The sequence below is a fragment of the Haliotis cracherodii genome, unplaced genomic scaffold (genome assembly GCF_022045235.1).
Source record: "Haliotis cracherodii isolate W230 unplaced genomic scaffold, xgHalCrac1.p SCAF_12, whole genome shotgun sequence".
NCBI lineage: Eukaryota > Metazoa > Mollusca > Gastropoda > Lepetellida > Haliotidae > Haliotis > Haliotis cracherodii.
Window position 1 is genome coordinate 6,133,368 of NW_027266267.1, and position 144,179 is coordinate 6,277,546.

The 144,179-nt window shown below is 40.7% G+C and overlaps 3 protein-coding genes and 1 pseudogene across 3 annotated transcripts; 2 read left to right on the top strand and 2 right to left on the bottom strand.

Moving 5' to 3' along the window:
• Positions 1-5,822: 5,822 nt before the first annotated feature.
• On the top strand, positions 5,823-13,057 carry LOC139456945 (putative ankyrin repeat protein RF_0381). The gene is made up of 3 exons (XM_071238412.1): positions 5,823-5,892; positions 11,037-11,431; positions 11,903-13,057. Exons 1-3 carry the CDS (start codon positions 5,823-5,825, stop codon positions 13,055-13,057), a joined length of 1,620 nt encoding a protein of 539 aa, XP_071094513.1.
• Positions 13,058-21,896: 8,839 nt separating this feature from the next.
• Positions 21,897-57,946, top strand: LOC139457473 (nephrin-like; annotated as a pseudogene).
• A 4,673-nt stretch (positions 57,947-62,619) lies between these two features.
• On the bottom strand, positions 62,620-70,984 carry LOC139457946 (salivary glue protein Sgs-3-like). Its single transcript, XM_071239288.1, has 4 exons — positions 70,742-70,984; positions 65,442-65,535; positions 64,680-65,096; positions 62,620-62,795 (listed from the first exon to the last, which is right to left on the bottom strand). Exons 1-4 carry the CDS (start codon positions 70,982-70,984, stop codon positions 62,620-62,622), a joined length of 930 nt encoding a protein of 309 aa, XP_071095389.1.
• Positions 70,985-129,857: 58,873 nt separating this feature from the next.
• LOC139456947 (putative ankyrin repeat protein RF_0381) lies at positions 129,858-137,993 on the bottom strand. The gene is made up of 3 exons (XM_071238413.1): positions 137,780-137,993; positions 137,043-137,162; positions 129,858-131,893 (listed from the first exon to the last, which is right to left on the bottom strand). Exons 1-3 carry the CDS (start codon positions 137,991-137,993, stop codon positions 129,858-129,860), a joined length of 2,370 nt encoding a protein of 789 aa, XP_071094514.1.
• Positions 137,994-144,179: the final 6,186 nt, after the last annotated feature.

The window sequence follows — 144,179 nt, forward strand, 5'->3', positions numbered from 1 at the left end:
GAAACAAACGCTGGCGATGCCAGTCAGAGTGAGTGATTTAACGTTGCATCGGCATTATTTCAGCCATATAGCAAGTTGGTATAATTACAGTTGTGTCATGAATACAAATTTATATTTATTTTTTTAAATTTGTCAAGCATATTTTAATCATGGCAAACTTATTTACACCATTTAAAACACGTACTATAAACCACCATCAATCAATGCTAGGCAACCTCATTGGGGATCATGAGATCTTCCTGCACGATATCGCACAGGATTGTCGTCATCGCTTGAACGTCTGGTGGTTGTGCACAATACAAGCCAATATTAAAAAAATGTTCAGCAATGAGTTGGCTAAAGGCACTGTTTGGGTGGTCGAGAGAGTGGGTTAACAATCACTTGGTCAATATTGTAGCCATGCCATGACTAAATCAAGCTATACATTGAGAATATATCAATTTAGAATAGAAATCCCGACGACTGAGGACAGTAAAACAACCAGATGCAGGATCCAAAAACAGTATTCAACATCTCGAACATAATAATGATTCATTAATAAATAAAAAGACATTGTTTATAAGGTGGTGAAAACGATTAGCACAAACCCATCATCTGCAAACTATGAGTCATAATTCCAGAAGTTTCAGGATTTGCAGGAAAGAAAACTCTGATTATGCCAAAGATCATAATGAACCATTTCCCTTACACGAGTTAATGTAGGCTTTGATCAAGGGAAATGTTGTTTTACGTACAGATGTCTGGGTTAACATAATTATTGTTTCAATTTGGAAATCGACACATAATCGCTAGTTTCATTCCAGTTCCCAAACCAGGAAAGGATTATGGAAATCATTCTATTTATCGTCCAAAAGCATTACCTAGGGGCTGCCATCCGTGGAGATCCGGGGTCGAATAAGTCGAATAGGTCTTCAGCAACCCATGCTTGCCATAAAAAGGATATATATATATATATATATAAACATGAATATATATATCCCTATATATCCTTTTAAGCACATTTATACGATGGATAAGTAAAGGTTAATCATTAAATATGTTATGAGATATATGAGTAACGATTTCGAGATATGGGCTGATTTACAATTATGTAAATAAGTAAGGGTCTAAGAAGGTCATTGGAAGAATAGACATTGTAATTTTATATGAGCTATTATACTGGTGATGGCGGTCTAGACAACATGCCTATGCCTACTAAGTCGTAAGGCTCTGGTAGTTCATATAATTGTCGGTCACTTATTTGAGTGAAATCATGCATCTTGTACTATTGGGTCTAATGTGGTGTTTGACGGCCACTGTTGGACCAAAACATCACTCTGGCACTACAGAAACAGTAGAAATGCAGATAATAGAAATATTTTCCACTGTTGGTGTCAATATGTGCAATGATAAATGCACAACCAGAGGTTCATGTAGGAGCTTTGGCCACGATTATGTCAACCTTGTGTGCTACTTGCTGCAGCGACAACAGGACAAAACAGAAGAATATGGAAAATGTGTTATCATACCAAAAAGAAACACAAAAGTAAGTATTTGGGTAGTTTGACTTGCAAGACACTCATTTGACACTGGAATTAGGTTTCAACAGGTTACAACCAATTCTGTAAGGCTGTGCGACGTGGTGCAACTAGCCATCACATTTTGTGACTTGAGGTTCTATGGGCATATTCCCTTGATGATCATTGCAATAGGATGCACAAAGCTCTGGAATGACGGCCCAGTAATCCTATTGGGATATCCTGTACTTGGATTAAAATGTACATGATTTGGGGCATTTAAGATTAGATAAAGTTCATTATTTTGATACTGCAGAGTACATTGGTATCCCAATGTAGGTACAAAAATATGCATCGATCACAATTGTAAATAATCTGTAGATAATCGAGTCTGGAGCAGACTATCCAGTGATTGGCATCATGAGCATCGATCCACACAATTGGGATCGATGACATGCATCAACCAAGTCGGCGAGCCATGTTTTGTGTACATGGTACTGATAGATGCCTTGTGTTTATAGGGTACTGAAAGATACATTGTGTGTACAAATCAGTGAGGACAAATCAGGTCATTGTGTGTATAGGGTAATGATAGATACATTGTGTGTATAGGGTAATGATAGATACATTGTGTGTATAGGGTAATGATAGATACATTGTGTGTATAGGGTAATGATAGATACATTGTGTGTATAGGGGAATGATAGATACATTGTGTGTATATGTTACTGACAGATACATCGTGTGTATAGGGTACTGACATATACATTGTGTGTATAGGGTACTGACAGATACATTGTGTGTATAGGGTACTGACAGATACATTATGTGTATAGGGTACTGACATATACATTGTGTGTATAGGGTACTGACAGATACATTGTGTGTATAGGGTACTGACAGATACATTATGTGTATAGGGTACTGACAGATACATTGTGTGTATAGGGTACTGACAGATACATTATGTGTATAGGGTACTGACAGATACATTATGTGTATAGGGTACTGACATATACATTGTGTGTATAGGGTACTGACAGATACATTGTGTGTATAGGGTACTGACAGATACATTATGTGTATAGGGTACTGACAGATACATTGTGTGTATAGGGTACTGACAGATACATTATGTGTATAGGGTACTGACAGATACATTATGTGTATAGGGTACTGACATATACATTGTGTGTATAGGGTACTGACATATACATTGTGTGTATAGGGTACTGACAGATACATTGTGTGTATAGGGTACTGACAGATACATTATGTGTATAGGGTACTGACAGATACATTGTGTGTATAGGGTACTGACAGATACATTGTGTGTATAGGGTACAGATAGAGACATCATAATTTTATAATATTGTAGTCACGCTTTCATATTCATTTCATCTGATCGAATAACATCCAAAATATAATTTAAAAATATAGAAATACATTCCTCTGCCAAAAAGAGCCAGTTGTCCTTTAATTCAAGTCAGTGGCACACGAATTATTTCCTGTTGCACATTACATACTGTTGTCCTCAGGTCAAAGCTGGATCATGTTCATTGAAGACTTGCCAAGGTTCGAGGTGCCTCGAGACCCATACTGGAAAGACTGTCTGTGTGGAAGGTAAATTCCGAAATGTTTCCTACTCAATTAGTATGTAAAGTTATAATATTAAGAATACAAGTTGTTTGATATTCACGAGTGTTATTGAAGAAGCAAGGAGACCTGACAACATCAGCCGTGAAGAACACCAACCTCCTAATATCACGTTACGGATTCATAAGATTCATTATCATCTTCCACTCCAAAGGCGGAAATGATTATTTGTTTCTGCAGAAAGTATGTCATTTTGTGTGATTTCATGATAGAATATATCACTATATAATGGAAAAGAGTATCATTGAAATATTGTATTAACTTCTTTTTTTTTTATTGAGGAGAGATAATCAGAGGTGGCCCCCCAGCGCTTTTTCTTTGGTTTTTCTCGCCTTCCACTTTTTGTCTTTTTTACTGCTGCCTTCAGATCTGTCCACTTCTTTTTCCTCCTCGCTTCTCGTTGTACTTTCACTTGTAATGATCCTAAAAAAGATAAATGTGTTTCTTTTCACAAATAAATCTGAATAGATCTACAAAATATTCATATTTGTGTCCTTTCCTTTTATGTACTAGTCCTGGTTTGGTACGACTTCATAGCATTTATTGAATTCGAAGCATTTTGTATGATCCTTTTCCTTTTTAATTGTATGTGAAATAATGTTTTATTTTCCATTATTGGCAATGATTTTTACATTTTAGGGAAGTTTTATGTACACTCAATTGCCAACCTCTCAAGAAAAACATGGACTTGCAAAGGTTTCAATATTCGCGAGAATGCCGGCCAAAAGAAGTTCAATGTCGATGGGTTCAAAATTATTCTTCCGCTTTTAGCTATTGGTTGATGCGTCCAATGGGATGTTCCAAGGCTGTTGCTGCCGTCGCCGTCGCCGTTACGAATTTGTGCCGTATGGTGAATGAGCCGTATCTGACCGTCTTCCAGTGGTGTTGTCAGTCGGAGTCGTCCGGTTATAGGCCTGTGTCCTCCCTGTCTGCCTGTAGCGTTAAATCAGCCTGGCTACTGTCAATGGTGTACAACCAAACCTTCTGGCATTTTGGACCTGTGTAGCCCCCATTTCGGCCATACCGATGGCTCTCTCTCTCTCTCTCTCTCTCTCTCTGCATCTGTGACAGATGTGGCATTTCTTTTGTGTGCTTTCATCACGTGTGGTTATACCCTGCAGCCGAAAGCATTTATACAGCTAAAATGCACGTGTAGTTTATGCCATAGGCGGGAAACCTGTTTCACCATTGTTTTGTCACCACACGAGCTCGGTCAAAGGTGGTGCGTTTGGGGAGAGGTGTGTTTTGGTACCTGTTCCTGGGCAGTCATATTCCCAATATCCACTTTCCACTAGTTATCGAGTTTGGTCTTTACAGCCGTCGAGTTCGGACGTCTTTTGCTTCTCAGCAACTTGTCTAGTGTTATACTACACACTTGATTGTTTATGGTACTTCCTCTTTCGTTCTTCGGCTTTTGATTTCTCTTGTGTTGGAGTACATTCAAACTTTTCATTTCAATTTGGTGTTTGCTGATTGTTACAGTCAGTTGTTGGGGATTGTCCTCGACAATAGCTGACAACAGAATGGAATGTGCGGAAGGATTTAAAGTGGTGGCTTCCGGGAGGAAGCGAATCGGCCGTATTCCAGATGGTACTTCTGAAACAGCCTGTTTGCCAAGCAACCAAATACTGTCCCTCCTACTGCATGGTCTGATGTCTTTGATGAGCCAGCGCGGGTCAAACCAACCACTGTTATCTTCAAAAACTGATGTAGATGAATATGATGATGGTTCAACGACCCTCTGTCAACTTAAGACAGAGCGTGCTTTGGCTAGAGCCTTAGTCAGTGTTAAGCGGATCGCAAGGGGAGATGTTAGTGTCACAGCCAAAACTGTTGAGGCTGCCAAAACACTTTTTCAGGTCACAGAACTTGATGAACATTTTGTCACCGCACATGAACCTGAATGATTAATGAGAACACGTGGAGTCATCTATTGTATTGATCTAGATATTTAGATGAGTGAAATTGAGGACAAGTTAAAAACCTGTGTTTCCTCTAATGTGCTCTGTTGTGCGTCTGAGTCGTGGACCTGATAAAGTTCCTACCAAATCTGTTCAGTCTCTGGCCAGTCTCTACCAGATCATGTTGTCATTTTCTTCCAGACAATTCCAATCCGGATGTATGTTCTTCCTGCTCTGTGATGCTTCAAGTGTCAGCTCTTCGGGAATGTCTCTGCTAAGTGTAGAAGCACTCATCATGTGTGTGCCAAATGTGGTGGGAAGCACAAATATGAGGAGTGGAATGAAAGTTCTCTTAAATGTAAGAACTGTGGTGGGGCAACACTCTGTGGCATAGAAAGGTTGTATTAAATACCAGGAAGCTGTCCAGATTCAGAAAGTCTGAGTTGAGGGTAAGTTGTTCGACAGGTGCGTGGAGATTTAGATATCGCTCGGGTTCCAACAGTCCCTAAACCACCTCCTGCAGCTAAACAACTGTCTCAGGTTGTTACAATTTCTGATGTTGTGTCTTCTCCAGTCATGGTGCCGCTAGTACTCAGACTGAAACTCTGGAAGTTGAATTCAGACTGATCCTGTTGTTAACATCATGCCTGAAACATCTTGCAAACCTCTATTCAACAATGTCTCTCCTATTGAATTTCTCAACTTTGTTATTTGTATAGTTGCTAATTTTGGCACTACTCGTGCATTCAAGACTGATCGTCTCCAGACGATGGCGTCAGCTGCCCAGTCCCTCTTGCGGTTAAAATTGTCCCCGGATGATCTGACGAGCATGGTTAAGGGTCAGCAATGAAAGTCTTAATCCTTCTAATGGCTCTCGTGATCCTTCAGTGAAATGCTAGATCAGTAAATGCTAATGGTCCGGGATCCAAGGTTTTTATTAACAGTCTTGACCCAATGCCGGATGTTATATGTCTTCAGGAGACGTTCCTGAATCCTAAACAGCAATTCCGTTGGGAAGGTTATGTCTGCCTACGTTAAGATCGTCAGGTTGGTTTTCGAGGTGGTTGTGCTATACTCATACAGGACACTTTGTCATTTAGTGAACTTAGGTTGCCACAATCTCAATTAGAATCGAATTCAGTCAATATTCATTTGAAGGATAAAAGATCGTTCTCCAATTTTATTGTCTATAATAATTCTCTTTCTACCTATGATGAATATATTTCTCTTTTGAACAATCTAACAGTAGTGTGTGGTGATGTTAATAGTCATAGTCCATTGTGGGGAGCTAGTAAGTTGGATCCTGGAGGTAATTAAAGCCATTGAGACACTACTTGATGAAAAGAATCTTTTCCTTCTTAATGATTGTTCTATGACCCGGTATGACTCAGCTTCTGCTTCATTTTCGGCCCTTGATTTGACCATTGTCAGTCCACAACTGGCTCCACATTGTGATTGGGAAGTGTATTTGCAGGATTCTTTTGGTGGTGATCATTATCCTGTGTTCACTAGCCTTCAATCGCTGAACTGAGTGGTCCACCTCAGCGGTGGCTTTTCTCTGAAGCTGACTGGTCGGCATTTACTGCTTTGTGCTCTGACACAATCATGCCTGCTGTAAACTCTATTGATATAGAGCAGTTTTACAAATACTTTGTCTCTAACATTATTGATGCTACCAATAGATTTATAGGCAGAAGTTCTGGTAAACGTCCGCTTAAACCGCCTGTTTGTTGTTGGACGGATACATGTCAATCAGCACATGATGCCAGGAAGAGGACAAAGAAAATTGTTGAAAAATCAGATTTGCCGTGTGATTTAATCGAGTAAAGGCGCACTTCCACGTTCTTTTAAAGATCTGTAATTGAAGCAAAACGTTTGCCTTGGTCTAATTACACCAGTACTATAAATAAAAATACACCTCTATCTCAGGTATGGAGGAAAGTGAAAAAGATTTCTGGTAGTTCAAGTTCAAATCGTGCTATAATTCCGTCTATTGGTAAAGTCACGCCCGCAACAACACGTATAGACAAGAGTAATGCACTGGCTAAGTCATTTCAAAAAGTATAGAGTACAGATAACTTTAACAAGGATTTTCTCCTCTATAAAGAAACACTTGAATCAGAATTCTCGGACATTTTACATTGTCCAACATATGATATAGCTGATTACAACTCATTATTTAGTTTCCAGGAATTAAAGAATGCTATTTCTGGACGTACATTAACTTCTCCAGGAGATGATTCTTTATGCTATGATATGTTTAAACATCTTCCCCTTATCAGCCTTGGAACCATGCTTTTACTGTCTAATGATATTTGGTTTGAAGGCAAACTTCCCATTTCTGGGAAAAAAGCAACAGTAGTTCCAATTACGAAGCCTGGTAAAGATCCTACTGAAGCCACATCCTACATACCTATTGCCCTTACCTCTAACATGTGTAAAATAATGGCGATAATGGTAGATAACCGTCTGGTGTACTTCATGGCAAAGAACAATCTGTTTTCAGACGTTCAATCAGGCTTTAGAAAAAATAGATCTTGTGCTGATCATTTAGTGCAACTTGAAACTGAAATTAAAAAGGCATTAGGTAGCACTGGATATTTAATGGCTGTTTTCATGGACATTAAAAAAGCATATGACATGTGGAGGGATGGTTTGATAATAAAACTGTATAACCTTGGAGTTTGTGGACGTATGCTTGATTGGATAAAAGATTTCTTAACGGGTAGAACTATGCAAGTTTGCATTGGAACTTCACTATCAGATATTTATATTTTAGGGAATGGAACACCTCAAGGAAGTGTGATCAGCCCAACATTATTTAATGTTATGATAAATGATTTGTTTGAGATTATTAATTTCCTGGTTGAAACATCACAATTTGCAGATGATGGAGCGTTGTGGAAAAGGTCTGGTAATTTTGACACTGTCTTCAAAGACGTCCAACAATCTCTCTATCTTATACAGAATTGGTGTGTGCATTGGGGTTTTAAGATTTCAGCTTCTAAATCTTATGCTATCATCATTACTAGAAGAAGATTCCTCATAATTCACAATTAGTCTTGTGTCGTTCTGAATTGGAGTTTGTGGATATAGTCAAGTTTTTAGGTCTCTGGTTTGACAAGAGGCTCACTTAGAAACCAAGTATGGACTATTTGATTCAGAAATGCAAGTCATGAACCTTCTGAGAAGTATTTCCAGTACCAAATAGGGTGCAGACAGGAAGTGTTTGTTAATGTTATATAGAGCACTCATTAGATCTAGACTTGATTTCGGTTGTCAAGCCTATGGATCAGCATGTGCTACACAAAAAGCAAGACTTGATGTTGTTCAGTCGAAAGCCCGAAGATTATGTCTTGGAGAGTTCAGGACCACCTCTGTTGAGGCTTTACATGTTGAATCAGGTGTAACCTTTAGATCTCAGGCGTGAAATGTTAGACGTTAGATATATGTTAAAATTGAAATCTTTTGGGAGTAAACACTCAACGTCAACTGTGTTGAATGATTGTGTTGAATATTTTCATGACGTTTCATGATGTTGCAATAGATGACACTACTGTTCTGCCTGAAAAGCCACCATGGCTGCTTGAACTGCCATCAGTTTATCTTGATGTCCTGGAGCAGGTAAATAAATGTGAGCCAGCACCTCGAGTTAAAGCTATAGCTGAGGAACACATCCGAAGTTTACAGTGGTTAAATGCCATGCAGATTTACACTGATGGCTCTAAGTGCCCAGTGTCTGGTCGTGTTGGTGCCGGTATATTCATCGTTAATGAAAAAAGAGAACTTTTTATCCGATTGGCTGATCACTTATAGGTATTTTCTGCAGAACTAGGAGCAATCATTGAAGCATTGCGTTGGATTAATTTTTTAAGGCCTGTTTCAGCGGTAATGTCGGTGACTGTCAGTGCATTACAAGCAATTCGGGTAGGTACTTCCTCAGTGAGGCAGGACGTGATCAACATTATTCTCGTCCTTTATAATGACTTAAGTAAAGTTCTGTTAGATGTTGAATTTTAATGGATCCCTGCTCATGGTGGATTACTTGGAAATGAGAAAGCTGATAAATTGGCAAAAGCTACTTTAGAATTAGATGAATCAGAACAAGATGAAACAATTGTACCTTCTCCTGCAGAGTTAGGCACCGTCAGTATGACCCATGCTAACACAAAATGGCAGCAGAGATGGACATCATCCTTAAAAGAACGTCATCTCTATGGCATCGATCCTTTTATCACTAAATTGCACTTATCTAGAAATAATCGGAGAGAGGAGGTTCTCTTAACCGGACTTCGTCTTGGGCATTGTGGTCTTGGTGCTTATCTAAATGTTATTGATAAAGACCTTTCTGCACATTGTACAGTGTGTAATCAGCTTGATAATGTAGTTAATCTTTTATTGCGTTGCCAATGGTATGTTAATCAGCGTAAGGCAATGGTGGATTCTCTTACTGTTCTCAGTATTGACTTTTCATTGTCTGGCATTTTATGTTCTAGGAATATTGTTCACCATATGTTCAGAATGTTATTCTCGCTTATTTGAAAGCGTGTGGCAGTTTAATACTTTATAAAATTTCTAGGTACTTAGCGAACCTTTATTATGGGCAAGGTGTAAATTGGCGTAGTTGCCCGAACACCAATAAAACATTTTACTAATCAACCAATCCACTAGCTACCGCTGTTTTTAGGAAAATTACAAATTGCCAACCTATACTGTCTTTTGCCGCTCAGTTTTTATATATAATAATATATAAAGATGTATAAGGTGGTACAGTTAACATGAATGTCTTTGGCGATCACTCAGATTTCCCTCTTCAAACATGGTACGGACATGATATATTTCATGATACATGATATACATAATAAATTCAGCTGATGGATCAAGAAAACCGAACCGTTTTGCTTGCACAGACGGGACTCCTCGTTTCGCTCTGTCAGATACCATAGAAAGCCCACTTGTTTCGTATTAATGGTATCTAACGAGAATGAGTGAAGTATTCTTTACGTCTCTGTCTGTCAGTGAAGAGATCTTGTCAAAACAAGCCTTGATTAAAAAAATCGAATAACCTTTCTTTATCAGTGCGAGGTACTGTAGGCTATGTAAATCAGACAGAAATATAACTGAAATAATATGTTCTTTATACAGAACTATACTTTTCACACGTAACAACACGTTAAGTGAGTAATACGATTTGACTGAGAGGACACTGTTTTGTCACACGCGGATTGATACAAAAACAGCTGCTCCTTGATCTGCGACAGTTTTTTTCCCTTGAAACATCTTTAATATGAAATATGATTATGGGTAATAAACAGAATGACACTCTCGGTACTAGTGATTACAGAAAATAGCTATAGGTCACTCGTGAAATTAGTGTTTTAAGTTCCGAGCTTTAGACAGGAACTTACAAAATTAATTTCACTTGTGACGTATTTTCCACAATCACTCATACCGAGTGGGTTAATCTATAACTACCCAAGCTGAGTTAAATTTAAGTGCCAATACATAATCCTTTCCTTTTTCATGCCTCAAAGTGAGATTGACCAGTCAGAGAGCAAAACTACTAACCCTATATGAGACCGTATACCGTCAGTAACAGCCATTTTTGATTTCACATGAAAACATATTTCACATGAAAATTCTAGTACAGAAATTCGTTAATAAAAACTTTAGTAATGATCATACGAAGCTAAAATCACCAACAATGTTTCGCCTCTGAGTTTGGAAGAGCAGTCTTCCTTTGACCCGTAGCGTCTTAGGTTGTATGTGTCAAGTTTTGAGTTTTAAGTTTTGACATGTCATGTGCGACAAAGATATTAAATAGTGCCAACTGTTCGGCTTAATAAATTCGGTATGGTCTCTTTAGTGGCCGTATACGGTGTCATATTATGACGCCCCGCCCAATATTGTTCTGCTAACCTAATATGACATCGTATACGGTAACTAAAGACACCATAACGAATAATATGTTCCTGTCTTACAGCAGAGGAAAACAAGCAGCAGTTCCTGACCCAGCCTCACACCAAGCTTTTCAGTTCCACCATGGATGGTGACCTGTGTGGAGTCAAACTCATCCTGCTCGAGGCCCAGGCAGTCATCAACACCAGAGGTCTTAACAGGAGGACCCCTGTGATGCTTGCAGCAGGGAGAGCAGACAAAGACATGTTTGACTTACTTGTGAGGGAAGGAGCGGATCTGTATCTCCTGGATAAGGACAGAAGAACGATTCTACACATTGCCTGTGAAGGAGGAAACATAGGTATAGTGAACAATATCCTCACAAAGGACATTGTTGACATCGACAGCAGAGACAACTTGTTGCAGTCAACAGCTATGGAAGCAGCTCTCACTGGCAATAAAGACGTGTTTGAGTTACTTGTGAGGAAAGGAACTGATCTGTCATTTGTGGATTCTAAACTAAACACAATATTACATCTGGCTTGTTCAGGGGGGGAGTATTGAGATAGTTAATCATGTCTTTACAGAAAAACACGTGGACGTAAACAGTAGAAACGAGGACGACTGCACACCGATGCTGAATGCGGCAAGGAAGGGACACAAGGATGTCTTTGACCTACTGGTGAACAAAGGAGCTAACATGCCCCTTCGGGGTTTTGCCTATAACACCGTTCTTCATGCAGCCTGTGAAGGAGGTAATATTGAAATAGTTCAGTATATTCTTAGGCAGAATGTTACATCCATTAACGCCAGAACATGGAAAGGGTTAACACCATTGTTAGTAGCTGCAAATAATGGACATGAGGAAGTGTTTGACCTGCTTGTTAGGGAAGGTGCTGACCTTCTTATAGTGACTGAAGCTGGTGACAACATCCTCCATGAGGCTTGTAGAGGAGGAAACATGAAGCTGGTGACCTCAATCAGAACATTGTGGACGTCAACAGTAGAGGAAACAGTGGAATGACTCCAGCAATGATAACTGCATCCATGGGACACAAAGATATATTCGACTTACTGCAGGAGAAAAGAGCTGATCTATCGCTATTGGATAGAAATGAAAACAACATTCTCCACAAGGCCTGTAAAGGCGGTAATGTTGAGCTAGTTAGCTATGTTCTAACAAAGAACATTGTGGACATCAATAGTAAGAACATGTTTGGGATGACGTCAGCAATGGAAGCAGCCGTTGGGGGCCACAAAGAGGTGTTACATCTGCTCATGAGTACAGGAGCTGATCTGAACGCCACTGATGATGACGATTTAGACATTCTTTCTTTTGCATTTTCGTCCAGAGACAGGGAGACTGTCAAATTTATCCTTACACATAGCATTTTCAACATCAACGATCAAGACGAGAAAGGAATGACACCAGCATTACTGTCAGCAGAGATGGGGTACAGAGATGTATTTGATTTAGTTGTGAGTAGAGTAGCTGATCTGGCAAGTGAAAATGATGAAGGTAACGACATTATTCAGAAGGCATGTGCTGGAGGAAACCTGGACATTGTGAAGTACGTCCTAACGCTGAACAGCATTGTACGACACATCAACAGAACAGGAGAGTTTGGCTGGACACCAGCGATGTTTGCGGCAAGTTTGGGCTACAAAGATGTGTTTGATTTACTAGTGAAGAAAGGTGCTGATTTGACTCTAAGAAGTAAAGATCGCGACACTATCCTTCATTTGGCATGTAGAGTCAACATACAGATAGTGAGGTACCTGGTTTCCCGAAACATTGTGGATATCAACGTAAGAGGAAATGAAGGAAGGACCCCAGCTATTGTTGCTGCGGGATTGGGGAATATACGTATATTTGAGGAACTTGTGAAGAAAGGAGCTGATCCGACAGTGACGGATATATATGGGAACACCATCCTTCATCATGCAAGTTTGGGAAACAGGGTGGAAATGGTGAAATACATCATTTCACATGCGATTGTAGATATTACCTTAAAAACCAAACATGGGTCAACTGCTGCTCTGATAGCAAAGAAAAGCGGGTTCACAGCAGTGTATAATGTGTTCCTGTCATATGCCTCTCTTTAAAGAATGCAGTAAATGGGGATATGTCATATGTTGTAAAACGTTAAATCATGAAATCTCACCACTGATGGTATTCAAACATGCGAACATATAATTAAATGGGATGGAAGAAAACAAAAGCACGTGGCATGGTAAGAATACATGTCTCAACTAAGCACCCCTCTTCCGAAACAGATGCAACGTTAATTTTACTTTGCTCATTGAATATGAATATCGAATGAGATCACAGAAAGGGAGCGTGCTACATGTCTATGAAGGGAAATATCTTTATACACGCCTGATGTCTTCATCAGACGTCTTACTAAACTCACCAATTGTAATAACTTGAAGTCTTTCTTTATTTCTTTATTATATGATTTCTTTATCCTATGATTTCTTTATCCTTTCCTGTTTACATTCTTCCTTTTCTTTACATTCTTTTCATCTCTTTTCGCATAAGTGTCTTACTTTTCTTAATTACTGATTAGATCGACACTAAGTACTATCTTGAGTGAGTGAGTGAGTGAGTGAGTGAATGAGTTGGGTTTAACGCCGCTTTTAACATTATTCCAGTTATATCGCGGCAATACTATCCTGATCAAATAATACATTAATGCAAATAATTATAATGACATTATGAATGAATTAACCTTATATTGACTACTTTTTAGTGACATGAAATACTATGCAAAATGTAAACAAACGCTGAAAAACACTTTATTACTAAATTATTGCTCGAAAACATTTATACACATGTAGATAAGATAAAATAATATATATATAACAAAGATAAATAATATGTACGAGGTAAAGTTTGTAGCGAAAAGGTTTACTCTGAATACAGTGCATACGAAAGTTAACGATACAGGATCAATGAATAATTAGCAAATGATATTAAAGCACAAACGATCAGGTTTACAATCAGAAAAGGCAAAACTACTGATCAAATAATTATGTGCTGCCACCAATTTATAAAAGGCCCTATTATGTTTGTTTCAATATCATTTGTTCATTATTTATTGATCTTGTGTTGTTATTTCAATATGTTCACAACAAAATTCTCGTATGTACTAATTGCTGGGTTAAATTGGGTTACATTTTGGAATGATCACGTAATAGATAGTTTTTGACCATTTTATGTTCAGGGGATTGGAGGTCAGGGTTTTATAGAAAAACAAAATATTGTGACTGAATTTTTTTTGAAAGGCTAATTCTGCACAGATTGTTGAAAAAACAAGGAAAATGCCTAGCACAACAAATATAAATTGTTAAAAGTTGTATGTTCTTGAATTGTTTTTATTTAGACTCATAGTTTCAAAATATACGCGTGGTCCAGTCGTCACGCCAGAAACCTATTATTATTGGTTTGCCTTGATTATGTTTCTAGGTTTGTCAGCACCGTACCCGTGCTCGTGGGTTTCACTGAAGTGGTAAACGTCTGAGACCTGCATCACTTCGGGCTTTCCTCCCACATTAAGCTGACATGCCGCGATATAACTTTGCAGATGCAGCTACAAACAAGATGAAGCCTCCAAACAGACATGGGAAAGCCTAGCTGGGTCTGTCCATAACTTGTTTCATATGTCCACATGGGCATACGGCAACCTGGCTGTGTCTGTCCATAACTTGTTCCATATATTCACATGGACATGCGACACCCTGGCTGTGTCTGTCCATTACTTGTTCCATATGTTTACATGGACATACGACACCCTAGCTGTGTCTGTCCATAACTTGTTCCATATGTTCACATAAACATGCGGCACCCTAGCTGTGTCTGTCCATAACTTGTTCCATATATTCACATGGACATGCGACACCCTGGCTGTGTCTGTCCATAACTTGTTCCATATATTCACATGGACATTCGACACCCTAGCTGTGTCTGTCCATAACTTGTTCCATATATTCACATGGACATGCGACACCCTAGCTTTGTCTGTCCATAACTTGTTCCATATATTCACATGGACATGCGACACCCTAGCTGTGTCTGTCCATATCTTGTTCTATATGTTCACATAAACATCCGGCACCCTGGCTATGTCTGTCCATAACTTCTTCCATATGTTCAAATGGACATACGGCACCCTAGCTGTGTCTGTCCATATCTTGTTCTATATGTTCACATAAACATCCGGCACCCTGGCTATGTCTGTCCATAACTTGTTCCATATGTTCACATGGACATGCGACACCCTCGCTGTGTCTGTCCATAACTTGTTCTATATGTTCACATAAACATCCGGCACCCTGGCTATGTCTGTCCATAACTTGTTCCATATGTTTACATGGACATGCGGCACCCTGATTGTATCTGTCCATAACTTGTTCCATATGTTCAAATAGACATACTGCATCCTAGCTGTGTCTGTCCATATCTTGTCCTATATGTTCAAATAAACATCCGGCACCCTGGCTGTGTCTGTCCATAAGTTGCTCCATATGTTCACATGGACATGCGACACCCTGGTTGTGTCTGTCCATAACTTGTTCCATATGTTCACATGGACATGCGGCACCCTGGCTGTATCTGTCCATAACTTGTTCCATATGTTCAAATAGACATACTGCATCCTAGCTGTGTCTGTCCATATCTTGTCCTATATGTTCAAATAAACATCCGGCACCCTGGCTGTGTCTGTCCATAACTTGTTCCGTGTGTTTACATGGTCATGCGGCACCCTGGCTGTGTCTGTCCATAACTTGTTCCATATGTTTACATGGACATGCAGTACCCTGGCTGTGTCTCCATAACTTCTTCCATATGTTTACATGGTCATGCGGCACCCTAGCTGTGTCTGTCCATAACTTGTTCCATACATTTACATGGACATGCGGCTACCTAACTGTGTATGTCCATAACATGTTCCATATATTCACATGGACATGCGAGGCCCAGCTGTGTCTGTCCATAGCTTGTTCCAAATGTACACAGGACGAGCCCTTGTTGTGTTTGCCCAAAGCTTGTAGGACATGATCCTATAGATATTGAAAACCCTTGTTGTGTCTGTCCATAGGTTGTAGGACATGTTTATATAGACATTGGAGGCCCTTCTTGTTTCTGTCCATAGCTTGTAGGACATGTTTATATAGACACTGAAGGCCCTTGTCGTGCCTGTCCATAGCTTGTAGGACATGTTTATATAGACACTGAAGGCCCTTATTGTGTCTGGCCATAGCTTGTAGGACATGTTCATATAGACATTGGAGGCCTTTCTTGTTTCTGTCCATAGCTTGTAGGACATGTTTATATAGACACTGAAGGCCCTTGTCGTGCCTGTCCATAGCTTGTAGGACATGTTTATATAGACACTGAAGGCCCTTGTTGTGTCTGGCCATAGCTTGTAGGACATGTTCATATAGACATTGAAGGCCTTTGTTGTGTCTGGCCATAGCTTGTAGGACATGTTCATATAGACACTGAAGGCCCATGTTGTGTCTGGCCATAGCTTGTAGGACATGTTCATATAGACATTGAAGGCCTTTCTTGTTTCTGTCAATATCTCGTAATCTATGTTGATAGAGACATTGAATGCCCCTGTAGTGTTTGTCCATAGGTTGTAGGACATCTTTATGTGGACATTGAAGGCCACTGTTGAGTCCGTCCATACCTTGTAGGACATGTTCATATAAAAGACCTTAATTATGTCTGTTTATAGCTTGTAGGACATGTCCATATATATATTGATGGCCCTTTTTGTGTCTGTCCATAGCTTGTAGCATATGTTTATATAGACATTGCAGGCCCTTGTTGTGTGTGTCCATAGCTTGAAGGACATGTTCATATACGCATTGAAGGCCCTTGTTGTGTCTGTCCATAGCTTGTAGGATATGTCCATATAGACATTGAAGGCCCTTGTTGTGTTTGTCCATAGCCTTTAGGACATGTTCACATAGACATTGAAGGCCCTTGTTGTGTCTGGCCATAGCTTGTAGGGCATGTTCATATAGACATTGAAGGCCTTTCTTGTTTCTGTCAATATCTCGTAGTCTATGTTGATATAGACATTGAGGGCCCTGTAGTGTTTGTCCATAGCTTGTAGCATATGTTTATATGGACATTGCAGGCCCTTGTTGTGTGTGTCCATAGCTTGAAGGACATGTTCATATACGCATTGAAGGCCCGTGTTGTGTCTGTCCATAGCTTGTTAGACATGTTTATATAGACATTGAAGACACTTGTTTGTCTGTGCCCATAGCTTGTAGGACATGTTCATATAGACACTAAAGGACCTTGTTGTGTCTGTCCATAGCTTGTAGGAAATGCTCATATAAACATTGAAGCCCCTTGTTGTGTCCGTCCAAAGCTTGTAGGACATGTCCATATAGACATTGAAGGCCCTTGTTGTGTCTGTCCATAGCTTGTAGGATATTTCCATATACACATTGAAGGCCCTTGTTGTGTGTGTCCATAGCTTGTAGGACATGTCCATGTAGACATTGAAGGCCCTTGTTTTGTCTGGCCATAGCTTGTAGGACATGTCCATATAGACATTGAAGGCCCTTGTTGTGTCCGTCCATAGCTTGTAGGACATGTCCATATAGACATTGAAGGCCCTTGTTGTGTCCGTCCATACCTTGAAGGACATGTTCATATCGATATTGAAGGCCCTTGTTGTGTCTGTCCATAGCTTGTAGCATATGTTTATATAGACATTGCAGGCCCTTGTTGTTTGTGCCCATAGCTTGAAGGACATGTTCATATACGCATTGAAGGCCCTTGTTTTGTCTGTCCATAGCTTGTAGGATATGTCCATATAGACATTGAAGGCCCTTGTTGTGTCCGTCCATAGCCTTTAGGACATGTTCACATAGACATTGAAGGCCCTTGTTGTGTCTGTCAATAGCTTGTAGGACATGTCCATAAAGACATTGAAGGCCCTTGTTGTGTCTGTCCATAGCTTGTAGGAAATGTCCATATAGACATTGCAGGCCCTTGTTGTGTCCGTCCATAGCTTGTAGGACATGTTCATATAAACACTGAAGGACCTTGTCGTGTCTGTCCATAGCTAGTAGGACATGTTTGTATAGACATTGAAGACCCTCGTTGTGTCTGGCCATAGCTGGTAGGACATGTTTGTATAGACATTGAAGACCCTTGTTGTGTCTGGCCATAGCTTGTAGGACATGTTCATATAAACACTGAAGGACCTTGTCGTGTCTGTCCATAGGTTGTAGGACATGTTTGTATAGACATCGGAGGCCCTTGTTGTGTCTGTCCATAGCTTGTAGGACGTGTTTTTATAGACATTGAAGGCCCTTGTTTTTGTTCATATAGACATTGAAGGCCCTTCCTGTTTCTGTCTATAGCTGGTAGAACATGTTCCTGTAGACATTGAAGGCCCTTGTTGTGTCCGCCCATAGCTTGGAGGACATGTTCATAAAGACTATCTCCACTACTGATCCCGTATAGTGATTTCAAACCAACTTTAGAAGTTATACTCGGAATCTCATGCCAAAGAGGTGGGACACCCAAGCAATAAACTTCACGAATTAATTCAAGACATGACGAGTTTGGTTTAACGCTGCTGTTAACAGTATTCCAGTGTCACGGCACGTCAGATTAATGTGGGAGGAAAGCCGGTGGTGATTCAGGTTGTTTTCCTCTTCAGTAAACCCACGAGCACGGGTATGGTGGTGAAAAACCTGGAACCATAATCGGGGCGAACCGGGATTCGAACCCACAATCATAGGTTTCTGGCGTGTCCAAGGGCCGCAACTCTATGTACATAAACAGATGTGTAAAGATTGATCCTGAAATGCTTTAATAAAATAACATGCTGAATATTTTTTAGAAAAATGCTGGTTTACAACTTAATAGGTGACGAAAGGTCTTTTGAGATAACGACATAGGATAGACACGATTATTTTTTGTGAACTGAAAAATAACAGGCGATGGCAGTCAAGAGTGAATGAGTGAGTTAAACTTAACGTTGCGTCGGCATTATTTCAGCCATATAGCAACGAGAACTAGTTGAAATAATAACAGTTGTGTTATGAATACAAAGCTATACTTTAAAACAAACTTGTCATTGACAAGCAAATTTATCATAGCATTATTATTTGCAACTGTTTAAAACACGGGCTAAAAACCACCATCAACCAACGCAAAGTCGCACTCAGCACTTATTCCAGCTATATGACAGCAGTCTGAAAATAATCGAGTCTTGACGTGACAATTCAGTGATTGACATCATGAGCATCGATCCACGCAATTGGGATACGATGACATGCATCAAACCAAGTCAGCGAGCCTGACCACCCGATCCCGTTAGTCGCCTCCTACGACAAGCACAGTCGCCATCACTATTGTGAATACCACAAGCAAGAGAACTGGATTCGAATATTCAGTTATTGAATCTTGGACTACCCAATAGGAAGGGTCAATAAGCTTTCAAATATAATCATGGTGTTTGGGGTTAACATCGAGAAGCTGTGACACTATTTGCGTAGAATTGTTCACACATCCTTATAGTTAACGCCATAGTTATTGACACGCCTGTACTTCCTTGCGTTCTCTATCAATGAAACACGGACATTATTTGTCATTTCTGACAGGGAATGTAAACATAACATTCTATCTGATACTTGGGCAGAGGAAAATATTAATGGAGATTAAATTTGTAATAGCATTAGGCCATATTTCACCATGCTTCTTGCTTGTGTGAATATGAATGAGTGAGTGAGTATGGTTTTAGGCCGCTTTTAGCAATATTCCGGCAATATCAAGGCTGGGGACACCAGAAATGGGCTTCACACATTGCACCCATGTCGGGAATCAAACCCGCGTCTTCGGCGCGACGATCGAACGCTTTAACAACTAGGCTACCCGACCGCCCCTTGTGTGAATACGAAGGATTTGGGGGTTAAGTTTCGATACGCTGTGACAAAACCCCATCGTTCCCAATAACAGTGAAATACCGAAAACGCCACAGTAATGACCACATTCGCAATGCATCTTGGCGCATTGTGGCTGTTTGAGGAACTACCACACTTACCACGTTATTGTTCTGCTAGTACTTTGTGGTAAGGGGAGCATGGCTTTACATCGAATTTTGTCATTGATGCAAGTCAGGTGTCTGTTGTCTCAACGTCATTGATACAAAGCATGCATGCAAATCGGAAATGAATCTTTGTGTGCATGACTGGAGTTGAATTGAGAGGCAGGAGCTTCAGGATGATCACAGCTTTTTGATCAGAATCCTTTGTCAAAAATTTCAAAGAACAATACAGTATAGGATCTATACCGAAACCTCGCTTTTTACAGTATTAAAGAAGTTGTTATCCATAACATTGTGTCTACCTTGTCATCCGTCAGCTTCTAAGTAATGCCTACCGATCCTCTACTGTTAATCCTCCACCTACTATATATATTATGTGCTAAGTCCCTCACCCAGTCTTGCTTGACAACGGTATAAGGATCTATACCGAAACGTCGCTTTTTACAGAATTAAAGAAGTCGCTATCCATAAAATTGTGTCTACCTTGTCATCCGTCAACTTCTAAGCAATGCCTATCAAACAATTTAAGAATACAGTGATTACAATCGAGGAATCATTCTTCTCGTGTATTTGAGGAATACAAAGAGGCAATGATAATCATGGTTTGGAAATGGTCGAAAAGTAAAATGTAAAAAAGGACAGGGACTTAGAAGCGAATTCATTGTTTGAATACAACAGAACTAAGTCCGCAAAAAATCACCTTACCACGAGAAAAGCCGCTTTTACCATATTCCAGCAATATCACGGCTGGGGACATCAGAAACGGGTTTCACACATTGTACCCATGTCGGGAATCGAACCCGGGTCCTCGGCGTGACGAGCGAACGCTTTAACCACTAGGCTACCCGACCGCCCCGGTCAATGTGGAACTAACGTAAAGAAGAAGTCAAGAGTTTGTGTACGGCCCAGGCACTTACAATAAAGGGAGACAATTTGCCGGGAGGTAACTCTTGTATGACAACAGTTCCGTCAACGTGTTATGTTCACTAAAATAAAAATATCACTTTTCTCAACTTCCGAAAGCTTTTACACTGAAGTATATAATAAATTCCACACCTTGATGGCGAGTTAGGCTAAACGCTGCTTTGGGCAGCATGGCGTGGCCAGAGTCAAGGTAAGTAAAAGATGCTCAACACTTTAATGAAAACCACAAGCAGAGAAAAACCCATGAAGATCCGAAGTAGAATAGGTCTTCAGCAACCCATGCTTGTCGTAAAAGGCGACTATGCTTGCCGTAAGAGGCGACTAATGGGATCGGGTGGTCAGGCTCGCTGATTTGGTAGATGCATGTCATTGTATCCCAACTGCGTGGAAGCTCATGATGTCAGTCACTGGATGGTCCTGTCCAGACTCGATTATTTACAGACCGCCGTCATATAGCTGGAATATTGCTGAGTACGGCGATAGACAAACAAACAAACAAAACAACAAAGAAATAAAGAAATAAACAAGCAGAAGTATGATGATCATAAACAATAATTTTATTCAGAGAGAATTCGGGATTTGAACACGGATCATAGGATTCGGGTACGCAAAAGGGACGCAACTCTGCATTACATATGGCGGCACCTTAGATGGCTGGGTCAATAATGCATAACGGAAAAACAGAACCTTCAAATTTAAAATCATGTCCAAATGTCGCATTCTCGCGTTGTCGACTTTTGACAATAAGTACTCTGTACCAAAAGCACGAGAACGCGAGATTGTGGCAAAATCTCGCGATATCGCATTTTCCCACTTTGGGCATATAAATCTCGTTTCGAATGGTCGAGATCGCGAGAATGTCCCTTACAGTATTCAATATCATGTGATAGGCTTTGTGTCTTACTTCCTGCTTGTACTGCGCCCTGTAAACGACAAGATGGCTCCAACCGACGAGGTCCTGTCGTTGTGCCTGCTTGGATTACTGACGGCTTCATCAGGTAAATGTTTTTTTGTTTTTTGTTTTTTGTTATCTTAATCAATCTAATTGTGTTGCTCATTGACGTATAATGCAGCAATCGTGGATGCCTACACTATCATCGTTTACAACACAGCAACAGTCTCAATCCGTATCATAATGATCCATTGATTTCCTTGTCATTGCATTGTTTTACCTGTTACTTCTGATGCTCCGTCGGTTAAACGAATGATTGCTGACCACACGTTACAGTAACACGTTGGGCCTGGGTATTTGTAACAGTAGAATAAGGATAGCATTTTTTGTCACCTTTAACTAGAGTTGTGTTACATTGTATAGAGCACAATTTGTTAGTCTGCCCACGCACGGGGACACGGGTGGCCCGGTCGTTTAAGGCGCCGCGATTCGCTGGGCAGAGAAACGCCAGAAACCGATGATTGTGGCTTCTCACACCCTCCATTGTAGGACATTTCCCAACATTGACATTTCCCCACATGGACAGATCCCTAACGCGACACTTCCCCACATGGACATTTCCCCGCATGGACAATTCCCAAACGGGAAAATTACCCACACAGGCCTGCTGTTCCGCCACATACACCACACACACATACACATCACGCACGCATGCACGCACGCACGCATGCACGCACGCACACACTCACGCGGGCACGCACGCACGCACACACACAAAGCACATATCCACCCCAAACATCCCACAAACATTCCCGGGTCCAACGTTACAGGACTCAAGGCTTAAGTACTACTTTACAACAGGTATAATGATAGGGAGTTGGATGCCATTTTTAGATCTGACGCGCCAGTGACCATAACAACTCCCATTTTCTTGCGTGCGATATTAACACAAAGTTTGTCATTTTGTTTATATGCAGTTTCAAATACGTGTTATAGAGCAAACCATTTCAATACTTGTATTTAACATTCCATTTATCTAAATACCTAACTGGTTCAATATGTTTCCAAGTGCACCGAAATTCTATGCCCTTTGTCTGTTAATATATTCAGCAAACATTCGGCGTATCCCCTCTCTACTCCGTCGCATTTGATAACACAAACACAATGTCATCATAAGGTCGCTTCTAGTAATGACGCCCTCTCTATTGTGTTTCTTTAACAAAGAAGACTTTCCTTATAATTTATCACGTGTTGTGTCAGCTAACAGGGAACTTGTTCTGTTTTGGTATTGTGTATCTCGTATCAAAGGATTTATTGCCCTTGTGCATTTACCAAGCAATCGATATTGCTTTGAAGCATTACTGAGTTACCAGTTTCTTATTGTCTGGAAATCAAATACGCGTACAAATCGAAACATGTGTTAACATTTATTTATATGTATATATAGTAATAGCAATAAATAGATTAAAAAAATAAAACCACGAATATAACCCAAAGAAACCAGTGATTGACATCATGAGCATCCGATGACGAATCTAGATTACTGGGGGCCTATTACGTCCAGTGGACACATGGTTAGTACACGCTGTGATGAGATGGAAATGCCAATTCAAAACTTTCTATCGCTTAAAAAGGATGAATACACAATAGAATGGGGTCAAATGTAACCGATGTCATATTTGGGATAACCCTTTACACAAATTCAGCGACCTAACCCACTCGACCACCGAGGCTTCAACAAAAGTGGAAGCGTGATAAGTGGAAGCGGGATAAGTGGAAGCGGGATAAGTGGAAGCCCCAATAAGTGGAAGCCCGATAAGTGGAAGCCCGATAAGTGGAAGCCCGATAAGTGGAAGCCCGATAAGTGGAAGCCCGATTAGTGGAAGCCTGATAAGTGGAAGCCCGATTAGTGGAAGCCTGATAAGTGGAAGCCCCGATAAGTGGAAGTGGGATAAGTGGAAGCGGGATAAGTGGAAGCGGGATAAGTGGAAGCGGGATAAGTGGAAGCCTGGATAAGTGGAAGCGGGATAAGTGGAAGCCTGATAAGTGGAAGCCCCGATAAGTGGAAGCCTGGATAAGTGGAAGCCCCGATAAGTTGAAGCGCGATAAGTGGAAGCCTGATAACTGGAAGCCCCGATAAGTGGAAGCGGGATAAGTGGAAGCGGGATAAGTGGAAGCCTAATAAGTGGAAGCCCCGATAAGTGGAAGCGGGATAAGTGGAAGCGGGATAAGTGGAAGCCCCGATAAGTGGAAGCGGGATAAGTGGAAGCAGGATAAGTGGAAGCCCCGATAAGTGGAAGCGGGATAAGTGGAAGCGGGATAAGTGGAAGCGGGATAAGTGGAAGCCTGATAACTGGAAGCCCCGATAAGTGGAAGCGGGATAAGTGGAAGCCTGGATAAGTGGAAGCCCCGATAAGTGGAAGCGGGATAAGTGGAAGCCTGGATAAGTGGAAGCCCCGATAAGTGGAAGCCTGATAAGTGGAAGCCCCGATAAGTGGAAGCGGGATAAGTGGAAGCGGGATAAGTGGAAGCGGGATAAGTGGAAGCCCAATAAATGGAATTCTACACTAAACCGCTTGGAGAAGTTTACGCTTGCAAAAGTTCAAATAACATTTTGGTTTCAAATGACGATGAAAATACTGTTAGATTATAACATAATAATTGCGATTTCGATCACACAGAGCAACAGTTACTGACAACAGATTTTACAGATAACGCAAGTGTAGTATTTCCATTTTGTCGGGGCTGGTATAAAAAGCGACATACTAATAACGTTCACTTTACTATGTCGCTTTTTATATCAGCCCGGACAAAATGGAAATACTACACTTGCGTTATCTGAAAAATCTGTTTTCAGTAACTGTTGCTTTGTGTGATCGAATTCGCAATTATTATGTTTTCACATAAACCTTCGACATACAGTAGAACGAACTCAAAGGGACAACTATTTTTAGTTCGTTATAACCGTAATTCGTCGTAAGCATGTATACAGTGTAACTACAGCAAATAGTCGGGACCAAAAACGTTAGTTCGCGATATCCGTCAATTCGTTATAAGCTTGTTCGTTATAACGGTAGTTTGCTGTACAGTAAACTACGGTTATAACGAACTCAAAGGGTCCTCTAACTTTAGTTTGTTATAACCGTAGTTCGTTATAAGCATATATACAGCATAACTATGGCAAATAGTCGGGACAAAAAAATCAGTTCGTTTTATCCGTCAGTTCGTTAAAAGCATGTTCCTTATAACCGTAATTTTCTGTAGTTTAAATGTGGGTTCACGGATGGCTGTGTGGTTCAATGCTCAACGATGAGCTGTACAGAGTTATCTCCCCCTCCATTGCCAGGAACAGCACGATTATTCAAATGATGGTACAAGCACCAAAATGTGCATGGTCGGTCGCCTTAGTGCATGTGAGAAAAAAAAATACGTTTAGCCACTGCAAATTCAAAATGGCCGCCTTTTTGTCCAAATGGAGGTCAATTTTCCTTTCCAAAATCAATATTTTGCTTATAACGTAATAATTATGGAGACTGTGATTGTTTGGATATTTATGCTTGCTACCATATTGAGTCTAATTCTTCTAAACTAATTTCAAACAGAAACTTGACGCTCGAAAATGTTTTATATGTTGTTTTTTTATAAAATAAAAATGTTTCATGATATGAACATATTACTTGAACATATCCCTATTGCCAAACCAAGCGTATTCGGTGGATAAAAGCGATTATTATTCTTAACTGCCAGAAATGAGGTTGATGAAACACGGAATGCACGTGCACTCTGTCTGTATAAAACGGCTTAAGCGACTCGTTACGAACACAGTTACAAAAAGCACACAAAAGTATGCCCTGTTTATCAAGCATAGAGAGCGAGTGGGCCATCGGAATGTCTCAACAAGGCGCAACTGACGCCGACAGGACTCTCTGTTGCATCTTCTGGGAGTCTCTGTTACATCTACTGGGAGTCTCTGTTACATCTACTGTGTGTCTCTGTTACATCTGACCGCCTCCGTGGTCTCGTGGTAGAGCGTCCGCCCGGAGAGCGGAAGGTCCGGGGTTCGATCCCCGGCCGCGTCATACCAAAAGACGTTAAAAGATGGTACTTGTTGTTACCCTGTCTGGCGCTCGGCATTAAGGGGCTAAAACAAGGACTGGTCGGCTCGCAGTCAGTATACTGTGTCTGAGTGGGGTATTCATGTTAAACTGCGGCATGGTATCTCAGTGATACTCAGTGAGCTAGCACTATAAATCGGCATCAGTCCGGACTAGTACAAACAGCCACACAAACACAAACACGTACGTGACACGTCGCTATATAAGTGCAATAATCTTGGACGCGACGTTAAACCCAATTTCACCTCACCTCACCTCACCTCTGTTACAGCTACTGGGAGTCTCTGTTACATCTATTAGGTGTATCTGTTACATCTACTGTGTGTCTTTGTTACATCTACTGTGTGTCTCTGTTACATTTACTGGGAGTCTTTGTTACATCTACTGGGAGTCTCTGTTACATCTATTGGGTGTCTCTGTTACATCTACTGTCTGTCTCTGTTACATCTAATGGCTGTCTCTGTTACATCTACTGGGAGTCTCTGTTATATCTACTGAGTGCCTTTGTTACATCTAATGTGTGTCTCTGTTACATCTACTAGGAGTCTCTGTTACATCTACTGTGTGTCTCTGTTACATCTACTGGAAGTCTCTGTTACATCTACTGAGTGCCTTTGTTACATCTACTGGGTGACTCTATTACACATACTGGGAGTCTCTGTTACAACTACTGGGTGACTCTGTTACATCTACTGTCTGTCTCTGTTACATCTACTGTGTGTTCGTGTTACATCTAATGTGTGTCACTGTTACATCTTCTGGGTGTCTCTGTTACATCTACTGGCTGTCTCTGTTACATCTATTGGGAGTCTCTGTTCCATCTACTGAGAGTCGCTGTTACATCTATTGGGTGTCTCTGTTACATCTACTGGGAGACTTTGTTACATCTATTGGGAGTCTCTGTTACATCCATTAGGAGTCTCTGTTACATCTACCGGGAGTCTTTGTTACATTTACTAGGAGTGTCTGTTGCATCTGATATGTGTCTCTGTTACATCTACTGGGAGACTATGTTACATCTATTGGGAGTCTCTGTTACATCTACTGAGTGCCTTTGTTACATCTAATGTGTGTCTCTGTTACATCTACTAGGACTCTCTGTTACATCTAATGGCTGTCTCTGTTACATCTACTGGCTGTCTCTGTTACATCTATTGGGAGTCTCTGTTACATCTACTGGGAGTCTCTGTTACATCTACTGTGTGCCTTTGTTACATCTACTGGGTGACTCTATTACATCTACTGGGAGACTTTGTTACATCTATTGGGAGTCTCTGTTACATCCATTAGGAGTCTCTGTTACATCTACTGGGAGTCTTTGTTACATTTACTAGGAGTGTCTGTTGCATCTGATATGTGTCTCTGTTACATCTACTGGGAGACTATGTTACATCTATTGGGAGTCTCTGTTACATCTACTGAGTGCCTTTGTTACATCTATTGGGAGACTTTGTTACATCTATTGGGAGTCTCTGTTACATCTATTGGGAGTCTCCGTTACATCTATTGGGAGTCTCTGTTACATCTATTGGGAGTTTCTGTTACATCTATTGGGAGACTCTGTTACATCTATTGGGAGTCTCTGTTACATGTTTTGGGTGTATCTGTTACATCTACTGGGAGTCTCTGTTACATCTACTAGGAGACTCTGTTACATCTACTGGGAGACTCTGTTACATCTACTGGGAGTCTTTGTTACATCTCCTTATATCTACCGTTAGTCTCCTTACATCTACCGTTAGTCTCCTTATATCTACCGTTAATCTCCTTATATCTACCGTTAATCTCCTTACATCTACCGTTAGCCTTCTTACATCTACCATTAGTCTCCTTACATCTACCGTTAGTCTCCTTACATCTACCGTTAGTACCTGTTACTTCTTGTAGTTGTTTCCACGTTCAAACAATGTTTATTCTGTCAGACAGCATCGCAGGTTCAGGCTCGCGCAAGGTCAAGGTCAGCTTTCATGTCATGAGTGAGTGAGTGAGTTGGGTTTAACGCCGCTTTTAACAGTATTCCAGTTATATCGCGGCGTGTCAGCTTAATGTCAGAGGAAAGCCCGAAGTGATGCAGGTCTCAGACTTTAAGCACTTAGGAGAAAAAAACGAGCGCGGGTATGGTGCTGACAAACCTAAAAACATAATTGGGGCGAACCGGGATTCGAACCCACAATCATAGGCGTGCCTAAGGGACGGAACTCTGCACAGCGAATCGCGGCGCCTTAGACGACTGAGCCATCCGTGCCCCTTTCAAGTCATGAATACGTCACGGGTACGCAAATTTGTACGTATCATGGGCCAACCCAGGGAACAGCATTACACATGGGGACAGTGCAATCACATCAATCTCCCGCAATCGCAGACAGCTCCGTAAATCGCAATCCGACCGCAATCCGACCGCAATCCAATTACGGCATCTCTTCCTGATGAACGCAACTCTAGTTCTAACTCTTAACTGGGTCTTAACTTAATCAACTCGATCAACACTACACTTCTGCTGGAAATATATCTGCTTTTGAAAACTTACCAAAACGACATATCACCTTGTTATCTCCCTGCTTCCGTTGTCCCAAAGTAATTTTAAATCAAATGCTGTAAAACTGCAGTAAAAGTAAACTCCCTGCTTTCTTTTTTCAAAATATTTTGGTAATCATTAATGTAAAGATCGTTGTGTGTTTCGCGGTGTAAATTCAGTAAATTCTCAAATTTATTCAGTTTCAGGAATCAGTCTTGTGATGGATCGACGCATCCCTGTCGCAAATCTGTCTTTAACCCTAAACTGTTCACTTGACTCGATTTCGCCATCGGAAGTCGAGTTCGAACTGAATGCCACAGTTGTGGGTACATGTCAACTAAGTACTGGAGCCTGCAACTCTACGGATGCCGGGTACAGTCTCAGCACAAGCGCAGGATCAGCGGTTAGCCTCACAATTCAATCCTTCCAAGCAGGTCAGGATTATGGCACCTGGACTTGTCGCCACGGATCAGCAACAAACCAAATATATATCCAAACTAGCTCAGGTAGGTAATAAATTGTCGAAGTTGAAGTTTATCTTTGAAATATTTTCCCACATCACGACTCCCTCAACAATATTTTGCTAAAGCATATCCCCTTTCTTAAAAAGTTTGTTTGTTGTTGGACGCCGCGTTCTTTAAAATCCCAGCTACATGACGATGACCTGTAAATTATAAATTGTCGGTCCATGTCCTGCCCTACCGGTAGCACCCGCCATTCATCCAATTTGCATAAAAAACATTATTGCCATGCGACGTCAGCCTGTAAATAAACCAGACAATCATGTGATGGATGAACCAGAAAATCCAGTGACACGATCGCGAGAGTACCATACTTCATGTTGTCAAATAATAAAAACGGAATGTTAATTTTTAATTACGTCTGTTGTGTACAAGTGTAGAGATTTTGCTGCTTAAAGTGAAGAAAAACGTTAATATATAACTGCGTCTGTCGTGTCGGAATGGGTAAAAAGTGCGCGTCCTTTAACAGAACAACTGCTGATCGTACAGTTGTATCCTAGATTCGCGTGAGTGAGTGAGTGAGTGAGTGAGGTTTTAAGCAGGATACGCCCACCTGTCCGCGAACACCTGGTGTCTTCACTATTTGATAGTGATTCATCAACACATGCTCATGATGAGGTGACATTGGGTTTAACGTCGCGTCTAAAGATATTGCACTTATATAGCGATCAGCATCCACGTGAGTGTGTGTGGCTGCTTGTACTAGTCCGGACTGATGCCGATTTATAGGGCTAGCTCACTGAGATATCATGCCGCAGTTTAACATGAATACCCCACTCAGACACAGTATACTGACTCGGTGCCGACCAGTCCTTGTTTTAGTGCCTTAATGTCGCGCGCCAGACAGGGTAACAACAAGTACCATCTTTTAATGTCTTTTGGTATGACGCGGTCGGGGATCGAAACCCGGACCTTGCGCTCTCCGGGCGGACGCTCTACCACAAGACCACAGAGGCGGTCTGCTCATGATGAAGTTGGACTCGTATACAATCGGCTCTGTTAAATCTTATGAATAAGGTGCGATGAAAAACAATCAGCCAAGTCACGGGGCCCGACCACCCGATCCCCACCCAAGTCACCCGGCGTCAACATTGGGGTATTTGGGACATATTCTTACCCGGGCTGCTCCGACGTGCCTAGTACACCTCATTCGTTTTGAAATTGAAAGACCTCTTGTCAAATTTGATTTACGCCAATTAACAATCATTCATTCCTGCAGCAGTCTGTGAACGTAATCTGGGTTATGTTGTGTAAAATAAATAGGTTCAACGTAGACTGGGGTAAGAATGCATGTGCAACCACATGACATCTACCATGTGTGAAACATTGTAATTTTGAGCCCAAACAAGCAAACTTTATGATTTTTAGATACTCATCAGCAGTTGTGTATTATGTGAATTTGTTTTTTTTGGTATTTTGAAAATCAAATCTTATATGCTGGTTGGTTGGTTGGTTGTTGTTTTACGCCGCATTCAGCATTATTCAAGCTATATGACGGCGGTCTGTAAGTAATAGGGTGTGGACCAGACAATCCAGTGATTGATGTCATGAGCATCAATCCACGCAATTGGGATATGATGACATGCGTCAACCAAGTCAGCAAGCCGGACCACCCGATCCCGTTAGTCGCCTCTAACGACATGCATAGTCGCCTTTTATGGCAAGCATGGGTTGCTGAAGACCTATTCTACCCCGGATCTTCACGGGTCGGAAAACCATGTTGTAGTAGTCTATGAGTGCTGACTTAGCGCAAAAACAGTTCATTGTTTTACGTATTATCGCTAGCCTAAGATATGTTCAGTTTGAAAAAAATATCAACTGACAGGAATAGTTGATTTATTTGTTTATTATGTTTGCGGTATCTCACAGTTAATGACACTCATAACAACCCGTGAAGATCCGGGGTAGAACGGTTCTTCAGAAACCAATGGTTGCCGTGAAAGGCGACTTTGCTTGTCAAAAGAGGCGACTAACGGGATCGGGTGGTCAGGCTTGCTGACTTGGTTAATGCATGTCATTGATCCCAATTGCTTGGATCGATGCTCATGATTTCAATCACTGGATTGACTTGTCCAGATTCGGTTATTTACAGACCGCCGTCATATAGCTTGAAATTGTTGAGTGCGGCGTTAAACAACAAACCAACCAAAACTCATAACAGGTTTTCGCGTGTATTCTGATATCTTGCCTGCCTTGTCAATGTAAATAAAAAAAAGAAGACGTTGGTTCAGCAAGTTTATTTCGTTTTATTACCCAGTCGTGCTTTTGTTGAATCATACCAGGCATCGCCCTTTTCATATAACCTCTGTGGTCCGCCATTTTCTACTACTCTATCTGGGGGTACGGGTGGCCCAATCGTCTAAGGCGCTGTCATTCGCGTCCCTTGCGTCCCTTGGGCACGCCAGAAACCTATGATTGTGGGTTCGAATCCCGGGTCGCCCCGATTATGTTTTTTGGTTTGTCAGCACCATACCCGTGCTCGTGGGTTTCACCGAAGTGGTAAACGTCTGAGACCTGCATCACTTCGGGCTTTCCTCCCACATTAAGCTGATACGCCGTGATATAACTGGAATACTGTTAAAAGCGGCGTCAAAAACCCAACTCATTCAACCAACATAGGCCATCTACTATTACTCAGGTATGAATACCAAGCTAAGGTCTTCCTGCACCATTGACATAGCAACGTGATCACCCATGTGAGAATGTTATACGACCCGAATCTAATATCTTCCTTGTTGGAACAGACCACGCGCAAACCAAGACATTATTCGACTGAATTAAGCAAACAGCTTTGTATAATATTTTACATTCTACTGCCGCATACATTTTTTTTCAGTGCGTCCAAATATTCAGTGAAGCAAACGAATTCTTATTTCATTGCTTTGTGCTATCGTTTGATAAGGAAAAAGCAATTTACATCTTAACCATTGTCAGGTTTGTCATTGAGAATTGAGAGTGAGGCGAATAAATTTTAATTTAATTGCGCTCTGATATTGTTGATCAGGGAAATGCGATTTGCATCATATTAACCATTGTCATGCATCTGTAGTCATCTGAGATGTGTACAAGGAAAACTGTCAAAGCGGGATGAAACATGAAAAAACTTGTTAAGATTGATTTCTAACAATACAACATCCAACGTAATCTTCAGCGGAACAAGGAAAATCTTTTTGTGCTATTTTGATAAGGGGCACGGGTGGCCCAGTCGTCTAAGGCGCCGCGATTCGCTGTGCAGAGTTGCGTCCCTTGGGCACGTCAGAAACCTATTATTGTGGGTTCGAATCCCGGTTCGCCCCAATTATGTTTCTAGGTTTGTCCACACCATACCCGTGCTCGTGGGTTTCACCGAAGTGGTAAACGTCTGAGACCTGCATCACTTCTGGCTTTCCTCCCACATGAAGCTGACACGCCGTGATATAACTGGAATACTGTTAAAAGCGGCGTTAAACCCAACTCACTCACTCACTATTTTTATTATAATATATTCAGCAACAAAGGTTTATGTGAAACCCATTTCCAATCGGTTTTACACAAGGCAATATGTATCACAAACGCAAACTCAGCAGAAAAGCATGGTTTGATGGCATCCATGCATCAATCATGCAATTGATGTACTTATGTAAACCGGGGTATAAAAGCATGCTGTTTTTTGTTTGTTTGTTTGTTGTTTAACGCCGCACTCAGCAATATTCCAGCTATATGACGGCGGTCTGTAACTAATCGACATCATGAGCATCGATCCACGCAGTTGGGATACAATGACATGCATCAACCAAGTCAGCGAGCCTGACTACCCGATTCCGTTAGTCGCCTCTTACGACAAGCATAGTCACCTTTTATGGCAAGCATGGGTTGCTGAAGACCTATTCTACCCCGGATCTTCACGGGCATCGTGTCACAGGAAATTTTGTTGCTGAGTATATGTGGCTCCAAGTTTTGGTATACTACCCCTTTGAAAACGTTTACATTATACAACGGCGTGTCGGCTTATTGTGGTGTTGGTTGGTTGTTGTTTTACGCCGCACTCAGCAATATTCCAGCTATATGACGGCGGTCTGTAAATAACCGAGTCTGGACGCGACAATCCAGTGATTGATATCATGAGCATCGATCCACGCAATTGGGATCGATGACATGCTTCAACCAAGTCAGCGAACCTGACTACCTGATCCTGTTAGTCGCCTCTTAAAGCTTACGACAAGCATAGTCGCTTTTTACGGCAAGCAAGTCCTATTCTACCCCGGATCTTTACGGGTCGCTTATTGTCGGGGGAGGGTAGGAAGTAATACAGGTCTTAAGGGCAACCCCATGCCAAAATGAAACTAACTGGAATAAAAAGTACTTCCGAGTATGGCGATTTCAAACATATAATCGAAAAGAGGAATTACATGCTCTTTTCGATTTAAATGTAGCATATCTTGAAAAGTGTCCAAATTTGACTTGGATCAAATTTCACTTTTGTTCGCAGTAAACGTTAATCGATTGAAATTTACTGATCATTATAAAATATGTTTTTCTACAGATATCTTTTTATGTTACAATATCGAGAAAAAGTGATGTTGAGTTTTTCAAATATAATATTCATACGTTATAAACATATTAGAAAAAATATAATTAGAAAATTTTTTTTCATTATTTTGATACTTTAGACCATTGAAACCGCCAAACAGTGAAGTGATAACGTATAGTGTCCATTAGCCAAGATTATTATCAATAAAAGACTTTGGAGCTAATAAAATATATCCATTGCAAAGATATCTGACCGTCATTGAGCTGCGTTGACACGTTTAATTATGTCGCGCCTCAGCAAACTCTGAAACACTTTGGTGAAATGAATACACAATGCCATTTAGAAAGTGGTCAAATGTAACACATGTTATATTTGGGTTAACACTTTCTTAGTAAACTTTGTGTGCTGGCGATTAGGTGCCTCACTCTGGCAAGTGCGGGTTCGAATCCCGGACGGGACTCAACCCCAAAAAAGTACGAGAATCTGTCCTTAACTAAGAAAGTGTTATCCCAAATATAACATTTGTTACATCTGACCACTTTCTAAATGGCATTGTGTATTCATAGCTTTCGGTCATGGGAGCCGTGCCAATTAACACTTGTCAGAGGGGTATTCAAAGTACGTGATCTAGACTAACAGTTGTCGGACTTTCATTTTTGTGGAAGCCTCGGTTGCTGAGTGGGTTTGATCGCTGACTTTGTGTGCTGGCGATTAGGTGCCTCACTCTGGCAAGTGCGGGTTCGAATCCCGGACGTGACTCAACCAAAAAAGTACTAGAATCTGTTATCCCAAATATAACATTTGTTACTTTGGTGAAACTCCCGAACAAGTGTTTGAACGCGATTAAGAAAAATCTGGGACTGGAACACACGATAATATCTGGCTCTCCTAAGGGACGCAGTGGTGCTAAGCGAATTCCGCCCGTCTCTCTGTGTCTCCGTATTTCGTTTCCGAGCATAACTTGAAAACCGTGAAGCTCCATTGTCTTGCCCCATTCCTCAAATCAGCGAGACAGCCTCCGTGGTCAAGTGGTAGAGCGTCCGCCCGGAGAGCGTAAGGTCTCCGGCCGCGTCATACCAAAAGTCGTTTAAAAATGGTACTTGTTGTTTACCTGTCTGGCGCTTCGCATTAAGAGGCTAAAACAAGGTCGGCTCGGAGTCAGTATACTGTGTCTGAGTGGGGTACTCATGTTAAACTGCGGCATGGTATTTCAGTGCCGCAGAGATCTAGGTCGCGCCGTTGAACCCCATTTTACCTCACCTCTCTTCAAAGCAGCCTGGAGGTTCTGCGAGGTAGCCTAGTTGTTTACGCGTACGATCGTGACACCGGCAAACCCGGATTCGATATTAGACATGGGAACAAAGAACGAAACCCATTTCTAGTGTCCGCCGATGTGCTCTTGTTGGTTATTGCTGATAAGGGGCGGTCGGGTAGCTTAGTGGTTAAAGCGTTCGCTCGTCACGCCGAAGACCCGGGATCGATTCCCGACATGGGTACAATGTGTGAAGCCCATTTCTGGTGTCACCGCCGTGATATTGCTGTAATATTGCTAAAAGCGGCGTAAAACCATACTCACTCACTCACTCACTATTGCTGATGAAAGGTATGCGGCGTAAAACTATACTCTCTCTCTCTCTCTTTAAGCGATGTTACACTTTATGGTTAATGGTGAGGTGAAATGGCGTTTACAATTGCTTTCAGGATTATTGCACTTATGTAGCGATGCGCATGTGCGTGTGTGCTTTTGTACTAGTGTGGACTAATTCCGTTTATATGCCTACTGAGATACCATGCCACAGTTTTATATGAATACTCCAACTCATAAAGAGAATACTGACTCCGAGCCGACCAGTCCTTGGTGTATCCCCTCAATGCTAAGCGCCAGACAGGGTAACAACAAGTACCACCTTTTAACGTCTTGTGATATGACGTGGCCGAGGATCGAACCACCGACCTCCCGCTCACTGAGCAGGCGCTCTTTACACAACCCCATTGAGACAGTCCTTATAGTGAACTAGTCGTGACCAAACTGCTTTAGAGTGAAACGTCGGCAAACTGAATATACATATGAACAACAAGACTTACTACATTCCGTTTGATTCCATCTGACAGCGGCGATAGCGATTCGGACAACAGCGACACCGATTCCGAATGCACTGTCACGGCTTCAGAAACCTACAGTGACTCCGATTGAACACCAAAAACGGCTTTTGAGATGACCCCCATATACGGTGCACGTGCTTGTTCATTACCTGGCTGTTCCATGAGCGACTGGTCCTCCCTGGTATGGGATGGCGAAAAATGTCAACAATATGATGATCGTTTGTTAAACAATTTTTGTATCTGGGTGTCCAAAATTATGAGACAAACCATCAGAGTTGGTCTGTCCAATTCACATCGCTGAGCACATTTTGAGTTAGTTAGCAATTCATCGGTCTCAGGTGGAATCAAACGGACTGTAAGTAAGGATTGTCTCGTCCATACAACAAACAAACACTAACTCATGGCTGGGGAAGTAGTTTCTTTGATGCTTCACGACGCATTCAGCGTTTCAGAAGAGGTTAGTAAGTGAGTATGGTTTTACGCCAGCAATATCACGGCGGGGGACACCAGAAATGGGCTTCACACATTGTACCCATGTCGGGAATCGAACCCGCGTCTTCGGCGTGACGGGGTAAACAATTTAACCGCGCGGCTACCCCACCACCTACCTCAAGTACAGTGAGTGAGTGAGTGAGTTAGGTTTAGTATTCCAGTTATATCACGGCGTGTCATTTTAATGTGGGAGGAAAGCCCGAAGTGATGCAGGTCTCAGGCGTTTACCACTTCGGTGAAACCCACGAGCACGGGTATGGTGCTGACAAACCTAGAAACATAATTGGGGCGACCCGGAGATTCGAACCCCCAATCAAAGGTTTCTGGCGTGCCCAAAGGACGCAACTCTCCACAGTGAATCGTGGCGCCGGCCTTAGACGACAGGGCCACCCGTGCCCCCTCAAGTACATTTGAAGTTCCTAAGTGAATGATTAATGGTTCTTGTTGATATTTTGTACCCAGGGCTATTACAGTGGTCAAAGGTCACAACAAGCCCCACGCAAAGCAACATCCCCTCAAGTCTGAATTCAACAAGCTCCTTGACCATCGTCCTCTCCATCCCTTGTGTGAAGGGGCAAGCCAATGTGAGCTGGACGTACACGACAGACGTGGTAAGATTTTGTTGTTGCTTGCTATTTAACGCCGCACTCAGCAATATTCCAGCCATATGGCGGCCGTCTGTAAATAACCGAATCTGGACCAGACAATCCAGTGATTGACATCATGAGAATCGAACTACGTAATCGGGATGTGATGACATGCATCAACCAAGTCAGCGAGCCTGACTACCCTGTCCCGTTAGTCGTTTATTACAAGCATTGGTAAATGAAGATCTTTTCTAACCCGGATCTTCACGGGTAGAATAAGCAGTAATTACAATGAATAATAATGAAATAGAAGTCTGTTTAGTTTATGTACGTTTTATTTATAACTTATATTTATTGTACAGTAAAAAATGTCAATAATGAGAAAACATGCAATGTATGATGTAAACATATGCTGAAAGACTTAAGGGGCAGTCAGGTAGCCTAGTGGTTAAAGCGTTCGCACGTCACGCCGAAAATCCGGGTTCGATTCCCGACGTGGGTACAATTTGTGAAGCCCATTTCTGGTGTTCCCCGCCGTGATATTGCTGGAATATTGCAAAAAGCGGCGTAAAACCATACTCACTCACTCACTGACTAAAAAACTTAACTCGCTGTTTGTTATTTAGGGGATGGTCGGTTCTCAAGCTTCATCCTATTCCAGCAGCTCATGCGGCGGAACAAGCGTGGTGACAAGTAGCTCTGTTACCGTGGTTGGCATCAACCAGGCCATGAAGAACAAGAGTGTCACTCTCCGGGTGCATGTGGAACATGACTCTTTCGACCCAGCTAAAGCTTACACCGAGACTAAAGACTTTGGTCCAGTTCAATTTCCAGGTGAGACGACCAACTCCTCGAATCTGATCTGTAGTTCCATAGTCTCAGGGACAGCCATGACGTCCATCTGTAACCTGTTGGGAAAATTGTTTGCCGTGATTATGTTTCCCTGTTAAACACAACGATAGCCTGTCAGTGTCATCATAGTGGGTCGTCTAAGACGTTGAACACACTCACTCACTCATTAAATATAAAAACAGATTTAATTATAGTGATTATATGTGATATATATATACTGCTACCATTATATATAACCCTATTTACTGTCAAGAGGGCAAACGTTGGTGGGTCTTAAGGTATCTGCGTCAAGTTGTGATTCAGATATCCAGTGTTTATTTCACACGTAATATAACAATTTTATTAAATAGCGTTATCACAGAAATGTTTATTTGGGCTCATTTCAAGTTTAATATTTGGGAAATTATATAATTACTTAAAGCTATTCCAATACTAATGTAGAAGGTTACGGTTGCTATTGTAACAACGATAAATTGGTGCATGTTTAAATAACAGAACTTTCTTCCTTGAAGAGGGACTCGATCAGTAGTATTGTATTTTGCTTACCAAAATGTAGCAACTGCTTACCAAAATTTTATCAATAACTACATTTTGGTAAGCAGTTGCTACATTTTACTTAGCAGTTTCTACATTTTACTAAGCAGTTGTTACTTTTTACTAAGCAATTGCTACATTTTACTAAGCAGTTGTTACTTTTTACTAAGCAGTTGCTACATTTTACTAAGCAGTTGTTACTTTTTACTAAGCAGTTGCTACATTTTACTTCGCAGTTGCTACATTTTACTAAGCAATTTCTACATTTTACTAAGCAGTTGTTACTTTTTACTAAGCAATTGCTACATTTTACTAAGCAGTTGTTACTTTTTACTAAGCAATTGCTACATTTTACTAAGCAGTTGTTACTTTTTACTAAGCAGTTGCTACATTTTACTTCGCAGTTGCTACATTTTACCAAGCAATTGCTACATTTTACTAAGCAATTGCTACATTTTACTAAGCAATTGCTACATTTTACTAAATAATTGCTACATTTTACTGAGCAGTTTCTACATTTTACTAAGAAGTTTCTACATGTTACTCAGCAGTTTCTACATTTTACTAAGCAATTGCTACATTTTCCTAAGCAAATTGCTACATTTTACTGAGCAGTTTCTATATTTTACTAAGCAGTTTCTACATTTTATTAAGAAGTTTCTACATGTTACTAAGCAGTTGCTACATTTTACTAAGCAATTGCTACATTTTACTAAGCAATTGCTACATTTTACTAAGCAATTGCTACATTTTACTAAGCAGTTTCTACATTTTACTAAGCAGTTTCTACATTTTATTAAGAAGTTTCTACATGTTACTAAGCAGTTGCTACATTTTACTAAGCAATTGCTACATTTTACTAAGCAATTGCTACATTTAATAAGCAATTGCTACATTTTACTTGCCAAACCTGACGAACCAGTGATAGACATCACATAAGTGGTTAAACGTAAGATCCCCATCCAAGCTTTGCGGGGACTTGACCTGGTTTGTGTGGGATGCGGCCGTATCCCCATCGTCCAGACTACACGAGCTAACTGCCTTATGACAATACTGATGTCTATCAACAGATCAGCTAACGGTTACCACCGTTTCACACATCACCCCAAGTAAAAGGTCTGGATGTGTGAGTGAGTGAGGTTTTATGCCGCTTTTAGCAATATTCCAGCAATATCACGGCGGAGGACACCAGAAATGGGCTTCACACATTGTACCCGGGAATCGAACCCGGGTCTTCGTCGTGGCGACCAAAACGCTTTAACCACTAGGCTCCCCGACCGCCCATCTGGATGTAGAAATGGGCGACAAGTCATGGCGCTATATAATTGCCCTTGGCCTTCGAGTAAGATGGGTTAAATAATATTCCACTGATTTTATGGCGAAGTCTTTGATAGGCATTTAGCGTGAGTGAGTATGGGTTTACGCCGCTTTTAGCAATATTCCAGCCATTTGATGGCGGGTACACCAGAAATGGGCTTCACACATTGTACCCATGTCGGATGTAGGACCCAGGTTTTAGGCGTCACAACGGTTACCACAAGGCTACCACAGCCCATATAGACAGATAGAAGTTTATATCATCATCCGAGCCTATCTGGGATTCGAACAATGGGATCACAGGCTTTGGGCAAAGGGAGGCAACTGTGCACCGATAATTTAGGTGTTTGACACTACTCGACCGGCTGTAGCCCTGTTCAGTTCGTATGGTTGTTTTATCAAATCAAATCATGTATATAATACTGACAATGGTTTTAGAATGGAAGTAACTACTGTAAGACAGGAATTTAATGCGACATGAAAATAATGCGAGCTCTTGATTTTAGACATAAATGCGCATTTTAAATATGCGAGTGCCAATACCCTTTCCTAAAAAAATTATCCGCTGGATTTATGTTCTGTTTTATTTTAATTAATGTAAGCTACGTAAATAAAAGCCTTACCTGAAAACGCTTCTTTTGTTTCAAATACACGTAGGCATGGATACTTTTACCATCCCGCGGACTTGATTCTATATTACTGGAAGAAGATGAATTCACCAAGATGGCGGGTGTCACTCCTTGTCTCTCCGATATGGAGGGGTGTGATTTTTTTCTATACGAATACATTATGTTATACACGCTATCATCGAGTTCCTGTGGATGAATTAGATTTAATCAATAACTGAATCATGGGGCTATGGGATAGTGAGTGAGTGAGTTGGGTTTAACGCCGCTTTTAACATTATTCCAGTTATATCACGGCGTGTCAGCTTAATGTGGGAGGAAAGCCCGAAGTGATGCAGGTCTCAGGCGTTTACCACTTCGGTGAAACCCACGAGCACGGGTATGGTGCTGAAAAACCTAGAAACATAATTGGGGCGAACCTGGATTCGAACCCACAATCATATGTTTCTGGTGTGCAAAAGGGACGCAACTCTGCACAGAGAATAGAGACGCGTTAGACGACTGGGCCACCCGTGTCCCCCGTGATCAAGTAAAGTCTCCAAGCTGGAAACCTTTCCTGAACCAGACTGAGGTGAGTGAGTATGGTGTTACGCCGCTTTTAGCAACATTCCAGAAATATCACGGCGGGGGACACCAGAAATGGGCTTCACACATTGTACCCATGTCGGGAATCGAACCCGGGTCTTCTGCGTTGACAAGCGAACCCTTTCACTGCTAGGCTACCCGACCGCCCCTCCTGAACCAAAATAATAATGTAATATATATAATATGTAATAATAATTAATAATGGTGTTGCAGGTGATGTAACATTGGTTACTCTCGTCAACATCACGATGAACAACGAATCCATACATATACTGGACGGCTCAAGTCTCGTTCTTATCTGCGAGACTTCGAAAAGCTTTCCAACAGCAAGTGTAAATTGGTACAGGAATGGCGGTCAGAATGTTTACGTCACAAAGTGTCCAGCGTCAGGAAGGGACGTCCGTCGTAAGAAAAAAACTATCAGCAAGCTGACGTACCCAGTGACCCCTGTCGATAATACTGGCCTATTTTCTTGTACAGCCTCCAACAGCCAATCTTCCGTGTCCTCCTTCAACGCGAAACTCAACGTTGTCTGTAAGATTGCGCTCTCTCTCTCTCTCCCTCTCCTCTCTAGCTCTCTCTTCCTCTCTCTCTCTCTCTCTCTCTCTCTCTCTCTCTCTCTCTCTCTATCTCTCTCTCTCTCTCTCTCTCTAGCTCACTCTCTCTCTCCCCTCTCTCTCTCTAGCTCACTCTCTCTCGCTCTCTTTCTCTCGCTCTCTCTCTCTCTCCCCCCTCTCTCTCGCTCTCTCTCTCCCTCTCTCTCTCTCTCCTTTCCTCTCTCTCTCTCACTCTCTCTCTCTCTAGCTCACTCTCTCTCTCCCTCTCTCTCTCTAGCTCCCTCTCTCTCTCTCTCTCTCTACCTCTCTCTCTCTCTCCCTCTCTCTCTCGCTCTCTCTCTCCCGCTCTCTCTCTCTCTCTCTCTAGCTCACCCTCTCTCTCCCCCCTCTCTCTCTCTCTGTAGCTCACTCTCTCCCTCCTCTCTCCCTCTCTCTCTCTCTCGCTCTCTCTCCCTCTCTCTCTCTCTCACTCTCTCTCTAGCTCACTCTATCTCTCCCTCTCTCCCTCTCTCTCTCTCTAGCTCACTCTCTCTCTCTCTCGCTCTCTCTCTCTCTCCCTCTCTCTCTCGCTCTCCTCTCTCTCTCTCTCTCTAGCTCACCCTCTCTCTCTCTCTAGCTCACTCTCTCCCTCCCTCTTCGCCCCCTCTCTGTCTCTCTCTCCCTCTCTCTCTCTAGCTCACTCTCTCCCTCCGTCCCTCTCTCTCTCACTCTCTCTCTCGCTCACTCTCTCTCCCTCCCTTGCTCTCTCTCCCTCCCTCTCTCTCTCTCTAGCTCACTCTCTCTCTCTCACTCTCTCTCTCTCTAGCTCACTCGCTCTCTCTCCCTCTCTCTCTCTCCCCTCTCTCTCTCTCTCCGCTCTCTCTCTCTCTCACTCTCTCTCTAACTCACTCTCTCTCTCTCTCTGGGCTGGTAAATCAGGCCATTAAGTTATGGTTAAAGCTATTTCTGACAATACCAGATCAGAACGTACTTGTGAATGAATACATGTATAAATAATCTGTACTATATATATATCAACAGATTCTCCTTCAAGGCCGACACTGAACGTTTCCCCATCCCTTGGCGTCCTTGAAGAACGCAGTGTAACGCTGACCTGTGTATCCAGTAACCAAGGTAACCCTGAATGTATCTACAGCTGGAAGAAGAATGGAGACTTAATGCAGCATCAGGGATCGATCTGGACGTTTACAACCCGGGCGACTCGATAATGGCGCGATCATAACGTGTCTGGCGGAGAATGAGTACACGAATAGCTCCTCCACTGCGATGACATCAGCGCTTAAAAGACTAAATGTCTATTGTAAGTGTTATCATATATGTCGATGGCACAGGATTAGGCAAAGGTCCTGAATTGATGTCTCACTCACTCACTCACTCACTCATTCACTCGCATAACATGTGTACCGTCACGACAGATATTTTCCAAGTCTTTTCATGTTTTTAATCGGGGCGGTCGGGTAGCCTAGTGGTTGAAGCGTTCGCTCGTCACCCCGAAGACCCGGGTTCGATTCCCGACATGGGTACAATGTGTGAAGCCCATTTCTGGTGTCCCCCGCCGTGATATTGCTGGAATAATTGCTAAAAAGCGGCGTAAAACCATATTCACTCACTCACTCTAGGGGTTCCATTCCGTTTTGATATGGTCGTATTGCCATATAAAAATAATATTTTTCGCCATTACTATGGCACTTTTGTTCATAATGTGATGAAATGTTGTATATGTTTTAGTAGTGGTGCCTTGGTTTCACTCTGTGTGTGCGTGTGCTTGCGTGTGCGTGCGTGCGTGGGTGCGTGTTACTCACTTATGCAGGACTGCTGCAGACAATAGCACTGTATCAAGTAACACGTGTAAAAGTTTCTTCTTTGCTTACGTAATAAACTAGTATGGCCACCGTGCACTCATGTAATGGTGACGCTTCATGCCGCCGAGGTAATTGACACACATATAATTTTGACCAACCAATACTCATTTCAGTCGGTTTTCAGAGTACGCTTGGAGAACAAGGAATCCATTCAGCCCTGATCTGAACTTGGGCCATAATCCTAAAAACATGGGCACCAATGCGTACTTATTTATTTTATTATTTTACAGACAGGCCTCGTGTAACAGTAAGTGGCGCAACTGCTTACTATTTCTAATATTATGTTTTATTATTATCTTACAGACAGGCCTCGTGTAACAGCAAGTGGCGCAACTGTGTACTTAAATTATATTATTTTTATTATTATTTTACAGACAGGCCTCGTGTAACAGCAAGTGGCGCAACTGTGTACTTAAATTATATTATTTTTTATTATTATCTTACAGACAGGCCTCGTGTAACAGCAAGTGGCGCAACTGTGTACTTAAATTATATTATTTTTAAATTATTATTTTACAGACAGGCCTCGTGTAACAGCAAGTGGCGCAACTGCGTACTTAAATTATATTATTTTTATTATTATTTTACAGACAGGCCTCGTGTGAACGCAAGTGGCGCAACTGTGTACTTAAATTATATTATTTTTATTATTATTTTACAGACAGGCCTCGTGTAACAGCAAGTGGCGCAACTGTGTACTTAAATTATATTATTTTTATTATTATTTTACAGACAGGCCTCGTGTAACAGCAAGTGGCGCATCTGTGTACTTAAATTATATTATTATTATTATTATCATTATTTTACAGACAGGCCCTCGTGTAACAGCAAGTTGCGCAACTGTGTACTTAAATTATATTATTTTTATTATTATTTTACAGACAGGCCTCGTGTTAACAGCAAGTGGCGCAACTGTGTACTTAAATTTATATTATTTTTATTATTATTTTACCAGACAGGCCTCGTGTAACAGCAAGTGGCGCAACTGTGTACTTAAATTATATTATTTTTATTATTATTTTACAGACAGGCCTCGTGTGAACGTAAGTGGCGCAAGTACAAAGAAGGAAGGTGATACTCTTCACCTCACCTGTTCTGCTGACAGTAACCCGGGGGGACCTTCCTTCACCTGGACCTATAACTCAACCACCGTGTCAAACACTGCCACACACACCAAGGCTAACATCAGCGGGAGTATCAGGGCGTATACAGATGTACCGCGAGAGTGACTGCGCCAGGATACGGTACTCTGGAGGGAAGCTCTTCAACAACAGTCACAGTAAATTGTAGGGTTTATATGCCTGATTTATCTCTTGGTATTAATGTTGTATGTCGATTCAACTCAACATTACAGGGGCGGTGGTGTAGGCAAGTGGTTAATGCGTTCGCTCGTCACGCCGAAGACCCGGGTTCGATTCCCAAAATGGGTACAATGTGTGAAGCCCATTTCTGGTGTCTCCTGCTGTGATAGTGCTCAATATTGCTAAAAGCAGCGTAAAACCATATTCACTCATTCAGTGAAAATTATTTATGTTCCAAAACTGGCTCCCACAGGAGATATTGCTTGGATTAGATCACAATGCTTTGCAGACCAGTGTGACGTCACTGGTTACCATGACGTCACAATCAAATGACGTCACTTATGGCTCTGCTACTGAAGCTCTTAGCAGTACTTTTTACACTGAAAACACTGCTACCTACTGTCTACAAATGAAAAAGTTGGAAGAATGATATTGGATGATAAATAAAATCTCACCCTAGTTTCTTTTTGATATCAAATATAGCAACACTCGTTGATAAAAGTGGCAAAAATCCTCGGCAAGCCTCGGAATTTTTCCACTTTTATCAACTCGTGTTGATATATTTGATATCAAAAGACACTCGGGTGAGATTCTCTACATGTACTTATTCATGGTCTTTGTATTGTAACGTGGTTATATTTTTCATTTGATCATATTTCAGATCTTTTAGTTGCTGTTATTAGAGGGTGTGTGTGTGTGTGGGGGGGGGGGGGGTGGGGGGGGGGGGGGGGGGGGGGGTGTGTGTTTGTGGGGGGTGTGTGTGTGGTGTGGGAACTCGAATTACCGGTGTGCTGAAACGTTTAATGTACACTAATCAGCATGTTGGCGAATCCTACGGATGATTAGGGGCGGTCGGGTAGCCTAGTGGTTAAAGCGTTCGCTCGTCACGCGGAAGACCCGGTTTCGATTCCCGACATGGGTACAATGTGTGAAGCCCATTTCTGGTGTCCCCCGCCTTGATACTGCTGGAATATTGCTAAAAGCGGCGTAAAATCATCAATGATGATTAGTCAGTCGAAGCGAAATAACGTCTCATTGTTCCTGAGTTAATAAATATACCAATCGGAATTACAATATGTATGTCCATCGTGACAAAATGCTAATGTCTCGTGATTTCCATGCTTATAAAAAAAAATGTAATATGGTATCCTGAACGTCTCGTAATTAACATGCTTATCCAAGAGGAACCCGAGGAAAATGTACTGAGTTATCTCCCCTGCTTGGTTATTCGTAATATGCGAGTGCTGAGATGTTTTTGAAAGCAATATTCGCTTCCCAAAAATCCAAGGAACAAACGTTTTTCCCCGACCACTGGATATGGTCAGGGTTATGGAAGGAATGTGGTGTTCCTGCGCCAGAGCATTACACGGTTGGTACCGAATCACATTATTTTGTCTCGACGGGGGGCAAGGGGGCCTCACTCGTCTCAGGGGCCGCAATTCGCTATGCAGAGTTGCGTCCCTTGGGCACACCAGAAACCTATGTTTGTGGGTTAGAATCCCGGTTCGCCCCGAAAATGTTTTTAGGTTTGTCAGCATCATACCCGTGGTCGTGGGTTTCACCAAAATGATAAACGTCTGAGACCTGCATCACTTCGGGCTTTCCTCCCACATTAAGCTGACACGCCGTGATATAACTGGAATACTGTTAAAAGTGGCGTTAAACCCAACACACTGCTCGACAGGTGATGTCATGTACTAAAAGACTGCTTCCTTCGTCTTTCAGACCCCCCAGACATAACAATGTCAGGAGCGACGCTGACTGAGGGACAGACCCTCACCCTGGTATGCAAGGCCTCAGGCCAGCCCGCCGCCTACAACTTCTCTGACTACAAGCAGTACTGGGGGAACACGCTGGTCAAAAGCGACAGGGGTACTCAGGCTGGACCAACGTACACGCTACAGAGAGTGGGCGTCACATACACAGACACGGGGGAGTACGAATGTTCAGTGTACAACGGCATAACTTCTACCCAGACGAAACGTGTTACCGTCACAGTCAACGGTATGTCCTAGTTTCCTCACTCTGTTTTCAGGGGTGAAACGATAAAGCGAGGTCACGATACGTTGCGTATCACGATGTATAGTCACCTATCACGATATATGTCGCGATACGATACGTATTACGATACATGTGTCACGATACGATACGTATCACAATATATGGGTCACAATACGTATCGCGATATATGGGTCACGGTGCGATGCGTATCACAATAAATGGTTCTCAATACGATACGTATCACAATATATTGGTCATGGTGTGATGGGTATCACGATATATTGGTCACGATGATATACATATCGCTCAATATAGGTCACGATGCGATACATATCACGATATATAAGTCACGATATGATACATATCACGATATATAAGTCACGATATGATACGTATCACGATATATACGTCACGATATGATACGTATCGCGATATATACGTCACGATATGATGCGGATCGCGATATATACGTCACGATGTGATACGTATCGGTATACATACGTCACGATATGATACGTATTCCGATATATACATCACGATATGATACGTATCGTTCTACCAGTTGTATCTTAATTTTTGGGTGACAAAATAATCGTGAGAGACTTGGAGTGTGACTGCAGGTGTCTTAGATAATTACAGCGCATACGAAATTAATTAATACGAAATGATATTGTTCAAAGCGGCGTAAAACCTCACTCACTCACTATGCTACTAATTTCAGCGGCGCCGGATTTTCTGTCTTCTTCACCCCGCACTCTGGCAATCGGTGCCAGTGTCACATTGTCATGGACCCTGGTCAGCAAGCCCAGCTTTCCAGAAATCACCTGGTACCATGGTAACCAAACACAGAGCTACCCTACTCCTGCAGTTACCTCTATCAATGTGACGATGACTGTGTATGGACATCATGTAATGGACAAGGGGTACCAGGTCCTGATTCCACTGACAAACGTCCAGCCGAGTCAGCTGGGGAGTTATACAATCACAGCATGCAACTCTATTGACTGCAGAAACAGCTCTTTGAGCCTACATGCATCAGGTACTATGGTCATAATGTTAACGTCACTGTGATGACTTAGCAATGGGTTCGAGACTCTCTGGAATTATCCATTTATTAACAAATGATGAAAAAAAACCTGTTATATAGTGCACATATCCCTTAAAGAGGAGACCGCCTCCGTGGTCTAGTGGTAGAGCGTCCGCCCGGAGAGCGGAAGGTCCGGGGTTCGATCCCCAGCCGTGTCATACAAAAAAACTTTAAAAGATGGTATTTGTTGTTACCCTGTCTGGCGCTCGGCATTAAGGGGCTAAAACAAGGACTGGTCGGCTCGGAGTCAGTATTCTGTGTCTGAGTGGGGTTTTCATGTTAAACTGCACATGGTATTTCACTGAGCTAGCACTATAAATCGGCATTAGTCCGGTCTAGTTCAAGCATAAGTGCAATAATCTTGGACGCGACGTTAAACCCCATTTAACCTCACCTTAAAGTGGAATAGCTGTTTCTTGACCGTATATACCGTTGATATTCAATCACAATCGACGTGTCCTTCCCCGAGTGCAATGTGCCACTTCTGGAATATATGGTATATCACGCTATCCCATTAAAAGGACATGTGAATTAAGTTACAGAGTTACAGAAGTGTTTGTTTCTTTTGGTTAAACACAAGACCCTCGCCTGTGAAATACTGAATCTTGACAAATAGGGAAGGTCGATAGCAGGAGCAAATAGTACAACCACCGACGTCACACATCATAACTATGTTATTCCCAATAGGCGATGTGACAGCCTAGTGGTGCAGCTTGTCACGCTGAAACCTCTGGTTCGATTGCCTCCATGCATGGTACATTGTGAAGCCGATTTCTGGTTTCCCTCCGCGATATACCTGTAATATTGCTAAGAGGCTAAAAAACTCAGCACTTAATCACTTTTCTGATCCGAGACAATCCGGGTTAGAAAAGGTCTTCAGCAACCCATGCTTGCCGTAAAAGGCGACTATGCTTGTCCTCAGAGGGGACTAACGGGATCGGGTGGTCAGGCTCGCTGACTTGGTTGATGCATGCCATCGTATCCAAATTGCGTAGTTCGATGCTCATGATGTCACTCACTGGATTGTCTGGTGCAGACTTTTATTTACAAACCGCCGTCATATAGCTGGAATATTGCTGAGTTCGGCGTTAAAAAACAAACAAACAAACAATCACTATCCTCAATCGCTGGCTGTTTAGACATGCATCTGATACAGGTGTCCAGAGATGAAGTAGGAACTCACGACGAGAGTAAGCCCTCTGCAGTCTCACAATTGTGTTTTCCTCTCCCAGGACCCCCACTGGTACCTTTGGAGTTTTCTGCCATCAACTCCTCCAGCGAGTCGGTGTGGTTAAAATGGAAACCCAACTTCCCTGGTGGTACTTTCATCCAGAACTTCATCCTCAAGTACCGCGTGATGCCCGGGGGTGACTGGACCAGCGAGGCCGTACCCCAGGGGACTGGACCCTTCACCCACAAGAGGGTGGTCGGTCTGGAGCCTGACACGGAGTACGCCTTTAAAGTGCAGTCGCGGAATAATCGAGGGAGCAACTTTCTTGGTCCAGAAACCCATGAAGTGTTTCAGAGGACGAAGGGTAAGTGTCAATATACATACATGCATGCATTGTTATTTAACAGCTCTTCAAAATAAATAATGCGGTTTTGACAGCAAATTCTGAAATGTATTGACAGTTGATCTCATTTCACTTTAACTTTCTCACACAAATTTACAGGCAGAGTTTAAATTCTTGGGTTTCATTTTTATGAATTGTTGCGTTAAAACATAAATCAGTGATTTAAAAGTTAACTGAACCCCGTACGCTTCAGATATTCAAGACGTTTTGGGTGACCTGTTTAAACCTTTTCGATAATGCGTGACACATACACGTGGGAGTTGTGATGTTTCTGGTTTCGATTTTTGCTTTGCCAGATGCTTGGAGTTCTGCAGCCCTTGGGACGGGCGTAGGGATCGGTATTGCAGCGTGTGTAGGCTTGGTCTTGCTCGTGGCGGTTCCACTGCTGGTGTTCAAGTTCCGTGCCCATATTCCAGGAATCTGTAAGTGAGTGAGTGAGTGAGTGAGTGAGTGAGGTTGATATCCGAACAATTTCACGGCGGGGGACACCAGAAATGGGCTTCACACGTTGTACCCATGTCGGGACTCGAACCCGGGTCTTCCATGTGACGAGCGAACGCTTTAACCACTTGGCTACCCGAACGCCCCGAATCTGTAAGTGTTGCGTCGTAGATTTTGAGTCGAATATATTAGGGATCACCTATGTAATGTGTGTGTGTTTGGTGCTGGGATTTCTGTTTGAGACAAAATATGTTTTTGTTGCTCAGTGCTTCAAAGCTTACACATTTGTCTTTGGCAAGAAAGTCAAACAATTCTTGATGTTTCTGGTTTCGACTTTAGGTTGATTATAGTTCGTAAGTAAGATACGTATATTGTAGCAGTAGGAGAGCGGAATGCTTACAGACAACGTCGAGTTTCGCGTTTAAGGAGGACATGGAAGAAGACTATACAAGGAAATAGGTCATTATTATGTAGTGTCATAGGTACGTCAGCGTGTAGATAGATGCTTGTCGTAAGAGGCGACTAACGGGATCGGGTGATGCATGTCATTGATTCCATTTGCGTGGATCGATGATCATGATATCAATCCCTAGATTGTGTGGGCCAGACTCGATTATTTACAGTCCGCCGTCATATAGCTGGAATATTGTTGAGTGCAGCGTAAAACAACAAACCAACCAACCAAGACTCATAACAGGTTTTCGTGTGTATTCTGATATCTTGCCTGCCTCGTCAATGTGAATCTAACAATAGAAGACGTTCTTTCAGTTCGGCATTAAACAACAAACAAACAAATCTTTACTGACGTCCGTTTCTGTCGCTGGGAACTTGTGACACAAACATCCGGTGGAGGCAAATTATGTATCGTGGACACGCAATACATTTTTGAACACCCAGTGAAGGATTGTCTGTGAAACCCCCAAGACATGTCGTTTGTTTCCAACATCCTCGGGAACAGAATATAAATTTGAAAAAAACACGCATCCCAATATCCCAGCTGTTAAAGGAACTGTTCCCACTGAAGTCCGAATTGGCAAGGGTCAAGATACACGAGTAAGTCCGGATTGGCAAGGGTCAAGATACACGAGTAAGTCCGGATTGGCAAGGGTCAAAATACACGAGTGAGTCCGGATTGGCAAGGGTCAAGATACACGAGGAATCGGTATATAGTGATCTTACATGTAGACGTTTCCAAGACTAATCGTCCAGACTGACGAGGCGTCACTGTAGATAGCTTTTTGGTACAGCGTCATTGTCAAGGAATATCTTCCACTCATACTAAAGTTTTCCAAATTGTCTTGCAGCACGTCCATTGCCTATAAAGGCGAACTCACCAAGGTATGTTCACTGCCCATAAAGGCGAACCCACCAAAGCATGTTCACTCCCCATAAGGCGAACTCCCCAAGGTATGTTCACTCCCATGAAGGCGAACTCACGAAGGTATGTTCACTCCCCTTAAAGGCGAACTCCCCAAGGTATGTTTACTCCCAATAAAGGCGAACTCCCCAAGGTACGTTCACTCCTTCAAAGGATGCAGCAGGACAAGTGTATTTATCGGCCCACTTAAAATAACAAATATACATGTTACGGATCCTAATGTTCCAATGGTTGTGTGTGTTTTTCAAGCTTGTCTTAAAAGGCGACTAACGGGATCGGGTGGTATGTCTCGCTTACTTGTGTGATGCATTTCGTCATATCCCAATCGATGCTCATGATGTCAATCACTAGATTGTCCAGACACGATTTGTTTCACAGACCGCCCCCATTCAGCTGGAATACTGCTGAGTCGGGCGTTAAACAAACAAACAAACAAACAAACATATTTCTAGCATGACTAAATTAATAAAATAAGCGGAATCTAAATAACAACAACGTGCAAGTGCCAAGGGGCATGATATAATGATTGATTAATTTATCTCATCTTCTTCCAGGAATGAAGAAACAAGTTCGTCGGATGATAGAGGTAACAATGTCTAGTTTTTTGCGAAAATATGTAAAAATGTCGATGTTAAATCCACATTCAGTATTACATGAACACGATAGATTTGATTAATACGAATAAAAATAATGTCAAGCAACGAGTAAATTGTATATGATTAAGTTTATGGTTTGAATCTTTGACATTTGTTTTCCTTTAAGAAATACGCAGATATGTTATTTTATGCTACCAATTTAATGTTATTGTGACCTACAATTGCGCTCGCGCACTCGTCAAATAACGTGTGTTTTCAGGTGAAGCGCCTGAGAATCATTATACCGGACTTACAAATCGCCCCGGGACTGTCCCGGCCGCTTATGACACCATCATGTACCAGAACAGCCCCGGTATGCCAGTTTGGTTTACTGATAGTTTAATTTACTGTTAGTTTGGTTTACTGTTAGTTTGGTTTACTGTTAGTTTGGTGTACTGTCAGTTTGCTTTACTGTCAGTTTGGTTTACTGTCAGTTTGGTTTACTGTTAGTTTGATTTACTATCAGTTTGATTTACTGTCAGTTTGGTTTACTGTTAATTTGATTTACTGTCAGTTTGGTTTACTGTCAGTTTGGTTTACTGTTAGTTTGGTTTACTGTCAGTTTGGTTTACTGTCAGTTTGGTTTATTGTCAGTTTGGTTTACTGTCAGTTTGATTTACTGTCAGTTTGATTTACTGTCAGTTTGGTTTACTGTTAGTTTGGTTTACTGTCAGTTTGGTTTACTGTTAATTTGGTTTACTGTCATTTTGGTTTACTGTCAGTTTGGTTTACTGTTAGTTTGGTTTACTGTTAGTTTGGTGTACTCTCAGTTTGGTTTACTGTTAGTTTGGTTTACTGTCAGTTTGGTTTACTGTTAATTTTGTTTACTGTTAGTTTGGTTTACTGTCAGTTTGGTTTACTGTCAGTTTGGTTTACTGTCAGTTTGGATTACTCTCAGTTTGGATTACTCTCAGTTTGGTTTACTGTCAGTTTGGTTTACTGTCAGTTTGGTTTACTGTTAGTTTGGTGTACCGTCAGTTTGGTATACTGTCAGTTTGGTTTACTGTCAGTTTGGTTTACTGTTAGTTTGGTTTACTGTTAGTTTGGTTTACTGTCACTTTGGTTTACTGTCAGTTTGGTTTACTGTTAGTTTGGTTTACTGTTAGTTTGGTTTGCTGTTAGTTTGGTTTACTGTCAGTCTGGTTTACTCTCAGTTTGGTTTACTGTCAGTTTGGTTTACTGTCAGTTTGGTTTGCTGTTAGTTTGGTTTACTCTCAGTTTGGTTTACTCTCAGTTTGGTTTACTGTCAGTTTGGTTTACTGTTAGTTTGGTTTACTGTTAGTTTGGTTTACTGTCACTTTGGTTTACTGTCAGTTTGGTTTACTGTTAGTTTGGTTTACTGTTAGTTTGGTTTGCTGTTAGTTTGGTTTACTGTCAGTCTGGTTTACTCTCAGTTTGGTTTACTGTCAGTTTGGTTTACTGTCAGTTTGGTTTACTGTCAGTTTGGTGTACTGTCAGTTTGGGTTACTGTTACTGTGTTTGGAGTAAATGTTAGGGTAAGAGACTGTGTGACAAGAACCCCCTGGAGATCCGGGTTTACATTTGGTCTTCAGGCACCCAGGCTTGACGTGAGAGGCGACTAACGGGATCGGATAGTCAGGCTCGCTGACTTGGTTGATGCATATCATCGTATCCTCATGCTGATGATGTCAATCACTGGATTATCAGATCCATGCTCGATTTACAAACCTCCGTCCTATAGCTGGAATATTGCTGAGTGCAGGATAAACAACAAACAAAATGTGATAAGAAAACGGCTATGTATAGACCTTGATTACCACTCGATCTGAACCGAACTATACTGGCACAGCTGCATTTCCCCGCTGCAGGGTGCGCTCCGTAGACGCGCCCAAAATATATAATTATGCGCTCAAATACCGGCCCAGATAACGATTGTAGGCTGGCCATCAAGCTGGTAAGCGTCTGAGACCAGCAGCATTGTTCTAAGCGACGTTAAACTAAATTCACTCACCCAAAATCTTATCTCCCGTCGAAGTTGGCGGTTGTATGTGTTTTCGTCATTACATCACTGAAATACTGCCCATGTGACGTTAACGTTTAACTCACTCACTCATGTGTTTTCACATTTTCCGAAGGCAAAAGACGTTAACTGACAATAAAAGTCCAGTTTCCACCCTTGCCGACCTATCCTGGAATTTCTAGACTCAATCGTAGCGCCAGCAGTGGTTATTACGAGTTATGTCCCTTCTGTGTGCCTCATTTTGACCAATCAGTTTACAGCTCTCATGTCACATGCATTTGCTTCAAACAAAATGGCGGCGCCCAGTCAAGACGATCTGATCGATAATCAAGGTCTATATTGTAACAAAACGGGCCCTACCCCGCGAGGTGCATCAAATCACTTGCGCACCTTGATTATAAAAACATGAAAAGATTGCAAAATATCTGTCGACGCCCAGTTGACGATACACATGCTTTGCAAATCCAGCAGTCGACCAAAATCTGCACGTTGAAATCCATGTTGTTTACGAACCGGATGTCTAGTTCGTTACGCGGTTTTGATTGGACTATGCATAGAATCGTTAGTCTAGCCAAAATAAAACTCTGGAATTCCAGCCTAGTTCGGCAAGAGGTGGGGTGAAATGGGGTTTAACGTCGCGTCCAAGATTATTGCACTTATATAGCGACGTGCATGTGCGTGTGTGTTTGTATGGCTGCTTGTACCAGTCCGAACTGATGCCGATTTATAGTGCTAGCTCACTGAGATACCATGCCGCAGTTTAACATGAATACCCTACTCAGACACAGTATACTGACTTCGAGCCGACCAGTCCTTGTTTTAGCCCCTCAATGCCGAGCGCCAGACAGGGTTACAACAAGTACCATCTTTTAACGTCTTTTTGTATGACGCTGTCGGGGATCGAACCCCGGACCTTCCGCTCTCCAGGCACCACTAGACCACGGAGGCGGTCTCGGCAAGAGTTGAAACTGGACTTTTATAGTCGGTTAACAGTCTTGCCACGGGAAGATCCATATCAGTATGAACCAGGCCTGTCTTTGTTCCCTACTAATATACCAGTCGCTCCATCCCTATTTCTCTCTCATAAGGAAGCACTATTCTTGGTTTGTAATAGTTTGTCGTCTAATCAATCTCGTGGCTGAGATTACGTGAGTAGACATGTTTCTGTCGAACAAAAACGTAGGAGAACCCACTCTGGATGGTGAGAATCTGGTGCCGCTTCTATCTTCCCGTTGGTAATATTAGAATAATCCTCTGTGGCTATCACATATCCAACAAACAGTCGCTGTTTTGAGTTTCGTGTATAGAATATGACAACAGCTCATACAGAACCACACCATAATTTACTTTACATCATTTCTCAAGAAGGGATTTATCAAAATGTATTTGTTTGTGAAGCTCACTGTATGATCATCTTTCACTTTATCATATTTCACTTTATCATTATTCACTTTATCATCATTATTCACTTCATCATCCTTATTCACTTTATCATCATTATTCACTTTATCATCATTATTCACTTCGTCATCCTTATTCACTTTATCATCATTATTCACTTCATCATCCTTATTCACTTTATCATCCTTATTCACTTTATCATCCTTATTCACTTTATCATCATTATTCATTGTATCGTCATTATTCACTTTATCATCATTATTCACTTCATCATCCTTATTCACTTTATCATCCTTATTCAATTTATCATCATTATTCACTTCGTCATCCTTATTCACTTTATCATCATTATTCACTTTATCATCCTTATTCACTTCATCATCCTAATTCACTTTATCATCATTATTCACTTTATCGTCATTATTCACTTCATCATCCTTATTCACTTTATCGTCATTATTTACTTTATCGTCATTATTCACTTCATCATCCTTATTCACTTTATCGTCATTATTCACTTTATCTTCATTATTCACTTCATCATCCTTATTCACTTTATCGTCATTATTCACTTTATCGTCATTATTCACTTTATCGTCATTATTCACTTTATCGTCATTATTCACTTCATCATCCTTATTCACTTTATCATCATTATTCACTTGATCATGATTATTCACTTTATCATGATTATTCACTTTATCATCATTGATCACTTTATCATCATCTTTCACTTTATCATCATTGATCACTTTATCATCATCTTTCACTTTATCATCATTGATCACTTTATCATCATCTTTCACTTTATCATCATTGATCACTTTATCATCATCTTTCACTTTATCATTATTATTCACTCTATCATCATTGATCACTTTATCATCATTATTCATTTTATCATCATTATTCACTTCATCATCATTATTCACTTTATCATCATTATTCATTTTATCATCATTCACTTCACAGCAACTCCCCAAGAACGGATTTATCAAAATGTAAGGCCAGCAGTTAAAACCAAAGCAAAGCATGGACGCAAAGGAAAGAAGCATAACGGTACGTGTGTACTCCCTGTACAATAACCAGTTATCAACACAGTAAGCTACCAAGACGGATGATCTGGAGGGCCGTTATCTGTATTTATTAAGCATCGTCCCTCGGACTTGTTGAATATTATTTGGCTGTATCCTTCATAAAACACTGAGACTGAAGCATCCAACACTTGAGGTGAGGTGAAATGGGGTTCAAGATTATTTGATTTCGTGTACATATCGACGTGCATGTACGTGCTTTCACTGGTACAGACTTGCTGTTTTACAGCGCGAGCCCAATGAGATACCATGCCACAGTTAACATAGATACTCGGCTCAAACCCAGAATACTGACTCCGAGTCCACTTGTCCTTGTTTTATCCAATCAATGCCGAGCGTCAAGCGGTAACGTGAAATATTATCGTTTAAAGTCTTTTGTCTCACCGTACATTAAAATACTAGCTTCTGATTGGTTATGTAGCGGGGAACTATTTTCCATGTAGCCCGCTCATGTATCCCTCCGCGAAATCAATCGGAACAGACCTTAGGTAACTTGTTTATCTCGCTTCAGTATCGTTGAGCTGAAATGAACCAAGGTGTAGGATGACGCAGTTGACACAATTCATGGATAAAGCTACTTCATTATAATATCATAGCGACGTTATACTCATGTCAAGCAAAACAAGATGTTATTCATAGAATATGTCTACTTTGATAAATAAAGAAACGGAAGTTATTTAAATGATTCGTTCACTAGCTACTAGCTACTACGAAAACATTCACTATGAATACCATGTTCACTTGGCACGCTGGATGTCATGAAAAATATGTCTATTTAGAAACAGTGACATTATATTTCCAAAAACACTTTTTATAATCCCGAGACATCTATGCTGAAAGCCACAAACTCATTCGTCACCACTCGCCCCTTTCCGTAACCCACAAGAAGACTCGACAAACCAATCAGAATGCGCGTATGATTTAAATTTCTTCGTCAAAGAATCCCTCAGACATAATTTTTGATTTACATAGATCTTGCATCTAAAAAATATTCAAGACACAGCTAAATGTGTTTTATCATACTGTATAATTTCGCTTGTCCTGATGTGTTTTAAATTGCATTTGAAATTATATAATATATGGGGAAATATATATAAACCATTACGCAACGACTTGACAATGGTTTTAGGTATGCCCGTTTGCGCTAAGACGGAACCCGGTCGCAAAAAATGGCCACGAGAGAGTCGCTATTCGACTTGTTCCGGAATAACACGAGTTGGTCACGAACGCCACAAACTGAAGCAGTACAGCAGTACACTGACATTTATCTCTTTCAGATGGGAATATCTATGAAAACTGCTGACGGCCACGAGATGGATTAGACGCAAACTATTACAAACCAACAACAGTGCTTCCTTAAGAGGGAGGATGAAGATGAAGAGGCTGCAGCTGGTATATAATCAGGGAACAGAGACAGACACGGTTCATGTTTAAGTGTCACAGTAATATAAAGTGGTTAGTTTATACAATTATTAAAGCTATGCTAACACTGCTGGGTTAAAATGTTTACATTTCAATTTAATTCTAATAACCATTAAACATTGTTGTAAAATAAATGTTAATGTTACGTGTTCACTTGAGAACCAAACAATCCTCGGTCTATTTGGCTTTGGAGGTAATATAAGGAAGGGTTGCTTTAGTCTATCAGCCACCAAGACCATAGGAGGACTTATATCATTGTTCACTGTAGTCTCTAAAAATCTATTTCTAAAATAATAGAAGTATTATTGGCAACTTGTAGATGTTGATATGGATATAACATTTTATACATTCAACACTTCCTATTCGTATCAATATTCAAAATAGGGTACATCAATACATGGGTTTAACAAGACCTGTTCTCATTCGTCCCATGTTGTACCGTGTGCTTACATTGCCTGTTCCTCAGGAACAGGCGAACACTTGATATCTTTTTGAAGACTTTTTATCTGCAGACCAAAAGATGATGCAGAGGTGTTTCATCTGATGCAGAGGTGATTCATCTGTCAGCTGATGGCTGCTTGTGTTTTAGGTCTTGTCTTCCAGGGGCGTTCGGGTAGCCTAGTGGTTAAAGCGTTCGCTCGTCACGCCGAAGACCCGGGCTCGATTCCCGACATGGGTACAATGTATGAAGCCCATTTCTGGTGTCCCCCGCCTTGATATTGCTGGAATATTGCTAAAAGCGGCGTAAAACCATATTCACTCACTCACTCCTGTCTTCCAGCATTCACTTCAGTGTCTGTACAACCCACATGTTCTCTTTCGCTCAAATATCTCAGTTGTGAACTTGTGTTAATCAAGATGGTTTACATTGCTGTTGACGGTGTTTTGTCAAAGTACCTGAATTGTGAGTGAGTGAGTGAGTGAGTATGGTTTTATGCCACTTTTAGCTATGTTCCAGCAATATCACGGCGGGGGACACCAGAAATGGGCTTCACACATTGCACCCATGTCGGGAATCGAACCCGGGTCTTCGGCGTGACGAGCGAACGCTTTAACCACTAGGCTACCCAACTGCCCCACCTGAATTGGGAAGTCCCGTTACTTGCCAAAGATATTATTTGTGGTTGCTGAATGCCGTTGAAGTTTGTGAGAATCGCAGACGGTATTTTTCGTATTTCAAATATAGCTTTCATGTAACAATAGCTGCTCCTTTAAATTTCATTGTTTGTTTATGTTACTGTTTTCTTGCAGTGATACATGTTTTTTTTATTCATGTCATCCTTATTTTAAGAAATAGTTGATCGTTGTACTTTGTCTGTATATAATATCATGTTAGAGGAGAATTCATTATAAGACACAGTAGTACATCACCGAAACAACCACTTTCAGTCAACTTAACGCCTGGTAAACGAAGTATCACTCGAAAATGTCTGCTTCACTCTGTTCATGACTGTCTACTGTGATATTGCAGCTTCATATGTTACTTGTGACGTCGTGAGGATGTTACTTGTGACGTCGTGAGGATGTTACTTGTGACGTCGTGAGGATGTTACTTGAGACGTCGTGAGGATGTTACTTGTGACGTCGTGAGGATGCTACTTGTGACGTCGTGAGGATGTTACTTGAGACGTCGTGAGGATGTTACTTGTGACCTCGTGAGGATGTTACTTGAGACGTCGTGAGGATGTTACTTGTGACGTCGTGAGGATGTTACTTGAGACGTCGCGAGGATGTTACTTGTGACGTCGTGAGGATGTTACTTGAGACGTCGTGAGGATGTTACTTGTGACGTCGTGAGGATGCTACTTGTGACGTCGTGAGGATGTTACTTGAGACGTCGTGAGGATGTTACTTGTGACCTCGTGAGGATGTTACTTGAGACGTCGTGAGGATGTTACTTGAGACGTCGTGAGGATGTTACTTGTGACGCCGTGAGGATGTTACTTGAGGCGTCGTGAGCATGTTACTTGTGACGTCGTGTGGATGTTACTTGAAACGTAGTGAGGATGTTACTTGTGACTTCGTGAGGATGTTACTTGTGACGTCGTGAGGATGTTACTTGTGACGTCGTGAGGATGTTACATGTGACGTCATGATGACGTCACCTGTTGTGGGATACTCATTGATATGATGCATGTAATATCGCCTATGATACCCGTAGTAAATACATCCCCATCGAATAACTATTCCTTGTTTGTTTCATTAGTTATCAACCATCAAACGGTAAAACACAATCGGGATGACTTTGGTCTTTTATCCATTTTCTGAGGGCAACAGGCGCCATCAGGGAGATAGGTAGAGGGGGTCGGTGGCACCAGGGAGAGGTTGACAGCGGGGGTCGGTGGCACCAGGGAGGAGTTGACAGAGGGGGTCGGTGGCACTAGGGAGAAGTTGACAGAGGGGGTCGGTGGCACCAGGGAGAAGTTGACAGAGGGGGTCGGTGGCACCAGGGAGAAGTTGACAGAGGGGGTCGGTGGCACCAGGGAGAAGTTGACAGAGGGGGTCGGTGGCATCAGGGAGAAGTTGACAGAGGGGGTCGGTGGCACTAGGGAGGAGTTGGCAGAGGGGGTCGGTGGCACCAGGGAGAAGTTGACAGAGGGGGTCGGTGGCACCAGGGAGAAAGGTAGAGGGGGTCGGTGGCACCAGGGAGAAGTTGACAGAGGGGGTGATGCAGGTCTCAGACGTTTACCACTTCGGTGAAACCCACGAGCACGGGTACGGTGCTGACAAACCTAGAAACATAATCGGGGCGAACCGGGATTCGAACCCACAATCATAGGTTTCTGGCGTGCCCAAGGGACGCAACTCTGCACAGCGAATCGCGGCGCCTTAGACGACTGAGCCACCCGTGTGGTGTGCATGCTGTTAAAAAAATGGCCGGTTAGAAAGCGGGAAACAATATTAAGAAACAAAAGTAAATCCAGATTAGGACCAGTTGACAAGTTTAGAATGAGGCATTTTTGTAAACAGGGTAGGTTCATGACAAATTATGTCGCTGTTCGACCACTACTTACGTTTTCCACATCAAACCTGCAAAAGTGTAGTTATTATGTCAGTAAGACTTGTGTCCAAGATGTCATGTGTAGTGTAGGTCTGATGTGCCAGATGTCAAGTGTAGTGTAGGTCTGATGTGACAGATGTCATGTGTAGTGTAGGTCTGATGTGCCAGATGTCATGTGTATTGTAGGTCTGATGTGCCAGATGTCATGTGTAGTGTAGGTCTGATGTCACAGATATCATGTGTAGTGTAGGTCTGATGTGTCAGATGTCATGTGTAGTGTAGGTCTGATGTGCCAGATGTCATGTGTACTGTAGGTCTGATGTGCCATATATCATGTGTAGTGTAGTTCTGATATGCCAGATGTCATGTGTAGTGTAGGTCTGATGTGCCAGATGTCATGTGTAGTGTAGGTCTGATGTGCCAGATGGCATGTGTAGTGTAGGTCTGATGTGCCAGATGTCATGTGTAGTGTAGGTCTGATGTGCCAGATGTCATGTGTGGTGTGGGTCTGATGTGCCAGATGTCATGTGTAGTGTAGGTCTGATGTGCCAGATGGCATGTGCAGTGTAGGTCTGATGTGCCAGATGTCATGTGTGGTGTAGTTCTGATATGCCAGATGTCATGTGTAGTGTAGGTCTGATGTGCCAGATGTCATGTGTAGTGTAGGTCTGATGTGCCAGATGTCATGTGTAGTGTAGGTCAGATGTGCCAGATGTCATGTGTAGTGTGGGTCTGATGTGCCAGATATCATGCGTAGTGTAGGTCTGATGTGCCAGATGTCATGTGTAGTGTAGGTCTAATGTGCCAGGTGTCATGTGTAGTGTAGGTCTGATGTGACATATGTCATGTGTAGTGTAGGTCAGATGTGCCAGATGTCATGTGTAGTGTGGGTCTGATGTGCCAGATATCATGCGTAGTGTAGGTCTGATGTGCCAGATGTCATGTGTAGTGTAGGTCTAATGTGCCAGGTGTCATGTGTAGTGTAGGTCTGATGTGACATATGTCATGTGTAGTGTAAGCATAATGTGCCAGATTGCATGTGTAGTGTAGGTCTGTTGTGCCAGATGCCATGTGTAGTGCAGGCCTGATGTGCCAGATATCATGTGTAGTGTAGGTCTAATGTGCCAGATGTCATGTGTGGTGTAGGTCTGATGTGCCAGATGGCATGTGTAGTATAGGTCTGATGTGCCAGATGTCATGTGTAGTGTAGGTCTGATGTGCCAGATGGCATGTGTAGTATAGGTCTGATGTGCCAGATGTCATGTGTAGTGCAGGTCTGATGTACCAGATGTCATGTGTGGTGTAGGTCTGATGTGCCAGATGGCATGTGTAGTATAGGTCTGATGTACCAGATGTCACGTGTAGTGTAGGTCTGATGTACCAGATGTCATGTGTGGTGTAGGTCTGATGTGCCAGATGGCATGTGTAGTATAGGTCTGATGTGCCAGATGTCATGTGTAGTGCAGGTATGATGTGCCAGATATCATGTGTAGTGTAGGTCTAATGTGCCAGGTGTCATGTGTAGTGTAGGTCTGATGTGACATATGTCATGTGTAGTGTAAGCATAATGTGCCAGATTCCATGTGTAGTGTAGGTCTGATGTGCCAGATGCCATGTGTAGTGCAGGTCTGATGTGCCAGATATCATGTGTAGTGTAGGTCTAATGTGCCAGGTGTCATGTGTAGTGTAGGTCTGATGTGACATATGTCATGTGTAGTGTAAGCATAATGTGCCAGATTCCATGTGTAGTGTAGGTCTGATGTGTCAGATGCCATGTGTTTTGTAGGTCGCATGTGCCAGATGTCATGTGTAGTGTAGGTCTGATGTACCAGATGCCATGTGTAGTGGATGAACTTGGACTGGGAATAACAGTATATATGTAGTGTATCAACTAGGTGTATAACCTGGTAAAGATTTCAGCAGGCCGATAGTGTGGTGCACTGGGAGGAACAGTATCTATGTAGTGTATCGACTAGATGTATAACCTTGTGAAGGTTTCTGTGGGCCTGTAGTTTGGTGTACTGGGAGCAACATTATCTATGTAGTGTATCGACTAGGTGTATAACCTGGTAAAGATTTCTATAGGCCGTTAGTGTGGTGTACTGGGAGGAACAGTATCTATGTAGTGTATCGACTAGGTGTATAACCTGGTAAAGATTTCTATAGGCCGTTAGTGTGGTGTACTGGGAGGAACAGTATCTATGTAGTGTATCGACTAGGTGTATAACCTGGTAAAGGTTTCTATAGACCGTTAGTGTGGTGTACTGGGAGTATCTAGTTGCATGTTGCCGAGGGTGCAAAAGTGCAAATCTTTTTTATATCATCAAATTCTGTTGTTGGCCCACACGACAACTCCGACAGACCATTGATACTGCAGATGACGTACTTGCTGCAGGACGTACAGGAGTGGTAATACCCGGTCAGGCCCTTACAGTCACTCACACAGGCATCTGAAACACAATGTTCTCTACATGTAGTGTATAGTTACTAACACAGGCATCTGAAACACAGTGCTCTCTACATGTAGTGTATAGTTACTAACACAGGCATCTGAAACACAGTGCTCTCTACATGTAGTGTACAGTCATTCACACGGGTATCTGAAACACAGTGTTCTCTACATGAAGTGTAGTCACCCACACAGGCATCTAAAACACATTGTTCTCTACAAAATGTGTACAATCAGATACACACCAATCTGAAACATGTCTGACTGAGTATGGTAAAACGCCGCTTTTAGCAATATTCCAGCAATATCAAGGCGGAGGACACCGAGAGATAGGCTTCACACATTGTACCCATGTCGGGAATCGAGCCCGGGTCTTCGGCGTGACAAGCGAACGCTTTAACAACTAGGCTACCGACCGCCCCTCTGAAACACGAGTATCTACCCTGCCTGGTTATTTCACAACGAAATCAGTGACATCGTTCCGCGCAATAATGCACCACACATGCATCTGAACACAGTGTTCTCTACATGTAGTGTACAGTCACTCACACAGGCATCTGAAACACAGTGTTCTCTACATGTAGTGTACAGTCATTCACACAGGCATCTGAAACACAGTGTTCTCTACATGTAGTGTACAGTCATTCACACGGGTATCTGAAACACAGTGTTCTCTACATGAAGTGTACAGTCACTCACACGGGTATCTGAAACACAGTGTTCTCTACATGAAGTGTACAGTCATTCACACGGGTATCTGAAACACGGTGTTCTCTACATGTAGTGTACAGTCACTCACACAGGCATCTGAAACACAGTGTTCTCTACATGTAGTGTACAGTCACTCACACAGGCATCTGAAACACAGTGTTATCTACATATAGTGTACAGTCACTCACACAGGCATCTGAAACACAGTGTTCTCTACATGTAGTGTACAGTCACTCACACAGGCATCTGAAGCACAGTGCTCTTTACATGTATTGCCCAGTCACCCACACAGGCATCTGAAGCACAGTGCTCTCTACATGTATTGCCCAGTCACCTACACAGGCATCTAAAACACATTGTTCTCTACAAGTTGTGGACAATCAGATACACACCAATCTGAAACATGTCTGACTGAGTATGGTAAAACGCCGATTTTAGCAATATCACGGCGGAGGACACCGAGAGATAGGCTTCACACATTGTACCCATGTCGGGAATCGACCCCGGGTCTTCGGCGTGACAAGCGAACGCTTTAACAACTAGGCTACCGACCGCCCCTCTGTAACACGGGTATCTACCCTGCCTGGTTATTTCACAACGAAATCAGTGACATCGTTCCGCGCAATAATGCACCACATGCCCCGCCCATCATAATATCAGCCAATCAGGAAACAGTCGTCTGTTATTGGGCGTAGCCTAAAACATAATGTTGCTTGGTTATCCAATCAAATGTCAAGGAATTTCTGACAATTCTTTTAAGAAAGGTATGTTAATGGCAAAACAAGGGGGGGATATGTGATGCATTCAACATATATTCAATTTATTAAATATTGAGTAAATGAATGAGTGAGTGAGTGAGTTGGGTTAAACGCCGCTTTTAACAGTATTCCAGTCATATCACGGCGTGTCAGCTTGATGTGGGACGACAGCCCGAAGTGATGCAGGTCTTAGACGTTTACGACTTTGGTGAAACCCACGAGCACAGATATTGTGCTGACAAACCTGGAAACATAATCGGGGCGAATCGGGATTCGAGCCGACAATCATAGGTTCCTGGCGTGCAAAAGGGACGCAACTCTGCACAGCGAATTGCGGCGCCTTAGACGACTGGGCCACCCGTGCCCCCGAACATATATATTCACTTTATATAGAGAGCATTGGAAATAATACATACGTTTGTTTGTAGTAGTAGTAGGTGTCGTTGTAGTCGTTGATGTTGTAGTCACAGTAGTGATTTCCGTTGTAGTTGTATAAACTGTAGTAGTAGTGGCTACTGTAGTCGTGATTGCAGCAGTCGTAGTCGTAGCATCAGTTGTCGCAGCTGTAGTTGCTGTAGATGTTAACGAAGGCATTGTAGTTGTAGTAGTTGGTGCAGTTGTAGGTGGAGTCGTGACTGTTGTAGTTGTAGCGGCAGTGGTCGTGCGAGGTGATGCGGTAGTAGTCGTTGCTGTAGCAGTAGTTGTATCGGAGGCAGTTGATTCTGTCGTAGTTGGAGCAGTACTTGTGGGAGATGCCGCCGTGGTAGGAGTCGTGGTGGTCGATGCGGTAGATGTGACATCCAGGGATTCAAAGTGTTGCGCATGTACTGCACCTAAGACAAGAATACGGAACGTCATTTTAAATACTTTGGAGCATCGCTGAACAATATAGTCCCAAAACAAAATCCTTCTGATATGAAACGCCCACAGCAACGCCCACGCCGATAGCCACGCCCCAAGCCACGTGCACGCCCCCGCCCGAACCCACGCCCACGCCACGCCACGCCACGCCCACACCAACACCCACAACAACATCCACGCCCACAACCACAACCACACCCACGCCACGCCACGCCACGCCACGCCACGCCACGCCACGCCACGCCCACACAAACACCGACACCGACACCCACACCCACACCCACACCCACACCCACACCCACTGCTGTTTTCCTTACCTCTGCGCAGACACAGGTGTCTGCTGGCTGCTGCTACAGGTACACACACCTCAACAACGTCACATGGTCGACGTGTACAAGGATGGGCGCTCTTCTGACAAGAAAAAGCCTTTAGTTTCAGTACAATAATTATCAGTAAATAAATACGCCCGCTTAGTTTACAAAACTCTATTAAAATATACTTATAAGATATACTTACTTTTTCACTTTGACGTTTTTAATACTGGACATATTCGTAGTTTTTAATTTTACTGAGTGATGATTATCTGGTGATAACTTTAAGGATAACAATTTTTTTTGTTTGCAGTGGCGCATGTGACCACGTATCCCAACGGTTTCTGTGTGGTGGTGTTTTGTTGATATGCAAATTAATTGTTCCTTATTTTCGACTCTCTTGCTGCATCAGTACCTACATCTTCTTATATATTGCCAATATAACCTCTGTCTAGTGCATATATCTATCTTTAAATCTCCTTAAACCTGGGAGCGGTAGGGTAGCCTAGCGGTTGGTTAACGCGTTAGCTTGTCACGCCAAAGAACCGGGCTAGATTCTTCCCCACATGGGTACAATGTGTGGAGCCTATTTCTGGTGACCCCCGCTGGAATATTGATAAAACCGGCGAGAAACCATCCTCACTCACTCACTCACTCACTCACTCACTCACTCACTCACTCACTCACTACATTCACTACGCGAATATTGAATACAGTAAACTACGGTTATAACGAACACGCTTATAACGAACGGACGGATATAACGAATTTATTTTTTAGTCCCGGCCATTTGCTGTATATATGCTTATAACGAACTACGGTTATAACGAACTAAAATAAGCAGTCCCTTTGAGTTCGTTTTAACCATAGTTTACAATACATTTAACAAAGGAGATAGACTTTCGGGGCACTTTGGAAACGAATTGAACAATCAGGTAATTTGGTGATGGACATGGACAAAGCTTCAACGAGTTTATCCACAACTGAATTTCCATTAGGTAATTCATTGGAGCTTGTGAACCGAGCAGCTGGCGTCGAGCGTGTAGTTGTCAGTGACTTGTCACTCAACCATACCATCATCAGACAAAAAATGTACAGACAAAAAAAAAGTGTCTGAGCAATTAATTAGTATAGCTCTAACGATAAATGAGCTGTTCATGTTTTTCTTTCATGGACATACAATAACTGAGTTCAAGCGCTCTCTCGTGGAATGAAGCACTCTGAAATGACTGCAATGCCAGACTCCTATTCCTCCAGGGAATAGTTGTCAACCAGCATTGAAAACTAACACTGTTCTGGGTCCTTTGTACAAGAAGAATGTCGAGTACCTATTAGCCCCAAGCTCAAGTCAATCAATTTCAGCAATGTTAGTCCGACTTTGTATATAATCAACGGTGCGCCTCTCTTTTCTGAATCCATTTTGCTCCTCAACAAGGAGAACATTTTCATCAGCCCGACAGGAGAGTCTGCCGTTCAGTGAGTGAGTGAGTGAGTGAGTATGGTAATAACACGGCGGGGGACACCAGAAATGGGCTTCACACATTGTACCCATGTCGGGAATCGAACCCGGTTCTTCGGCGTGACGAGCGAACGCTTTAACCACTAGGCTACCCGACCGCACCCCGCCGTTTGGAACACGGCAATATAAACTGACTTCCCAAAAAAACTTTACCAGAGTTTGAAATCACTCTTGCTCAAAAACAACAAAACATACATGCATGAAGTAAAGTGTATTGAGAAGATCAATATATCAACATAATCAACACTGAAAATGACAATCATACCGCGACCGAGAATTACGTCAGAGCCCCCCAAAGTTGGGTGTGGTACAAAACACGAGCTTACAGAATCATGGACAATAGGCGGAGAACATAAACAATCGCTCACGTTCAATAACAAGTTAGTCATTAGTAGCGTGTGTGACCACCAAATGCATCAATACAAGCAAAAACTCTTCGACGCACAGAAAAAGTCAGTCGCCTGATGAGGTCACGTGGGATTTGACGCCACTCTTCTTGGGGGGCCAAGATCAGTTCTTGCCGTTTGGCTGGAAAGTGTGATCGTTGTCGAATACGACGATCCATCAAGTCCCAGAGGTGTTCTATGGGGACATGTCGGGTGAGCGTGCAGGCCACGGCAGGACGTTGACGTTGTTGGATGCGAGGAAGTTAGTGACAATTCTGGCTGTATGGGCTCTAGCGTTGTCATGCTAATAAATGAAACCATGTGGCTGCTGTTAGAGAAATGGTAGGACAACTGGATGAATAATGTTATCCATGTAACGCTGACCTGTCAAGTTTCCGTCAACGATGACCAGCGGTGTCCTCTCCTGCCCACAGATCCCTCCCCACACCATGACACTCTCTCCACCATATGGTACGACCTCCTGCACGCAACACGCCGCCGTTCGTTCACCCCTTCGGCGGTAAATACGTTGTCTTCCATCAGCCCTAAACATACAGAATCGACTTTCGTCAATGAAGACAACCCTCTGCCAGTCACGTCGTTGCCAACGTCGTACAGTCCGGGCCCATCTCAATCGCAGACGACGATGTTGTGCTGTCAATAGCTGTCCTCTGTATGGTCTAAAAGCCCTGATTCCATGAGCCCTGAGTCTCCTGGCCACTGTCTGTCGACTAACCCTGTGACCTAAGGCATTTGTCGCCGATGACGTCACTGTCAGGAAGCGATTTCATCATGGGGCGTGGTCACCCTGGGTCTGCCTGTTCTTGGCCTGTCAGCGGTCCGCCCTGTCTGCCTGTAACGTTGCATCAAGTTGGTAACGGCAACACGGGAGCAACCGAAGGTTCGTGTAATATGAACTTAGGTGGCTCCCATCTGTACCATACCCAAGGCTCGTTTACGTTGTTCGACTGTGAGTCGTGGCATTTCTTTTGTGCTTTTTTTTATCACTGTGGATGTCTGACTTGCCCTTTGCAATCGTTTTATACCCTTACCCACACGTGCATTTGCAGTTGTCCGTGGTGCACGTGTTTTTCACTTTTTCGCGTGTTATCTCGCAAACATGTAACAGACGATTAACATTTTCTGCATACACTATTGTTGTATTTAGGTTATGTGTTTTAGATAGACTTCATCGAAATAAAAATTTTACTTTGTCTGAAATTTATATTTTCAGTTGGTAAAGTTTCTTTTGGACGTCAGTTTATATTATATACATATGATGTCAATATTATATCCCGGTACAGCAGAGGGTTTCTCTTGTCCTTGGTATTTGGCGGACTGGTACAATGATACTACGACGATATGGGCATTCGTCCACAGACATAACACATATTCAGGAACGTTTTAGAGAAAAGGTAGAACACGGGTTGTAAGAATTGCAGGGTGAAGATCGTCGTACTGCTGTTCCATTCTGCAGGAATCTGTGCTAGGAACACTGTTATTTATCGTTTATATTAATGATATTGTTGGAGTAATAAATAGTAATATATTCCCTGTTGCTGAAGATTCATCAATATATGTCATCGCGGATGATCCAGTTACAGTAACCACATGCATTTATAATGATGTGGTTACAATTTTATACTGGGCCAACAAATCGAAAGTAGTTATGGGAATTCAACCATAACAAACATATCATACATCCGAAAAGCCATCCCGGTAATAGGCCGTTATTACGTATGAAGGCATAAGCATTTGTGTATGACACTTCAGAGTGACGGGGGCACGGGTGGCCCAGTCATCTAAGGCGCCGCCATTCGCTGCGCAGAGTTGCGTCCCTTGGGCACGCCAGAAACCTATGATTGTGGGTTCGAATCCCGGTTCGCCCCGATAATGTTTCCAGGTTTGTCAGCACCATACCCGTGCTCGTGGGTTTCACCGAAGTGGTAAACCTCTGACACCTGCATCACTTCGGGCTTTCCTCCCACATTAAGCTGACACGCCGTGATATAACTGGAATACTGTTAAAAGCGGCGTTAAACCCATCTCACTCACTCACTTCAGAGTGACAGTTCATGGGAAATGCATATCGATGATATTGTCAAAAAGGTACGTCCCGTGTTCAGGAGTTTAAAATACAGGTCATCCAGAAAACAACTCTAGAGATAATTAGGAGGTAAGCCCAAGTGTAGGACCCAAAGCTATGCAAACATTTTTCTTTCTAAGATTAGACTGTGGAACGCCCTTCCCCATAACTTTATTAACGCTTATTAAGAAAATTTAGCACTCTAATCAATGGCCCTAACATTACAAATAATTATGTATACTTCAAATTCGGTTCTAGATTCTGTCAAATTATTCATTGTCGCATCTGGCTCGGCTGCATCGACTTAAACGCTCATAGATTTTATCGACATTTATCAGATCAGATTGCAAGTGTTGGATCAGTTCCAAGATGCTCTACATTTTCTAGTTACATGCCGATACTATGCAAATATTAGAAATAATGTGTATTTTTACTTCCATTGATATAACCTGAAAAGCATTTTATACGGCAGTTATTCATTCAGTGACGCAATCACCACGGACATTCTAAAATCAGATTTTATTGTAAAAAGTAAAAGATGTGAATAGTAGTTATAATAATCTAAGGGACGGTCGGGTAGCATTGTGGTTAAAGCGTTCGCTAGTCACATGGAAGACCCGAGTTCGATTCCCGACATGGGTACAATGTGTGAAGCCCATTTCTTGTGTCCCCCGCCGTGATATTGCTGGAATAGTGCTAAAAGCGGCGTAAAACCATACTCACTCACTATAATAATCTAAATACATTTTGGATGAAATATTAAAATTTAGATACTGCATTCCTCGAACACCACTAGCTTAAGCTTACTGCTACAGATTAGGATCATGTATTGCACTTATATAATCAACTGGAACATGTTTATGTAAAGTTACCTACTGCAAGCTGCTTTGTCTGGCGCGGTATTTATGTAAGCTTGTTTACCAATACAGATTTCGTTTATGAAATTAAAAATATGTTCAAACCAATCACTTCAAACAACTTAGAAAACATTTCACATGCAACATTGCCGACACGACACGACCTCAAAAACACGGACTTCATTCATAATGTGGTCCACATAAATAACATTCTCAGCTCAGTAAATACCTAACATTTTTGTAGAATTTGGGAACACGTTGATACAACATACCGAACATTCTATTATTGTCTCAAAATTTCATTATTATTATTATCATTACTTTATTGACAAACATCAAGGGAAATGTTCAGCGAAAATAACCACATGGCATTCGTGTGCAGCGCATTTATACACTACAATATCGAAGAATAAAACCAGAGGAATCGGGGAGGTCAGAGCTAAATGAGAAACACATACCAGTCCACGGGGTGCCCGAGCGTCCGAGTACACATGATGCTGAGTGACGGAGAAGGGGTAAGGTGAGGTGATCCTGGTGTCGCTGCTGAGCTGACACGAACCTGTCCCTCTAACCCAGGTGTAGGCCTTGCAGTAGGTGTAGTACCAACACAGACGATGACACAGCTTTACAAGGGGGACGCTAGACGTTTTGAAGACTCCAGACTCATGTCCTGAGTTCTGTCCATTACCTAGAGCTACCATCACCAGCATGTACAGAATCACCAATAACACATTCATAGGGCTTGTCATGTTTCAGCCTTCTTTAAGAACACCACATTGCAATGATCTATACACAGACACTGATAGGGTAACGTGAGATTCACATCTGTCAGGGCAACGATAGCATTCTAACCTGATCGATTTAATAAAATGTTATATATTTTTAGCAGCGGATTTGGTTATTGGTTAAAAACTAACAGCTCCTCCAGTTAGAGTCGAGTGTGGAGCACCTGCTGCAATTTGCAAATTGTACCATGCTCGGCTGTGCGTGATCGTGAGACAGAACTTCACAAGAAGCACTAAATGTAATAATGCAACATACCTTAAGTTAACTGTCACATCACCTGTTTGATATCCACGTGATTACATCAGGCTGGATACAGAGACAACTATTTTTTTATTTTTTTATTTTTTTACTTTTTTATTTTTATTCTTTTATTTTTTTATTTTTTTTATTTTTTTGAGACAACTAGGACTAGGGTCCCTACACTGGTGTCATCAAATGAGAACTCTTCACAATAGCTCGGCATAACCTATTTCTTATGATTACATTAGATTACAATAACAATAATAACATAGTCTATAACACGACCGTCACACATAAAGAAAGTAAGGGATCGACACCCGCAGAGTACTTTAGCAAATAGAATATGCGTTCGTTTTTTTTCCTAAAGGCCGATAACTCTCCTTTTGAAACGATATAAGCGACTGTCTGGCTTCCTTTTCAATGTGCGCTGCGACATCTTGTGACATGTAGAGACAGAGCCAAGTTAAACCGGTTCCCTGTTACACTTTAATTTTAATGTTGTGATTTTTAGTTTGGAGCAGCAACAATTGTTCAGTGTGAAACTAAATTATACGTGATGGAAGGTATGGGAAAACGCCATGACAAACTGTGTGTTGCCCTGGCCTTTTTGAGAAAACAACGAGACAGTATCGTTCAGTCTAGGGTAACATTGCACCGTTGAAACATGCAAAGATACTTTATTTATCAGACTTTGTGATTTCCCGCAGAAAGTCTATAACTACTGCAGGGTGAGGGGGAACGGGTGACCCAGTCGTCTAAGGCGCCGCGATTCGCTATGCAGAGTTGCGTCCCATGGGAACGCCAGAAACCTATGATTGTGGGTTGGAATCCCGGTTCGCCCCGATTATGTTTCTATGTTTGTCAGCACCATACCCGTGCTCGTGGGTTTCACCGAAGTGGTAAACGTCTGAGACCTGCATCACTTGGGGCTTTCCAACTATATTAAGCTGACACACCGTGTTGTAACTGGAATACTGTTAAAAGCGGCGTTAAACCCAACTCACTCACTCACCAACCCATCCACACACACACACACACACTCACTCACTCACTCACTCATGTTTGATCAAGGTTGCTACATTCAAGGCCTCATTTAAGTTTTAAAAGGTTCTATGGTGGACATGTGGAGGACATTTCAAAATTTGCATCCGTGACAAATATTATTTCCGATGCAAATTCCTTTTTTTGACTTGCACCATGTTCCCGTGTTTTCTTCAGTTGAACAATTGACGTGACTTTGCATGTGTTTGTGACGGGTGCCACGGGTGGGGCAGGATACGCTAAGCTTATTGCAAACACCTGGTATCATTACTATTTGATAGTGATTCACAAACATGAGCTCATGGTATAGGAATTTGACAGATATTTCTTATGAATATGGAAGGGATTTTGCCGCTTGATCACATGATACATGATACTAGTGAGTGAGTGAGTGAGTATGGTTTTACGCCGCTTTTAGCAATATTCCAGCAATATCACGGCGGGGGACACCAGAAATGGGCTTCACACATTGTACCCATGTCGGGAATCGAACCCGGGTCTTCGGCGTGACGAGCGAACACTTTAACCTCTAGGCTACCTGACCGCCCGAATATTGAGGAACTCCACACAGTTTCCAAAGACAGAAGGGGAATAAACAAAATCATCAAAGGAAAAACACATGATACTAGAGGAATATCCAGTGATATAAGTAAGAGACCGACCTTTAAATATACGGCAGAGAGTTTTAATAGTTTCAGCATGTACATTCCACAAAATATACAAAACAGAAAAAAAATTATGAATCATGAATATTTTTTGGGATATATTTTAAAAATATCCCCCCCCCCCCCCCCCCAAAAAAAAAAAAAAATATTGATCCCTAATCTTTCTTCTTGAGTATATTTGGACGTAAATCCTGCTGGGGTATCATGCAGGAAGCCAAGGTACTGTAAGTCCCCATGATTCCCAGCGAGGTGGCCTAGCTTTGGTTACTGGTGGCCTATAGCCCGTGTTTTAAAACTGTATTATATTGTTATGCTCAAATATATTTCATGAATTGTTCTTAAAAATAGAATGCATGAATTGATTTTAAATATTACTTTGCATAGATGACTCATTTGTTAACATATTAAACTTGGTCTCGTCGCTATATGGCTGGAATAATACCGATGCGACGTTAAATTTTAACTCACTCACTCTTGAGTATATGTGAACATAATCCTAGGTTCTGTCAGTCTTGCCCACCCCGTCGCGTCGTAAAAGAGGTCACTAATTGAATCGGGAGGTCAGATTTGGTCCCTTAGTCGATTGCCTTCGTATCAAGTTGTTCATACTATCAACCACTGGTTCGTCTGACATACTGTAAAATGCAGAAGTGATTACTGCAACGTCAAACAACAAAACAAAAACTATAAAAAATACTAATGTCATGTAATGTTCCTTTATAATGTTAATTGTTGATGACGTCAATTATGACGTCATACGTCCGCTTTGGGTAAAAGCCACAGCATTATATTTGACTGTGGCAATACAATATAAAGTCATCACACAACAACATACGTCTACGCTATACATACCCATACGCTTTTAGAATCACGCACATACAAGCGTTCTTAAGCAATTGTCTGTCGGATAAAATAAAGTGTTTTGGAGGTAAAGATAAGTCAGTATGTTATTTGCCTTGCTATATTGACCTACATGGCAGTATTTTTATCATGTGGGTATTGTTTAGTACTATTCCAAATTTAGCATGACGACAATAGTTGAAAAAAATTACTTTCATTTGTGTGGAAGGTGTATTCTTGCGCGGATTCGCCATATGATGTATATTTTAATGTTTGAAACATGACACAGTAGTCAATGAAATGAACATATAGCGAAATTAAACATATAAACAGAGAGCTCAGGGCTCCAGTATGAACGCAATGTTTGTATTAAAAAGTATAAAAAAAATGATAGATCACTTCCTGGGGAATATTAAAATAAACATACGTCGCTTTGGATGAAATGTGTCACTTTGGATCCTGTATTTCGGAATACATCAAAGGGTTATAGGCTATGTATTCACGGGACGAAAATAACTCTTGCTTAAACGTTGATTGGTCAGTGTTACAATATTAAAAGCCCTTTCGAAGGTTTTAAAAAACTGATTGTTGAGGACATTTCCAACTCTGACATCAGTGACAAAAATGTTGTCCGTTGCAATTCCTTCTTTTTAACGTGCCGTATGTTCGCGTGTTTGTTCAGGTGAAGACTTGCCTTGCCTTTGCATGTATTTATTTCACCTAGGCAGCTGCAGGACGCGCACAACTGTTCTTGAACGCCTGGCATAAACAGGACAAGCTGTGCCAGTGTTGGCAGTAGATGGGGTGTAGGTCTGTCTCAGGTGATATGACGTGGGGAGGGTGTGACTTCACTTACCGTAATACCTCAGATGCAGAGTGAGTTATGTCGTATCAGTTTGTGAAACGGGTCGATGGTTTTACGGTCGAAAACGAGAGAGGGCGAGCGAGGGTGGGGGTGGGTGGGTGTGTGAATGTGTGACTGAGTGAGTGTGTGGGTGAGTGAGTGAGTGGGTGGGTGGGTGGGTGGGTGTGTGAGTGAGTGAGTGAGTGAGTGAGTGAGTGAGTGGCTGGGTGTTTGGTGGGGCGAGCGAGGGTGAGTGAGTGAGTGAGTGAGTGAGTGAATGAGTGAGTGAGTGAGTGAGTGAGTGAGTGAGTAGGAGGGTGAGTTTATGGAGGCATGCTGCTAGGAGTGCCTGAAACCAATAATCTTGGGGTTCGAATCCACTTTTGTTCTGATAAATGTTCCTGGGGTTTTCACCCCTATACTCGTCCTGGCAGATTTCACCGTGCTCGTGGGTTTCACCGAAGTGGTAAACGTCTGAGACCTGCATCACTTCGGGTTTTCCTCCCAACAGAGCCAAACAACTCTTGCCCAAAAGCTATATGATCAGAGTGACACCATTCAAAGCTCTGGAACAGGTTTCCTGCAGACATGTAGAAGACATATCTAAATTTGACGCATCGGTGACCAAACGCATGTCTGATGCAAGTCCCTATTTTGATTTGTACCATAGCTCTGTTTGTCCAGGTGAACAACTGACCTGGTTTTCTGACAAGTGTCAATAGTGGGGCAGGATAGTCTCACCTCACCGAGTGAGTGAGCGAGTTGGGTTTAACGCGCCTTTTAACATTATTCCAGTTATATCACGGCGTGTCAGCTTAATGTGGGAGGAAAGCCCGAAGTGATGCAGGTCTCAGACGTTAACCACTTCGTTGAAACCCACGAGCACGCGTATGGTGCTGACAAACCTAGAAACATAGTTGGGAGGAACCGGGATTCGAACCCACAATCATAGGTTTCTGGCATGCCCAAGGGACACAACTCTGCACAGCGAATCGCGGCGCCTTAGACAACTGGGCCAACCGTGCCCCCACCTCACTGAACACTTGGTATCATTATTATTTGACAGTGATCCATAAACACAAGCTTGTGATGTTATCGTTATCGTACAATTGACTATGATTGGTTGGTTGCTTTGTTGTTTAACGCTGCACTCAGCAATATTCCAGCTATATGACGACGGTCTGTAAATAATCGTGTCTGGACCAGACAATCCAGTGATTGAAATCATGAGCATCAATCCACGCAATTGGGATCGATGACATGCATCAACCAAGTCAGCGGGCCTGACCACCCGATCCCGGTAGTCGCCTTTTACGACAAGCATAGTCACCTTTTACGGCAAGCATAGTCGTCTTTTACGGCAAGCATGGGTTGCTGAAGATCTATTCTACCCCGGAATCTTCATGGGTCCAATGGACTATGAAGAGCTTTCTTATGATCGCGGAAGGTTTTGTCGCCACTTTTGACAGCATTGTCACGTCTGGCTATTTCAATGATAGGACAATAACATCTCACTTTCTTTTCTTTATTTTATATACTGTCTTCCATACAACTGAAAATGTCAACACAGGATAGTATAGGTAATACACACATGGATTATTCACATCACTTGTAGTTGTCGACTGAACAATAAAGAAGTAAAGAACTTGAGATCCGACAACAATTATTATAAGTTTCGGACACATGAAGTTATGTACACATTCGTGACCAACTCGTGTTATTCCGGGAAAAGCCGAATAGCGACCCGTTCCCCTATCATGGCCATTTTTGCGACCGGTTTCCGTCTTAGCGCAGACGGGCATACCTAAAACAATTGTCAACTCGTTGCGTAATAGTTCACATTTATTTCCCCATATATTATATACATTTCAGATGCAATTTAAAGCACATCTGGACATGCGGAATTATACAGTATGATTGAACACATTTAACTGTGTCTTGGGTATATTTTTAGATGCAAGACATATGTAAAATCAAAAATTATTTCTGAGGGATTCTTTGACGAAGAACTTGAAATCATACCCGCATTCTGATTGGTTTGTCGTATTTTCGCACATAATATTCATCGATAGGGGGACGAGTCTTCTTGCAGGTTACGGAAAGGGGCGAGTGGTGACGAATGGTCATGTACAGTGTTGAAATGATAGACCACATGTTTTTACATGAGGTAGGTTTGAAGTATGTGTGGAATCATGACAAGACAAACGTGACAGCTACATCCCACCACCCCTTGTCGCCAGGATCACTCAGGACGATGTCCAGACAAAGAAGACCGTGGTCCCTAGTTGTCATACAAGATGTTCATTTTATAATTTTGAGCTTCTCTGTGGATCATGCTGTATGTCACTGAAACAGAAAATAAACACGTCCATCACACTTTCACCACGTCGGATCAATCCGATATAATAGCTTCCACAACACTAGGGCCACAGTATCATCGTTCATTATGCCTCAAAGTGAGCTTGAGCAGAACTTCTGACCCCATATGAGCCCGTATACAGTCAGTAAAAATCCAAGATGGTTGTCACTGACCTAATATGAGACTGAATACCGTCAGTAAGAGCCATCTTGGATTTCCAACACCCACCTCACATTTTTCACATGCAAATTTTAGTACGGAAAATCATTATTCGGCTAGAGATAAGAAATCAGTTTGTTACATTACAAAATGAATTGGACAACTCGTCTGCGGAAGTTCATTGAAGATACATCGACTGAGTGAACACATAAACCGGAAGTGCTGACAGTAGGACGTCAGCGCACGCGCGCTCCCTATTTGGAAGATAATTCAGCAACACGTCTCATTGTCTGGAGGGTTTGGGGCCTGGGAGTTTTGCAAGAGACGGAATTCAGGGTTCACTATTACAGCCGAGCAATCCACCTTTTTTTAAAATTAAGAATTGACTTTCACTTTGTGTGAGTTCGTTGGAGTATGAACCTTCATAGAGTGAGGGCCAAACAATATACAGTGTTTGGTCCTCACTCTATGAAGGTTCATACTCCAATGAACTCACACAATGTAAAAGTCAATTCTTATAATTTTTATCACAATTTCTTACCTCAAAGGGTGTAGGCCAAGATCTAAACACAGTTTTATTTAGTACGTGTGTTTCCACTGACAGCCATACAACAACCAGCTATATCGCAGAGTAAAAGAGTTCCTCAAAAAGAGAGGTGACATGGGCGTATGGATGCACAACTTGCTCTTCAGAAACATCTTACGCAGCACATGTGTTCAAATCATATCCTCATTAGATGAGAAAGGCCTGTAAAGAACTACCTCAGTAAGTCAGTCACAATAACAGCGCGTCGTAATACATTTACATCAAGTACAAGACGTCAAAATGGCCGACACGATAAACGTTGTTAATGAACATGTGGCGATTACATGTGTTGGTCATCATTGATCAACTGGCCGATCATTGAAAGGTGAATAACGGTACACAAAGGTAAATTCATAGATTGCTGGAGACGGTCAATGTCAGCCTAGGCACGGATCGAGTCGATACTACGATAGTTTAGATGTGCATTTCTCCGTTTGTTCATTAGGATAGGCCGGATATTCGTGAACAATCACGCAGTCACGCTCTCTGACATTTCTCAACGTATATTGAAACGCTGAGACCAAGAATAAAGGTTCTAAATGATCAGAAAGAACGCTTATGTATGTTTTCGTGTTAGGGAATTCCTAGGGGTTTCCCTGGGAATGTGGAAGTAGTCTGTCAGTGTTTACGTCATTTCAAGAACACGGTCGCGTGAAAAACGTATGAACGTCAAATTGTGTCACTTATGAATGTCAATTTCGCGGTCATGTGATCGACCTCTCGCCCAGTGGAAAAGCCGCATATCGTGTAAACTTCAAATTAAAAAAAAAAAAAAATTTAATATTCGACCCTAAAATGTCTTACCTCCCTGGGGACAATGGAAAAGCCGTATATCGTGTAAACTTCAAATTAAAGAGTTATATATTTTTGATATTCGACCCTAAAATGGCTTACCTCCCTTGGGGCAGCAGAAGGCAACGTCGAACACCATCTTGCAGGACGTGGAGCCGGGGCAGGTGTCATCATCACAGCTCATGGAGCGGTCGGTGCGTCCCGGGCGTCCCTTGAGAGAAGCCACGGTCTTGCAGTCCAGCGACTTAGCGGCCTTAACCTCAGCCCGACCATCAATCAACTTCATCATGGTGGTGTGTTTGAGCTGAGATGCAGGCAGGGAGCCGAGCTGGGTAAGTCTGCTGGGGTTGATGGTGTTGAGTTGATTATCAGGGACAGCCACGCTGCCGAGAGGACCAAACAAGCCTGATATGTATGGGCCGTTGATCATACTACCTCCAAGGCCTATTGAAGCGGTGTAGCTCGGATTGTAAGCTGGCATCACTGGAGCTGCTGTGGGGAGCTTAGCCTTCGGTGGAGACCTTTGAACATACGCTGATAACGGAGCACGCCCTAACTGTGTAAGACTGTTTGGAGGTGCTGGTAGTGTGTGGTGACGCGGACCTACCAGCTCCACTCGTGCCTGTTGGCCTGGAAGCCGGGCAGCTCCATACGGAATTGGATCGACCACAGCGTAGGGCAGGAGTGATGCAGATGGAGCCACTAGTGCTTGGAGAAGTGTGGCCACCCTTGTTGCGTTGTAGTCTTCGCTTCGACTCCACGGTATTGCTGTAGAGTTAGAAGCAGCTGGTTGTACAGCTGCAGTACGCCTTGGACCAGCTGCCTGTGTTCTGGACTGCTGTATCTGAGTGTTCCTGCCTGTAGGTGTTCCAGTTAGGTTTATTCCAGCTTGGTTATTTGGTAGGGGAGATGCTCGTGGTGCTGACATCCCGGTCGTACTTGACCCAGCCGGTGATGTTTGAGGACTTGCGCCAGATGGCTGACTTTGTGCGTTTGGGTAACTTCCGACCCGAGCTACCCCTGTCTGGGCACTTGTCCTCAACCCAGTTTGATATGGTCTTGTGTAACTGGAACCCTGTTGTTTGTTTGCATACAACCCGGGTAAGATGTTGCCGAAAGGCTGAGGATTTTGCTGGTAAACTGCATTTGATGGTCTGGGTTGCCCGTTAGGATATGTACCCAGAGGAACATTGGCCGTGTATCCTTGGAAGGGAACCAGTCCATTTAAGATCCCTGTTGAATATGAAACTCGTTGTCCGTTAAGGTGCGTGCCTTGATAAGCCATGCTTGAAGGTCCGCCTGGATACGCATTGACCATTGACTGACCGTTAGCATGTGTCTGTTGATAAGCACCTGCTGAACTGCTAACGGGCTTATCGTTAGTATACATTCCATTATACCGCCCACCAACTATCAGCCGCCAGGTGGCGTCACCTCCAGTGGTTTGCTGTCCAGTTTGATATGTCCCAGAATGCCCTGTGCCGGATGTTCCGCTAGACAGGACGCCATGCTGTGCGGCCCCATTGTACCCTGTACCTCCAGTTGTTTGCAGTCCATTATGATATGTCCCAGAATGCCCTATGCCGGATGTTCCGCTAGGCAGGACGCCATGCTGTGGGGCCCCATTGTACCCTGTACCTCCAGTAGTTTGCAGTCCAGTATGATATGTCCCAGAATGCCCTGTGCCGGATGTTCCGCTAGTCAGGACGCCATGCTGTGCGGCCCCATTGTACCCTGTACCTCCAGTAGTTAGCAGTCCAGTATGATATGTCCCAGAATGCCCTGTGCCGGATGTTCCGCTAGGCAGGACGCCATGCTGTGCGGCCCCATTGTACCCTGTACCTCCAGTTGTTTGCAGTCCAGTATGATATGTCCCAGAATGCCCTGTGTCGGATGTTCCGCTAGTCAGGACGCCATGCTGTGCGGCCCCATTGTACCCTGTACCTCCAGCAGTTGGCAGTCCAGTATGATATGTCCCAGAATGCCCTGTGCCGGATGTTCCGCTAGGCAGGACGCCATGCTGTGCGGCCCCATTGTACCCTGTACCTCCAGTAGTTAGCAGTCCAGTATGATGTGTCCCAGAATGCCCTGTGCCGGATGTTCCGCTAGGCAGGACGCCATGCTGTGCGGACCCATTGTACGCTGTGCCGGGAGACCCCGAGGCGACTTGCCCCGACCGGAGGAGAGTTGGTGGGGTTGAGGACGAGAATCCGCGACACCCTGCAACAGTTGACACATATGTTTGGGTATACTACTGCGAAGATATATATACATCTTCTGCACAAGTCCCGATATTGGTATTCAACTTTGTCATGAAACACTCAAACCGTTGAGTTATGGTGTGCATCTAAATAGTACACAAGAACTCTATTTATGACATGACATGACATGACATGACATGACATGGGTATATCTGCCTACCTAAGAAATCGTTTTTTAGACTCATCTTAACCTTTCCAACATTTAGAAAGGTCCAGTTACAGGAACCTACATATGATTATAGCATAATTGTGAAATAAAAGTACGATATGGAACCAGCAAAAACTCAAAATGTTCCTGGCGATTTATTTACAACATTCAATATTAAATATTTTGTATTCACATTTCGCTTTTTGACAAGTTCCCATTTGCACTCGTCATGTCAGTCAAATCTCACGAAAGCGATGATGAGGTAGAATAGTAGTTTATCGTTGTGTTCAAGATTATTGCACTAATATGTCTCGCGACTCGGGTGCGTAGCTGCTTGTACTTGTCCGAACTTAAGCCGGTTGTCTATTGCGAGCCCAGGTTGAATACTTCTGACCCAGATTGGTTGGTTGGTTGGTTGTTTAACGCCGCACTCAGCAATATTCCAGCTATATGACAGTGGTCTGTAAATAATCGAGTCTGGGCCAGACAATCCAGTGATTAATATCATGAGCATCGATCCACGCAATTGGGATCGATGACATGCATCAACCAAGTCAGCAAGCATGACCACCCGATCCCGTTAGTCGCCTCTTACGACAAACATAGTCACCTTTTACGGCAAGCATGGGTTGCTGAAGACCTATTCTACCCTGGATCTTCACGTGTCTGACCCAGATTGAAGTCAGACACTATTTTTGTCAACTAACTTTACCTTGAAGGAAAACATGTGTCAATCATTTTTAACATGCAACACTTAACCCTGAAGAAATCCCCCGTGCCTAAATGGGAAACACGATATCGCATTTTATTGCCTGATGTATGAATACTTGGGCTCAGTGTCCAAATATATCTTCTTATTTGAGCATCTGAGTACGATTAATACTACAGTATTACTGTTTGACTAAAATTGCGATTGGAATTAACTTTCAGTACAACTAAACGTAATTATTGTTCTTATGTTCTAATGATAACGGGGGCACGGGTGGCCCAGTTGTCTAAGGCGCCGCGATTCGCTGTGCAGAGTTGCGTTCCTTGGGCACGCCAGAAACCTATAATTGTGGGTTCGAATCCCGGTTCGCCCAAATTATGTTTCTAGGTTTGTCAGTACCATACCCGTGTTCGTGGGTTTCACCGAAGTGGTAAACGTCTGAGACCTGCATCACTTCGGGCTTTCCTCCCACATTAAGCTGACACGCCGCGATATAACTGGAATACTGTTAAAAGCGGCGTTAAACCCAACTCACTCACTCACTCACTCTAATGATAGTACCGTTAGTCACAAGTTACTGTTACAAACACTAGAACAAATGAGTATTGTTGGGTGGTCCTACCTGATATCAGTATACATACAACCACACTGGATGCGAACACTTGAACGACGGAGGTGCACATGGTGAGTGACTCTGTGATCACGTTGTGCCGTGTCACGGAGACACGGCTTTATATATACCTGCCTTTAACTGCCGTTGTCACCCCACGGTCCGCCATACGCTATTGACCTTCATCTGACCTCCTCCGTGTCACTCCACAACATAAACTGATCAGAGGGATGGACAAGGATGTTTTTTGATTTACTTCATTACCTCTCTCCTTGACATTGATCTGTAACCATAAACCTAGTGACAGAATACTGTACTGGCTTTCTGTTTTGGTAAAAGAACATTGATGACACCAGCCTGAACTGAAAAAAAATGATGGTAAAGAACGTGGAAGGTTTTGGTCCTAACTCGTGTTTTGTGACATGATAACATGGCAAATGTAGTTCATTGTGATCACAATGTGTAGAAATGTCATCTTGTGTTGTTTTTTTCTGCTCTTTTTTTATAAATACGTGTTAATGTAAACACTATGAAAAGACATCTTGTAGATTTTGCACATGTTTTAGCTTGATTGCTTTTGTGTGTAACTATTTTATTTAGGTAGTTGAGAAAGTCATTATTTTATAAATCGTTTTTTTTGTAAACTTATCTGCCGGGCAAACGAAAGTAGAAAACTTGAAAACTGAATCAAATCAAATGATTACAAACGTTATCAAACCGTTACTAGGTGTACGTTATTTTGCCGCCGGGATATTGCTAGAATATTGCTAAAAGCGGCGTACTGACTGAATGACTGACTGACTCACTGATTCACTGACTCACTCACTGACTCACTGACTCACTCACTCACTCACTCACTCACTCACTCACTCACTTTTGCTCGTCAGTCTACGTTTCGTTCTGATGTTTTGTATACGTTCTCATTCTCTGTGTGATGGTACGTTTGATGCTCTTTAGATCTGGAACCATTTTTCATCGCTCTCTACTCATTAAGCTTTTGTACAAATAAGATCGACGATAAACTTATGCGACAATGCAGAGCACAACTAGCGCCATTCAAAAATGTGACACGTTGAATATGTATGAGATTTTAAAAAAAAGACAAAACCGTAACCATCATAAATCACAATGAATCAATTCTCAAAGCTTATATTTATGAATATCACTGTCATATAGTGATGATATCAGGTGTTTGCGAAACGATGAGCGTATCCTGCACCTCCTGTGGCACCCGTCACAAACACATGCAAGGGTAAGTCAAATGCTCATCTGAAGAAACACGAGAACTCATAGTGCATATTTTGCAGGAATGCGTCAAAATTGGAAATCTCCGACACATATCAAGAATAAAACGTTTTGAAAATTTTACTGGGGCTTTGTATATGATAACCTCTGCACAACTTCTGCACAAGGGTAAGGCAACTTTTGAAACCTTGGAAGAAAGATCATCCTCGATTGTACCTCAAAAGCAGTGTAAGGTAGAATGTTACCTACTTATTAAGAAGTTAGATTCAGCAGGAAGGCAGACATGGTTGTCTGTGTAAGACTGTTGTAATGCACATGTGGTGTCGGATATGCATGGGTTAGTCAAGATATTGGAGATATTTCATATTTTCTGTCGATGCCCAGACATATATTAGAAGATTGTGGAAAACGGAATATTTTTAATAATATCAATGATTCAAAACGACTTGTACATTATAAGAATATTAAGTGATTGCTGACTGTTGAATATTATGTTACAAACATCAATGTCAGGGAATTAAGAAGATGTATATGTTTGTTAAGATTGCATGAACTGTCGTTGCGTTGTAATATCAGATGTAAAGAAGCTATAACTGTTAACCGATTTTGTAGGATGTGCAATACTAATAGCATTGAAGATAAACTCCATTTCATATTTTATTGCAAGGCATATGTATTGTTAAGAAATACGTACATTCCTAAGTGGCATTTTTCATCAAATATTTGTAAATTTCATAAATTACTGACTTCTAATGATGTGTCAGTCCTTAAAAAATGTGCTAAGTTCGTCACAGAAGCTCTGAAATGTAAATGTGCACTTGATAGCGAGTATATTGTGTCATCTACCGCCTAATTGCCATATATATATATACATATATATATATATATATTCATATACATATACATATATATATATTTATATTTATATGTATATATATATATATACTGTGCACATGGGTCGATGGCCTACAAAACAGAAATAAACTTACTACTGTTCAATGTAGAATCATGGGAAAGGGAAAGTTGAGAATTTGAAAGTTAAAGTCATTCTTCTCACCATATAGTCTTGCGGAGAGTGTTTTGTCACTCTAAATCTTCATGCACAGATCTAAATATGAAACGGATGAGGCGGTCTCACTGGTCTCCTTCATTTCTCGTTCAGGTTGGTAAATCAGTGGAAGGGGTTTGGCTATTTGATGGTTAGTGAACGGTATCAGAATGGAATTTCTTAAATGTCTTGGACAAAGTGCGTTATTTTGACTTTGCCGATTCATATGCACAAAAAAACAAATCCGCAAGGTAGCACAATTGGTGCCCAAGGGGATGCCGACCTCTGGTTTGAATGTCTTACCCCAAATTTTTACAATGATGTTATCAGGGAGTAAGTCAAGCACATATTGTTTTCTATTTAACTTCAGATGGTATTTGCTTTCATATTTGACAAATCGTCCTGAACCTTTTACTTTTGTTCGTGACCAGTAGCTTGTTTGTGTTGTTTCAACGCCGTTTTTTACAGAATGTCATCTAAATTCATAGAAATCAGTATATTGTTGGATCAAGCATAAAGTGACGCAAGTCGTCTCCGGCGAAATCAGTTGTGGAGATGACAAACTTAAGGTTACTCCACGTGTCTGTCCCAAACACCAGAACAAAATGTTTCAAGGGCACCAGCTGCAACCGTCATCTCGTGAGCACGTCCAGTCCTCTAAGGATGTCGGAATTAGAGTGAGCGAGTTGCGTCCCTTTGGCGCTCCATGATCCGCTTATCTTGGATACGAATTGATGCCCGGAGCTCCCTGATTAAAAAAGATTGTTTGTACACGTGCTCGTGGCTATCACCAACGTGGTAAACATTAGTGAGTGAGTGAGTTAAAATTTAACGTCACATCGGCATTATTTCAGCCATATCGTGACGAGAAAAAGTACTATATTCAAATTAGATGGTAAACATTAAAACCTGCATCACTTCGGGCTTTCCTCCAATATTCCATTGACATGCCGTGATGTAACACTTTGAGTTGCACATGTAGTTGTATCTATCCATCTATTTTATTTACCTATATCTATCCAATCATTTACTTAATGCGGGATACATATCGCGCGCCCGTGCCTCTTACACGTTTTACACCGTGTATTTTAAATGTATTTTTTGTAACGTTTGTGTTTTTAGCACACTATGTGCTTTTATTTGTACTTATTAGTTGGTGACAAATAGGCCATATCGCCCGGATGATATGCAATAATTGGTTTTTAACTGTTTGTCCTTATGTATGTATATCATGCGACACGTTAATAAAATATTTTCTTCTTCTTCTTCTTCTTATTCTTCTTCTTCTTCTTCTTCTCTTCTTCTTCTTCTTCTTCTTCTCTTCTTCTTCTTCTTCTTCTCTTCTTCTTCTTCTTCTTCTTCTTCTCCTTCTTCTTCTTCTTCTCTTCTTCTTCTTCTTCTCTTCTTCTTCTTCTTCTTCTCTTCTTCTTCTTCTTCTTCTCTTCTTCTTCTTCTTCTTCTTCTTCTCTTCTTCTCTTCTTCTTCTTCTTCTCTTCTTCTTCTTCTTCTTCTTCTTCTTCTCCTCTTCTTCTTCTCTTCTTCTTCTTCTTCTTCTATTCTTCTTCTTCTTCTTCTTCTTCTTCTCTTCTTCTTCTTCTTCTTCTTCTTCTCTTCTTCTTCTTCTTCTCTTCTTCTTCTTCTCCTTTATCTTCTTCTCTTCTTCTTCTTCTTCTTCTCTTCTTCTTCTTCTTCTTCCTCTTCTTCTTCTTCTCTTCTTCTTCTTCTTCTTCTCTTCTTCTTGTTCTTCTTCTTCTTCTGTAACTGATGTACTGTATACAGAGGCGTTAAATCAAGATAACTCGTTGTTGTATGAGATCCCCACCAGACAGGTGATGATTAATCATTAAAAGGTTTTATAGGTGTTCGGGCAACTAGGCCCATTTACACCTTGCCCATAATAAAGGTTTGCTAAGTATCTAGATATTTTATAAAGTATCAAAACTGCCACACGCTTTAATATAAGCGAGAATGACATTCTGAACATCACGGTGAACAATATTCCTAGAACATAAAATACCAGACAATGAGAAGTCAGTATTGAGAACTGTTAGAGACTCCACCATTGCCTTACGCTGATTGACATACTTTTGGCAATGCAGTAAAAAAATTAATCACATTATCAAGCTGATAACACACTGAACAATATGCAGAAATGTCTTTATTAATAACATTTCGATAAGCACCAAGACCACAATGCCCAAGACGAAGTCTAATTAAGAGAACCTACTCTCTCCGATTATTTTTAGATATGTGTAATTTAGTGATAGAAGGATCGATGCCAAAGAGATGACGTCCTTTTAAGGATGATGCCCACCCCTTCTGTCATCTTGTTTTATGGGGCACCAGAAGGCTGTATATTTTATTACCGCTTCAATTAATTCATTTCCCGAGTCAGCAAAAATAAAACGTCTTTAAAACTGAACCTCAATACTCCGTCTAATTGGCTGTATAGAACTATGTTCTACGGTCATGGCAGGAGCTTATGGTCGTGGGTACAAATCCCAGATTGACCCTGATTGTTATTCTTGTTTTTTGTCTGAAGGGTTCACCAAAGACGTATACCTCTAAAACCTGCAGACCCGTGAATATCCGTGGTAGAATAGGTCTTCAGCAAACCATGCTTGCCGTAAAAGACGACTGTGCTTGTCGTAAGAGGCGACTAACGGGATCAGGTGGTCAGGCTCGCTGAATTGGTTGAAGCATGTCATCGTTCCCAATTGCGTGGGACCCGTGAAGATCCGGGGTAGAATAGGTCTTCAGCAACCCATGCTTGGCGTAAAAGTCGACTATGCTTGTCGTAAAAGGCGACTAACGGGATCGGGTGGTCAGGCTCGCTGACTTGGTTGATGCATGTCATCGTATCCCAATTGCGTGGATCAATGCTCATGATGTCAGTCACTGGATTGTCTGGTCCAGACTCGATTATTTAAAGGCCACCGTCATATAGCTGGAATATTGCTGCGTGTGGCGTTAAACAAAAAACAAACAAAAATATATGTAGACATCACTCTATCCAGGCACGTCATCAATTTGTCTGTAATATTCTCAAGTAGAAACCAACGTGGGTGTTACACTCAGCTAGAGTACAGTACACCACGCTTGTAACGAACTCGAAGGGAACACTACTTTTAGTTCGACATAACCGTAGTTCGTTTTAAACGTAGTTTACTGTAAGTCCTATGCATTCAAAATAAACCTTTCTCTGCTAAATCCAATGTTAGTATATACTCAACTACAAAAGGAACGCACATTCGGGATAAGTTTCAATGGTTATCTTGGAAACTATATGCCCTTGAAAGATATTTTTGCAGGTTATTAAAGCTAAAATGCTGAATTGAACAAATATATTAGTAACGACCAAAACTGATCATGCTTAAGTATTCCACATTAATTTTCGTTTTTTTTAGTAATGCGTTTCCTTAGCAGTTGGGTATATATTTCAATCCACTATATACAAGGCCATTTGGTGCCAAAACTCAAATCATTACTTCGTATTGGCAGACCCGTGAAGATTCAGGGGTAGAATAGGTCTTCAGCAAGCCATGCTTGCCGTAAAAGGTGACTATGCTCTTCGTAAAAGGCGACTAACGGAACCGGGTGGTCAGGCTCGCTGACTTGGTTGATGCATGTCATCGATCCCAATTACGTGGATCGATGCTCATGATGTCAATCACTGGATTGTCTGGTTCAGACTCGATTATTTACAGATCGCCGTCATATAGCTGGAATATTGCTAAGTGCGGCGTTAAACAACAAACCAACAACCAACAACGTATTGGCACATATGATGCCAAGACGCATTTATTTGCGTTATAATAGTTTGTTGGCAATAGTCCAGCTACATCTGTTAATAATCGAATCTGGGCCAGACAATCCAGTGAACAATATCATTAGCACATCAGTGATTACTTATATGAGCAGCTTCCGACGCCGATGACGTTGAATGATAGGCAGTCACCCAAATAACAAAGGTGAGGTGAGGTGAAATGGGGTTTAACGTCGCGTCCAAGATTATTGCACTTATATAGCGACGTGCATGCACGTGTGTGTGTGTGACTGCTTGTACCAGTCCGAACTGATGCCGATTTATAGTGCTAGCTCACTGAGATACCATGCTGCAGTTTAACATGAATACCCCACTCAGACACAGTATACTGACTCCGAGCCGACCAGTCCTTGTTTTAGCCTCTTAATGCCGAGTGCCAGACAGGGTAACAACAAGTACCATCTTTTAACGTCTTTTGGTATGACGCGGTCGAGGATCTAACCCCGGACCTTCCGCTCTCCTACTAGACCACGGAGGCGGTCCAAATAACCAAGCCTGATGACGTATCCTCATAGAATGACACGCATGGTTGGATACTCCTTCTGCCAAGAGATTGTTATATTATAAAACCAACCCTGTTTAGTGTTTGATATATTTCGAAAAACACTTCTCTCTCGCTTTGCTACGTCTATCAAATCATAAACATGTGAATACTGGCTTTGAAAGACTCACATGATGTTCAAATTAATTTAAGAGATGACTATAAATTCAATAAAATCGAGCTGAATTGAACTGTTAGGTCACCTACACTCGCAAATCACTGTCGGACACTGAATCTACGTTGTGCATCAAATTTAACCTGACTCAGTTCGTGGATGCTGGAGACGTCCGACACGTTAGTCCAGCTAAAATGTAACTCCATAATACTAGCATAGTTCGGTAAGATGGAAACTGGATGTAATGTACAAGCCGTTTGTAGTGAGTGAGTATTGTTTTACGCCGCTTTTAGCAATATTCCAGCAATATCACGGCGGGGGACACCAGAAATGGGATTCACACATTGTACCCATGTCGGGAATCGAACCCGGGTCTTCGGCGTGACGAGCGAACGCTTTAACCACTAGGCTACCCGACCGCCCCACAAGCCGTTTGTATATGTCGGTAGGTACACAGTGAGATTAATCATATTGTACATGTTGTATGCGATACAGCATACATCCGTAAAGATATACGTTTTTGCTACATGAAATAACGTATGTCACCACTGATCTTACTGATTGTTTGTTTAATGTGCAAAACCAAATGTAAACACGTTCTAAATCACACCTGTTTCGATTTGGCAACGTGATAGTTCGTGTGACGTCACCTATATTCGTGAGTCTGTTTTACGAAACTACTTCTTGAAGCATAATGGCAAATCTGCCTTGCATGGTAACAAATCTGGTCTATCTAAATACATTGTATATTACTACATAGCCGTGACACGACGTAAAATAACTTCTGTCACTGATGGAATGCAATTTCCCTCCGTTCCACCGACCGTATCCTCGAGCGAGAGAAGTAGTATAGGTAATGGGGGTTCTGGACCACTACCACTGGAGCCAGATTTATATACCTACATATGTATACTGCTACTACAGGTGGCATTTTTTTATGCCAAAATGATTATGCGATTCAATGATAGTCATAAGATTAAGTTAAATTGACTCCAGCTCACCAATACCTGGGGCCAATCATTGCTAATCTTATGACTATCATTGAATCGCATAATCATTTTGGCATAAAAAATGCCACCTGTAGTAGCAGTATAGGTATATAAATCTGGCTCCAGTGGAAGTGGTCCAGAACCCCCATTACCAATACTACTAGAGACTACTTCCGGTATGACGTCACTTTGTTGACAGTTGGAGGAGTTGTAATGAACAAATCTCAGGCTGGAGAGAGATTGCCGGTTCGATCCGAGAGATGTGAGATGTCATTCACGTATTTGATATTTCTTGTATATTTTATAAACTGAATGAAATACTGAAAAGAATAATTATATTCTTGTAATGTAATAAATGTTATTGGCTATTTCTTAATTGTGAAATTGTTCTTGATAAGTTAAATAATTAAAACTGTGTGGTTGGTGGTATTGGGAGTGATCCACGACTCGCTACCCAAAGCTCTACCTCAATACCCACCCCCTGAACTGTTACACTGGACTTTTATATTCAGTTAATTCCCTTGCCTTGGAAGATGGTTATCGAGGTACATTTTTATTCTCTTTATAGCGCCATAGTCATGGTCCTTTCGGAACTCATTCTGTTAAGTGCTGAATTTTAAAAACTGTTTACCACAGAACTAATTACTGTTGTACACTAGATAATCTTACAGATGGAAATCCTCCACATTCCTCCACACGAGGTGCTTCTGTCACAAGGACATTGCAAGTTGCACTCAGAGTCGGGTTTCTTGGGGTACCCAGGTTTGATGACATTACCACAGAAGCATTGTCTTCCTACCTGCAATCAGAAATAGCGTGCGCAATACTACATGTGATGTCCTGCGTATTTTGAAACTCCAACACTAGACCCCCGTCAACCTGATTTATCATACCACCATGTCAGAGTGATGAGATCAGAATGGTCGACGTGATCTTGATAAAATACTTTACCATACCTCCATGTCAGGATGATGAGATATGATTGGTCCACGTGATCTTGATAAAATACTTTACCATATCTCCATGTCCGAGTGATGAGATCTGATTGGTCCACGTGATCTTGATAAAATACTTTACCATACCTCCATGTCAGAATGATGAGATCTGATTGGTCCACGTGATCTTGATAAAATACTTTACCAAACCTCCATGTCAGAGTGATGAGATCTGATTTGTCCACGTGATCTTAATAAAATACTGTGTAATAAATTTCTCATCGAAGGAATCAATCTTTTATACCTATATATATCTTTTCTGATGTATCCCATGTTTTGGTCTGACGTACTTATAACATACTCGTCTGATGTATTGGTCTCATGTTTTGGTCTGATGTTATAACGGTAACGCTATTTTGCAGGGCATTATCATTTGCAGAAGCCCGAGGTTTTCCATTAACTGCCCGGCGCTGAAAAATAGCGTTACCGTTATTATAACTTAAATGGATGGAATTTGTTATCAAATAAAAAGAAACAACAATATCGATTTTGAAACATTTACTGCAATCAACAAGAATGTCACTGACCCACTTTTACAAATATGGAAACGTCATAGAACAAACCAAATGACGTCACTATTGAACGTCACGTCACCTATCCCTATTCTGTGACGTCACCTAACAACGGGCGTGATGATGGCCCGTCGTCAAGTAATATAAGGGCATTATCAAGTTACAGTGGCCCGCTCATTTCTGATAACAGGCGTTTTTATGATAATTCTATCCATTTTAGCTATAAACTGCTATAACACACTCGTCTGATATATTGGTTTTATGTTTAGGTCTGACGTACTTATAACATGCTCGTCTGATACATTTGTCTCATGTTTAGGTCTGACGTAGTAATAACATTTTCGTATGATGTATTGGTCTCATGTTTTCGTCTGACGTACTGCTAGAATATACTCGACTTATGTATCGGTCTCATGTTTAGGTCTGACGTACTTATAACATACTCCTCTGATACATTGATCTCATGTTTAGGTCTGTCGTACTTATAACATACTCGTCTGATGTATTGGTCTCATGTTTAGGTCTGACGTACTTATAACATACTCGTCTGATGTATTGGTCTCATGTTTTGGTCTGACGTAGTAGTAACATACTCGTCTGATGTATTGGTCTCATGTTTAGGTCTGACGTAGTAATAACATATTCGTCTGCTGTATTGGTCTCATGTTTTGGTCTGACGTACTGCTAGAACATACTCGTCTCATGTATTGGTCTCATGTTTTGGTCTGACGTAGTAATAACATATTCGTCTTCTGTATTGGTCTCATGTTTAGGTCTGATGTACTGATATAACATACTCGTCTGATGTATTGGTCTCATGTTTTGGTCTGACGTAGTAGTAACATACTCGTCTGATGTATTGGTCTCATGTTTTGGTCTGACGTACTGCTAGAACATACTCGTCTCATGTATTGGTCTCATGTTTTGGTCTGACGTAGTAATAACATACTCGTCTGATGTATTGGTCTCATGTTTTGGTCTGAGGTACTGTTATAACATACTCATCTGAGTATTGGTCTCATGTTTTGGTCTGACGTATTTATAACATACTCGTCTGAGTATTGGTCTCATGTTTAGGTCTGACGTACTTATAACTTACTCGTCTGATGTATTGGTCTCATGTTTAGGTCTGACGTAGTAATAACATATTCTTCTGATGTATTGGTCTCATGTTTTTGTCTGACGTACTGCTAGAACATACTCGACTTATGTAGTGGTCTCATGTTTAGGTCTAATGTACTGATATAACATACTCGTCTGATGTATTGGTATCATGTTTAGGTCTAACGTAGTAATAACAGACTCGTCTGATGTATTGGTCTCATGTTTTGGTCTGACGTACTTATAACATACTCGTCTGATGTATTGGTCTCATGCTTAGGTCTGACGTAGTAATAACATATTTGTCTGATGTATTGGTCTCATGTTTTGGTCTGACGTAGTAATAACATACTCGTCTGATGTATTGATCTCATGTTTTTGTCTGAGGTACTGTTATAAGATACTCATCTGAGTATTGGTCTCATGTTTTGGTCTGACGTACTTATAACTTACTCGTCTGAGTATTGGTCTCATGTTTTGGTCTGACGTACTTATAACATACTTCTCTGATGTATTAGTCTCATGTTTTGGTCTGACGTAGTAATAACATATTCGTCTTCTGTATTGGTCTCATGTTTTGGTCTGACGTAGTAATAACATATTCGTCTTCTGTATTGGTCTCATGTTTTAGACAATGTACTGCTATAACAAACTCGTCTGATGTATTGGTCTCACGTTTTGGTCTGACGTACTTATAACATACTCGTCTGATGTATTGGTCTCATGTTTTGGTCTGACGTAGTAATAACATATTCGTCTGATGTATTGGTCTCATGTTTTGGTCTGACGTAGTAATAACATACTCGTCTGATGTATTGGTCTCATGTTTTGGTCTGACGTAGTAATAACATATTCGTCTGATGAATTGGTCTCATGTTTTGGTCTGACGTAGTAATAACATATTCGTCTTCTGTATTGGTCTCATGTTTTGGTCTGACGTAGTAATAACATATTTGTCTTCTGTATTGGTCTCATGTTTTGGTCTGACGTAGTAATAACATATTCGTCTTCTGTATTGGTCTCATGTTTTGGTCAATGTACTGCTATAACATATTCGTCTGCTGTATTGGTCTCATGTTTAGGTCTGACGTAGTAATAACATATTCGTCTTCTGTATTGGTCTCACGTTTTGGTCTGACGTAGTAATAACATATTCGTCTTCTGTATTGGTCTCATGTTTTGGTCAATGTACTGCTATAACATACTCGTCTGATGTATTGGTCTCATGTTTTGGTCTGACGTAGTAATAACATACTCGTCTGATGTATTGGTCTCATGTTTAGGTCTGACGTAGTAATAACATATTCGTCTGATGTATTGGTCTGATGTTTTGGTCTGACGTAGTAATAACATATTCGTCTGATGTATTGGCCTCATGTTTTGGTCTCACGTAGTAATAACATATTCGTCTGATGAATTGGTCTCATGTTTTGGTCTGAGGTACTGTTATAACATACTCGTCTGAATATTGGTCTCATGTTTTGGTCTGACGTACTAATAACATACTCGTCTGATGTATTGGTCTCATGTTTTGGTCTGATGTACTTATAACATACTCGTCTGATGTATTGGTCTCATGTTTAGGTCTGACGTACTTATAAATTACACGTCTGATGTATTGGTCTCATGTTTTGGTCTGAAGTACTGCTATAACATACTCGTCTGATGTATTGGTCTCATGTTTTGGTCTGACGTAGTAATAACATATTTGTCTTCTGTATTGGTCTCATGTTTTGGTCAATGTACTGCTATAACATACTCGTCTGATGTATTCGCCTCTTGTTTTGGTCTGACGAAGTGATAACATACTTGTCTGATGTATTGGTCTCATTTTTAGGTCTGACGTAGTAATAACATATTCGTCTGATGTATTGGTCTCATGTTTTGGTCTGACGTAGTAATAACATACTCGTCTGATGTATTGGTCTCATGTTTTGGTCTGACGTAGTAATAAAATATTCGTCAGATGAATTGGTCTCATGTTTTGGTCTGAGGTACTGTTATAACATACTCATCTGAGTATTGGTCTCATGTTTTGGCCTCACGTACTTATAACATACTCGTCTGAGTATTGGTCTGATGTTTTGGTCCGACGTACTTGTAACATACTCGTCTGATGTATTGGTCTCACGTTTAGGTCTGACGTACTTATAACTTACTCGTCTGATGTATTGGTCTCATGTTTTGGTCAATGTACTGCTATAACATATTCGTCTTCTGTATTGGTCTCATGTTTTCGTCTGACGTAGTAATAACATACTCGTCTGATGTATTGGTCTCATGTTTAGGTCTGACGTAGTAATAACATTTTCGTCTGATGTATTGGTCTCATGCTTTGTTATAACGTACTGGTAGAACATACTCGTTTGATGTATTGGTCTTATGTTTAGGTCTGACTTAGTAATAACATATTCGTCTGAGTATTGGTCGCATGTTTTGGTCTGACGTAGTAATAACATATTCGTCTGATGTATTGGTCTCATGCTTTATTCTAACGTACTGCTAGAACATACTCGACTGATGTATTGGTCTCATGTTTTTGTCAATGTACTGCTATAACATATTCGTCTTCTGTATTGGTCTCATGTTTTGGTCTGACGTAGTAATAACATACTCGTCTGATGTATTGGTCTCATGTTTAGGTCTGACGTAGTAATAACATATTTGTCTGATGTATTGGTGTCATGCCTTGTTCTAACGTACTGCTAGAACATACTCGACTGATGTATTGGTCTCATGTTTTGGTCAATGTACTGCTATAACATATTCGTCTTCTGTATTGGTCTCATGTTTTCGTCTGACGTAGTAATAACATACTCGTCTGATGTATTGGTCTCATGTTTAGGTCTGACGTAGTAATAACATTTTCGTCTGATGTATTGGTCTCATGCTTTGTTATAACGTACTGGTAGAACATACTCGTTTGATGAATTTTTCTTATGTTTAGGTCTGACTTAGTAATAACATATTCGTCTGATGTATTGGTCTGATGTTTTGGTCTGACGTAGTAATAACATACTCGTCTGACGTATTGGTCTCATGTTTTGGTCTGACGTACTTGTAACATACTCGTCTGATGTATTGGTCTCATGTTTTGGTCTGACGTAGTAATAACCTACTCGTCTGATGTATTGGTCTCATGTTTAGGTCTGACGTAGTAATAACATATTCGTCTGATGTATTGGTCTCATGTTTTGGTCTGACGTAGTAATTACATACTCGTCTGATGTATTGGTCTCATGTTTTGGTCTGACGTAGTAATAACATATTCGTCTGCTGTATTGGTCTCACGTTTTGGTCTGACGTAGTAATAACATATTCGTCTTCTGTATTGGTCTCATGTTTTGGTCAATGTACTGCTATAACATACTCGTCTGCTGTATTGGTCTCATGTTTTGGTCTGACGTAGTAATAACATACTCGTCTGATGTATTGGTCTCATGTTTAGGTCTGACGTAGTAATAACATATTCGTCTGATGTATTGGTCTGATGTTTTGGTCTGACGTAGTAATAACATATTCGTCTGATGTATTGGCCTCATGTTTTGGTCTCACGTAGTAATAACATATTCGTCTGATCAATTGGTCTCATGTTTTGGTCTGAGGTACTGTTATAACATACTCGTCTGAATATTGGTCTCATGTTTTGGTCTGACGTACTAATAACATACTCGTCTAATGTATTGGTCTCATGTTTTGGTCTGATGTACTTATAACATACTCGTCTGATGTATTGGTCTCATGTTTAGGTCTGACGTACTTATAAATTACACGTCTGATGTATTGGTCTCATGTTTTGGTCTGAAGTACTGCTATAACATACTCGTCTGATGTATTGGTCTCATGTTTTGGTCTGACGTAGTAATAACATATTCGTCTGATGTATTGGTCTCATGTTTAGGTCTGACGTAGTAATAACATATTTGTCTTCTGTATTGGTCTCATGTTTTGGTCAATGTACTGCTATAACATACTCGTCTGATGTATTCGCCTCTTGTTTTGGTCTGACGAAGTGATAACATATTCGTCTGATGTATTGGTCTCATGTTTTGGTCTGACGTAGTAATAACATACTCGTCTGATGTATTGGTCTCATGTTTTGGTCTGACGTAGTAATAAAATATTCGTCAGATGAATTGGTCTCATGTTTTGGTCTGAGGTACTGTTATAACATACTCATCAGAGTAATGGTCTCATGTTTTGGCCTCACGTACTTATAACATACTCGTCTGAGTATTGGTCTGATGTTTTGGTCCGACGTACTTGTAACATACTCGTCTGATGTATTGGTCTCACGTTTAGGTCTGACGTACTTATAACTTACTCGTCTGATGTATTGGTCTCATGTTTTGGTCAATGTACTGCTATAACATATTCGTCTGCTGTATTGGTCTCATGTTTTCGTCTGACGTAGTAATAACATACTCGTCTGATGTATTGGTCTCATGTTTAGGTCTGACGTAGTAATAACATTTTCGTCTGATGTATTGGTCTCATGCTTTGTTATAATGTACTGGTAGAACATACTCGTTTGATGTATTGGTCTTATGTTTAGGTCTGACTTAGTAATAACATATTCGTCTGAGTATTGGTCGCATGTTTTGGTCTGACGTAGTAATAACATATTCGTCTGATGTATTGGTCTCATGCTTTGTTCTAACGTACTGCTAGAACATACTCGACTGATGTATTGGTCTCATGTTTTGGTCAATGTACTGCTATAACATATTCGTCTTCTGTATTGGTCTCATGTTTTGGTCTGACGTAGTAATAACATACTCGTCTGATGTATTGGTCTCATGTTTAGGTCTGACGTAGTAATAACATATTCGTCTGATGTATTGGTCTCATGCCTTGTTCTAACGTACTGCTAGAACATACTCGACTGATGTATTGGTCTCATGTTTTGGTCAATGTACTGCTATAACATATTCGTCTTCTGTATTGGTCTCATGTTTTCGTCTGACGTAGTAATAACATACTCGTCTGATGTATTGGTCTCATGTTTAGGTCTGACGTAGTAATAACATTTTCGTCTGATGTATTGGTCTCATGCTTTGTTATAACGTACTGGTAGAACATACTCGTTTGATAAATTTTTCTTATGTTTAGGTCTGACTTAGTAATAACATATTCGGCTGATGTATTGGTCTGATGTTTTGGTCTGACGTAGTAATAACATACTCGTCTGACGTATTGGTCTCATGTTTTGGTCTGACGTACTTGTAACATACTCGTCTGATGTATTGGTCTCATGTTTTGGTCTGACGTAGTAATAACCTACTCGTCTGATGTATTGGTCTCATGTTTAGGTCTGACGTAGTAATAACATATTCGTCTGATGTATTGGTCTCATGTTTTGGTCTGACGTAGTAATTACATACTCGTCTGATGTATTGGTCTCATGTTTTGGTCTGACGTAGTAATAACATATTCGTCTGATGAATTGGTCTCATGTTTTTGTCTGAGGTACTGTTATAACATACTCATCTGAGTATTGGTCTCATGTTTTGGCCTGATGTACTTATAACATACTCGTCTGAGTATTGGTCTGATGTTTTGGTCTGACGTACTTATAACATACTCGTCTGATGTATTGGTCTTATGTTTAGGTCTGACATACTTATAACTTACTCGTCTGATGTATTGGTCTCATGTTTTGGTCTGACGTAGTAATAACATATTCGTCTGCTGTATTGGTCTCATGTTTAGGTCTGACGTAGTAATAACATATTCGTCTTCTGTATTGGTCTCATGTTTTGGTCTGACGTAGTAATAACATATTCGTCTTCTGTATTGGTCTCATGTTTTGGTCAATGTACTGCTATAACATATTCGTCTGATGTATTGGTCTCATGTTTTGGTCTGACGTAGTAATAACATATTCGTCTTCTGTATTGGTCTCATGTTTTGGTCTGACGTAGTAATAACATATTTGTCTTCTGTATTGGTCTCATGTTTAGGTCAATGTACTGCTATAACATACTCGTCTGATGTATTCGTCTCATGTTTTGGTCTGACGTAGTAATAACCTACTCGTCTGATGTATTGGTCTCATGTTTAGGTCAGACGTAGTAATAACATATTCGTCTGATGTATTTGTCTCATGTTCAGGTCTGACGTAGTAATAACATATTCGTCTGATGTATTGGTCTCATGTTTTGGTCTGACGTAGTAATTACATACTCGTCTGATGTTTTGGTCTCATGTTTAGGTCTGACGTAGTAATAACATATTCGTCTGATGTATTGGTCTGATGTTTTGGTCTGACGTAGTAATAACATACTCGTCTGACGTATTGGTCTCATGTTTTGGTCTAAAGTACTGCTATAACATACTCGTCTGATGTATTGGTCTCATGTTTTGGTCTTACGTAGTAATAACCTACTCGTCTGATGTATTGGTCTCATGTTTAGGTCTGACGTAGTAATAACATATTCGTCTGATGTATTGGTCTCATGTTTTGGTCTGACGTAGTAATTACATACTCGTCTGATGTATTGGTCTCATGTTTTGGTCTGACGTAGTAATAACATATTCGTCTGATGAATTGGTCTCATGTTTTGGTCTGAGGTACTGTTATAACATACTCATCTGAGTATTGGTCTCATGTTTTGGCCTGATGTACTTATAACATACTCGTCTGAGTATTGGTCTGATGTTTTGGTCTGACGTACTTATAACATACTCGTCTGATGTATTGGTCTCATGTTTAGGTCTGACATACTTATAACTTACTCGTCTGATGTATTAGTCTCATGTTTTGGTCTGACGTAGTAATAACATATTCGTCTGCTGTATTGGTCTCATGTTTAGGTCTGATGTAGTAATAACATATTCGTCTTCTGTATTGGTCTCATGTTTTGGTCTGACGTAGTAATAACATATTCGTCTTCTGTATTGGTCTCATGTTTTGGTCAATGTACTGCTATAACATACTCGTCTGATGTATTCGTCTCATGTTTTGGTCTGACGTAGTAATAACCTACTCGTCTGATGTATTGGTCTCATGTTTAGGTCTGACGTAGTAATAACATATTCGTCTGATGTATTGGTCTCATGTTTAGGTCTGACGTAGTAATAACATATTCGTCTGATGTATTTGTCTCATGTTCAGGTCTGACGTAGTAATAACATATTCGTCTGATGTATTGGTCTCATGTTTAGGTCTGACGTAGTAATAACATATTCGTCTTCTGTATTGGTCTCATGTTTTGGTCTGACGTAGTAATAACATATTCGTCTTCTGTATTGGTCTCATGTTTTGGTCAATGTACTGCTATAACATATTCGTCTGATGTATTGGTCTCATGTTTTGGTCTGACGTAGTAATAACATATTCGTCTTCTGTATTGGTCTCATGTTTTGGTCTGACGTAGTAATAACATATTTGTCTTCTGTATTGGTCTCATGTTTTGGTCAATGTACTGCTATAACATACTCGTCTGATGTATTCGTCTCATGTTTTGGTCTGACGTAGTTATAACCTACTCGTCTGATGTATTGGTCTCATGTTTAGGTCTGACGTAGTAATAACATATTCGTCTCATGTATTGGTCTCATGTTTAGGTCTGACGTAGTAATAACATATTCGTCTGATGTATTTGTCTCATGTTCAGGTCTGACGTAGTAATAACATATTCGTCTGATGTATTGGTCTCATGTTTTGGTCTGACGTAGTAATTACATACTCTTCTCATGTTTTGGTCTCATGTTTAGGTCTGACGTAGTTATAACATATTCGTCTGATGTATTGGTCTCATGTTTTGGTCCGACGTAGTAATAACATACTCGTCTGATGTATTGGTCTCATGTTTTGGTCTGACGTACTTATAACATACTTGTCTGATGTATTGGACTCATATTTAGGTCTGACGTACTTATAAATTACTCGTCTGATGTATTGGTCTCATGTTTAGGTCTGACGTACTTATAACTTACTCGTATGATGAATTGGTCTCATGTTTTGGTCTGAGGTACTGTTAAAACATACTCATCTGAGTATTGGTCTGATGTTTTGGTCTGACGTACTTATGACATACTCGTCTGATGTATTGGTCTCATGTTTAGGTCTGACGTACTTATAACTTACTCGTCTGATGTATTGGTCTCATGTTTTGGTCTGACGTAGTAATAACATATTCGTCTGATGAATTGGTCTCATGTTTTGGTCTGAGGTACTGTTAAAACATACTCATCTGAGTATTGGTCTGATGTTTTGGTCTGACGTACTTATAACATATTCGTCTGCTGTATTGGTCTCATGTTTAGGTCTGACGTAGTAATAACATATTCGTCTTCAGTATTGGTCTCATGTTTTGGTCTGACGTAGTAATAACATAATCGTCTTCTGTATTGGTCTCATGTTTTGGTCTGACGTAGTAATAACATATTCGTCTTCTGTATTGGTCTCATGTTTTGGTCAATGTACTGCTATAACATATTCGTCTGATGTATTGGACTCATGTTTTGGTCTGACGTAGTAATAACATACTCGTCTGATGTATTGGTCTCATGTTTAGGTCTGACGTAGTAATAACATACTCGTCTGATGTATTGGTCTCATGTTTTGGTCTGACGTACTTATAACATACTTGCCTGATGTATTGGTCTCATATTTAGGTCTGACGTACTTATAAATTACTCGTGTGATGTATTGGTCTCATGTTTTGGTCTGAAGTACTGCTATAACATACTCGTCTGATGTATTGGTCTCATGTTTTGGTCTGACGTAGTAATAACATATTCGTCTGATGTATTGGTCTCATGTTTAGGTCTGACGTAGTAATAACATATTTGTCTTCTGTATTGGTCTCATGTTTTGGTCAATGTACTGCTATAACATACTCGTCTGATGTATTCGTCTCATGTTTTGGTCTGATGTAGTAATAACCTACTCGTCTGATGTATTGGTCTCATGTTTTGGTCTGACGTAGTAATTACACACTCGTCTGATGTATTGGTCTCATGTTTTGGTCTGACGTAGTAATAACATATTCGTCTGATGAATTGGTCTCATGTTTTGGTCTGAGGTACTGTTATAACATACTCATCTGAGTATTGGTCTCATGATTTGGCCTGACGTACTTATAACATACTCGTCTGAGTATTGGTCTGATGTTTTGGTCTGACGTACTTATAACATGCTCGTCTGATGTATTGGTCTCATGTTTAGGTCTGACGTACTTATAACTTACTCGTCTGATGTATTGGTCTCATGTTTTGGTCTGACGTAGTAATAACATATTCGTCTGCTGTATTGGTCTCATGTTTAGGTCTGACGTAGTAATAACATATTCGTCTTCAGTATTTGTCTCATGTTTTGGTCTGACGTAGTAATAACATAATCGTCTGCTGTATTGGTCTCATGCTTTGGTCTGACGTAGTAATAACATATTCGTCTTCTGTATTGGTCTCATGTTTTGGTCAATGTACTGCTATAACATATTCGTCTGATGTATTGGACTCATGTTTTGGTCTGACGTAGTAATAACATACTCGTCTGATGTATTGGTCTCATGTTTAGGTCTGACGTAGTAATAACATATTCGTCTGATGTATTGGTCTGATGCTTTGTTTTAACGTACTGCTAGAACATACTCGACTGATGTATTGGTCTCATGTTTTGGTCAATGTACTGCTATAACATATTCGTCTTCTGTATTGGTCTGATGTTTTGGTCTGACGTAGTAATAACATACTCGTCTCATGTATTGGTCTCATGTTTAGGTCTGACGTAGTAATAACATATTCGTCTGATGTATTGGTCTCATGCTTTGTTCTAACGTACTGGTAGAACATATTCGTTTGATGTATTGGTCTCACGTTTTGGTCTGACGTAGTAATAAGATACTCGTCTGATGTATTGTTCTCATGTTTTGGTCTGATGTAGTAATAACATACTCGTCTGATTTACTGGTCTCATGTTTTGGTCTGACGTAGTAATAACATACTCGTCTGATGTATTGGTCTCATGTTTAGGTCTGACGTAGTAATAAGATATTCGTCTTCTGTATTGGTCTCATGTTTTGGTCTGACGTAGAAATAACATACTCGTCTGATGTATTGGTCTCATGTTTTGGTCTGACTTAGTAATAACATATTCGTCTGCTGAATTGGTCTCATGTTTTGGTCTGAGGTACTGTTATAACATACTCATCTGAGTATTGGTCTCATGTTTTGGCCTGACGTATTTATAACATACTTGTCTGAGTATTGGTCTGATGTTTTGGTCTGACGTACTTATAACATACTCGTCTGATGTATTGGTCTTATGTTTAGGTCTGACGTACATATAACTTACTCGTCTGAAGTATTGGTCCCATGTTTTGGGCTGACGTAGTAATAACATATTCGTCTGCTGTATTGGTCTCATGTTTAGGTCTGACGTAGTAATAACATATTCTTCTGATGTATTGGTCTCATGTTTTGGTCTGACGTAGTAATAACACATTCCTCTGCTGTATTGGTCTCATGTTTTGGTCTGACGTAGTAATAACATATTCGTCTTCTGTATTGGTCTCATGTTTTGGTCAATGTACTGCTATAACATATTCGTCTGTTGTATTGGTCTCATGTTTTGGTCTGACGTAGTAATAACATACTCGTCTTCTGTATTGGTCTCATGTTTAGGTCTGACGTAGTAATAACATATTCGTCTGATGTATTGGTATCATGTTTTGGTATGACGTAGTAATAACATACTTGTCTGATGTATTGGTCTCATGTTTTGGTCTGTCATAGTGATAACATATTCGTCTGATGAATTGGTCTCATGTTTTAATCTAACGTACTGGTAGAACATACTCGTTTGATGTATTGGTCTCATGTTTTGGTCGGTCATAGTAATAACATATTCGTTTGATGAATTGGTCTCATGTTTTAATCTAACGTACTGGTAGAACATACTCGTTTGATGTATTGGTCTTATGTTTAGGTCTGACGTAGTAATAACATATTCGTCTGAGTATTGGTCTCACGTTTTGGTCTGACTTAGTAATATCATACTCGTCTGATGTATTGGTCTCATGTTTTGGTCTGATGTAGTAATAACATATTCGTCTGATGTATTGGTCTCATGTTTTGGTCTGACGTAGTAATAACATACTCGTCTGATGTATTGGTCTCATGTTTTGGTCTGTCATAGTAATAACATATTCGTCTGATGAATTGGTCTCATGTTTTGGTCTGACGTAGTAATAACATATTTGTCTTCTGTATTGGTCTCATGTTTTGGTCTGACGTAGTAATAACATATTTGTCTTCTGTATTGGTCTCATGTTTTGGTCGTACGTAGTAATAAGATATTTGTCTTCTGTATTGGTCTCATGTTTTGGTCAATGTACTGCTATAACATATTCGTCTGCTGTATTGGTCTCATGTTTTGGTCTGACGTAGTAATAACATATTCGTCTTCTGTATTGGTCTCATGTTTTGGTCAATGTACTGCTATAACATACTCGTCTGCTGTATTGGTCTCATGTTTTGGTCTGACGTAGTAATAACATACTCGTCTGATGTATTGGTCTGATGTTTAGGTCTGACGTAGTAATAACATATTCGTCTGCTGTATTGGTCTCATGTTTTGGACAGACGTACTTATAACTTACTCGTCTGATGTATTGGTCTGATGTTTTGGTCTGACGTAGTAATAACATATTCGTCTGCTGTATTGGTCTCATGTTTAGGTCTGACGTAGTAATAACATAATCGTGTGCTGTATTGGTCTCATGTTTTGGTCTGACGAAGTAATAACATATTCGTCTTCTGTATTGGTCTCATGTTTTGGTCTGACGTAGTAATAACATATTTGTCTTCTGTATTGGTCTCATGTTTTAGTCGTACGTAGTAATAACATATTCGTCTTCTGTATTGGTCTCATGTTTTCGTCAATGTACTGCTATAACATATTCGTCTGCTGTATTGGTCTCATGTTTTTGTCTAACGCAGTAATAACATATTCGTCTGATGATTTGGTCTCATGTTTTGGTCTGAGGTACTGTTATAACATACTCATCTGAGTATTGGTCTAATGTTTTGGCCTGACGTACTTATAACATACTCCTCTGAGTATTGGTCTGATGTTTTGAACTGACGTACTTATAACATACTCGTCTGATGTATTGGTCTCATGTTTAGGTCTGACGCACTTATAACTTACTCGTCTGATGTATTGGTCTCATGTTTTGGTCTGACGTAGTAATAACATATTCGTCTGCTGTATTGGTCTCATGTTTAGGTCTGACCCAGTAATAACATATTCGTCTTCTGTATTGGTCTCATGTTTTGGTCTGACGTAGTAATAACATATTCGTCTGCTGTATTGGTCTCATGTTTTGTTCTGACGTAGTAATAACATATTCGTCTTCTGTATTGGTCTCATGTTTTGGTCAATGTACTGCTATAACATATTCGTCTGATGTATTGGTCTCATGTTTAGGTCTGACGTAGTAATAACATATTCGTCTGATGTATTGGTCTCATGCTTTGTTCTAACGTACTGCTAGAACATACTCGACTGATGTATTGGTCTCATGTTTTGGTCAATGTACTGCTATAACATATTCGTCTTCTGTATTGGTCTCATATTTTGGTCTGACGTAGTAATAACATACTCGTCTGATGTATTGGTCTCATGTTTAGGTCTGATGTAGTAATAACATATTCGTTTGATGTATTGGTCTCATGCTTTGTTCTAACGTACTGGTAGAACATACTCGTTTGATGTATTGGTCTTATGTTTAGGTCTGACGTAGTAATAACATATTCGTCTGAGTATTGGTCTCACGTTTTGGGCTGACGTAGTAATAACATACTCGTCTGATGTATTGGTCTCATGTTTTGGTCTGATGTAGTAATAACATATTCGCCGGATGTATTGGTCTCATGTTTAGGTCTGACTTACTTATAACATACTCGTCTGAGTATTGGTCTCATGTTTTGGTCTGACGTACTTATAACATATTCGTCTGATGTATTGGTCTCATGTTTAGGTCTGACGTAGTAATAACATACTTGTCTGATGTTTTGGTCTCATGTTTATTTCTGACGTAGTAATAACATATTCGTCTGATGTATTCGTCTCACGTTTTGGTCTGACGTAGTAATAACATACTCGTCTGATGTATTGGTCTCATGTTTTGGTCTGACGTAGTAATAACATACTCGTCTGATGTATTGGTCTCATTTTTTGGTCTGATGTAGTAATAACATATTCGTCTGATGTATTGGTCTCATGTTTTGGTCTGACGTACTTATAACATACTCGTCTGATGTATTGGTCTCATGTTTAGGTCTGACGTACTTATAACTTACTCGTCTGATGTATTGGTCTCATGTTTAGGTCTGAAGTACTGCTATAACATACTCGTCTGAAGTATTGGTCTCACATTTTGGGATGATGTACTGTTATAACAAACTCGTCTGATGTATTGGTCTCATGTTTTTGTCTGATGTACTGTTATAACATACTCGTCTTATGTATTGGTCTCATGTTTTGGTCTAATGTACTGCTATAACATACTCGTCTGATGTATTGGTCCCATACTTTGTTCTGACGTGCTGCTATAACATACTCATCTGATATTTTCGTCCCATGTTTTCTTGTGACGTACTTATCACATACTCGTCTTACGTAGTGATCTCATGTTTCGGTCTGATGTACTGGTCTGATGTACTGCTGTAACATACTCGTCTGCTGTATTGGTCTCATGTTTTGGTCTGACGTAGTAATAACATATTCGTCTTCTGTATTGGTCTCATGTTTTGGTCAATGTACTGCTATAACATATTCGTCTGATGTATTGGTCTCATGTTTAGGTCTGACGTAGTAATAACATATTCGTCCGATGTATTGGTCTCATGCTTTGTTCTAACGTACTTGTAGAACATACTCGTTTGATGTATTGGTCTTATGTTTAGGTCTGACGTAGTAATAACATATTCGTCTGAGTATTGGTCTCACGTTTTGGTCTGACTTAGTAATAACATACTCGTCTGATGTATTGGTCTCATGTTTTGGTCTGATGTAGTAATAACATATTCGTCTGATGTATTGGTCTCATGTTTTGGTCTGACGTAGTAATAACATACTCGTCTTCTGTATTGGTCTCATGTTTAGGTCTGACGTAGTAATAACATATTCGTCTGATGTATTGGTCTCATGCTTTGTTCTAACGTACTGGTAGAACATACTCGTTTGATGTATTGGTCTTATGTTTAGGTCTGACGTAGTAATAACATATTCGTCTGAGTATTGGTCTCACGTTTTGGTCTGACTTAGTAATAACATATTCGTCTGATGTATTGGTCTCATGTTTTGGTCTGATGTAGTAATAACATATTCGTGTGATGTTTTGGTCTCATGTTTTGGTCTGACGTAGTAATAACATACTTGTCTGATGTATTGGTCTCATGTTTAGGTCTGTCATAGTAATAACATATTCGTCTGATGAATTGGTCTCATGTTTTGGTCTGACGTAGTAATAACATATTCGTCTTCTGTATTTGTCTCATGTTTTGGTCTGACGTAGTAATAACATATTTGTCTTCTGTATTGGTCTCATGTTTTGGTCGTACGTAGTAATAAGATATTCGTCTTCTGTATTGGTCTCATGTTTTGGTCAATGTACTGCTATAACATATTCGTCTGATGTATTGGTCTCATGTTTATGTCTGACGTAGTAATAACATATTCGTCTTCTGTATTGGTCTCATGTTTTGGTCAATGTACTGCTATAACATACTCGTCTGCTGTATTGGTCTCATGTTTTGGTCTGACGTAGTAATAACATTCTCGTCTGATGTATTGGTCTCATTTTTAGGTCTGACGTAGTAATAACATATTCGTCTGCTGTATTGGTCTCATGTTTAGGTCTGACGTACTTTTAACTCACTCGTCTGATGTATTGGTCTCATGTTTTGGTCTGACGTAGTAATAACATATTCGTCTGCTGTATTGGTTTTATGTTTAGGTCTGACGTAGTAATAACATATTCGTCTTCTGTATTGGTCTCATGTTTTGGTCTGACGTAGTAATAACATATTCGTCTGCTTTATTGGTCTCATGTTTTGGTCTGACGTAGTAATAACATATTTGTCTTCTGTATTGGTCTCATGTTTTGGTCTGACGTAGTAATAACATACTCGTCTGATGTATTGGTCTCATGTTTTGGTCTGACGTAGTAATAACATATTTGTTTGATGAATTGGTCTCATGTTTTGGTTTGAGGTACTGTTATAACATACTCGTCTGAATATTGGTCTCATGTTTTGGTCTGACGTCCTTATAAATTACTCGTCTGATGTATTGGTCTCATGTTTTGGTATGACATAGTAATAACATACTCGTCTGATGTATTGGTCTCATGTTTTGGTCTGACGTACTAATAACATATTCGTCTGATGTATTGGTCTCATGTTTTGGTCTGACGTAGTAATAACATACTCGTCTTCTGTATTGGTCTCATGTTTTGCTCTGACGTAGTAATAACATATTCGTCTTCTGTATTGGTCTCATGTTTTGGTCTGACGTAGTAATAACATATTTGTCTTCTGTATTGGTCTCATGTTTTGGTCGTACGTAGTAATAACATATTCGTCTTCTGTATTGGTCTCATGTTTTGGTCAATGTACTGCTATAACATATTCGTCTGCTGTATTGGTCTCATGTTTAGGTCTGACGTAGTAATAACATATTCGTCTTCTGTATTGGTCTCATGTTTTGGTCTGACGAAGTAATAAGATATTCGTCTTCTGTATTGGTCTCATGTTTTGGTCAATGTACTGCTATAACATACTCGTCTGCTGTATTGGTCTCATGTTTTGGTCTGACGTACTAATAACATATTCGTCTGATGTATTGGTCTCATGTTTTGGTCTGACGTAGTAATAACATACTCGTCTGATGTATTGGTCTCATGTTTTGGTCTGACGTACTAATAACATATTCGTCTGAAGTATTGGTCTCATGTTTTGATCTGACGTACTTATAAATTACTCGTCTGATGCATTGGTCTCATATTTTGGTCTGACGTACTTATAACATACTCGTCTGATGTATCGGTCTCATGTTTAGGTTTGACGTACTTATAAATTACTCGTCTGATGTATTGGTCTCATGTTTTGGTCTGAAGTACTGCTATAACATACTCGTCTGATGTATTGGTCTCATGTTTTGGTCTGACGTAGTAATAACATACTCGTCTAATGTATTGGTCTCATGTTTAGGTCTGATGTAGTAATAACATATTCGTCTGCTGTATTGGTCTCATGTTTTGGTCTGACGTAGTAATAACATATTCGTCTTCTGTATTGGTCTCATGTTTTGCTCAATGTACTGCTATAACATATTCATCTGATGTATTGGTCTCATGTTTAGGTCTGACGTAGTAATAACATATTCGTCTGATGTATTGGTCTCATGCTTGGTTGTAACGTACTGCTTGAACATACTCGACTGATGTATTGGTCTCATGTTTTGGTCAATGTACTCCTATAACATATTCGTCTTCTGTATTGGTCTCATGTTTTGGTCTGACGTAGTAATAACATACTCGTCTGATGTATTGGTCTCATGTTTAGGTCTGACGTAGTAATAACATATTTGTCTTCTGTATTGGTCTCATGTTTTGGTCTGACGTAGTAATAACATATTCGTCTGATGTATTGGTCTCATGCTTTGTTCTAACGTACTGGTAGAACATACTCGTTTGATGTATTGGTCTTATGTTTAGGTCTGACGTAGTAATAACATATTCGTCTGAGTATTGGTCTCACGTTTTGGTCTGACGTAGTAATAACATACTCGTCTGATGTATTGGTCTCATGTTTTGGTCTGATGTAGTAATAACATATTCGCCGGATGTATTGGTCTCATGTTTAGGTCTGACTTACTTATAACATACTCGTCTGAGTATTGGTCTCATGTTTTGGTCTAACGTACTTATAAGATATTCGTCTGATGTATTGGTCTCATGTTTAGGTCTGACGTAGTAATAACATACTTGTCTGATGTTTTGGTCTCATGTTTAGGTCTGACGTAGTAATAACATATTCGTCTGATGTATTGGTCTCACGTTTTGGTCTGACGTAGTAATAACATACTCGTCTGATGTATTGGTCTCATGTTTTGGTCTGACGTTGTAATAACATACTCGTCTGATGTATTGGTCTCATGTTTTGGTCTGATGTAGTAATAACATATTCGTCTGATGTATTGGTCTCATGTTTTGGTCTGACGTACTTATAACATACTCGTCTGATGTATTGGTCTCATGCTTTGTTCTAACGTACTGGTAGAACATACTCGTTTGATGTATTGGTCTTATGTTTAGGTCTGACGTAGTAATAACATATTCGTCTGAGTATTGGTCTCACGTTTTGGTCTGACTTAGTAATAACATATTCGTCTGATGTATTGGTCTCATGTTTTGGTCTGATGTAGTAATAACATATTCGTCTGATGTTTTGGTCTCATGTTTTGGTCTGACGTAGTAATAACATACTTGTCTGATGTATTGGTCTCATGTTTAGGTCTGTCATAGTAATAACATATTCGTCTGATGAATTGGTCTCATGTTTTGGTCTGACGTAGTAATAACATATTCGTCTTCTGTATTTGTCTCATGTTTTGGTCTGACGTAGTAATAACATATTTGTCTTCTGTATTGGTCTCATGTTTTGGTCGTACGTAGTAATAAGATATTCGTCTTCTGTATTGGTCTCATGTTTTGGTCAATGTACTGCTATAACATATTCGTCTGATGTATTGGTCTCATGTTTAGGTCTGACGTAGTAATAACATATTTGTCTTCTTTATTGGTCTCATGTTTTGGTCAATGTACTGCTATAACATACTCGTCTGCTGTATTGGTCTCATGTTTTGGTCTGACGTAGTAATAACATACTCGTCTGATGTATTGGTCTCATGTTTAGGTCTGACGTAGTAATAACATATTCGTCTGCTGTATTGGTCTCATGTTTAGGTCTGACGTAATTATAACTCACTCGTCTGATGTATTGGTCTCATGTTTTGGTCTGACGTAGTAATAACATATTCGTCTGCTGTATTGGTTTTATGTTTAGGTCTGACGTAGTAATAACATATTCGTCTTCTGTATTGGTCTCATGTTTTGGTCTGACGTAGTAATAACATAATCGTCTGCTGTATTGGTCTCATGTTTTGGTCTGACGTAGTAATAACATATTCGTCTGCTGTATTGGTCTCATGTTTTGGTCTGACGTAGTAATAACATATTTGTCTTCTGTATTGGTCTCATGTTTTGGTCTGACGTAGTAATAACATACTCGTCTGATGTATTGGTCTCATGTTTTGGTCTGACGTAGTAATAACATATTTGTTTGATGAATTGGTCTCATGTTTTGGTTTGAGGTACTGTTATAACATACTCGTCTGAATATTGGTCTCATGTTTTGGTCTGACGTACTTATAAATTACTCGTCTGATGTATTGGTCTCATGTTTTGGTATGACGTAGTAATAACATACTCGTCTGATGTATTGGTCTCATGTTTTGGTCTGACGTACTAATAACATATTCGTCTGATGTATTGGTCTCATGTTTTGGTCTGACGTAGTAATAACATACTCGTCTTCTGTATTGGTCTCATGTTTTGGTCTGACGTAGTAATAACATATTCGTCTTCTGTATTGGTCTCATGTTTTGGTCTGACGTAGTAATAACATATTTGTCTTCTGTATTGGTCTCATGTTTTGGTCTGACGTAGTAATAACATACTCGTCTGATGTATTGGTCTCATGTTTTGGTCTGACGTAGTAATAACATATTTGTTTGATGAATTGGTCTCATGTTTTGGTTTGAGGTACTGTTATAACATACTCGTCTGAATATTGGTCTCATGTTTAGGTCTGACGTACTTATAAATTACTCGTCTGATGTATTGGTCTCATGTTTTGGTATGACGTAGTAATAACATACTCGTCTGATGTATTGGTCTCATGTTTTGGTCTGACGTACTAATAACATATTCGTCTGATGTATTGGTCTCATGTTTTGGTCTGACGTAGTAATAACATACTCGTCTTCTGTATTGGTCTCATGTTTTGGTCTGACGTAGTAATAACATATTCGTCTTCTGTATTGGTCTCATGTTTTGGTCTGACGTAGTAATAACATATTTGTCTTCTGTATTGGTCTCATGTTTTGGTCGTACGTAGTAATAACATATTCGTCTTCTGTATTGGTCTCATGTTTTGGTCAATGTACTGCTATAACATATTCGTCTGCTGTATTGGTCTCATGTTTAGGTCTGACGTAGTAATAACATATTCGTCTTCTGTATTGGTCTCATGTTTTGGTCTGACGAAGTAATAAGATATTCGTCTTCTGTATTGGTCTCATGTTTTGGTCAATGTACTGCTATAACATACTCGTCTGCTGTATTGGTCTCATGTTTTGGTCTGACGTACTAATAACATATTCGTCTGATGTATTGGTCTCATGTTTTGGTCTGACGTAGTAATAACATACTCGTCTGATGTATTGGTCTCATGTTTTGGTCTGACGTAGTAATAACATACTCGTCTGATGTATTGGTCTCATGTTTTGGTCTGACGTACTAATAACATATTCGTCTGAAGTATTGGTCTCATGTTTTGATCTGACGTACTTATAAATTACTCGTCTGATGCATTGGTCTCATATTTTGGTCTGACGTACTTATAACATACTCGTCTGATGTATCGGTCTCATGTTTAGGTTTGACGTACTTATAAATTACTCGTCTGATGTATTGGTCTCATGTTTTGGTCTGAAGTACTGCTATAACATACTCGTCTGATGTATTGGTCTCATGTTTTGGTCTGACGTAGTAATAACATACTCGTCTAATGTATTGGTCTCATGTTTAGGTCTGATGTAGTAATAACATATTCGTCTGCTGTATTGGTCTCATTTTTTGGTCTGACGTAGTAATAACATATTCGTCTTCTGTATTGGTCTCATGTTTTGCTCAATGTACTGCTATAACATATTCATCTGATGTATTGGTCTCATGTTTAGGTCTGACGTAGTAATAACATATTCGTCTGATGTATTGGTCTAATGCTTGGTTGTAACGTACTGCTTGAACATACTCGACTGATGTATTGGTCTCATGTTTTGGTCAATGTACTCCTATAACATATTCGTCTTCTGTATTGGTCTCATGTTTTGGTCTGACGTAGTAATAACATACTCGTCTGATGTATTGGTCTCATGTTTAGGTCTGATGTAGTAATAACATATTTGTCTTCTGTATTGGTCTCATGTTTTGGTCTGACGTAGTAATAACATATTCGTCTGATGTATTGGTCTCATGCTTTGTTCTAACGTACTGGTAGAACATACTCGTTTGATGTATTGGTCTTATGTTTAGGTCTGACGTAGTAATAACATATTCGTCTGAGTATTGGTCTCACGTTTTGGTCTGACGTAGTAATAACATACTCGTCTGATGTATTGGTCTCATGTTTTGGTCTGATGTAGTAATAACATATTCGCCGGATGTATTGGTCTCATGTTTAGGTCTGACTTACTTATAACATATTCGTCTGATGTATTGGTCTCATGTTTAGGTCTGACGTAGTAATAACATACTTGTCTGATGTTTTGGTCTCATGTTTAGGTCTGACGTAGTAATAACATATTCGTCTGATGTATTGGTCTCACGTTTTGGTCTGACGTAGTAATAACATACTCGTCTGATGTATTGGTCTCATGTTTTGGTCTGACGTTGTAATAACATACTCGTCTGATGTATTGGTCTCATGTTTTGGTCTGATGTAGTAATAACATATTCGTCTGATGTATTGGTCTCATGTTTTGGTCTGACGTACTTATAACATACTCGTCTGATGTATTGGTCTCATGTTTAGGTCTGACGTACTTATAACTTACTCGTCTGATGTATTGGTCTCATGTTTTGGTCTGAAGTACTGCTATAACATACTCGTCTGAAGTATTGGTCTCACATTTTGGGATGATGTACTGTTATAACAAACTCCTCTGATGTATTGGTCTCATTTTTTTGTCTGATGTACTGTTATAACATACTCGTCTTATGTATTGGTCTCATGTTTCGGTCTGATGTACTGGTCTGATGTACTGCTGTAACATACTCGTCTGCTGTATTGGTCTCATGTTTTGGTCTGACGTAGTAATAACATATTCGTCTGATGTATTGGTCTCATGTTTTGGTCAATGTACTGCTATAACATATTCGTCTGATGTATTGGTCTCATGTTTTGGTCAATGTACTGCTATAACATATTCGTCTGACGTATTGGTCTCATGCTTTGTTCTAACGTACTGGTAGAACATACTCGTTTGATGTATTGGTCTTATGTTTAGGTCTGACGTAGTAATAACATATTCGTCTGAGTATTGGTCTCACGTTTTGGTCTGACTTAGTAATAACATTCTCGTCTGATGTATTGGTCTCATGTTTTGGTCTGATGTAGTAATAACATATTCGTCTGATGTATTGGTCTCATGTTTTGGTCTGATGTAGTAATAACATACTCGTCTTCTGTATTGGTCTCATGTTTAGGTCTGACGTAGTAATAACATATTCGTCTGATGTATTGGTCTCATGCTTTGTTCTAACGTACTGGTAGAACATACTCGTTTGATGTATTGGTCTTATGTTTAGGTCTGACGTAGTAATAACATATTCGTCTGAGTATTGGTCTCACGTTTTGGTCTGACTTAGTAATAACATACTCGTCTGATGTATTGGACTCATGTTTTGGTCTGATGTAGTAATAACATATTCGTCTGATGTATTGGTCTCATGTTTTGGTCTGACGTAGTAATAACATACTCGTCTGATGTATTGGTCTCATGTTTTGGTCTGTCATAGTAATAACATATTCGTCTGATTAATTGGTCTCATGTTTAGGTCTGACGTAGTAATAACATATTGGTCTTCTGTATTGGTCTCATGTTTTGGTCTGACGTAGTAATAACATATTTGTCTTCTGTATTGGTCTCATGTTTTGGTCGTACGTAGTAATAACATATTCGTCTTCTGTATTGGCCTCATGTTTTGGTCAATGTACTGTATAACATACTCGTCTGCTGTATTGGTCTCATGTTTTGGTCTGACGTAGTAATAACATACTCGTCTGATGTATTGGTCTCATGTTTAGGTCTGACGTAGTAATAACATATTCGTCTGCTGTATTGGTCTCAAGTTTATGTCTGACGTACTTATAACTTACTCGTCTGATGTATTGGTCTCATGTTTTGGTCTGACGTTGTAATAACATATTCGTCTGCTGTATTGGTTTTATGTTTAGGTCTGACGTAGTAATAACATATTCGTCTTCTGTATTGGTCTCATGTTTTGGTCTGACGTAGTAATAACATAATCGTCTGCTGTATTGGTCTCATGTTTTGGTCTGACGTAGTAATAACATATTCGTCTTCTGTATTGGTCTCATGTTTTGGTCTGACGTAGTAATAACATATTTGTCTTCTGTATTGGTCTCATGTTTTGGTCGTACGTAGTAATAAGATATTCGTCTTCTGTATTGGTCTCATGTTTTGGTCAATGTACTGCTATAACATATTCGTCTGATGTATTGGTCTCATGTTTAGGTCTGACGTAGTAATAACATATTCGTCTTCTGTATTGGTCTCATGTTTTGGTCTGACGTAGTAATAAGATATTCGTCTTCTGTATTGGTCTCATGTTTTGGTCAATGTACTGCTATAACATACTCGTCTGATGTATTGGTCTCATGTTTTGGTCTGACGTACTAATAACAAATTCGTCTTATGTATTGGTCTCATGTTTTGGTCTGACGTAGTAATAACATACTCGTCTTCTGTATTGGTCTCATGTTTTGGTCTGACGTAGTAATAACATACTCGTCTGATGTATTGGTCTCATGTTTTTGTCTGACGTAGTAATAACATATTCGTTTGATGAATTGGTCTCATGTTTTGGTCTGAGGTACTGTTATAATATACTCGTCTGTATATTGGTCTCATGTTTTTTCTGACGTAGTAATAACATATTCGTCTGATGTATTGGTCTCATGTTTAGGTCTGACGTACTTATAACATACTCGTCTGATGTATTGGTCTCATGTTTAGGTCTGACGTACTTATAAATTACTCGTCTGATGTATTGGTCTCATGTTTTGGTCTGAAGTACTGCTATAACATACTCGTCTTATGTATTGGTCTCATGTTTTGGTCTGACGTAGTAATAACATACTCGTCTGATGTATTGGTCTCATGTTTAGGTCTGACGTACTAATAACATATTCGTCTGATGTATTGGTCTCATGTTTTGGTCTGACGTTGTAATAACATATTCGTCTGCTGTATTGGTTTTATGTTTAGGTCTGACGTAGTAATAACATATTCGTCTTCTGTATTGGTCTCATGTTTTGGTCTGACGTAGTAATAACATAATCGTCTGCTGTATTGGTCTCATGTTTTGGTCTGACGTAGTAATAACATATTCGTCTTCTGTATTGGTCTCATGTTTTGGTCTGACGTAGTATTAACATATTTGTCTTCTGTATTGGTCTCATGTTTTGGTCGTACGTAGTAATAACATATTCGTCTTCTGTATTGGTCTCATGTTTTGGTCAATGTACTGCTATAACATATTCGTCTGATGTATTGGTCTCATGTTTAGGTCTGACGTAGTAATAACATATTCGTCTTCTGTATTGGTCTCATGTTTTGGTCTGACGTAGTAATAAGATATTTGTCTTCTGTATTGGTCTCATGTTTTGGTCAATGTACTGCTATAACATACTCGTCTGATGTATTGGTCTCATGTTTTGGTCTGACGTACTAATAACATATTCGTCTTATGTATTGGTCTCATGTTTTGGTCTGACGTAGTAATAACATACTCGTCTTCTGTATTGGTCTCATGTTTTGGTCTGACGTAGTAATAACATACTCGTCTGATGTATTGGTCTCATGTTTTTTTCTGACGTAGTAATAACATATTCGTTTGATGAATTGGTCTCATGTTTTGGTCTGAGGTACTGTTATAATATACTCGTCTGTATATTGGTCTCATGTTTTTTCTGACGTAGTAATAACATATTCTTCTGATGTATTGGTCTCATGTTTAGGTCTGACGTACTTATAACATACTCGTCTGATGTATTGGTCTCATGTTTAGGTCTGACGTACTTATAAATTACTCGTCTGATGTATTGGTCTCATGTTTTGGTCTGAAGTACTGCTATAACATACTCGTCTGAAGTATTGGTCTCACATTTTGGGATGATGTACTGTTATAACAAACTCGTCTTATGTATTGGTCTCATGTTTTGGTCTAATGTACTGCTATAACATACTCGTCTGATGTATTGGTCCCATACTTTGTTCTGACGTGCTGCTATAACATACTCATCTGATATTTTCGTCCCATGTTTTCTTGTGACGTACTTATAACATACTCGTCTTACGTAGTGATCTCATGTTTCGGTCTGATGTACTGGTCTGATGTACTGCTGTAACATACTCGTCTGATGTATTGGTCTCATGTTTCGGTCTGATGTACTGCTTTGATGTAACGTCTGATGTACTGGTCTGATGTACTGCTGTAACATACTCGTCTGATGTATTGGTCTCATGTTTCGGTCTGAAGTACTGCTATGATGTAACGTCTGATGCATTGGTCTGATGTATTGGTCTGATGTTTTTGATTGATGTACTGCTATGATGTAACGTCTGATGCATTGGTCTCATGTTTTTGTCTGATGTACTGCTATGATGTAACGTCTTATGTATTGGTCTCATGTTTCGGTCTGATGTACTGCTATGATGTAACGTCTGATGTACTGGTCTCATGTTTCGGTCTGATGTACTGCTATGGTGTAACGTCTGATGTATTGGTCTAATGTATTGGTCTCATGTTTTGGTCTGATGTAATTTTATGATGTAACATCTGATGTATTGGTCTTATGTTATGGTCTGATGTATTGGTCTCATGTTTTGGTCTGATGTACTGTTATGGTGTAACGTCTGATGTATTGGTCTGATGTTTTGGTCTGATGTAATGCTATGATGTAACATCTGATGTATTGGTCTTATGTTATGGTCTGATGTATTGGTCTCATATTTTGGTCTGATGTACTGCTATGATATAACGTCTGTTGTATTGGTCTTACAGCCTTTTGCATAATTTTGCAAATAACCTCCATGAGGTCTTGTCTAGCTGCAGAAGAAATATTGTATGTTTTCATTGATATTTTTTTTTAAATAAATACTGAACAACAAAAGCTCCTGTGACATTGAATAAGATTTATGCAAAGTTATGTTTTTTTACCAAATCTAAAACAATTTCGGTTTGCAACAGATACAGGACTCCTGTAAGTATTCAAATGGTTTTATTTGCCATACTGACTTCAGAAAATGCGTGATTTCATTATAAAAAAACACATGAACATGCCAAAATGTCAATTTACAAATAAATAGCGTGTGTGTCCACCCCTGGTTGCGATGCAAGCAACACATCTTTGTCTCATGGAATAGACCAGGCGTCGCCCAAAGTCCTGAGGGATATCTGTCAATATCTGCTGGGACATGTTTCAAAGTTCCTGGAGTGTCTGTGTAACACGTGGTTGAGTCTTGAGGGTGGATTTGTGCTGTGTGTGATGTGTGGTCAGGGTGAGATGTAAGGTTGGTGGGGTGTTGAGGGGGGATTTGTGCTGTGTGTGATGTGTGTTTAGGGTGATATGTAAGGTTGGTGGAGTCTTGAGGGTGGATTTGTGCTGTGTGTGATGTGTGGTTAGGGTGAGATGCAATGTTGGTGGGGTGTTGAGGGGGGATTTGTGCTGTGTGTGATGTGTGTTTAGGGTGAGATGTTAGGTTGGTGGGGTATTGAGGGTGGATTTGTGCTGTGTGTGATGCGTGTTTTGGGTGATATGTAATGTTGTTGGGGTGCTGAAAGTGGATTTGTGCTGTGTGTGATGTGTGTTTAGTGTGAGATGTAAGGGTTGGTTTTGGTGTTAAGGGTGGATTTGTGCTCTGTGTGATGTGTGTTTTTGGGGTGATATGTAAGGTTGGTGGGGTGTTGAAAGTGGATTTGTGCTGTGTGTGATGTGTGTTTAGTGTGAGATGTAAGGTTGGTGGGGTGTCGAGTGTGGATTTGTGCTGTTTGTGATGTGTGGTTAGGGTGAGATGCAAGGTTGGTGGTGTGTTCAGGGGGGATTTGTGCTGTGTGTGATGTGTGTTGAGGGTGAGATGTAAGGTTGGTGGGGTATTGAGGGTGGATTTATGCTGTGTGTGATGTGTGTTTGGGGTTAGATGTAAGGTTGCTGGGGTATTGGGGGTGGATTTGTGCTGTGTGTGTTGTGTTTGTCTAGTGTGAGATGTAAAGTTGGTGGGGTGTTGAGGGTGGATTTATGCTGTGTGTGATGTGTGTGATGTGTGAGATGCAAGGTTGGTGGGGTGTTTGGGGTGGATATGTGCTGTGTGTGAAGTGTGTTTAGTGTGAGATGCAAGGGTTGTTGCGTGTTTGGGGTGGATATGTGCTGTGTGCGATATGTGTTTAGTGTGAAATGTAAGGTTGGAGGGTGTTTGGGGCGGAATTGCGCTGTGTGTGATGTGTGTTTAGTGTGAGATGTAAGGGTTGTTGGATGTTTGGGGTGGATATGTGATGTGTGTGACGTGTTTTTAGTGTGATATGTAAGGGTGGTGGGGTGTTTGGGGTGGATATGTGCTGTGTGTGATGTGTGTTTAGGGTGAGATGCAAGGGTGGTGGGGTGTTTGGGGTGGATATGTGCTGTGTGTGATGTGTGTTTAGTGTGAAATGTAAGGGTGGTGGGGTGTTTGGGGTGAAAATGCGCTGTGTGTGATGACACCAATGCGATGACGTTAAACCCCCCACCAACCGAGTCAAGCGCGTCACAAGAGCGTGTTTGTGTGCGTGCGTGCGTGCGTGCGTGCGTGCGTGCGTGATGTGTGTGTGTGTGTGTGGTGTATGTGGGGGGACAGCAGGTCTGTGTGGGTAATTTTCCCGTTCGGGAATTGTCCAAGTTGGGAAATGTCCATGCAGGGAATTGTCCAAGTTGGGAAATGTCCATGCAGGGAATTGTCCAAGTTTGGAAATGTCCATGTGGGGAAATGTCCCGTTAGGGAAATGTCCATGCAGGGAAATGTCCATGTGGGGAAATGTCCATGTTTGGAATTGTCCCGTTAGGGAATTGTCCATGTGGGGGAATGTCCATGCAGGGAATTGTCCAAGTTGGGAAATGTCGATGCAGGGAAATGTCCATGTTGGGAAATGTCCCGTTAGGGAATTGTCCATGTGGGGAAATGTCCATGCAGGGAAATGTCCCGTTAGGGAATTGTCCATATGGGGAAATGTCCCGTTAGGGAATTTTCCGTGTGGGGAAATGTCCATGCAGGGAAATGTCCATGTGGGGAAATGTCCCATTAGGGAATTGTCCATGTGGGGAAATATCCTCTATTTATTATGTGTTTCGAATAAAATGGCTCAACGAACAAAGCAATATTCGACTTAAGTGACCTCATCTCCACCGATATAAGTTTAATCACGTTTCCGCTTTTCTCGTGGTAAGGGGATTATTTTCGGACTTAGTTCTGTTTTATTCCATCAATGAATTCGCTTCTAAGTCCCTGTCCTTTTTAACATGGAACGGCCATTTCCAAACCATGATTATTATTTGCTCTTTGTATTCCTCAAATACACGGGAGGAATTATTCCTCGATTGTAATCACTGTATTGTGAAATTGTTTGATAGGCATTACTTAGAAGTTGACGGATGACAAGGTAGACACAATTTTATGGATAACAACTTCTTTAATTCTGTAAAAAGCGACGTTTTGGTATAGATCCTTATACCGTTGTCAAGCAAGACTGAAGACATTTCCCCACATGGACATTTCCCCACACGGACATTTCCCCACACGGACATTTCCCCACATGGACATTTCCCCGCATGGACACTTCCCCACATGGACATTTCCCCGCATGGAGACTTCCCCACATGGACATTTCCCAGCAGGGACATTTCCCCGCATGGACACTTAACCCCCAAATCCTTCATATTCACACAAGGGGCGATCGGGTAGCCTAGTTGTTAAAGCGTTCGATCGTCACGCCGAAGACCCGGGTTCGATTCCCGACATGGGTGCAATGTGTGAAGCCCGTTTCTGGTGTCCCCCACCGTGATATTGCTGGAATATCGCTAAAAGCGGCGTAGAACCATACTCACTCACTCACTCACTCATATTCACACAAGCAAGAAGCATGGTGAAATATAGCCTAATGCTATTACAAATTTAATCTCCTTTAATATTTTCCTCTGCCCAAGTATCAGATAGAATGTTATGTTTACATTCCCTGTCAGAAATGACAAATAATGTCCGTGTTTCATTGATAGAGAACAAGGAAGTACAGGCAGGTCAGTAACTATGACGTTAACGATAAGGATGTGTGAACAATTCAACGCAAATAGTGTCACAGCTTCTCGATGTTAACCCAAACACCATGATTATATTTGAAAGGTTATTGGCCCTTTCGATTGGGTAGTCCAAGATTCTATCACTGAATATTCGAATCCAGTTCTCTTGCTTGTGGTATTCACAATAGTGATGGCGACTGTGGTTGTCGTAAGAGGCGACTAATGGGATCGGGAGGTCAGGCTCGCTGACTTGGTTTGATGCAAGTCATCGTATCCCAATTGCGTAGATCGATGCTCATGATGTCAATCACTGGATCGTCTGATCCAGACTCTGATTATTTACAGACCGCCGTCATACAGCTGTAATAAGTGCTGAGTTCATTACAAGGGATACACTTAGGAGGTTCGTCCTAATCTGTCTCAAGCAGATATTCGTGGGTAAACCTTCTGTGGCCAATACGACATCTTTGTAAAACGACCTCGTCATGTCTTGACTTACAACCCAATTAATTCGTGAAGTTTATTGCTTGGGTGCCCCACCTCTTTTGCATGAGATTCCGAGTATAACTTCAATAGTTGGTTTGAAATCACTATACGGGATCAGTAGTGGAGATCCTAAAAGCTCCGGGCGGACACAACAAGGGCCTTCAATGTCTATATGAACATGTCCTACAAGCTATGGACACACATAAACAAGGGTCGTTAATGTCTATATAACCATATCCTATACGCTATGGACAGACACAACAAGGGCCTTCAGTGTCTATTCGAACATGTCCTACGAGCTATGGACACACACAAACAGGAGTCTTCAATGTCTATATAAACATGTCCTACAAGCGATGGACAGACACAAGAAGGGCCTTCAATGTCTATGTGAACATGTCCTACAAGCTATGGACAGACACAAAAAAGGCCTTCAATGTCTATATGAACATGTCCTACAAGCTATGGACAGACAGAATAAGGGCCTTCAATGTCTATATGAACATGTCCTACAAGCTATGGACAGATACAACAAGGGCCTTCAATGTCTATATGAACATGTCCTACAAGCTATGGACAGACACAACTGTCACAAATCAAAAGTAGAACTAAGGATATACAGCACGCATTATTACAAAAGAAAAAGAAAAATACTTTAGGTTGATTACATTTATTATAGTCAACAATATTCACATCCGGTTAAGTCAGTATAGTTTACAAAATCAGGTTAAGTCAGCATAGTTCACCACATCAGGTTAAGTCAGCATAGTTCACAACATCAGGTGTCCCATTCAAAGGTCGGTGATGGATGTACCAATTTAGGGATCGCAAGTAGGAGCAATCACACTAAGGCCTGGAAACATGACAAATGCCTAACTACTAGGTGACAACTATCATGTATTTTCAATAAGAGAAGTCAAGAACATTGAAAATAACATATATAACAAGCTATATTTCCATGATAGGCAATCCTTTTGGCAAAGCAAACTTTATTTATAATTAAACACGAAGTAACTATTCCACACATCTATCCTTGAAATAACACAATATTATACTCACAAAAGCCTTTCTCCTGACACTGCTAAGACATGGCTTTATATAATCAAGTCAGAGACAAAACGCATGCTTTTCACATGTCAAAATGGTGTGTTTGGGTGCCCTGTTCCAGTATTGAGGATGACATCTACCCCTACCAAAATACACCCCAAAAGTAATGATAAAAGAGCACACGATGTGACAATATGCCCTCAACAGGAAACATAGTATACCATTTAGTATACTATTTTAATCATCTGGCTCTTTTACAGGAGAGTACTCTTTCACAGCTACTGACTACATTCATGCGATCCTACTCAAGAAATCTGCTCCATTGTCCTTTGATCCTTTTAAACATTTGACTGTAAATCTATAAGGCTGTAGGCTTAATGACCAACGCATGACCTTTGCATTCTGCAATTTCACTTTCGACAAGAATACCAAAGGCTGATGATCCGTCTCAACAATAAACGGCTGACCATACAGATATGCTCCAAATTTCTTGATGGACCAAACAAGTGCTAAACACCCACGTTCTATGACTGCATAGTTTCTCTTGCGCATTAACAACTTTCTGCTAGCATATGCACCTGGAAACAGCTGTTCTCCATGTTCCTGGAGAAGCATGGAACCGATCCCTACATCCGAGGCATCAGTTCGTACATAGAAAATCTTTGAAAAGTCTGGAAGCTTCAGAATCGGGTCACTGGAGAGTTTTCTCTTTAAGGTGTCGAATGCATTTTGCTGTGGTGCTTCCCATCGCAAATGAGTGGGACAATTTTTCTTTGTGAGATCAGTCAAAGGTACAGCAACTGCAGCAAAATCAGGAATAAATCTTCTGTAGTAACTTGCTAGACCAATGAAAGAACGAATTTCCTTCTTTGTCCTTGGTTCTCCTGGATCTTAGCTGGAACTGGTTTCACGGATCCATTCCCAATGATGTGGCCAAGAAACTCTATTTCTTCTAGTCCAACCTGACACTTTGTAGGTCTCAGCGTCAGATTGTTGTCTCGTATCCGTGTGAGAACTTTTAGATGCTCTTTCCATGTTTCAGTGTATATCAAAATATCATCTATCAAACTGACCAAACTTGAAATTCCTGCTAACAGTGTCTTCATCATTCTAGTAAAGGTTGCTGCCGCATTCACCATACCGAAAGGCATAACTCTGAACTGATAATGTCCTTCAGTGGTAACAAAAGCAGTCTTCTCGTCTATTTCTCCAGTGGTATTTGCCAATATCCCTTCTCTAAATCCAACTTAGTAAAATACTTCCCTTTATTCAATTTAGTAAAGAGATCTTCAGGAATAGGTTGAGGCATTGCATCAAAAACAGTGATTGCGTTCAATTTAAGGAAGTCAATACAGAATCTAAGAGATCCATCTGATTTACGAACCAGAACGATTGGCGAGGCATAGGGAGATGTCGAAGGTTCTATGACTCCAAGCTTGAGCATCTTCTGAATCTCCACATCAATATGTTCTTTGCTGACATGAGGTACTGAATATGGTTTAGATCTTGAGTAAGCTTGACTTGATGGTATTCCAAGTTGGTCTTCCCCGGAATATCTGTTAAGGTCAACTTGAATTCTTCCAACAGGTCTTTCAGTTCCATCTTCTGCTCCTCATTCAATGAAGTGCTCACATGTACATCAGTGTACGTCTCTGAAGGTTGCAAGCAGGGAGTTCAATGTTAGTAACTTCTGCATCTTCCTCCTCTATATCAACCACAGCAGTGGCAACATAGTGGAGTGATGTCATACCAGGGATAGTGTTCAAACTGTCTTCAGGTGAATCTACGCATGCAGTAGTCTCCGGTTCCTCGACATGCTTCACATATCCTTTGAGCAGATTGGCATGCAGAGTTCGCTCCCTATCTTCCATCTTAATCCAATAGTCAGCTGGACCTTGGACAGCAGATACCTTGTATGGACCTCTCCATTGAAGCAAAAGCTTATTCCGATCTGTTGGCAAGAGAACCAGTACCTCGTCTCCAGTCCTGAATCGCCTGTCCTTTGTCCGAGCACCATAGTACTTCTGGTACTTCAACTCTAAGACATACTGGTAAGTATTCTTGACGTCCAGTTCCGTCTCCTCGTTTGTCCAAAGTTCATAGAGAATGATCATAGGACCACGCACTGTTCTACCATAAAGAAGTTGGAAAGGTGAAAACCCTGTGCTTTCTTGTGGAACTTCTCTATATGCAAATAACAGCGCGGGGATATAGCGATCCCATTCTTTGGGCTTCTCTGCACACATCCGTCTGAGCATAGTTTTCAATGTACCATTGAATCTCTCCACTGCACCATTACACATAGGATGGTAAGGTGTTGTAGTTATCGGTTTGATCTTTCATAATATTAGACGTAAACTGACTCCCCATGTCCGATAATACTTCTAACAGAACACCAACCCTTGTAAAGATTTCTAACATGGCTTCAGCGACACGCTCAGTTTCAATACTGGGCAATGGGACAGCTTCGGGATATCGTGTGGCAAAGTCTATCATGGTAAGTATGTACCTATTTCCTTTACTTGTCACTGGAAAGATAGATCCTACTATACCTACAGCCACTCTGCGGAATGGTGTTTCAATCAGTGGAACAACTCCAAGTGGGACTTTAGAAATCCTTCTCTTTTGGACGGTTTGCTGACACAGATCACATGATGATACATATCGCTGAACATCTTGCATCCCTGGCCAAAATAATTTAGATCGAATTGTGTCCAAGGTCTTCTTCATTCCTAAGTGACAAGATAGGGCCGAGTCATGTGCTAGTTTAAGCACCTTATCTCGATACATCTTTGGAACAATCAACTTAGTGAACAAACAACCTTTTTCCACTTTAGGAGAACTATAATGCCTTAACAAGAGACCAGCTTGTTTCACAAATTCAATAGTGTTTCCACTCCTATCAATGTAACTTCCTTGACCTCATTTCTTCCAAATGTATGAGAGAGTAGGGTCCAGATCCTGCTGCTCAGAGATATTTGTCGGAGTAATGCCATCTAGACCTATATCAACAACCTTCAATGGTGAAATGGTCTTCTCCCTCTTAGCCTTTTGAGAGCGAGTCTCGACTGCTACTAACTCTACCGGAATGTTAACTTCAGGTAAAACCCATGACTTTTTGGGATCATCTGGTTGTCTGACTCCAGGAATATTGCCCAACACCAAGTCGTACAATGGAGTTTCCATGACCAAAGCCTCAACTGAACCTACATAATATGGTGTGTCTACTTCAATTCGTGCAGTAGGAACATCACGCACAGTACCATCCAACATAATGCACTTTTTACTGACCTGCATAAATGATGAGGGATCAACCAGCGACTTCTTCACGACTACGGTACTGCATCCAGTGTCTCTTAAAACTGACACAATACATCTACCAACTAAACCAGTCTTTACCGGCATATTTCCAGCTACACAAACTGAACTCACAATTGGTAGACTCTCCTTCTCAGCCGTCTCATCTTCCAACACTACCTTCTCTACAGGTGACTTATCCCTTGCTTGGATAAACTCAACATCAGATGCAACTACCAGATGCCCTGATCTACACTTGGTCTGCATATCCATGCAGGCCTTAACTGAACTTGATTCAGTTACTTCCTTGATTGCTCCTACTTTCTGTTTCCCCACAGTGGGTTCCTTTTTATACTGTTTCCTGGCAGGACAATCACGAAATAAGTGATCAGATTTGTTACATATGTAGCAACTACGCCTGATAGACGCCCCTGAATACACACTCGAGCTTGAATCCTTCTGAAGAACTTTAGCACTAGTGACTTTATCTTTAGACTCACTGGATCCCAGACCTCGATGTGCATCTGCGTACTGATCAGCCACATTAGCCATTTCCACAGCATTCTCTAACTTTCTCTCCTTTAGAAAAACGCACAGTGGTCTGCTACATGTCATAAGGAACTGTTCCCTCAGCAACAAGTCCGTAGACCTTCATATGTTCTAACAGTATCACTCAATTCAACACACCTGCTCAAGTAGTTTCGTAATCTGGTTATAAACTGTAAACATGATTCATCAACTTCAATCTTTGAATTTCTAAACTTCACCTCTACCACAATACATCCCAAAAGTAATTATAAAGGAGCACACGATGTGACAACAACAAGGGCCTTTAAAGTCTAAATGAACATGTCCTACAAGCTATGGACAAACAGAACAAGGGCCTTCAATGTCTATATGAACATGTCCTACAAGCTACGGACAGATACAACAAGGGCGTTCAATGTCTATAGGAACATGTCCCACAAGCTATTGACACACACAACAAGGGCCTTAAATGTCTATATAAACATGTCCAACAAGCTATTGACGGACACAACAAGGGCCTTCAATGTCTATATAAAAATGTCCTACAAGGTATGGACAGACACAACAAGGGTCTTCAATGTCTATATGAACATGTCCTACAAGCTATGGACAGACACAACAAGGGCCTTCAATGACATATGGAACAAGTTATGGACAGACACAGCCAGGGTGGCGCATGTCCATGTGAACACACGGAACAAGTTATGGACAGACACAGATAGGGTTCTGCATGTCCACGTGAACATATGGAACAAGATATGGACAGACACAGCCAGGATGCCGTATGTCCATGTAAACATATGGAACAAGTTATGGACAGACACAGAGAGGGTTCCGCATGTCCATGTGAACATATGGAACAAGTTATGGACAGACACAGCAAGGGTGCCGTATGTCCATGTAAACGCACGGAACAAGTTTTCGGACAGACACAGCAAGGGTGCCGCATGTCCATGTAAACATATGGAACAAGTTATGGACAGACACAGCCAGGGTGCCGTATGTCCATGTGAACATATGGAACAAGTTATGGACAGACACAGCCAGGGTGCCGTATGTCCATGTGAACATATGGAACAAGTTATGGACAGACACAACCAGGTTGTCGCATGTCCATGTGAACACTCGTAACAAGTTATGGACAGACACAGCCAGGGTGCCGCATGTCCATGTAAACATATGGAACATGTTATGGACAGACACAGCCAGGTTGTCGCATGTCCATGTGAACACTCGTAACAAGTTATTTACAGACACAGCAAGGGTGCCGCATGTCCATGTGAACACTCGTAACAAGTTATTTACAGACACAGCAAGGGTGCCGCATGTCCATGTGAACACTCGTAACAAGTTATTTACAGACACAGTAAGGGTGCCGCATGTCCATGTAAACACACGGAACAAGTTATGGACAGACACAGCTAGGGTGTCGCATGTCCATTTGAACATATGGACAAATTTATGAACAAACACAGCCAGGGTGACGCATGTCCATGTGAACATATGGACAAATTTAAGGACAGACACAGCTAGGGTGGCGCATGTCCATGTGAACATATGGAACAAGTTATGGACAGACACAGCTAGGGTGTCGAATGTCCATGTGAACACATGGAACAAGTTATGGACAGACACAGCCAGGGTGCCGCATGTGCATGTGAACATATGGAACAAGTTATGGACAGACACAGCCAGGGTACTGCATGTCCATGTAAACACACGGAACAAGTTAATGACAGACACAGCTAGGATGCCGTATGTCCATGTGAACATATGGAACAAGTCATGGACAGACACAGCTAGGCTCTCCCATGTCTGTTTGGAGGCTTCATCTTGTTCTTAGCTGCATCGGCAAAGCAAGATTAATATTTATTTTGAATGAGTGAGTGAGTGAGTGCGTTGGGTTTAACGCCGCGTTTCACAGTAGTCCAGTTATATCGCGGCGTGTCAGCTTAATATGGAAGGACAGCCTGAAGTGATGCAGCTATCAGACGTTTACCAATTCAGTGAAACCCACGAGCACGGGTATTATTCTGACAAACCTAGAAACATAATCGGGGCAAACCAATAATCATAGGTTTCTGGCGCGACGACTAGACCACGCGTATATTTTGAAACTATGAGTCTAAATATTTTATTTTCAAGAACATACATCTTTCAACAATTTATATTTGGCATTTTCCTTGTTTTTTCAACACTCTCTGCAGAAATAGCCTTTCAATAATTTTCAGTCACAATATATGTTTTTTCTATAAAACCCTCCCCTCCAATCCCCTGAACATAAAATAGTCAATCTATTACGTGATCATTCCAAAATGTAACCCAATTTAACCCAGCAATAAGTACCAACGAGAATTTTATTGTGAACATATTGGAAAAACAACACAAGATCAATAAATAATAAACAAATGATATTGAAATAAACATAATAGGGCCTATCATATATTGGTGCCAGAACATAATCATTTGACCAGGAGTTTTGCCTTTTCTGATTGTAAACCTGACCGTTTTTGCTTTAATATTGTTTGTTAATTGTGACATTGATCCTGTATCCTTAACTTTCGCATGTACTGTATTCAAAGTAAACATTCTCATTACATCTTGGGAATTACCTCGTATATATTATTTATCTTTGTTACATATATTATTATTATTTTATCTTATCTACATGTGTATAAATGTTTTAGAGCAATGTTTTGTAATAAAGTGTTTTTCAGCGCTTGTTAAGATTTTGCATAGTATTTCATGTCACTAAAAAGTAGTCAATTTTATTAGGTTAATTCAATTAAAATAATTATTTGCATTAATGTATCATTTGATCAAAATAGTACTGCAGCGATATAACTGGAATAATGTTAAAAGCGGCATTAAACCCAACTCACTCACTCACTCAAGAAAGTACTTAGTGCCGTTCTAAAAATCACAGTAATTAAGAAAAGAAAGACATATATGTGAAAAGAAATGAAAAGAATGTACAGAAAAGAATGTAAAGAAAAGGAAGAATGTAAACAGGAAAGAATAAAGAAATCATATAATAAAGAAATAAAGAAAGACTTCAATTTATTACAATTGGTGAGTTTAGTTAGAAGTTTGATGAAGACAGTACAACCATCGTGTATAAAGATATTTCCCTTCATAGTCATGTAGCACGGTCCCTATCTGTGATCTCATTCGATATTCATATTCAATGAGCAAGGTAAAATTAACGTTGTATCTGTTTCGGAAACGGGGTGCTTAGGTGAGACATGAATTCTTACCATGACACGTGCTTTTGTTTTTTTCCATCCCATTTAATTATATGTTCGCATGTTTGAATACCATCAGTGCTGAGATTTCATGATTTAACGTTTTAAAACATATGACATATCCCCATTTACTGCATTCTGTAAAGAGAGGCATGTGACAGGAACACATTATACACTGCAGTGAACCCGCTTTTCTTTGCTATCAGAGCAGCAGTTGACCCATGTTTGGTTTTTAAGGTAATATCTACAATTGCACGTGAAAGGATGTATTTCACCATTTCCACCCTGTTTCCCAAAGTTGCATGATGAAGGATGGTGTTCTCATATAAATCCGTCACTGTCGGATCAGCTCCTTTCTTCACAAGTTCCTCAAATATACGTATATTCCCCAATCCTGCAGCAACAATAGCTGGGGTCCTTCCTTCGTTTCCTCTTACGTTGATATCCACAATGTTGCGGGAAACCAGGTACCTCACTATCTGTATGTTGACTCTACATGCCAAATGAAGGATAGTGTCGCGATCTCTACGTCTTTGTGTCAAATCAGCACCTTTCTTCACCAGTAAATCAAACACATCTTTGTAACCCAAACTTGCCGCAAACATCACAGGTGTGCCAAACTTTCCTGTCTCGTTGATGCTTCGTACAATGGTGTTTACCGTTAGGACGTACTTCACAATGTCCAGATTTCCTCCAACACAGGCCTTCTGAATAATGTTGTTACCTTCATAATCTTCACTTGCCAGATCAGCTCCTCTACTCACAACTAAATCAAATACATCTCTGTACCCCATCTCTGCTGACAGTAATGCTGGTGTCATTCCTTTCTCGTCTTCATCGTTGATGTTGACAATGCTATATGTAAGGATAAATTTGACAGTCTCCCTGTCTCTGGACGAAAATGCAATATGAAGAATGTCTAAACCTTCTTCATCAAAGAGGGTCAGATCAGCTCCTGTACTCATGAGCAGATGTAACACCTCTTTGTGGCCCCCGACGGCTGCTTCCATTGCTGACGTCGTCCCAAACTTGTTCTTACTATTGATGTCCACAATGTTCTTTGTTAGAACATACCTAACTAGCTCAACATTACCGCCTTTACAGGCCTTGTGGAGAATGTTGTTTTCATTACTATCCAATAGCGATAGATCAGCTTTTTTCTCCTGCAGTAAGTCGAATATATCTTTGTGTCCAGTGGATGCTGCTTTCATTGATGGTGTCATTCCACTGTTTCCTCTACTGTTGATGTCCACAATGTTCTGATTGAGGACATACGTCACCAGCTTCATGCTTCCTCCTCTACAAGCCTCATGTAGGATGTTGTCACCAGCTTCAGTCAGTATAAGAAGGTCAGCTCCTTTCGCAACAAGCAGGTCAAACACTTCCCCATGTCCATTATTCGCAGCTACTAACACTGCTGTAAACCCCCCAGTGGACTTGGCGTTAATGGGTGTAACATTCTGCCTAAGAATATACTGAACTATTTCAACATTACCTCCTTCACAGGCTGCGTGTAGAACGGTGTTATCGGCAAAATCCCGAAGGGCCATATTAGCTCCTTTGTTCACCAGTAGGTCAAAGACATCTTTGTGTCCCTTGGTTGCCGCATTCAGTATCGGTGTGCAGTCGTCCGCGTTTCTACTGTTTACGTCCACGTGTTTTTCTGTAAAGACATGATTAACTATCTCAATACTCCCCCCTGAACAAGCCAGATGTAATATTGTGTTTAGTTTAGAATCCACAAATGACAGATCAGTTCCTTTCCTCACAAGTAACTCAAACACGTCTTTGTTGCCAGTGAGAGCTGCTTTCATAGCTGTTGACTGCAACAAGTTGTCTCTGCTGTCGATGTCAATAATATCCTTTGTGAGGATATAGTTCACTATACATATGTTTCCTCCTTCACAGGCAATGTGTAGAATCGTTCTTCTGTCCTTATCCAGGAGAGATAGATCCGCTCCTTCCCTCACAAGTAAGTCAAACATGTCTTTGTCTGCTCTCCCTGCTGCAAGCATCACTGGGGTCCTCCTGTTAAGACCTCTGGTGTTGATGACTGCCTGGGCCTCGAGCAGGATGAGTTTGACTCCACAAAGGTCACCATCCATGGTGGAACTGAGAAGCTTGGTGTGAGGCTGGCTCAGGAACTGCTGCTTGTTTTCCTCTGCTGTAAGACAGGAACATATTATTCGTTATGGTGTCTTCAGTCATATTAGGTTAGCAGAACAATATTGGGCGGGGCGTCATAATATGACATCGTATACGGCCACTAAAGAGACCATACCGAAGTTATTATGCCGAACAGTTGGCACTATTTAATATCTTTGTCGCACATGACATGTCAAAACTTAAAACTCAAAACTTGACACATACAACCTAAGACGTTACGGGTCAAAGGGAGACTACTCTTCCAAACTCAGAGGCGAAACATTGTTGATGATTTTAGCCTCGTATGATCGTTACTAAAGTTTTTATTAACGAATTTCTGTACCAGAATTTTCATGTGAAATATGTGAGGTGGGTGTTTGAAAATCAAAAATGGCTGTTACTGACGGTATACCGTCTCATATAGGGTTAGTAGTTTTGCTCTCTGACTGGTCAATCTCACTTTGAGGCATGAAAAAGGAAAGGATTATGTACTGGCACTTAAATTTAACTCAGCTTGGGTAGTTATAGATTAACCCACTCGGTATGAGTGATAGTGGAAAATATATCACAAGTGAAATTAATTTTGTAAGTTCCTGGCTAAAGCTCGGAACTTAAAACACTAATTTCACGAGTGACCTATAGCTATTTTCTGTAATCACTCGTACCGAGGGGGTCATTCTGTTTATTACCCATAATCATATTTCATATTAAAGATGTTTCAAGGGAAAAAAACTGTCGCCGATCAAGGAGCAGCTGTTTTTGTATCAATCCGCGTGTGACAAAACAGTGTCCACTCAGTCCAATCGTATTACTCACTTAACGTGTTGTTACGTGTGAAAAGTATAGTTCTGTATAAAGATCACATTATTTCAGTTATATTTCTGTCTGATTTACATAGCCTACAGTACCTCGCACTGATAAAGAAGACAAGTTTCCAAAAAGGTTATTCGTTTTTTTTTAATCAAGGCTTGTTTTGACAAGATCTCGTCACTGACAGACAGAGTCGTAGAGAATCCTTCACTCATTCTCGTTAGATACCATTTTTACGAAACAAGTGGGCTTTCTATGGTATCTGACAGAGCGAAACGAGGAGTCCCGTCTGTGCAAGCAAAATGGTTCGGTTTTCTTGATCCATCAGCTGAATTTATTATGTATATCATGTATCATGAAATATATCATGTCCGTACCATGTTTGAAGAGGGAAATCTGAGTGATCACCAAAGACATTCATGTTAACTGTACCACCCTATACACCTTTATATATTATTATATATAAAAACTGAGCGGCAAAAGAAAGTATAGGTTGGCAATTTGTAATTTTCCTAAAAACAGCGGTAGCTAGTGGATTGATTGATTAGTTAAATTTTTATAGGTGTTCGGGCAACTAGGCCCATTTACACCTTGCCCATAATAAAGGTTCGCTAAGTACCTAGAAATTTTATAAAGTATTAAACTACCACACGCTTTCATATAAGCGAGAATGACATTCTGAACATATGGTGAACAATATTCCTAGAACATAAAATGCCAGACAATGAGAAGTCAATATTGAGAACAGTAAGAGAATCCACCATTGCCTTACGCTGATTAACATACCGTTGGCAATGCAATAAAAGATTAGCTACATTATCAAGCTGATTACACACTGTACAATGTGCAGAAATGTCTTTATCAATAACATTTAGATAAGCACCAAGACCACAATGCCCAAGACGAAGTCTGGTTAAGAGAACCGCCTCTCTCCGATTATTTCTAGATATGTGCAATTTAGTGATAAAAGGATCGATGCCATAGAGATGACGTTCTTTTAAGGATGATGTCCATCTCTGCTGTCATTTTGTGTTAGCATGGGTCATACTGACGGTGCCTAACTCTGCAGGAGAAGGTACAATTGTTTCGTCTTGTTCTGATTCATCTAATTCTAATGTAGCTTTTGCCAATTTATCAGCTTTCTCATTTCCAAGTAATCCACCATGAGCAGGGATCCATGAAAATTCAACATCTAACAGAACTTTACTTAAGTCATTATAAAGGACGAGAATAATGTTGATCACGTCCTGCCTCGCTGAGGAAGTACCTACCCGAATTGCTTGTAATGCACTGACAGTCACCGAAAATTACCGCTGAAACAGGCCTTAAAAAATTAATCCAACGCAATGCTTCAATGATTGCTCTTAGTTCAGCAGAAAATACTGAAAAGTGATCAGCCAATCGGATAGAAAGTTCTCTCTTTTCATCAACGATGAATATACCGGCACCAACACGACCAGACACTGGGCACTTAGAGCCATCAGTGTTAATCTGCATGGCATTTAACCACTGTAAACTTCGGATGTGTTCCTCAGCTATAGTTTTAACTCGAGGTGCTGGCTCACATTTATTTACCTGCTCCAGGACACCAAGATAAACTGATGGCAGTTCAAGCAGCCATGGTGGCTTTTCAGGCAGAACAGTAGTGTCATCTATTGCAACATCATGAAACGTCATGAAAATATTTAACACAATCATTCAACACAGTTGACGTGGAGTGTTTACTCCCAAAAGATTTCAATTTTAACATATATCTAACGTCTAACATTTCACGCCTGAGATCTAAAGGCATTTCACCTGATTCAAAATGTAAAGCCTCAACAGAGGTGGTCCTGAACTCTCCAAGACATAATCTTCGGGCTTTCGACTGAACAAGATCAAGTCTTGCTTTTTGTGTAGCACATGCAGATCCATAGGCTTGACAACCGAAATCAAGTCTAGATCTAATGAGTGCTCTATATAACATTAACAAACACTTCCTGTCTGCACCCTTTTTGGTACTGGAAATACTTCTCAGAAGGTTCATGACTTGCATTTCTGAATCAAATAGTCCATACTTGGTTTCTAGGTGAGCCTCTTGTCAAACCAGTGACCTAAACACTTGATTATATCCACAAACTCCAATTCAGAACCACACAAGACTAATTGTGAATTATGAGGAATCTTCTTCTTAGTAATGATGATAGCATAAGATTTAGAAGCTGAAATCTTAAAACCCCAATGTACATGCCAATTCTGTACATGATAGAGAGATTGTTGGACGCCTTTGAAGACAGTGTCAAAATTACCGGACCTTTTCCACAACGCTCCATCATCTGCAAACTGTGATGTTTCAACCAGGAAATTAATAATCTCAAACAAATCATTTATCATAATATTAAATAATATTGGGCTGATCACACTTCCTTGAGGTGTTCCATTCCCTAAAATATAAATATCTGATAGTGAAGTTCCAATGCGAACTTGCAAAGTTCTACCCGTTAAGAAATATTTTATCCAATCAAGCATACGTCCACAAACGCCAAGGTTATACAGTTTTATTATCAAACCATCCCTCCACAACATGTCATATGCTTTTTTTAATGTCCATGGAAACAGCCATTAAATATCCAGTGCTACCTAATGCCTTTTTAATTTCAGTTTCAAGTTGCACTAAATGATCAGCACAAGATCTATTTTTTTCGAAAGCCTGATTGAACGTCTGAAAACAGATTGTTCTTTGCCATGAAGTACACCAGAGGGTTATTTACCATTCTCTCCATTATTTAACACATGTTAGAGGTAAGAGCAATAGGCCTGTAGGATGTGGCTTCAGTAGGATCTTTACCAGGCTTCGCAATTGGAACTACTGTTGTTTTTTTCCCAGAAATGGGAAGTTTGCCTTCAAACCAAATACCATTAAACAGTAAAAGCATGGTTCCAAGGCTGATAAGGGGAAGATGTTTAAACATATCATAGCATAAAGAATCATCTCCTGGAGAAGTTAATTTATGTCCAGAAATAGCATTCTTTAATTCCTGGAAACTAAATAATGAGTTGTAATCAGCTATATGATATGTTGGACAATGTAAAATGTCCGAGAATTCTGATTCAAGTGTTTCTTCATAGAGGAGAAAAACCTAGTTAAAGTTATCTGTACTCCATACTTTTTGAAATGACTGAGCCAGTGCATCACTCTTGTCTATACGTGTTGTTGCAGGCGTGACTTTACCAATAGACGGAATTATAGCACGATTTGAACTTGAACTACCAGAAATCGTTTTCACATTCCTCCATACCTGAGATAGAGGTGTATTTTTATTTATAGTACTGGTGTAATTAGACCAAGGCACATATTTTGCTTCAATTACAGATCTTTTAAAGAACGTGAAAGTGCGCCTATACTCGATTAAATCACACGGCAAATCTGATTTTTCAACAATTTTCTTTGTCCTCTTCCTAGCATCATGTGCTGATTGACATGTATCCATCCAACAACAAACAGGCGGTTTAAGCGGACGTTTACCAGAACTTCTGCCTATAAATCTATTGGCAGCATCAATAATGTTAGAGACAAAGTATTTGTAAAACTGCTCTATATCAATAGAGTTTACAGCAGGCATGATTGTGTCAGAGCACAAAGCAGTAAATGCAGACCAGTCAGCTTTAGAAAAAAGCCACCGCTGAGGTGGACCACTCAGTTCAGCGATTGAAGGCTAGTGAACACAGGAAAATGATCACTACCAAAAGAATCCTGCAAACACACTTCCCAATCACAATGTGGAGCCAGTTGTGGACTGGTCAAATCAAGGGCCGAAAATGAAGCAGAAGCCAAGTCATACCGGGTCATAGAACAATCATTAAGAAGGAAAAGATTCTTTTCATCAAGTAGTGTCTCAATGGTTTAACCTCCAGGATCCAACTTACTAGCTCCCCACAATGGACTATGACTATTAAAATCACCACACACTACTGTTAAATTGTTCAAAAGAGAAATATATTCATCATAGGTAGAAAGAGAATTATTATAGACAATAAAAATGGAGAACGATCTTTTATCCTTCAAATGAATATTGACTGAATTCGCTTCTAATTGAGATTGTGGCAACCTAAGTTCACTAAATGACAAAGTATCCTTTATGAGTATAGCACAACCACCTCGAAAACCAACCTGACGATCTTAACGTAGGCAGACATAACCTTCCCAACAGAATTGCTGTTTAGGATTCAGGAACGTCTCCTGAAGACATATAACATCAGGCATTGGGTCAAGACTGTTAATAAAAACCTTGGATCCCGGACCATTAGCATTTACTGATCTAGTATTTCACTGAAGGATCACGAGAGCCATAAGAAGGATTAAGACTTTCATTGCTGACCCTTAACCATGCTCGTCAGATCATCAGGGGACAATATTAACCACAAGTGGGACTGGGCAGCTGACGCTATCGTCTGGAGACGATCAGACTTGAATGCACCAGTAGTGCCAAAATTAGCAACTATACAAATAACAAAGTTGAGAAATTCAAGAGGAGAGACATTGTTGAATAGAGGTTTGCAAGATGATTCAGGCATGATGTCAACAACAGGTTCAGTCTGAATTCAACTTCCAGAGTTTCAGTCTGAGTACTAGCGGTCACCATGACTGGAGAAGACACAACATCAGAAATTGTAACAACCTGAGACAGTGGTTTAGCTGCAGGAGGTGGTTTAGGGACTGTTGAAACCCGAGCGATATCTAAATCTCCACGCACATGTTGAACAACTTACCCTAAACTCAGACTTTCTGAATCTGGACAGCTTCCTGGTATTTAATACAACCTTTGTATGCCACAGAGTGTGCACCACCACAGTTCTTACATTTAAGAGAACTTTCATTTCACTCCTCATATTTGTGCTTCCCTCCACATTTGGCGCACACATGATGAGTGCTTCTACAATTAGCAGAGACATGCCCAAAGGACTGACACTTGAAGCATCACAGAGCAGGAAGAACATACATCCGGATTGGAAATGTCTGGAAGAAAATGACAACATGATCTGGTAGAGACTGGCCAGTAAATGTTAGCAGAACATAATTGGTAGGAACTTTATCAGGTCCACGACTCAGACGCACAGCAGAGCACATTAGAGGAAACACAGGTTTTTAACTCGTCCTCAATTTCATTCATCTCAATATCCAGATCAATACCATAGATGACTCCACGTGTTCTCATTAATAATTCAGGTTCATGTGTGGTGACAAAATGTTCATCAAGTTCTGTGACCTGCAAAAGTGTTTTGGCAGGCTCAACAGTTTTGGCTGTGACACTAACATCTCCCTTTGCCATCCGCTTAACACTGACTATTTCTGTAGTGATCTTAGCCAAGGCTCTAGCCAAAGCACGCTGTGTCTTATGTTGACAGATGGTCGTTGAACCATCATCATATTCATCTACATCGGTTTTTGAAGATAACAGTGGTTGGTTTGACCCGCGCTGGCTCATCAAAGACAAAAGTAAGATCAGACCATGCAGTAGGAGTGACAGTATTTGGTTGCTTGGCAACACAGGCTGTTTCAGAAGTACCATCTGGAATACGGCCGATTCGCTTCCTCCCTGAAGCCACCACTTTAAATCCTTCCGCACATTCCATTCTGTTGTCAGCTATTGCCGAGGACAATCCCCAACAACTGACTGTAACAATCAGCAAACACCAAATAGAAATTAAAAGTTTGAATGCACTCCAACACAAGAGAAATCAAAAGCCAAAGAACGAAAGAGGAAGTACGATAAACAATCAAGCGTGTAGTATAACACTAGACAAGTTGCTGAGAAGCAAAAGACGTCCGAACTCGACGGCAGTCAGGACCGAACTCGATAACTAGTGGAAAGTGGGTATTGGGAATATGACTGCCCAGGAACAGGTACCAAAACACACCTCACCCCGAACGCACCACCTTTGACCGAGCTCGTGCGGTGACAAAACAATGGTGAAACAGGTTTCCCGCCTATGGCATAAACTGCACGTGCATGTTAGCTTGTTAGCTGTATAAATGCTTTCGTCTGCAGGGTATAACCACACGTGATGAAAGCACACAAAAGAAATGCCACGACTGTGGCCACGAGAGAGAGAGAGAGAGGTCCAAATTGCCAGAAGGTTTGGTTGTACACCTTTGACAGTAGCCAGGCTGATTTAACGGTACAGGCAGACAGGGAGGAAACAGGACAGGCCTATAACGAGTGACAACACCACTGGCAGACGGCCAGATACGGCTCATTCACCTGCGAAAAAGATTCGTAACGGCGACGGCGACGGAAGCAACAGCGTTGGAACATCCCATTGGACGCATTAATTGGACGCATCAACCAATAGCTAAAAGCGGAAAAGTAATTTTGAACCCGTCGACATTGAACTTCTTTTGGCCGGCATTCTCGCGAATATTGAAACCTTTGCAAGTCCATGTTTTTCGTGAGAGGTTGGCAATTGAGTGTACATAAAACTTCCCTAAAATGTTAAAATAAAACATTGTTTCACAAATAATAAAAAAGGAAAAGGATCATACAAAATACTTCGAATTCAATAAATGCTATGAAGTAGTGCCAGACCAGGACTAGTACATAAAAGGAAAGGACACAAATATGAATATTTTGTAGATCTATTCAGATTTATTTGTGAAAAGAAACACATTTATCTTTTTTAGGATCATTACAAGTGAAAGTACAACGAGAAGCGAGGAGGAAAAAGAAGTGGACAGATCTGAAGGCAGCAGTAAAAAAAGACAAAAAGTTGAAGGCGAGAAAACCAAAGAAAAAAGCGCTGGGGGGCCACCTCTGATGATCTCTCCTCAATAAAAAAATAGTTAATAAAATATTTCAATGATACTTTTCCATTATATAGTGATATATACTATCATGAAATCACACAAAATGACAGACTTTCTGCAGAAACAAATAATCATTTCCGCCTTTGGAGTGGAAGGTAATAATCTGTCTTATGAATCCGTAACGTGATATTAGGAGGTCAGTGTTCTTCACGGCTGATGTTGTTAGGTCTCCTTGCTTCTTCAATAACACTCGTGAATATCAAACATCTTGTATTCTTAATATTATAACTTTACATACTAATTGAGTAGGAAACATTTCGGAATTTACCTTCCACACAGACAGTCTTTCCAGTATGTGTCTCGAGGCACCTCAAACCTTGGCAAGTCTTCAATGAACATGATCCAGCTTTGACCTGAGGACAACAGTATGTTATGTGCAACAGCAAATAATTCGTGTGCCACTGACTTGGATTGAATTAAAGGACAACTGGCTCTTTTTGGCAGAGGAATGTATATCTATATTTTTTAATTATATTTTGGATGTTCTTCGATCAGATGAAATAAATATGAAAGCGTGACTACAATATTTTAAAATTATGATGTCTCTATCTGTACCCTATACACACAATGTATCTGTCAGTACCCTATACACACAATGTATCTGTCAGTACCCTATACACACAATGTATATATCAGTACCCTTTACACACAATGTATCTTTCGGTACCCTATACACAAAATGTATCTATCAGTACCCTATACACAAAATGTATCTATCAGTACCCCATACACACACTGTATTTATCAGTACCCTATACACACAATGTATCTGTCAGTACCCTATACACACAATGTATATGTCAGTACCCTATACACACAATGTATATATCAGTACCCTTTACACACAATGTATCTTTCAGTACCCTATACACAAAATGTATCTGTCAGGACCCTATACACAACATGTATCTGTCAGTACCCTATACACACAATGTATCTATCAGTACCCTATACACACAATGTATCTATCATTACCCTATACACACAATGTATCTATCATTACCCTATACACACAATGTATCTTTCAGTACCCTATACACACAATGTATCTGTCAGTAACATATACACACAATGTAGCTTTCAGTACCCTATACACACAATCTATCTTTTAGTACCCTATACTCACAATGTATCTATCAGTACCTTATACACAAAATGTATCAATCCTAATCCTATACACACGACGCATCTATCATGACGCTATACACACAATGTATCTTTCAGTACCCTATACACAAAATGTATCTTTCAGTACCCTATACACACAACGTATCTATCAGTACCCTATACACACAATGTATCTTTCAGTTCCCTATACACACAACGTATCTATCAGTACCCTATACACACAATGTATCTATCAGTACCCTATACACAACATGTATCTGTCAGTACCCTATACACACAATGTATCTATCAGTACCCTATACACACAATGTATCTATCAGTAACATGTACACACAATGTATCTATCATTACCCTATACACAAAATGTATCTATCATTCCCCTATACACACAATGTATCTTTCAGTACCCTATACAGACAATGCATCTATCAGTACTCTATACACACAATGTATCTGTCAGTAACATATACACACAATGTATCTTTCAGTACCCTATACACACAACGTATCTATCAGTACCCTATACACACAATGTATCTTTCAGTACCCTATACACAACATGTATCTGTCAGTACCCTATACACACAATGTATCTATCAGTACCCTATACACACAATGTATCTATCAGTAACATATACACACAATGTATCTATCATTACCCTATACACACAATGTATCTATCATTCCCCTATACACACAATGTATCTTTCGGTACCCTATACACACAACGCATCTTTCAGTACCCTATACACACAATGTATCTGTCAGTAACATATACACACAATGTAGCTTTCAGTACCCTATACACACAATCTATCTTTTAGTACCCAATACTCACAATGTATCTATCAGTACCTTATACACAAAATGTATCAATCCTAATCCTATACACACGATGCATCTATCATGACGCTATACAAACAATGTATCTTTCAGTACCCTATACACAAAATGTATCTTTCAGTACCCTATACACACAACGTATCTATCAGTACCCTATACACACAATGTATCTTTCAGTTCCCTATACACACAACGTATCTATCAGTACCCTATACACACAATGTATCTGTCAGTACCATGTACACAAAACATGGCTCGCCGACTTGGTTAATGCATGTCATCGATCCCAATTGTGTGGATCATTGCTCATGATGTCAATCACTGGATTGTCTGCTCCAGACTCGATTATCTACAGATTATTTACAATTGTGATCGATGCATATTTCTGTACCTGCATTGGGATACCAATGTACTCTGCAGTATCAAAATAATGAACTTTATCTAATCTTAAATGCCCCAAATCATGTACATTTTAATCGGAGTACAGGATATCCCAATAGGATTACTGGGCCATTATTCCCAAGCTTTGTGCATCCTATTGCAATGATCAACAAGGGAATATGCCCATAGAACCTCAAGTCACAAAATATGATGGCTAGTTGCACCACGTCGCACAGCCTTACAGAATTGGTTGTAACCTGTTGAAACCTAATTCCTATGTCAAATGCGTGTCTTGCAAGTCAAATTACCCAACTACTTACTTTTGTGTTTCTTTTTGGTTTGAAAACACATTTTCCATAATCTTCTGTTTTGTCCTGTTGTCGCTGCAACAAGTAGCACACAAGGTTGACATAATCGTGGCCAAAGCTCCTACATGAAGTTCTGGTTGTGCATTTTTCATTGCACATATTGACACCAACAGTGGAAAATATTTCTATTATCTGCATTTCTACTGTTTCTGTAGTGCCAGAGTGATGTTTTGGTCCAACAGTGGCAGTCAAACACCACATTAGACCCAATAGTACAAGAGGCATGATTTCACTCAAGTAAGTGACCAACAGTTATATGAACTACCAGAGCCTTACAACTTAGTAGACATAGGCATGTTGTCCTGACTGCCATCACCAGTATAACAGTTCATATAAAATAACAGTGTCTATTCTTCCAATGACCTTCTTAGACCCTTACTTATTTACATAATTGTAAATCAGCCCATATCTCGAAATCGTTACTAATATATCTCATAACATATTTAATGATTAACCTTTATTTATCTATCGTATAGATGTGCTTAAAAGGATATATATATATATATATATATATATATATACATATATATATATATATATATATATATATATATATATATATATATATATATATATATATATATATATATATATATATATATATACTTTTTATGACAAGCATGGGTTGCTGAAGAACTATTCGACCCCGGATCTCCACGGATGGCAGCCCCTAGGTAATGCTTTTGGACGATAAATAGAAAGATTTCCATAATCCTTTCCTGGTTTGGGAACTGGAATGAAACTAGCGATTATGTGTCGATTCCCAAATTGAAACAATAATTATGTTAACCCAGACATCTGTACGTAAAACAACATTTTCCTTGATCAAAGCCTACATTAACTCGTGAAAGGGAAATGGTTCATTATGATCTTTGGCATAATCAAAGTTTTCTTTCCTGCAAATCCTGAAACTTCTGGAATTTAGGCTCATAGTTTGCTGATGATGCGTTTGTACTAATCATTTCCACCACCTTATTAACAGTGTCTTTTTATATGTTAATGAATCATTGTTATGTTCGAGATGTTGAATACTGTTTTTGGATCCTGCACCTGGTTGTTTTACTGTCCTTAGTCGTCGGGATTTCTATTCTAAATTGATATATTCTCAATGTATAGCTTGATTTAGTCATGGTATGGCTGCAATATTGACCAAGTGATTGTTAACCCACTCTCTCGACCACTAAAACAGTGCCTTTAGCCAACTCATTGCTGAACATTTTTGAATATTGGCTTGTATTGTGCACAACCACAAGACATTAAAGCGATGACGACAATCCTGCTGGGATATCGTGCAGGAAGATCTCATGATCCCCAATGAGGTTGCCTAGCATTGATTGCTGGTGGTTTATAGCACGTGTTTTAAATGGTTGTAAATAATTTTGCTATGATTAAAATATGCTTGACAAATTTGTTTTTTAAATATAACTTTGTATTCATGACACAACTTTAATTATACCAACTTGCTACATGGCTGAATTAATGCCGATGCAACGTTTAGTCACTCACCCTGACTGGCATCGCCAGTGTTTGTTTCAAAATTCCTATAAAATATTCGTGTCTATCGAATTTTATATCTTTATGGACCTTTTGTTATCTATGTAATTGTAAACCTTAACATATTCAGCATTTCTATATTATTAAGTATGAGGATTAACCTTTGCTTATCTGTCTTTTATATTTATATATTCATTATATGTAGAAAAAAGTGTCTCCTTTCAACCACGAAAAGATACGCACGTCCCTTTACAATAAGTTTAGTATTTAATGTACTGTTTTGTTATGATTTATGTATCTGTCAAAAAAGGGATCGAAGTTGTATTTGTTTCCGTTCATCAAGAGGCACTGTAGCAGCTGATGAATGTCAACAAATACAATGAGTTGGTGAGTAAGTGAGTGAGTTAATATTTAAAGACATATCGGCAATATTTCAG

Coding starts and splice junctions, on each gene's coding strand:
- LOC139456945 (XM_071238412.1), top strand. CDS start 5,823: ATGGCGTCAGCTGCCCAGTCCCTCTTGCGGTTAAAATTGTCCCCGGAT. Junction 5,893..11,036: donor TCTGACGAGCATGGTTAAGG/GTCAGCAATGAA, acceptor CCTGTCTTACAG/CAGAGGAAAACAAGCAGCAG. Junction 11,432..11,902: donor AAGACGTGTTTGAGTTACTT/GTGAGGAAAGGA, acceptor TGAGGCTTGTAG/AGGAGGAAACATGAAGCTGG.
- LOC139457946 (XM_071239288.1), bottom strand. CDS start 70,984: ATGGTAGCTCTAGGTAATGGACAGAACTCAGGACATGAGTCTGGAGTC. Junction 65,097..65,441: donor ACACCTGTGTCTGCGCAGAG/GTAAGGAAAACA, acceptor TTCTTGTCTTAG/GTGCAGTACATGCGCAACAC. Junction 62,796..64,679: donor TACTACTACTACAAACAAAC/GTATGTATTATT, acceptor ATTGTGTTTCAG/ATGCCTGTGTGAGTGACTGT.
- LOC139456947 (XM_071238413.1), bottom strand. CDS start 137,993: ATGGCAAAGGGAGATGTTAGTGTCACAGCCAAAACTGTTGAGCCTGCC. Junction 137,163..137,779: donor TTCCTCTAATGTGCTCTGCT/GTGCGTCTGAGT, acceptor TTATTTGTATAG/TTGCTAATTTTGGCACTACT. Junction 131,894..137,042: donor TCTGACGAGCATGGTTAAGG/GTCAGCAATGAA, acceptor CCTGTCTTACAG/CAGAGGAAAACAAGCAGCAG.